Source organism: Polypterus senegalus, chromosome 4 (assembly GCF_016835505.1).
Source record: "Polypterus senegalus isolate Bchr_013 chromosome 4, ASM1683550v1, whole genome shotgun sequence".
NCBI classification, from domain to species: domain Eukaryota; kingdom Metazoa; phylum Chordata; class Cladistia; order Polypteriformes; family Polypteridae; genus Polypterus; species Polypterus senegalus.
In genome coordinates, this window is record NC_053157.1 from 221,578,385 (window position 1) to 221,700,280 (window position 121,896).

At 41.4% G+C, this 121,896-nt stretch overlaps 1 protein-coding gene across 1 annotated transcript; it reads right to left on the minus strand.

The window, feature by feature from the left end:
- Positions 1–49,599: 49,599 nt before the first annotated feature.
- Positions 49,600–121,530, minus strand: gba2 (glucosidase, beta (bile acid) 2). Its single transcript, XM_039751994.1, has 17 exons — positions 120,764–121,530; positions 119,843–119,934; positions 103,666–103,781; positions 100,372–100,590; positions 75,388–75,627; positions 71,168–71,270; positions 70,904–71,057; positions 70,696–70,821; positions 69,584–69,765; positions 69,357–69,461; positions 69,137–69,244; positions 68,908–69,059; positions 68,179–68,285; positions 60,626–60,768; positions 60,347–60,462; positions 51,169–51,360; positions 49,600–51,033 (listed from the first exon to the last, which is right to left on the minus strand). Exons 1-17 carry the CDS (start codon positions 120,952–120,954, stop codon positions 50,827–50,829), a joined length of 2,553 nt encoding a protein of 850 aa, XP_039607928.1. The 5' UTR covers positions 120,955–121,530; the 3' UTR covers positions 49,600–50,826.
- Positions 121,531–121,896: the final 366 nt, after the last annotated feature.

Consider the following 121,896-nt stretch of genomic DNA (forward strand, 5'->3'; position numbering starts at 1 on the left):
TATCCCAGTTAATATTTGGATAATTAAAGTCCCCCATGACTATAATATCCCCCTGTAAACTTGCCTTTTTGATATTACTAAAAAGATGCGTGTTGAAATTACTGTCTGAATTGGGTGGTCTATAACACACTCCTAAAATGAGACCCTTTTCCCTAATATTTTCCAGGCGAAGCCACATGTCCTCACTAAGATGGGGCTCATCATCCAACTGAAGATGACTTACATTTAATTCCTGTTTGGCATAAACAGCAACCCCACCTCCTTTTCTGTTCTGTCTATCCTTCCTAAAAAATGTGTATCCCTCTATGTTACATTCATCCCCATCTTTGTTATTTAGCCAGGTTTCCGTTATTGCTATAATATCATAATTATGCTCTGCTACATACAACTCCAACTCACTTACCTTATTTTTGATACTTCTAGCATTAAGGCAAGCTATTTTTAATGTGTTAATCCTTCTATCTTTACGTGTTTGCTTAAAATTTACATTACTATGCATGTAATGCATAGTAAAGGTGATCACTTCATTCACTACTGCGTCACAGCTCTGGAGCCTTAGATTCAAGGCTTACCCAGTCACTGTCAGTGTGGAGTTTGCGCTTTCTCTGCGTGTCCCCATTGACTCTTCTTCAGGTGTTCTGGTTTTCCATCTACATGTGGGTTGGAGTGTTCAGTGTCAGACTGAGTTGTTCCTGAACCTCCACTCAATACTGCCAGAGTAGACTAAAGCTCAGGTCACCTGAAATAGGTCTAAAGATGAACAAACAGAAGATATGCATGGGATCGTCGTCTACTGCCCAATTCTCTGAATTAATTCAATTGAAAGCTCTCTGTTTTATTGTCATCTGTTCTGATCACCCTAAGTGACATCAGTCCACAATTATAGGCCAAAATCCTTAGGAATCTTTCAAAAATAGTAAGGTATCCTGGCTAAAGTTTCTATCACAACTTCATCCATTCTGGCCCCTTAATCATCCCCCATCCCTTATTGGCTATCGCACTGTCTCACCCCTTCACCAGCTAATAACTAATGAGTGTCTAGTGTCCTGATGCAACAATGGCGTCAATGGCTGTCAATAAAAATCGGTTTGAGCAGCTAGAAGAGCACTCTGTGTGATTAGTAATATTGTTATCAGTATCACCAGTGTGACAACAGAAGTGAGAGGACTTTGGACCCCAGAGGTAAGTCACAAACGAGAAGAAACTCCATAGCAAAGATGCTTCAGCTATGAACTGAACCTCAGTTCAGGCACAGTGAGAAGATTACGATAGCATGCTGTGCTTTTGTATACAGACGTAGACATTGTTGTCTCTAAAATAACCCGAAGCTGACAACAGTTCAATTACAACAGTAATTGGCCCCCATCATTATTTATTTCGTATCTAACAGAAATCAGGCTTTGCTATAGAGTTTTGATTTAACAGAATTTTTCAAATAATAACACACATTATTAACTTAATATTTTGTTGACCAACCTTTAGAGGTAATCATTGCAGTCAAGGTGATTCCTGAAGAATTAATTCAATGAGACTTCTGCAGGTCATTTGGCCCACTCGTCCAGCTGGGTCAGGTTTGTAGAGGGTCTTCCCCAGACTGCGTATTTCAGTTCTTTCCATAGATCTTTGATAGGATTCAGATCAGAGCTCACAGAAGGCCACTTCACAATAGTCCAATGTCATTGCCTGACTAGTCCTTCTTGGGTGGTTTTAGCGGTGTGTTTTGGGTCCTTATCCAGTTGGAGTGGAGTATCCATGACCTGTGACTGAGACAGACCTTTTTGACACTGGGCAGAACCTTTCACTCCAGAATGTCTTGATAGTCTTGAGATTTCATTGTTCCCTGCACAGACTCAAGGACCCCCATGCCAGATACAATAAAGCAGCCCCATGACATATCTGAACCTCCTCCTCCATGTTTCACATTAAGTATGGTGTTCTTCTCTTTGAAAGCTGATATGTCCAAACAACATTCTCTCAGAAGCATTGTGGCTTCTCAATATGTACTTCAGCAAATTCCAGTCTGGCTTTTTTTAATGTTTTTCTTGGTCTTCTGCCATTGAGCCCACTGTTAATCAAAAAGTGATGAATGATGAGATTAGATACTGATGGACCTTGACCTTGGAGCAGTTCAGCTTGTATCTCTTTGGAAGTTGTCCTTGGCTCTTTATCTTCCATTCTCACTCTCCTTCTGCCCATTCTGGGGTCGATTTTCCTCTTGAGGCCAAATCCACGGAGGTTAGCTACAGTCCCATGGACATTAAGCTTCTTCATAATATTTGAATTGTTGTCACAGGAACATCAAGCTGCATGGAGATGGTCTTCTAGCCTCACCCTTTTCACATGCTTGTCTATCATTTTCTTCCTGATCTCCTCAGGCAATTTCTCCCCTTTGCTTTCTCTGGTCTATGTTCAATGTGGAACACATGATGACACCAAACAGCAGAGCGATGATGTGTCTCCATTTAAATAGGCTGAATGACTGATGTGTGATATGAATTCAAGAAAATAGTTAGTTTGTATAATCACTCTAATCCAGTTCTTTATGACCTTATCTAGGGGTACCATCAAATGTGTCCAGGCCATTTTGCAGAATAAGCCACACTTGATCTCTTTTCACACTTGCTTTGCTTTACTCAATGACATATCAAAGGTATGCAGATAGACAGGAGACAACTGCTTTTCATTTTGTCACTTTTCAAGTGACATATGACACTTTTAATATGAGCTGTAAGAGTACCAACACATCTGACCACATCTGTTATATACGTGTGTTTGTGTATTGCCCTTGTGTTAAGTGGAAGGCGACTCTACCATGATGTTACCGCCATTCTAACACGATTCATTCTGGTGGATGGTTTTGATCTGGTAGAGAGTCATTTTGATTTGATTTGATATATTTTGTTTTCACGTAAATATAAATTGTCTTTTCACCTTTGAGTTACCAGCCATTGTACAGCTCCCCTAGGAGGAGAGTGTGAGGATTAATATTGAAAGTAACATTTTGGTATAATAAGTTTAATAAATTGTGTTTTTGGATTTTGCACCAGTTGTGTTTGCTTGGGTTGACTTTTGTGCTTCCTTTTTGTTTGTAGTAATAGTCTAGTATAGTAATATGATATTCTGTTTTGCTTTTGTCCTTTAAGCCAGAGGTTTTCGGTCATCCTCTCCCCTAAAAGACAATATTTGAATATTTTGAACTTTAAAAGCATTTTGGGCATATACTGACCTGAAAGCCTGCCGTTTAAGTTTAGGATCAGGCTCCTTGGGGTGAGGCCTGTTTTCTAAGGCTCAGACCAAGTGAGTCCTGGTCTGACTTGGGTTATTTTGAAGCAAAATGCAGGTGTATAAATGAATGGAACCTCTGGTAGACGTTCAGAGTTGTTTCCTAACTTGTACCCAGTGTTGCTGGATTTTGGCTTCAGAGAGATTAGAGGGTGGGCCATTGATAATCAGCAGCTACTGTATGTTACTTTTTGTGACAATATGCTTATCTCAGCTAAAAGTGTAAAGGTCTGTTTTAACAAGAAGCCCTGAGTCAGCAAATCAATATTATTATTAGGTAAAAAGAGAAAGGCTTTCAGATGAGGCAATACGCTTGAAGCACGTGCAGCACTGATGGAATTCAAACTTGCTATTAAAATACTAAAGTTGAATATGAGGATAAAACTGAATAGAAATTGTCCAAAAAAAATTGGAGCTCAATGTGGTCCAGTATTAAATCTTTCGCTTGCCATCATTGGTCAAAAAGCAATCACCATGTAAGGTTTTGTGGTTTTAACTCCAGCTCTGATTTGAAATGTGAGCAGCTAGGTTTTACTGGCCTACTGAGCCAACAGAAAACAGAGATCATGAAACCGAATGTGTAATTCCCTGAACCAATCAAATTGTATGGTGCTGACCTGCCCAGGACAGAGAAGTTCAACTACCTAGGCAGTGTCATCCACCAAGATGGAGAGACGGGCGAGGACATAGAGAGCAGACAGGAAAAAAACAAGGAAAGCCTGCAGGACCATGGAAAACATGTGGAAGTCATCCAAGTGTAGCATGCACACCAAATTCAAACTGTATGAGAACTGTGTCCTGTCTACACTGCACTATGGGTCAGAATGCTGGCGCATGACAACAGATGACCTAACCAAGCTGTCAACATTCCACACCATAAGCCCGAGGAAGATATTGGGCTTTTTCTGGCCCAGAAATATCTCCAACCACGATCTCCTCATCCTCCATTGTCAACAAGAGGACATGGATACTATCATAATGTTGCGGCGCCGGAAGTGGCTGGGCCATGTGATGAGGAGAGATGCTAATAACATCGTTAAAACGGCACTCGTAGGAAATGTGGGAGACCAAGAACAACCTGGGGATGAACAGCGGAGAACGAGATGATAGGTATGAACTATAAATAGGTAGACTGGAGACAATGACAGCTATGGATGAACTTTGTTGCTGCCCTACACATCAAAGTTGTTGGTTTCAGTTAAAGTAGAGATTGTAGTGCTCATGGGCATGAGGACTTGTGTTGTTGTGGTTGTGTCTGTGGTTTGGGATGATGCAGCACCCTCTACTGGTCACAAGCAATGTTCTGTTAAAAATGATGTAGACAACATCAAAAAAAATTAAAATAAATACATGTCCTGATCCAGCCTTACAGGGAAAATGTGATGGTTGATGGCAGGATTGGGACTCCAGGACCATATAAAATGTCACACTGTTCCAGTGTGGTGCTGAGGTGTCACCCACTCCACTCAGGTCCCAATCCAGGTGGTTTGTCATGGTTGTGGTAACGCAGTATCAGCGCAAGCTCCCAATTCCTCTCTCTTTCTCTGTCACTCTGATTCAGTCCATCTTAGTGGTAGGCTCTTGACTTCTTGTACAAAGCAGCTCAGCTCTACTTTTGCTTTAGGTTGTAATGAGCTGCCTTGTGGGACATCCTGAGACTTTATGGGATCCCCCCCCAAAGTTGCTGGAAATCATGGCTGGCCTGTATAATGGTAGTGTGAGTGCTGTGCAGAGTGGAGGCAGAACTTCTGCGCTTTTTTCCCGGTTGATTCTGGGGTCCATCAGGGCTGTGTTTGTGCTCCTACTGTTTCGTGCTTGCATGAACTGGGTGTTGCGCAGGGTCGTGGGGACCAGCGGCTGTGGGGCATCTGTTGGTGAAGAGAGATTCACTGATCTTGACTTTGCTGGTGATGCTGTGATCTTCACTGAGTCAATGGAGGCTCTAATCGGGGCTCTCGAGAGACTGAGTGAGGAGTCTGAGTGTCTGGGCTTGTGAGTGTCCTGATAAATACCAAAATCCAGTCCTTTAATGATCTCTTAGGCACAGCCATCAGCAGTGTGTCTGTCTGCGGAGAGAGTGTCAACCTTGTCGAGAGGTTTACTTACCTCGGCAGTGACATTCATGTCTCTGGTGACTTTTCCTATGAAGTCAGTAGACGGACTGGGAGAGCATGGGGGGTTCATGAGGTCGCTGGAAAGGGGTGTGTGGTGTACCTGATATCTGTGCAGAAGGTCAAAGACTTGTATGGAATCTTGTTTGATTTTAATAAATTCAATAAAATGTTAAAAAAAGGATGAAGGTCCAAGTCTTTAGAGTCCAGGTGCTTCCTTTTCTTGCTATATGGTGGTGAGACATGGATGCTAACCAGTGACCCGAGATGAAGACTCGACTCCTTTGGTACTGTGTCTCTTCGGAGAATCCTTGGGTACCGTTGGTTTGACTTTGTGTTGCTCCTGGTGTCCCGAATGAGGCACATTACCTGCATTATGAGGGAGCGTCAGTTACGGCACTACAGTCATGTGGCGCAGTTCCCCGAGGGTGATCCAGCTCATAGGATCCTCATCGTTGGGGACCCAAGTGGCTGGACCAGGCCAAGGAGACATCCACATACCACCTGGCTGTGGCAGAGAGATGGTAATTTCCTGCCTAGGGGACTGCCAACCAGGATCCGAAGCTGTTTCGTTTTGTGGTGGTAACATGCTGTAGCAGTGCATGCTCCCCAACCTGTCCTGACCTGACCTGTCATGAGAACAGCAGAAGGCCCCAAAGCTGTGGAAGAAGGCTACAGAAAGTCCAGTAACTAAAAACAACAACACTAAAAGCATAAATGACTTGAGACCAGTAGCTCTGACGTCACTGCCTATGAAAAACTTGTAAAGAGGAACTAAAAGAGTAAACTTTTGGTTTATTAGATCCATTGGAGTTTGGCTACCAGTCTGATTGAGGGACAGAGAACACCATTGTCGTTTTGCTTCACCTGTTATAGATCCACTTGGAGGCTCCTCTTTGTAGGTTTCTCTTCAGCTTTTAAGACTTCCAGCCTCATCTTCTCACAGAGAAACGTATTAATCATTTTAATTTGGACTTCAGTTTGTTAGGGTGGCTGGCTGACTTAAAAAACAAAGCAGAGCTTAAGCTGTGAAATGAAAATAGTGGTCTATGTGAAGTGCTCTCCTCATCCACGGGATCCCCTCAGGGCTGTATGCTTTAACCTCTTTTGTAAATCCTCTACACTAATGGGTATCGCAGTAAATTTGAAACTCTTTCACTCACTCACTCACTCACTCACTCACTCACTCACTCACTCACTGACTCACTCACTCACTCACTCACTCATCACTAATTCTCCAACTTCCCGTGTAGGTAGAAGGCTGAAATTTGGCAGGCTTATTCCTTACAGCTTACTTACAAAAGTTGGGCAGGTTTCATTTCGAAATTCTACGCGTAATGGTCATAACTGGAACCTATTTTTCTCCATATACTGTAATGGACGTTAGCTCAGTGGCCGTGGGGGGTGGAGCTGTGTGTCATTTTCAAAATCTTCAGATAACTCAATGATTGTAAGCCTACTGAATGACAACGAAACCAGGTATGGTCCAGTGAAAAGATTATTTTGTTAACTGATGAGTCTTTCCTGAACCTAAATATTACAAAAACTAATAAATCAACTTTAGCAGGAAACACCATTCACCCACAAGTAACAATCATCAAAGTCTAGGCAGTGGAGATCATTGATGGCTAAAAATATCTAGGAACAATCATGGACTTTTAATGACAATATAAAAGCCACCTGCAAAAACAGGCAGCAGCGCCTCTACTGTTTAAGGAAGTCGAGTCTTTCTAGTGCCAGTCCCACCATTTTGTTATTCTTTTGTAAATCTTTACTTATGTTCTACTGGCATGGCTCAGAAATTTTAATGTCAGCAACAAAACCAGATAAATCAAGTTGTAAAACAGCAAAGTCTCAATAGTCAAATCTCACTGACCTGTTTAATAATATTAAGAGTGCACTCTGTCTGCCAGCTACCTTCACAGCTCCAGGTATTGTTATCAGGTCACAGGTCCAAGGCTCCAGTGATAATAATCAATCAGTTTGAACACTCTTACATTACAACTGTCAATAAATAATTTTGCCAAAAATTCAGTTATTACAGTCATCTACAGGCTTAAATCATGGGGAAAAAAATTGATATTTGTATCGTTTGTCAGTCAAATTGAAATACTGGTTTGAAATTTATGTGCGATATGCCAATGTTTCATCATAGTTATTGTGTTCACTGCTATACTACATTTATTTTTAGTAAGTTTATACTTGATAGTGGTGTGTTTTAATGTAATGTAATGGTCACCCTATAAAACCTGCTGACAAACTACATTTTCTTCATAAATGAAGTTGAATTACAGTAAGTATTAATGTAATGCATATTTAGTTAAAGGTGAGCATTTTAATGCCAGTCAAAGGTAAATGGCAATAACAGAAGAGCACAGCACCACCAGCCACTTGCATTTCACTTTTAGTGTTTGAATAGCAGCGCTATGCTGAATGACAAAGGGCTTAGCGGTGTTACTCGTGATACTCCCAACATCGCATTCTTTGGTACTTGAGCTTTGTTTGCAGCTTTGCCTCCCACTTGTAGTTGCTTGGAAACTGCAATTACCTTGCAGGCTTCTGAAGCTTTTTGAGGTCAGTTAATGAGGTTACTTGGCCTTTTTAGCTCTGACTGTGGGAATAGGAAGAGATTTAACTCCTTTAATCAATTATTCGGCAATGCCAGCAATTAATTCAATAATTTGGTTAGGTACTTTATTTTCATTACCTTTCTCTTTTTTTGGTAGAAGGCTGTTAGTATTGTATGAAGGTAACCGAAGCACACTCATTTTAAGAAATTAGAGGACTTTGCCCCCTGTTCGTTTCGCTCGCCCACACCCCCGCCTGCACTAAGCGCCAGCAACTTCGCATCTCTGTCGCTCGCGTATGTGGGTTTCACAATCACCAAACAACAAAACTTTTAATAGGCTTCTTTATTGGGAAGAAACACTACTTTTCTCTGATGGCAACATGAATTAGACGATCTACAAGTCTCCGACTCAAAGTCAAACAATATCTACATACTTCTGTCATGTCACCTATGTCCATATATTCAATCTCTTTTCGCTTTTACTTTTTCGTCCATATCGCATTGAATTTTGATTCCATGTTTGGAATTACATCGTAACAACGTATAATTGCCCATGAGTGAATATAAATTCTTTCTCTCTACAAGAAATGTGTCTGACAATAACATTCACACAAATGAGAAATGATTGAACCGTTTACGTGGTTATGTGGGCAAGACTTTTCCACTTTGTCTCATGGATTTTCACTGCAACCAGACAACAAATCTTGTAATTCTCGCGGATACGCATCTTCATTGGGAAGAAACACTACTTTTTTTTTCCCTGATGGCAACATGAATTAGACGATCTACAAGTCTTCGACTTAAAGTTTCAATCCAACCTCTTTTCACTGAGTAATAATATCTCTTTGTTTGCGCTAATGTGATCTTTATTATCGTTTTCTTGAGACTTTCGATTTTTCGTACTTCCATGTTGCATGTGTACCACGCCAACTTTTCTGAATTCTTTACGATGTTCTAGTTTGTCCTCTACTCTTTGTTTTTTATTCCAGGCTCCGAGGGTGGTTAAATCTCATGGCAGAAAGACTCGTCTCACAGGACTTGAAGTGTCTCTCTGAGAAAATCACGTCTCGTCTCCTTCCAAATTTTTTTTTTTATAATAGAGAGATATAATAATGCAAGGTATTGGTAAGCACAAGAATTACAGAAATCTGAATTGAATCACAGATTAAATATATATTTTTTTTTAATTTGGTGTTTTCTTTTTTTTAATTAAAATTCAGATGCTCAGAAAGAAGTGGCACAGCCATAAATTAAATGGTCACCATGAAGAAGCATGCCGCGGTGTATTTGTTTCTCAGAATAGCAAAGAACACAATGTGACCTCATTTGTGTTATCGTCTTCTTTCTCCTGGCAACTCCATCTCTAATGCTGTTCTCAGCGTTCTGTTTCCCTCTTATCTCCACACATGTACAGCCCACTGGGTTTATTCCTCTGTCACCTTCTACCATATCTCTTTCACCTTTAAGTGTCTCCTAATGTGCCAACTGTCTATCCTTTTTGTTCATCCAACACGTCCATCATAGGGTTCATAGGGTGCACTAGCATGATCAGTGAGTATTATTACCATACTGCAAAATGTCCATCGTATGTAAAATATCTACCTTACCTTGAAATTAGAATTAGAATTACAGGAGACCCATCAGTCTCAGTATCGATACTGCTTCATTGTTGGTCTTCTCGGTCCACTGAACTTCCATTCTTTCAACCTCCATTCAGGTTTTGCACTAATACAGCACTGCTGATCCCATTACCATCTTGTACACTTTTCTCTTTACCTTGGCTGCTGTTTTCTCCCAGAGTATTCTGTTTCACATTCTCCAATTCTTCCACCCTGATTCAGATTATCTGCCAAACAAATTCATAAATGGATGTGTTAACTGTGGGTAACATGTCTTACAAATACATTCCACTAACAATTCTTGTGTTTCCACCGAGTCAGCCTGCCAGCTGTGACATGTGACCCCATCGCCTGGCCACCCACCACATTCTCATCAATACACCCTTTCACACTGTGGTCCGCTGCTTCATCAGATCTTCATCTTCGTAAGTGGTTAGGGATTACATATTAGGCCAGTTTTTGGTCTGGCGCATCTAATTTTCTTGCATCCCCTTTCTCTGTATTTACATCCTTCTTCTTCTCCACATTTCAACTGCTAAACATCTTTCTCCTCCATTCTTCAGTCATCCAGCGCTGATGATCATCACTGCAGTAGTTACTCTTGCCTTTCCCTGTGAAAATCTTCGGATGTTATTTCTCTTCACATCTAGAGATTTTCTTTTCCTAATTTGACTTTTTTTAGGATTCTCGGTGGAGTATCAGTGGTGCATGTAGTCCCTCCAATGGTAATTGGTCAGACACGATACATTTAGTCTGTTGCGGTTTAGCCAGAGTTTGGTCTTACTTAGTTACTCACAAGTCTCCTTGTGAATTTCCCCTTGGGATTAATAAAGTATCTCTCTATCTATCTATCTATCTATCTACCTGCTTGCTTCCATCAGAGCATAAGGTCAACACAAGTGCACTTCACTCAGCACAATTTTTCACATTTGCCTCTACTTCACCCCAGTTCATTCCCGGTTCTTTAATTCTCTCTCTACAGATCTTCACCACACTGTTTTTGGTCCACTTCTAGGTCTCTTGCTCCATGGTGTCCATCGGAGGGCTACATTTGTGATCGTTAATACGTGTCCTAGCCACCTCAGGCATTTTTGCTGTATCTGTTAAGTCTGTTTTACTTTTTAAGGTCTTGTAAGTCCTTGCTGTACATCTGGCTTGGTCAGGGTATCCTGCATATTGTTCTGGAGACATGATGGAAGCTAGACAGTTCCCCCATGTGGATTTAGGTCCTCCTCCAGTATTCAGCAAGTTGGATTTGACATTACTATTATAAAGTGGCTTCGAATTCCAGATGGATCTTCACCGTGTGAATGTGAAGCTTAACATTAGCTAGCCTGCTCATAACGCCTTCCTTGGTGCAGTCCTTGATGCTGACTACTGCGCCCAAGTCAATAAAGCTGTCTACTCTTTCAATTTCAATACAATCAATGACTAGTCTAGCATTCGATGTAGCATTAAGTCGCGTCACCTCAATTTTCTTCATGCTGATCCATGAAGCTTCATTTCCATAATGAATGATCCATCCTATCTTCTCCTGCATGTGGCCTTGCCCAGATGAAAGGAGAGCTATCTTGCCCACAAAGTCAAGACATTTTAGTGATGAGAACAATGACCCTGCGATGCTTCTTCTCTGACATTTTCATCACCCAGCCAATGAGTGTTAGGAACAGGATGGGTGACATCATGCATTTCTGTCTTACAACACATTTAAAAGCAAATCAGCCACAAAAGCAAATAATTTACCAGTCATTACAGCTTAGCAATAAATCCTGTGGCCGGCAGCGTTACCATCTCTTCAGGGACTCATCCACTGATGCACAAATGCCCAGTGCAGATGAACATCCAGATCATAGACTTTTGAAGTCATTTTATTGTGACCAGAAAACACTTTTGAAAACAATATGTGAAAATGAAAGAATGAGCGGAGATTGTTATTGTTTCAAAATGCAATTTATAAATGAAACAATTACAGTGTGAATGTTGCTGCTGTTATGGCATTGACTGCTTGAAACTGTGCATTTTTTGGCTCCATTTTGTGCTTCTCTCTTTGTAAGATTTTCGGGATTTGGGCCATTTTGAACTTCTGATTTTGTGGATTTGGTTTTCAGGATTTTGATTATCGTTTTGATCGTTATTTCTGTTTGCTGTTCAGCTAATTAATTACATTTTTCCTTATCTTCGGGTTATCTTTTGCATTTTTGATTTCCGTTGCATTTTAGATTTTTGAAAAGTTTCATTTTTGTGTTTGTTTTTATAATTTGAGCTCTTTATTGCCAAAAATTTAGTAATTAGAATATTATGTGGGCAAGTGTTGTATTTTGGCATTTTTGGAAGACAACCTCTCTGCATTCAGTCTTCTGTAAATTTCACCATTGAATATATAATACAATATAATACCATTTATTTTTGTATAGCCCAAAATCACACAAGGAATGCCGCAATGGGCTTTAACAGGCTCCGTCTATTGACAGGCACCCAGCCACAACTCTCTACTGTAAGAAGACAAGAAAAAATGGAAGAAACCTTGGGAAAAGCAGTTCAAAGAGAGACTCCTTTCCAGGTAGGCTGGGCATGCAGTGGGTGTCAAAAAGAAGGGGGTCAATAGAATACAGTAATACACAGAACAGAACACAAGTAATCCTTAAGCAGTATAATCTACTCTATATATATATAATATCCTAAGCCTAAAAGTGCAAAGATGTTGTGCAACGATTTTGTGTGACGTTTTTATGTCATGCTTTAAATCTTGCGGACACTAGGGGTCAATGTAGCCCCGTGAAACCCAACAGACAGATGTCCTGGACACACGTATAAAAGCACCAAGTATAAATTTTTTATATCTTTCTGAAATAAAGTGCACAAAGCACCACACACGGCACAATTCACCAATAACAATAATCACAACGATAATCCTCCACTCACAGCAGCTCCATCACACACCCTCCCAACTATGGCTCAGTTTGCTGGGTCCTTTTTATATTCCTTGACCCGGAAGTGCTTCTCCTCTTCTTCCAGGTCAAACGCCATCTCTTCGATGAAGAAGATCATTGAGGAATTGGGAGCGACAGCTGAGGCACATTTACGGTGGGTAGAGGAATACTTACACCGCTTCGGACGGGAGTATCCTCAGATGACAGATTCGGCGGTACAGGTGGGCTCGACCGGTACCGTACATGAAGTCGGGATGCAGAGTACTTGTAGGTTGTAGGAAAAATAGGAGTCCCCAGGTTCTCTGTGAGCTCCCCCTGGTGGTAGCCCCCAAGGCACCCAACAGGGCTGAGAAAATAGACTCCCTGTCCCATGATGCCCTGTGGGAATCCGGGGTACAGTTACCGTCCAGGGGAGCTGCCACCTAGCGTCCTAAGAGAGGTAGTGTCCTGGAAAGGCTACCCTTTTCCACTCTTCCCATTCTGGGATGTCCCGGTCGGATCGAGCTGCCAGCCATCTATCACATCCTATATACAGTATGTATGTTTGGTATCATTCTTTTCAGAATTTATCAGACTTTAATGTGATGGTGTTAGATTTTCAGATTCATATTCCATATTCAAATTATAAACTAAAATATCAAGAAAGTCATGGTTTTTAATTTTAATAAATCATTATTATTTCAATAAATTATTTTAATAATTTCATTCAATAAATTACATTATTTTTGATCAAGTAAACTTTCTTTCACAGGAACAAACTACACAACTTAGGCACAACCGAAGTGACCTACCAGGGCCCCCCTAGTAGTAAAATAAGAATATTACAAGTACAGAGCAGAATTTAACAGTAGGTAATATTATATAATAAAATTTGGATTTGTTCAGAGTCCTGGAGACCTCAGCCATCAAGATGCCTCCCTCTATTGGCCATTCCACAGTTGAGACAATCCAATGAAAGGACCCCTCTATCTGATGATTCCTGCGATCCTCCATCAGAGATGATTTTACCTTAAGCAGGTAGAACAACTTGACAGGAAGGCCGTGGCAGCAAATGCCACATTTGAGTACCGAGAAGAGAAACAGAATAGGAGAGGGTTAGTATCCATTTATAACTATGATGTTACTTATGTTTTAGTGCTAATGACTGACAACAGATTTGCAGTCTGTACAGTAAATCAGCAGCTCTAGTCAGGGTGTGCTAAACTGAAGTAGTGAGTCTTCAGCCGGGATTTGAAAGCTGAGACTGAAGGGGCATCTCTTATAGTAGTAGGCAGACCACTCCACAATTTAGGGGCCCTGTAACTAAAAGCTCGACCTCCAACTGTTATTTTATTAATCTTTGGAATCGTAAGCAGATCGACATCTTGAGATCTTAATGTGCGCTCTGGTTTGTAAGTCATGATAAGTTCAGATAAGTAAACCAGACCTTGACCATTTAAGGCTTTATATGTTAAAAGGAGGATTTTGAAATCTGCCCTAAACCTAACCGTGAGTCAGTGTAAGGATTTAAGACCTGGAGTTATGTGTTCATACTTTCTTGTTCTTGTAATAATTCTTGCAGCCGCATTCTGAATTAACTGGAGACTGTATAGAGAACAGTTTGAACAGCCGGTGAACACCACATTGCAGTAGTCAATCCTACTAGAAATAAATGAATTAATTAATTTCTCAGAATCCTGTTTATTTAGAAAGCGCCTTAATTTCCCAACATTTTTAAGATGGAAGAAACATGTTTTGGACAACTTTGTAATATGAGCTTTAAATGACATGCTGGAGTCAAAGATAACTCCTAGATTGCGGGCTGATTCAGTAAAATTAATGGTGATTCCAACTAAGTTAAATGACGACAAAATATTGCTGTGATCAGCGTCATTCCCTCCAACAATTAACATCTCTGTTTTATCTGTGTTTAAAGACAAGTACTGTAGTTCTCATCCATCCAGTCCTTTAAATCACTAACACAACTAATTAAAGACAACATCGGAGAAACTTCATTTGATCTTTGTGAAAGGTATAACTGGGTGTCATCTGCATACGAGTACAAATTAACATGATGTTTCCTAATGAGAGATCCCAGTGGAAACATGTAAACTGAAAACAGTAAAGGTCCCAGTACTGAGCCCTGCGGGACACCATATCTCACTTCTGTGTATAACATGTCGTCAATGAGTTCTGTTTCCATATATACATTAGGGGGAGCACTCAGAGGTTTCCTTGTTTGGAATAGAGTCTTTACTTGGGAATTTTTAGGAGGGGGTGGTGGTGTCCAGAACTGTCACAGTCTGTGTGGAGTAAGCAGCCTTGTCACAGTTCCGGGTGGGTTTTCAATAAAACACATGTTTACATCAGTGAGAACTTCTAGTAGAACATGGTAGCCACCTTCAAGGGCTCATATACTATTCAGGAATGTCCACATGGTCCTTGTCATGACAAATATCTCTCTCCACTAAATCTTTGCATTTTTCATAATAATGTTGTCTCCAGCTTGATACATGAGTCAGTTTACATGTTTCATAAAGGATTTGACTGTATCAATAGGATGAGTACTGTGGCCCAAGCTCGCCAAGGCCTTTGAACCCCAGTTCTTCTTTGATGAATTTGAATAATGTCACACTATGGTGGGATTGTTAGCTTTGAACCAGTCATAATCCAGAACTGTTGGATCTGGCGAGAGACTTGAAAGTAATGGATCTCTTGTGCCTAACACTGCAAGCTCTAGGGGTCCTGCACAGGTAATCATCATCAGGAGACACAAGGCTTGTCCACCCTATATGTTTACCACCTCTGGAAGCTCTTCAGAAGTTGTGCCAGACATAATACCTTTGTGTATTTACAGCAGACTCCATTTTTGATGAGTTTTTCAGATGGATTGTACTGAACTTGGAGCATCTGACTCACGGCCTTCTGGGTGAAGCTTGAATTCTCAGTTTTCTAAGGAGACTCTCAAATGGCTGGTATTAAAAATAAAGAGCAGAGCTGCAGGCTGTGATGACTGCTTTGAGGCTGAATGAAATGACAGGCTCTTAGTAACCAAAGAAGCATTCAAGCCCACCCACGCACTCCTGCTCCCTCAGGCCTACTCAGCGTTGTAAATGCTGAAGCTCCACAGGGGGTGTGCTGCTCTGGACAAGTGATAAAAGCTCTACAAAGCCATTCAGAAGGAGGGCTACATGGTGAAGCACTGAGCTCCTGTCTGTGTTAGCAAAAGAACGAAGATGCTGTTCTCCTCGAGATTAGGGTGGGTTCAAATAAATACCACAGACAGAACATTTAGGGGTGGATAAGAGGACATCACCATTAGATCAAGGAGGGTGGACATGTGGAAAGGACAGGGTAGACATTGGGGCAAGTGGATGTCACCATTAAAAAAGAGACAGAGGACATCACAGGAAGTGAATGACACCATTCAATCAGACAGGTGGAGCTCATGAGAAACTGACTTCAACATTCAGTCATCAGCATCAGTGGATCACCAGTAAATCACCAGGAGGATATGTAACAGGACAAGAGGATTCTACCATTAGTGGTAAAGTAGTAGTAAAGTCCACTTGTCCAGCTGCCCACTCCCCTGATCTACTTGTCCTGATTGTCATTTCTCTAATCTAATAGTGATGTCTACTTGTCCCAATGCCAACCTCCCTGATCAGATAATGAAGAACACTTGGCCTGCTGCCAGCCTCCCTGATCTGATAGGGAAGTCTACTTGTCCCAATGGCCACCTCCCTGATCTAAGAGTGCAGTCCAGTGTATCTTGTAGTAAAGTCCACTTGTCCGGCTGCCTACCTCCCTGATCTAATAATAAAGTCTACTTCTCCGGATTGTCACTTCTCTAAACTAAGATTCATGTCTACTTGTCCCAGTGGCCATCTCCTGAAGTACACTTGGCCTTCACCTCACTTCCCTGATCTAATGGTGAAGTCCAACATATCTTGCAGTAAAATCCACATGTCCAGCTGACCACCTCCCTGATCTAATAATAAAGTCTACTTTTCCTGGCGCTCATTTCTCTAATCCAATACCGATGTCTACTTGTCCCAATGCCAAAGTCCCTGATCTAAGAGTGGAGTCCAACGTATCTTGTAGTAAAGTCCACTTGTCCAGCTGCCCACTTCCCTGATCTAATAATAAAGTCTACTTGTCCGGATTATCACTTCTCTAATCAAATAGTGATGTCTAGTTGTCCCAGTGCCCACCTCCTGAAGTACACTTGGCCTTCTCCTCACCTCCCTGATCTAAAGGTGAAGTCCATTTGTCCTAATGTCCATCTCCCTGATGAAAGAGGGAAGTCCACTAATCTTGTAGCCCATCCCTCTGATCTAACAGTGAAGTCTAGTTATCCTGAATCCCATCTCCCTCATCAAAGAGTAAAGTCCACTTTAGGTCAAGTGGTGGGAGATCGGTCTTTGCTCTCCATGTCTCTGAAGAGGGAGGGTGGCAAAAAATGGTAATGTAATGAATGGATGGGTAGGTAAATGAGCTTGACCTAGGATGGATGCCAGATTCAGGAAATTTAAAAATTGATGGAATCTTTACAGTGAGCCAAATGTAAGGATATATAAACATAATATTTAATGTAGCACTTTTGACAGCTAATGCAAATTAGTTTTCAAATACAGAAAAATCATTTACCATGTAGCACCTTTTATATTCAGCAGTATGTACGACATTTCAGTCTGTAACTCACCTTCTAAAGCATACCTTCCTGAACTCTTTCTACATAAATCTTTTATATAGTGTCATTCATAATTAGCCATTACATTTGTGCTTATCATTTTTTTTAGCCTTGATTTGCTTTTTTTGAATAATCAGAATAATCAGCATGGCTACTAGGTCTCCTTACTTTCTTAAAATTGATTTTGTGTGGCATATGCCCAGAGCCCCTCTGAACAAAGGCAGAACTCATTTGTGCCTGAGGAGGTTTCCCACGTGCTTATCCCTCTGACTATTCCACTCCCTATCCTTCATTCCTTCATTCATTCATTCATAAGTCTTTATTATCATTGCACATACATAATGAAAATTGGATGTCAGCCTGTCAGTGCAAAGCAAAAAGAGATAATAAAAGTTATAAGAATATGCACAACATGCCACACATACAAGACATTCTTCAAATCCTGCTAGTATTCTTTCATTGTATAATTTAAGGCTTCACAATATGAGCAGCATTTACCGTAGTTATGGCTTTTGAATAAAATCTGTTTGTTTGTGTATTTACTATCCTAAAACATCTGCCTGAGGGCAGAGGTTCAAACGGAGAGTGACCAGGATGGAATTGGTCTCTTAGTATGCTCTGGGCCATTTTGTGAAGGTCTTTCAGGGATGGGAAGGGGCATCCAATAAGCTTCAGGGCTTGGTTCAATGACCCCCTCTCTGATGGTTCAATAAGTCAAGATGCTCTCTCTGTAGAGCAACAATGGAAGCAGTTTTAGAGTGCCATTATTCTTCCTGAGGATCTTGTTTTGTGGTGTTATTGCTCTACATCAGGTCTTCCTTTATGTGCATACCCAGGAACTGGAAATCCAAGACTCTCTCCACATAGTCCCCATCGATGAAAAGGGGCTGAATATTCATTTCTTCCTCCTAAAGTCAATGATCAGCTCCTTGGTGTTGGTGATGTCAAGAACCAGATTGTTGTCTCTGCACCACACAAGCAGCTTCGTCCCAATCAGAGGAGTCATCCCCTCTGGAAATGAGCCCCACTATGGTGGTGTCATTTACTAATTTTCAGGAAAACATTTGTATCCAATGTTACATATACCCAGCTATTTTTTCTAAGACTCTGTGAAGCACCTTGAGCATAGGAAAGCTGATATATAAATTAAATGTATTATTATTATTATTATTATTATTATTATTATTATTATTATTATTATTAATGTGATGATTCCATTGCTGGTGTCTGAGGGGAGTTTGCAGTTATGGCTGTAGATGGTGCAGAGAAGAGGACTCAGCACACAGTCCTGTGGAGGACCATTGCTAAGGCTGAAGATTGAGGAGATGCAGGGGCCTATTCTAACTCTTGGAGAGCATTTGGAAAGGAAGTCCATAATCTAGAGGCAGATAGATTGGGACAGTCCCAAGTCTGTCAATTTGGTCACCACTCTTTGAGGAAGGATGGTATTACATGCAGGGCTAAAGTCTACAAAGAGCAGCCTAGTGTAACTCCCCCTGCTGTTCTGAGTGGGTTAGGACAGCATGGAGAGTTGTGGCCTTGACGTCCTACGTCGATCTGTTTGCCCGGTAAGCATACTGGTGTATCTCTAACATCTTGAACTGATGTGAGTCCTGAGTAGTTTTTCAAAGCACTTCATGATCACAGGGGTAGGTGCCACTGGATGATAATCATTTTGGATGCTTTCACACATGGACATCTGAAGTCTTCTAGAAACTGTTATCGCCTCTCTGACTCCCCCAAGTGATCCAACAACAGAACCTCAACAGAAACTGCTGCCCACTCTCTTCAGTCTGAAGAAGTCATTAGTGAATTATTTCCTTGTTATAGCTGTTGTTTTGTTTTCATAGGCACCCACCCTCCAGACAGATTTATAACTGGTGTGGTGGCCGGCCGGGGCACCCCGAGTATGGAAGGACCTGGGGAGAGAGTATTTGCAAGACCGTTTCTCCCCCACACCGACAGAGGGCCACCCCCTTGGCTTGCAGGGGGGCCACGGGTTGTGAGCATGGGAGCTCAACCCTGCTGGGGCCCGTGGCCACCACCAGGGGGCTCATAGATGTTTTCAGTGTCCTGTTTGGCCTCACTTCTGCCACACTCAGAAGTGTGACTGGAAGAAGCTCATTGGACAACTGGAGTCCTTCAAAGTGCCGTATAAAAAGGCGTCGGTCGCCAGAAATTAACGGCCAAAGTTGGGAGGAAGAGGACAAAGCCCGAGGAGGAGGAGTGGAGGCAGAAAAAAAGGGGACTGTGTTGGGCTCTGTGAGCCTTATGTCTTGGTGAATTGTGCACTGTATAAATAAACCGTGTGCTGGGTGCTAATTCTGTCTCCTGCCTGTCTGTGTCAAGGTTAGGGCTGCTGTACACACCCTGAGGGTCACAATTGGCATCCCAGGTGGGACTCCTGGCCGTCTGCTAGCAAGAGCCCCTTTAATTATTGTGGCACAACCCGACATAGCAGCATAAGGCACTCAGCACAGCGGAGGCATACTGTGTGGCAAAATCTGTGCGCCCTGCCTGTCTGTGTCGGGGTTAGGGGGGCATCACACTAGCTATAAATTCAGAGTTCAATTTATGTCAGCCAGGCTTTATATAGCACCTTTACAATGTATATGAATGAAGTACCAGGCTTGCCTTGTTTTGAAAACAGAAAGGAATGGCATGCAGCCCATCAGGTTCCAGAAAACTCTCAAGTAAATGCAGCTAAAGATCCTAAAATGGGGGGCTGGACTGTGCAGCTTGACAAGTGGACAGTATGACCATGATCAGATATGTATGCTGAGTCCACTGATGAGGCCACCCTGCTCACTGTAACGCATTCATTTTTCTGCAGGCCTGTTGCAGTATCTCACATGTGGGTCACAGCAGCCATGTGTCAATAATTTAGCTGGCATTAATGATTCATTCAGCTGCACATTTATAATTTAAGAGGTGGTCAATCGAAAGTCTCCGGATAATGAAGGCAGGAGCAGGAAGATTCAAATCTTAAACAGAGAGAAGGAGATTGGCAGTAACAGACACCTGCCAGTGGTAGCCATCAGATGGCAGCACCTTCAGGAAGTTCCACCTATTCCACTCTATCTCTCGAAAAGGGAGTTCAAGATGAAATGTGAGACACCGAGATGGAAACGATTCAAGATCTCTTCATATGTCACATACACAGTTATACACATATGACGTCAGCCTGGCTCGCTGCTTAGAATATGCAAAAGAGAGTGAAAAGATAAGAAATACAGAGAAATAAATAGAAAAACTTGAACTTGAAACCTAACATGGCTAAATAGAAACAGCTTCCATGTTAAGCTAAACGCAATATCCAAAGTGTGACGCAGAGTGTCAAAATGACATTATATTAGGTCATTAAATGTATCATGTCATAATATGCAAGGTAAATGTATTAATTCAATAATACGTCTATATAAATGAATAAAAAAAATGACTAACGTGAGACTGGCGTGTGATGAGATGGGACGAGAGTGCAGGCAGTGCTCTGTCTGTGTATCCATCCAGTTGCTACATCTCTGTAATCCCAAAACTTGTGAGACTTGGTAGATTTGAGGTGAACCTTCTCAGATAGGCTAGTTATTTTTTTTTTTTTTAAATAAATTCTTTACTTATAAAGATTCTTGTTTGCATTTCTCTGCACAGGCCAGGGGTTTTCAGTCACCCTCCCTCTTGTGGGGCTTTTTGCTAAATTTTGGGACTTTTCTAGTTGTTTTGCCAGCTACACCTTAGTTGGAGCTTGCTAAGCCTGAAGCGTAGTCGTTGTGAAACTTGCTAGATTTGGCGTGAGCCTTCTTGACTGGTTACATCATTTCCCTACCTTTATAATCCTTTAAGAAGGCCTCACACCCATTTGGCCTTGTTTAAGTCTCCATCTCACAACACTGGCATTACTAAAATTCAATTCTGGTTTCAAAATGACAAGATCAAACTATCTTTCTCAAGAAACACATCAGTCTTTTGTTTTACAAAATTAAGTTTATTCCATGCGCTAGATTGCAAGAAACTGAAGATTATATACACTTGAGAGAAGACGGAAAACTGGATCTGTCTAGGACAGAAAGAGAAGTGGAAGGCAAGGATGCACAAATCTATCTTAGAAAAAGAACAGCTGTCTGTGTGTATGTGTGTGTCCATTCGGTTACTATGTCTCTGTCATTTCAACAGATGGCTCATTACAAACATTTTTAGCAATAAAATGCATTGCATTTGTCATTCCAACAGATGGCGCATCAGAAACATTAAGACTTCTTCTATGAATCAAACACCAAATGGAATATAACAGAGACATGTGCATTGTATGGTGTGCTGGAAAACTGGATAAATGACAATGCACACGCAACATCATACCTTCCTTATACAACAGCACCCATTCATCCAGCCTTAACTACATCTGGCTCTACCCCTTCCCATTTCCCACAGCCAGGACCCTGTTATCCTCATTGCTACAGTTTGTCTCTGTCAATCCAACAGATGGTGCATTAAAAACTTATTTTTAGCAATAAAAACATTGCATGTGTCATTCCAACAGATGGCGCATCAGACACATTAAGACTTCTTTTATGAATCCCATACCAAGTAGCATATAACAGAGACATGGGCATTGTATGGTGTGCTGCAAGTGTTAACGCTGAGACTTCAACCCATATTTCATGGGCAGCACAGCTAGTTATCATCATATACAACAGCACCCATACATCCAACCTTAACTACATCTGGCTCTGCCCTTCCCATATCCCACAACCAGGACCCTGTTATCCTCATTGCTACAGTTTGTCTCTGTCAATCCAACAGATGGTGCATTAAAATCATTTTTAGCAATAAAAACATTGCATGTGTCATTCCAACAGATGGCGCATCAGACACATTAAGACTTCTTTTATGAATCCCATACCAAGTAGCATATAACAGAGACATGGGCATTGTATGGTGTGCTGCAAGTGTTAACGCTGAGACTTCAACCCATATTTGATGGGCAGCACAGCTAGTTATCATCATATACAACAGCACCCATACATCCAACCTTAACTACATCTGGCTCTGCCCTTCCCATTTCCCACAACCAGGACCCTGTTATCCTCGTTGCTGCAGTTTGTCTCTGTCAATCCAAAAGATGGTCCATTAAAAACATTTTTAGCATTGAAATGCATTGCATTTACATTAACACTGCTTTTACAAATCCCATACCAAATGGCATGTAACAGAGACATACACATTTCATAGTGTGCTGCAAATGTTAACGCTGAGTTCTAAGCTGATTATTTAGATTTCAAGCCATCTTAGACCGATGGCAGATTTTATCATTTTTAAATTGGATAACTGACAATGCACATGTAACGTCGTACCTTCCTCATACGGTAACACTCGAGCATACAGCCTTTCCCTGCCTCATCCCGAATTCAACAGTCAGGACCCTCTCACCCTTGCCATGCCAGCTCCTCTTTCCTTTTTGGACTTTCTCAAGGCTTGACGTGCAGAGAGGGCAGACCACCAGCCAGAACATTAGGTAAGGCACATCTGTCTGGCCCACATGCACATCTGACTCCGGGTTCTCCTGGTTTCCTCCTTCTACAACATAAAACAGAGATTCAGTTGCAGCTCTATGAACAAGTTGGCACTGCTGCTCGCTGTGAATGAAAGTGATAGCTAATTACCTGAATGATTCAAGCAGGGCAGCGTGTCCCACATTTACATTTGAGTGCCGACCGGGGAGGAGGGCACCGCGGTGCGGCTCTTTTCATTAAGCTTCAGAAGCTGCAGCTCAGGTGAGTCACTCTGGCTTTTAAAGCGTGGCACTGAATGTGTCCAATAAGGGGCAGAGAACAACAACAACAACGTCAACAAAAAAGAAAAAAAAAACATAATGAGAGAAAATTTGTGAATCACAAGCTCTGTCATCAAGGGAAAAGCAGAAAGAGAGAGTTGAATGGCATCTAATTAAAGGGCAAGAGGGGAAAAATGAGTGCAGGAGAGAAAGACAAGAGTGAGATGAGCCTCTGAAGCAGTGGTGGGCGCATGCAGGCGGAGATGTGCCATTTACTGGGAGGGATTGAGACGCCATTGAATCCAATGTGCCCACGGATTTTGGCTGGCACACCACAGTTTGATCACAGAGGTCTTTTAAGAGTTCCTTGGACTGCATGACTTGGTTTATTAATCCTGATATGCAGCGTACATTATGGACCTTCTATATGACAGGTACACTGGTGCCATCCTAAATGATGTCCAGTCAACTGCGTTTGTCACAAGTGGACTCCAATCAGGTTCTAGAAACATCTCAAGGAGAATTCAAGCAAACAGGATGCACCAGGGCACAGTTTGGAGTGCCACCAGCATTGGGTCTGAATGCTTCGCTCTATAAGAAATCTCCATTTTTGATTTTTAATAAATTTGCAAACCTTTTTGTAAACACGGGGCCTGAAGTCTTTCTGAATTCACTGGGTATGTATATTGTATATACACTTTACATAAATATATATATATATATTGTGGAACCCAAGGGCGCTCCAGCCACCCCAACCCCGACACAGACAGACACTGACACTAGTCCAGCACTTGGCACATGTTTCTTTATGGTGGGGAAGTGCATTTCCCTCGCTCCCCACAGCAAATCCTCACATCAGCCCAGTCCTGTCCCTCTTCTTGGCTCTCTCTTTCTCTCCTTCACCCCACTCGTCCTCACAAGCTTTGCCCACCTCCTCCCAACTTGGGCTCCTCAACTGGAATGAGGTGGCACCCAGAAGTGCTCCAGGTGTAACCTGCCACTGAACCCAAACTCCAGCTCCCAGCATGCTCTGCAGGAATCCGTGGTGCCGCAGCAACCCAGGATTAGCTGCCCTCCAGAGTACCATACCCTCTCCCTCAGTCCTTCCACCCCGCTAGGTAATGGCCCTGGCCCTCCGTCACTTTATATACAGGGTGAGTCAAAATTATGTTAACATTTGAATGGCGGAAACAATTTATTCACAAAACATACTTCATATGTGTAAGATGATTTACAGGAATGTCTCAACCTGTTCACCATCATGTTCAACACGTGTACCATACGTGGCACATAGATTGTCCACAAAAATCGTATATCAGTATTAACTCAGCAGTGCCATTAGTGTTAACATAATTTGGACTCACAGTGTATATATTGTGGCATACGGCCAGGGCCCATGTGCTGGAAGGACCAGGGGAGGGAGAGTATCCAGAACATGTCCTCCCCCAGAGCGCTAGGTGGCAGCCCCCCTGAATTTCACAGGTGCCTCGGACTCCCGCAGGGCTCCATGGGGGCTGAAGTTTGGTGCAGCCCTGTTGGATTTCATGTCATGGGAAGGTGTCTCCCATGGGGATAAAAAGACAAAAAATTAAAAAGTGTGCCATGAACTTGTGACTCACCTCTGTCTGTGTTGGGGTCAGGGTGGTGGTGGTCCACTATATATATACTGTATATATATATATATATATATATATTGTGAAAGCCGGCCCGGGCACAGACAGACAGACATCATTTTTCACCCAACACACTGTTTATTTACAGTACTATTTACAATGTAACGTGCACTCACACCCCAGTGCCTCCTGCACCGATTCCCCCAAGTCCAGGCCACACAGTCCTACTGCCTTTCTCCTGGCCGCCTCCAGTCCTTCCTCTCGCTCCGTCCTCTTCCACCTGACTTCCACTACTGCCTGGAGGGAGGCGGCCCCTCTTATAGGAACCCGGATGGGCTCCAGCTGCTTCCCGGCAATTAGTCTTGGCCACACCCCTGTGTGGCAGAAGTGCGCTGCGCACCTGGAAGCCGTCCGGGTGTCCCTTGTCGTCTTCCCGCCGGCACTTCCTGGTGTGGCGGAAGTGCTGGGCTCCCGGGATGATAAGGCACTGGGGCGCGCCTGGCGGTGGCCACGGGTCCCTACAGGGCTGGGCTTCCAAGCCCTCTACCCGCGGCCCCCTACATAACCAGGAAGGACGCCCCCTCGCGGTCTGGAGGAGGCAGAAGCCCTCCTCTCGTCCTCCTGGGCGTCCCGGCCGGGGAACACAATATATATATATACGTAGTTCTATAGTGGTAAGTTGATATTGTGCCCACACCAATGTATTATTATCTCTATTATGGTCAATTTGGATGAAGTAGTGAAAGTTACATTTTGTTATAATACTTTATTGCTATTTGGTTTGTTATTATTTTCTCTCTTCTTGTCTTTTTAGCTCTTATGCCTCACACTGAGTTGACTGCACCTTCCATTTCATTGTTCCTTTGAACAAAGTGACAATGACAATAAAGATCTATCTATCTATCTATCTATCTATCTATCTATCTATCTATCTATCTATCTATCTATCTATCTATCTATCTATCGAATTATAATTTCTTGCCAGTGTCAGCTGGCATTGTACCTAGCCTGCTTTATTCCCAGTGTATACTGATATGCTGATATCTCTCTTATGCTCTTATGATGCGTATGCAGTGGCCGTGTGCAGTTTTAATTGTACCACACAGTATAACAAAAGGCCATATTATGCACCTTCTACTTTATCTCTGCTGTTTCCAGGTTAACCCAGTACTATATCTATTAAATTGCAACTTTAGTGCCAGTTTTCTGCGTAGTAATTGTATTATATTTTGATCCATATAATTTTTCAAAGTGCTATCTGGAATTGTGCCCATCATAATGCATTCCTGGTAGGTACTGCCTCTCTCTTGTGCCCATTAAGATGTGTATGCAGTGCCAATGTGATTTTTTTATTAGTTATGTCATATAACACAAGGCTGTATTTTGCTCTTTATAATTTAACTCCTGTGCCAGTCTACATTGCACCCACCACAGTGTATCTCTGGTATCTGCCTGTATTATACCCATTATGATGCATATTTGGTGCCAGTATATGATTTATCAATTGTATTATATAGTAAAACACCATGTTTGCCCACTGAAACTGACTTTCTATTTCCAATTGGCATTGTGTCCACCACCATACAGGTCACACCAGTAATATATCTGTTATGATGTGGTTTTAGTGCCAGTTTGAAGTTTAGTCATTGGGTTAACGCAGTGGTTCTCAACCTGTGGGGCAGTCCCCCTTAGGGGGGCGCGAAGTAACAAAAAGGGGGCCGCGAAGATGTGAAAAAAAGAAAACAAGAATCAAAAATAAGAAAAAAACATCTGTTGATACCAAAACAGATTAACTTAAACTACATTCTAATACTAGAACAATAAATATAGAGTTAGATAAATGTCGATAAAAGTTAAGTAGGTATAATAAAATATACATCTACATTTCAAAAAAATGTTAGGGGGGCACAATTAAAACTGTAATGAAAACTCAGGTCGCAAATACTTAAAGGTTGAGAAACGCTGGGTTAACAAAAGACTCATTCCAATGAAGTTCCAGTGCCAGTCAGCACTGTGTCCACCATAATGTACCTCTAGTTCAAGTCTGTAAAGTGCCCATTTTGATGTAGCCTGCCAGTGCATTTTATGCAGTTAAATAAAGTTCAAGCGCAAATAATGTGCCAGTTTATAATTTTAGTCATTATACTGCGGTAGTGTTTTGTTCACTGTGCAGAACCTCCACCATTAATTAAAATTATGCCCACCTTAACACATCTCCAGTTCATAGCAGTAGTGTGCCTAATGTGATGTAATTTTAATGCCAGTTTTATTATAAAATGGAAGGCCACACTTTGCCCCTTGTAGTGTTATCCCTAGTGGCCTGTTGGCATTTTGCCCACTATAGTATGTACAGTATGTCTGGATGTTGCTCTTTTATAATGAAAATTCTATGTCAATTTGCTCCTTATAATTAATTAGTTTCTGGTGCTATTTGGCATTGTGCCCACCATAATGTGCTTCCAGGTCACCCCAGTGCTGTACCCTTTATGATGTAACTTTAGGTCCAGGTTGCAGTTCAGTGAAGGATTCATTATAAAGACCTTCAGGTGCCAATCAGCACTATGCCTACCATAACATGTCTCTAGTTCATGGTTGTAATGTGCCCATTTGGATGTACCCTGCCAGGGCATTTTATATAGTAGATAAAGTACAAGGACTTATTCTGCACATTTTATTGTATCTCTCGCATTGGTCAGCATAGTTTTATTATGCCCATTGCAACATGCCCTCAGTTACAGTATGCAATCTAGTCTTGGTATTATAAATAACAAGTGCCAGCATGTGTTCTGCCCTGCCTCTGTAGTACCAGCCTGTGTTATGCCTGTAGCATCAGTGCCAGTCTCCTTTCTGCCGATTGTAATAAATGTATGATGCCAAACAGCAGTTTCTGTTATTGTGGCATATCTCTTGTTCATACATTCATTATGATTTGGTATTTTATTCATTGCGAGACTTCGTTCTTCTTTTGTTTTTGATGAATCATTTCCACCTTACTGCAGTGTCCACATCGTGATTTAGATGTGATGAAAGACGAGTGCCAGGCTGTGTTTTCTGTTAAGTCAGTACACACTACCAGTCTTCATTTTTCCCTTTAAGTACTGGCTGCATTCCACTATGCGGCCTTCAGTGCCAAGCGAGTCCCTACCCTTTTTAATGCATTCCCTCTGCCCACTGATATGCTGCCACTTTCTGCAATGCATGTCCACATATTCTGTATTCCAATTGTTGTGCCATCCTGAAGATCGTAGTCTATCTTCAGTGCCAGGCTGCCATCCTTGCATTAACATGCATATAATGTACATTGCGCTTGGCTGTACTGTGCTGTGGGAAACGATTGAAAAGCATTTCCCACTGCATAAAGCCTGTGTTATGGAACTTGTGTCTGCGTCACTCTGTGTTGCGTTTGAGGAGCTGGTGCATCCCCTGCAGGCCCCGCCATGTAAGTGCCAACTTATATTGCACCCCATTTGACGGGACGGTGTCTACCAAATGTAATGTACTCACCAATGTCAGAATGCAGTTAGCCCAATAAACTGTATTTGTCTTCTATGCCATGCAGCACTTCATTCCAGTTGACAGGCTCACACCTACTCTCTGAAGTGTGCCCTCCTGTGCCAGAATGTACTATCCCACTTGTAAAATGCCAGCCTTCATCCACTCCTTTTCATAAGCCATTTCTGATGCATCTCTCTTTAGTACAACAACAACAACAGCATTTATTTATATAGCACATTTTCACACAAATAATGTAGCTCAAAGTGCTTTACATGATGAAGAAAGAGAAAAAAAGACAAAGTAAGAATTAAAATAACAGAACACTAATTAACATGGAATAAGAGTAAGGTCCGATGGCCAGGGAGGACAGAAAAATTAAAAAAAACTCCAGACAGCTGGAAAGAAAATATAAAATCTGCAGGGGTTCCAGGCCACGAGACCGGCCAGTCCGCTCTGGGCATTCTACCTAACATAAATGATCTCAGTCAGTCCTCATTGTATTCAGGGTTCTCATGGAAGGACTTGATGATGACGGTCACGTGGACTTCTGGCCTTTAATCCATCAATGTAGGGACATCGTGGTGGTTTGATTACTGTAGGTGATGTTGGTGCAGGTCGCCACCACAGAAAGCCGGAAAAAGAACAGAAGAGAGAGTAGGGGTCAGTACGGATTTTGGAGCCACCATGAATACTAATGATAATTAATTGAATATGCAGAGCATCAGGATTAAACTAAAATGAAGTTATGAGAAGGCCATGTTAAAATAATGTGTTTAAGCAGTTTTTTTAAAGTGCTCCACTGTATCAGCCTGGTGAATTCCTATTGGCAGGCTATTCCAGATTTTAGGTGCATAGCAGCAGAAGGCCGCCTCACCACTTCTTTTAAGTTTTGTTCTTGGAATTCTAAGGAGACACTCATTTGAGGATCTGAGGTTACGATTTGGAATATAAGGTGTCAGGCATTCCGATATATAAGATGGGGCGAGATTATTTAAGGCTTTATAAACCATAAGCAGAATTTTAAAGTCAATCCTGAATGACACAGGTAACCAGTGTAGTGACATCAAAACTGGAGAAATGTGTTCGGATTTTCTTTTCCTAGTTAGGATTCTAGCAGTTGCATTCTGCACTTGTTGCAAGTGATTGATGTCTTTTTTGGGTAGTCCTGAGAGGAGTGCGTTACAGTAATCTAGTCAAACTAATTTCTCAACATTTTTCAATGATAAAAGTCAAATTTTTACTATATTTCTTAAGTGAAAAAATTCTGTCCTAGTGATCTGATTAATATGTGAATTAAAAGTCAGGTCAGAGTCAACAGTTACCCCAAAGTTCTTTACCTCTGCCTTGACTTTTAATCCTAATGCATGAAGTCGTCCATTATTGCCAATCACTAAAATTTCAGTTTTCTCTTTATTCAGCTTGAGAATATTACTACTCATCCAATTAGAAACACAAGTAAGACATTGTGTTAGTGAATCGAGAGAGTCGGTGACATCAGATGCTATTGATAAGTACAGCTGTGTGTCATCAGCATAGCTGTGGTAGCTCACGTTGTGCCTCGAGATAATCTGACCTAACGGAAGCATGTAAATCGAAAAGAGCAGCGAACCCAGGATAGAGCCTTGTGGGACACCATATAGAATATCATGTGTCTTTGAGTTATAATTACCACAACTAACAAAGAATTTTCTACCTGCCAGGTAGGATTCAAACCAATTTAAGACACTGCTAGAGAGGCCCACCCATTGACTAAGGCGATTTATAAGAATATTGTGATCAATGGTGTCAAATGCAGCACTCAGATCTAAGAGGATGAGAACAGATAAATGGCCTCTGTCTGCATTCACTCGCAAGTCATTTACTACTTTAACGAGTGCAGTTTCTGTGCTGTGATTTGTTCTAAAACCCGACTGAAATTTATCAAGAATAGCATGTTTATTGAGGTGGTCATTTAGCTGCATAATGACTGCCTTCTCCAGAACTTTACTTAAGAAAGGCAGGTTAGAGATGGGTCTAAAATTTTCAAAAGCAGAGGAGTCGAGATTATGTTTCTTAAGTAGGGGTTTAACTACAGCAGTCTTAAGACAGTCTGGGAAGACCCCAGTATCTAATGATGAATTTACTATGTCCAGAACATTATCAATTAGCACGCCTGATACTTCTTTGAAAAACATTGTTGGAATTGGATCAAGGACGCAGGTGGAGGGTTTCAGTTGAGAAATTATTTTATATTAATCAGGTAAATCTATTCTTGTGAAAGAATTGAATTTGTTTATAAGGGAGTACTGGGGTTTAGGAGGATCCGTAGTGTTGAGGAGATATACTATGTTATTTCTAATATCATTAATTTTTTGATTGAAGAATACAGAAATAGCCTCACAGGTTTCACTGGAGGTATTTTGGAGGTATTCCTTTGCATTACCTGGGCTTAGCAGATGATCAATCGTAGAGAATAAGACTCTGAGATTACTAGCATTGTTGTTTATAATCTTAGAGAAATAGCAGCGCCTCTCAAGACGGACTGTGTTATTGTATTCTGTTATTTTAACTTTTAATATTTCATAGTGGACAGTTAGTTTAGTACAATATTTCATCCCTCCTATAGTGTTGCATTTCCAGTGCCTTCCTCCATTACACACCTTTGGACAGCCCATTATCATCAGTCTTCAGTGCCAAGGTAGATTTCTGCAAATATTATACATATTCTGTGCCACCTACCTCCTGTTCCTGGGCAAATGTCTAACACTGGGTACTAGTGGGTGCCCATTTCTACCAGTCTGTATCCTACCTGATATAATTTATCTCCTTCCTCCTATTATGATGCCAGCTTCACCCCTTTTGACAGGCTAGTGTAATGTGCCCACAAGTGCCAAGTTGTAGTCCACCTGTTATAATCTATTCTTCACTGCCAGGCTTCATTACTTGTGGCCTGATGTTCATTTTTCTGCGAACACTCCATTTCTGGGCTGCTCTAACATGCCATTCCTGCCAGGCAACAGCACGCCATACGACCTGAACAATGAGACCACATCTGGCGCCTCTGAGCCGCACCGTATGTTGCTGAGCGTCATTTGCGCAGGTAGTTGGCAGCCGTGATAAGCCTGGAGTTGTGCAGCTGCCAGCTCGAAGCATAGCATCCAGTCTTCACTGCTGGCATTGTTCTGCCAGACTGTGATAAGGATGAGGGCTCCGATCTTCTCCATGCCCACCTCCTCCACCATTTAAAGCAGGAAAGTGGCGCCCCACTGTGGAGAAAGCGAGAGGCTTTATACTGGTCTTACAGCTAAATGGTGTGATTTGAGAAGAAGAAGAAGAAGAAGAAGAAGAAGAAGAAGAAGAAGAAGAGATTCCTGGGGGGCATTTGTGTGAGAAGCTGTGAAAAGGGGAGCCTCTCCTGTTGTCTTATTGTGAGCGCTTAATCCTGTGTTCACAGCCGTTTGCCAAGCTAGAGACTGCGTATACAGAATGGTCACATTTTGATGATTTACTGCCATAGTGGCAAATAAACAGTACTGAACATCAGAAAGGAGAGTACAATACGGAAAAAGCAGTGAGTGGCTACTGTGGACCACCAGGGGGGCGTACGGCTCTCCCAAACCCCGACACAGACGGGGTGAGACACAAGTCTTCCTCTGTCGCCTCCACTCTTCCTCCTCCACGCAAACCTTGTCCTCCACCAGCCGACTCCAGGTGTTTCTCAAACTTCTTCCCGGCTGCACATCCAGGTGTGGTGGAAGCGGTTCCACCTGCAGTACCCCCTGGCAGCACCCATGGAGCCCAACAGCGCTGCTCCAAACTACAACTCCCAGTATGCCCTGCGGGGATACGTGGTGCTGTAGCAACCCAGGGGTTGCTGCCCTCTAGTGTCTCAGGGAAGGTAGTGACTCCAATTTGTTCTTTCGCTCGATCCTTCCACCCAGCTGGCGTCCCAGCCGGGTAATGGTCCTGGCCAGCCGTCACACTACCAGAGGACTATAAGGAAGGGCTTCTTAAAGTTGGGGAAAATGGTTTGAGAAAGAGTCCCCCTTCGATTCATTCATCATCACCAGTCTTCTTAGTGGTTGTCCCCTTTTTGAGAATCACCATTGATTATCATGGCGGAGCAATGTCCATTTCTTAATCAGCCCACAGTAACACACTCCGCAGAGCCAATGAAATACAATGGTGACTCGTGTCTCAGTGGTGGCAGCCCGCCACCTATTTCAGGTGGTGACCCATCAGTTTAAGAAACCCTGAAGTAGGGGAACTTGCACATAGCTGGACCATCAATCTCTGAGGTGACAGATCAGTCACCAGCTGTGACGCACTGCGTGACGATAATCGTTGAGCCTGTAGCTTGAGTAACATGGACGCGCACACACAGTAACGCCCCTATCTTTTGATTCAAAGGGGCGACTCCTCTCAACCATGAGCTGGATAAGAGAGCTAAGAAATGAACTGATGGATAGATGCCATACATCCAGTTTGTTTATTCCTCTTTGGTGTTGACTGCCACCTCAGGCCCAGTTACAAACACATAACTCCAGTTCTCAAGTCTTTACACTGCCTTCCAGTTAAGTTTAGGGCTGATATTAAAATCCTCCTTTTAACATATAAAGCCTTAAATGGCCAATGCCCCACTGAACTTATCTGAACTTATCTTTACAAGATGATGGCCTACTAAAAATTCCAAGGATTAATAAAATCACAGTGGGGGGTCGAGCTTTTAGTTCTGGGGCCCTAGAGGTGTGACGCAGTCTACCTGATACCACAAGAGATGTCCCTTCAGTCCCAGCTCTTTAAATCCAGGATGAAGACTCGTGACTTTAGTACAGCCTACCCTGACTAGAGCTGCTCGTTAGCTGCCTTTATTACTTACCTCTGCATGTGACATATTGTATTGCCATGTCCCTCCTATAAATGTTCAGACACCAAGGCAGATGAGCAGGAACAATTGAAGAGGGACAAGGAAATAAGAACAAGTGCCAGCAAACTACAGTCAAAACAAGGAATAATGATCTGTCAAGGGAGATCAAGAATACAAAGCCCCAAGAATTGACCATTAAGGCTTTTGCCAGAAAATCATTTTTAAAGATGCACAAAGAACTTATTGTTAATCCATAAATGGAGAATGAGATGCCCGCTACATCGACCCGAATAAAAGGACAAGTGTATGTGTGTCTGTCAGGTTGCTTTGTCTCTGTCATTCCAGGAGATGGTGCATCACAGACATTAAGACAGATTGGACAAATCTGACACCAGATGGCATATAACAGAGATATATACATTGCATTTATCATTCCAACAGATGGCGCATCATAAGCATTAACACTGCTTTTATGAATCTGATACCAGATAGATAGATAGATAGATAGATAGATAGATAGATAGATAGATAGATAGATAGATAGATAGATAGATGGCATATAACAGAGATATATGCATTGCATTTATCATTCCAACAGATGGCACATTACAAAAATTAACACTGCTTTTACGAATCTGGCACAAAATAGCATATAACAGAGCTATACACATTGCATTTGTCATTCCTACTGATGGTACATCACAAACATTAACACTGCTTTCACGAATCTGATACCAGATGTGACATATAACAGAGATATATCCATCCATTTTCCAACCCGATGAATCCGAACACAAGGTCACGGGGGTCTGCTGGATCCAATCCTAGCCAACACAGGGCACGAACCAATCCAGGGCAGGGTGCCAACCCACTGCAGGACACACACAAACACACCCACCACACACTAGGGTCAATTTAGAATCACCAATCCACCTAACCGGCATGTCTTTGGACTGTGGAAGGAAACCGGAGCGCCCGGAGGAAACCCATGCAGACATGGGGAGAACATGCAAACTCGACACAGGGAGGACCCGGGAAGCGAACCCGGGTCTCCTAACTGCGAGGCAGCAGCGCTATCACTGTGCCACTGTGCCACCATGCAACCCGCAGAGATATATGAATTGCATTTATCATTCCAACAGATGGTGAATTGCAAACATTAATACTGCTCTTACAAATCTGATACTAGATAGATAGATAGATAGATAGATAGATAGATAGATAGATAGATAGATAGATAGATAGATAGATAGATAGATAGATAGATGGCATATAACAGAGATATATACATTGCATTTATCATTCCAACAGATGTCACATCACAAGCATTAGCACTGTTTTTACGAATCTGACACCAGATGGCATATAACAGAGCTATACATTGCATTTGTCATTCCAACAGATGGCGAATTGCAAACATTAATACTGCTCTTCTGAATCTCATACCAAATGGTATATATCAGAAACATATAATAATTCTTTGCATTTATATAGCGCTTTTCTCACTACTCAAAGCGCTCAGCAATTGCAGGTTAAGGGCCTTGCTGTAGGGCCCAACAGAGCAGAGTCTCTTCTGGCATTTACGGGACTCGAACCGGCAACCTTCCGATTGATAGTGCAGATCCCTAGCCTCAGAGCCACCACTCCGCCTTTGTCATTCCCACAGGTGACACATCACAGGCATTTGTAGTATTACATTTTAACAGTACAATAAAATATATTTTATTAATACATTACATTACATTGTATGCATTACAAAATACACGGTGTACTCAAAACGTTAATGCTGAGGTCTACATTGATAATTTTATTTCAACCCGTCTTAGCACAGCTAGTCAGCTTATAAAGCGACGTGTTGACAACGTCACCCAAGGTGACTCCCAGGGACACGGCCCCTTGCAATGCCCACTTGTGTACCTAACGTTGGGAAGATAAATTCAAAGTGTACACGAAAAACAAAACGGCATTGTGATAAAAATAATTAAACAAGACAGAAGCAAATTTCTAATGGCAGGTAGTGTGTCGTAATGAATAGGCTGTTGGACTTCAAATGCCACGACTGCCACTGTGTGACCGAGCGAGTCACTTCACCTGCCTGTGCTTCAACAGGAAAAACAGAAAGAAACGGAACTACTGTAGTGCTATCCCAAATGACACAAATCACCTCGAATAAAGGCGTCAGCAATGCCATAAAAATAGAACACCCAGAAAATGGCATTAAGTCAAGAAAAGAATGTCTTCTCTGGAATCTCTGATGTTTATAATATAAATCCACACTAAAGAAATTAGTTAGAAAAACTGGTTTAATGCAACAAAGTCCTCACAATAAAAGATGGCAGCCTGCAGCTTCTGACGTCCATGTGTTGGATCAGACTTGTCGCTCTCACCAAATCTGAAGCTGCGTGTTTGCTCCTCTAGGGCTGGGCATTTGTCGAAATGAATTTCCAACCTCACTTTGAAATAATCCCAGTGTCACTTCCGAGAACTAAATCAACAAAACATGGAATGAACGGCATTGACTGACGAGATGGGTCTTACCCAGACATCCCACGCTCCAGCAGATGTGCTAACATCAGCCAGACACCAGAGCAGACAGCATTAAGCCGAGGCCACCAACACAACAACACAGTCAGCCAAACATGCATTAAAGGCTTTAAACAGCATGGCGGATGCTGCAGGCTTAAGGTAAGATGATACGACTCCAATGTAGTAACCAAATGCTACAGACTGTGCAGAGGCTTCACCAAAGCACACAGCACACGTCTGTCTAAGCAATAGGGGCACCACAGTGGGTGTGGGACGCAGAGAGGCCAAAGGACAAAAAGAGACGCGAGTAACACCTCACCCCATCTGAGGCTCCTCCACTAGAACTTGGTGCAGGGTCATCTGAGCCCACGTCATTCGTAGTCCTGGAGTTTGGCAAGACATGTGATTCCTTCCAACTCCGGTCAGCACCTTCGTCATGGCCAACACCTTCTTCATGGTAGTTGGTAGAGGTAGAGGATCTCCTGGAGCAAAGGCCGGTAGAGACTTGGGGTCTTTGCAGGTCTCATCTGTAATGTAATTTTTAGAAAATGGTCAGTTGTGCTTTGTCCTTCTCAGCGATCTATGCCGATGACTTTGGAGGTTTGCACGAGCTTCTGCTGAAGGTAACATGCAGTTGTTGGAGTAAAAACACAATCAAAGTCACTAGACAGTCGCCTATCAATTAAATTCACTTCTTTGTGGATCCACACGTGTGGATACAAAAGAGCACTTTCTTTACTCATTAAAAAATTATTAACAGACAGACATGGCCGTCGGGCGCGGACCCCCACAATGACGGGTGTGTAGCGGGTCTCTTAGCTTTTGAGACTCTAATGCTTTAATAGTAGAGGAAGCCAAAAAGATTTTAGTGTTAGGACCTCCCAGTCGTTTGACACCCTCCCAGTTTTCTGATCTGTTTGCTTGTTCCTGACCACAGCATCATCTTTTACATAAGTGAGGGGAGCACAACAGCAGAACGAAACCTCAGCGGAGAGAGAACCTCAATTAGCCGCTCATAGACAAGCAGAACGAGACCTCAGAGGAGTGAGAACCTCACTTAGCCGCTCATAGACAAGCAGAACGAAACCTCAGAGGAGTGAGAACCTCACTTAGCCGCTCATAGACAAGCAGAACGAAACCTCAGAGGAGCGAGAACCTCACTTAGCCGCTCATAGACAATGGAGGCGAGCACATCGGCAGAACGAAACCTCAGAAGAGAGAAAACCTCACTTAGCCACTCATAGACAAGCAGAACGAAACCTCAGAGGAGCGAGAACCTCACTTGGCCGCTCATAGACAATGGAGGCGAGCACATCGGCAGAACGAAACCTCAGCGGAGAGAGAAACTCACTTAGCCGCTAATGCACAACCGATGTGATTGATTGATTGAAGTTCCAGAATCCATGGTTTCTAGGAGCCTGGGCTTTTTACAGCACGGGCTTACACAGCTACTCTCTCCCTCTATACTATATACAGTATATATATATACAGTGGGATGCAAAAGTTTGGGCAACCTTGTTAATAGTCATTATTTTCCTGTATAAATCGTTGGTTATTACGATAAAAAATGTCAGTTACAGTAAATATATCATATAGGAGACACACACAGTGATATTTGAGAAGCGAAATGAAGTTTATTGGATTTACAGAAAGTGTGCAATAATTGTTCAAACAAAATCAGGCAGGTGCATAAATTTGGGCACCGTTGTCATTTTATTGATTCCCAAACTTTTAGAACTAATTATTGGAACTCAAATTGGCTTGGTAAGCTCAGTGACCCCTGACCTACATACACAGGTGAATCCCATAATGAGAAAGAGTATTTAAGGGGGTCAATTGTAAGTTTCCCTCCTCCTTTGATTTTCTCTGAAGATTAGCAACATGGGGGTCACAAAACAACTCTCAAATGACCTGAAGACAAAGATTGTTCACCATCATGGTTTAGGGGAAGGATACAGAAAGCTGTCCCAGAGATTTAAGCTGTCTGTTTCCACAGTTAGGAACATATTGAGGAAATGGAAGACCACAGGCTCAGTTCAAGTTAAGGCTCGAAGTGGCAGACCAAGAAAGATTTCGGATAGACAGAAGTGACGAATGGTGAGAACAGTCAGAGTCAACCCACAGACCAGCACCAAAGACCTACAACATCATCTTGCAGCAGATGGAGTCACTGTGCATCGCTCAACCATTCGCGACTTTACACAAGGAGATGCTGTATGCGAGAGTGATGCAGAGGAAGCCTTTTCTCCGCCCACAGCACAAACGGAGCCAGCTTCATTTTGGAATAAGGTGCTGTGGACTGATGAAACTAAAATGGAGTTATTTGGGCATAACAAGGGGCATTATGCATGGAGGAAAAAGAACACAGCACTCCAAGAAAAACACCTGCTACCTGCAATAAAATATGGTGGTGGTTCCATCATGCTGTGGGGCTGTGTGGCCAGTGCAGGGACTGGGAATCTTGTCAAAGTTGAGGGACGCATGGATTCCACTCAGTATCAGCAGATTCTGGAGACCAATGTCCAGGAATCAGTGACAAAGCTGAAGCTGCGCCGGGCTGGATCTTTCAACAAGACAACGACCAAACACTGCTCAAAATCCACTAAGGCATTCATGCAGAGGAACAAGTACAACGTTCTGGAATGGCCATCTCAGTCCCCAGACCTGAATATAATTGAAAATCTGTGGTGTGAGTTAAAGAGAGCTGTCCATGCTCGGAAGCCATCAAACCTGAATGAACTGGAGATGTTTTGTAAAGAGGAATGGTCCAAAATACCTTCAACCACAATCCAGACTCTCATTGGAACCTACAGGAAGCGTTTAGAGGCTGTAATTTCTGCAAAAGGCGGATCTACTAAATATTGATTTCATTTCTTTTTTGTGGTGCCCAAATTTATGCACCTGCCTGATTTTGTTTGAACAATTATTGCTCACTTTCTGTAAATCCAATAAACTTCATTTCACTTCTCAAATATCACTGTGTGTGTCTCCTATATGATATATTTAACTGACATTTTTTATCATAACAACCAACAATTTATACAGGAAAATAATGACTATTAACAAGGTTGCCCAAACTTTTGCATCCCACTGTATATATGTATATGTATATATATATATATATATATATATATATATATATATATATATGTGTGTGTGTGTGTGTGTGTGTGTTTGTACCTTTTCATGTAATTACTGAATTCCTAATTGCCTCTTTATGTATTTAAGTTGACCCAAATATTATTCCATTCCCACAGATCCCATATCCTAGAATTCCATAACAAGGAGGGAAGACATGATTGCCAGGCTTTCCCACTTGCTGCCATGCTCTTCTCTCTAAGGCCTCTACGGCTCTGCTGCCTCTCACTGCCCCCTGCTGGCACACAAAGACACTGCAGCTGAGTCTCCGCAGACCACCAATCCACCATCCTTTAATTCTTCCACCCAGGGGGCCTTATCCCTTTTTTTAAACCTAAGTGACAGCTGAGCTCCTTGCAATCGATAAGCTGCTCAAACCCCCCAAATAATCCATCCCACCCCAAATGACGGCTCCCTGTTTTTGTGTTGGCTAATTGGCGCGGTGAATTGAGTGCATCCACCGTTTTGAGGCACTTGACATTTTCGAGACAGCAGGCAGAGATTAGCTACCATGTATCACGTTGATGGGGGGATTCATTGCATTCGTTCCAGCCGAGCACTGGCAGCAGCAAAAGGTCGCTCTTCAATTAACAGCCCAGCCATTTTCCTCGCTGTGTCTGGGTCATTAAATGGGAAGGGGGGCATCTTTCGACTGCTGTGTACCGACTCACCGCCTTGCTCTCTTTCTTTAGGTTCACTCTAACTGTGGACCAAACCATCAGTGACACATAAAGCTGACAAGAGAGCTGGCATGGCTTACAGTAAACAGCATGACGTGGAGACCCCCTAATGTAACATACGTCCTGCTGAAGACATTAGAATGAAAGGTGATTGGTGGACCGTAATTAGAAGCTCGTTTTAACTTTCAGCATTGCAATACCTGCTTAATCCAGTTCAGTGCCACAGATGCCAACTCCAGCAGACTCCATGGACAAGACTCCAGTCTACTGCAAGTCCTACACACACAGAGACAGATAGGACAATATGGAAGTGTCACTACCACCAGTCTTCTGAGATTCCTCAGGTTATGGTGCCTAGTGCTCCTTAAGTTGGCATCTCTCTATAAAATTCCCTTATTGGAAGGACCTCAGGAGCTTAATCTCACATCATCTCGCAGGACCTCTCAAACACGCTGAACCGTCTCCTATAAATTCATGTTACATTTTGGTGCTGCCCCCCACCAAACCCAAGTTAATGACCTTCATGAGAAACAACAGCATCCTTTAAGTTACTCTAAAGGTAAGGTGACCCCCTTTTTGGTCGTTAATCTTTCGACATGTTGATGTGCCACACCATCAGACAGTACAATGTTTAAGTTCACATCACCTTGAGGTGCTGACCAATCTGAAGACACACAAATTCCTCAGGTTATGGTGCCCAGTGCACCTTAAATTGGCATCTCTCTAAAAGATCCCCTATTGGAAGGACTTCAGGAGCTTAATCTCACATCATCTCAAAGGACATCTCAAACATACTGAACAATCTCCTTTAACTTCATGTTGTAATATGGTGCTGCACCCCAACAAACACATGTTCATGACCTTTATGAGAAACAGCAGCAACCTTTAAGTCACCCTAAAGCTAAGGTGCCCCCCTTTGGCAAGAAGCACAGGTCTTTAATCTTTCACCATGCTGATGTACCACTCCATCAGGCTGAAGAGTGTATCTCAAGGTGCTGGCCTATCCGACGGCACACAGATTCCTCAGTTCATGATGCGCAGTGCCCCTTAAGTTGCCATCAGCCTAAAAATGTTCCCCTATTGGAACGAACATGTCGTCTCAAAGGGGGCACATTAACCAAAGTTCAATCACCTCATCTTATGGAGGCCCCTTTTAGAAGAACAATGCCCTTTTATCTGACAGCACCTTCAGACACCATCCTGTCAGACACAGACTGGCTTCCAAAGATCACATCAACTCCCCCCAAGAGCCCCTCTAGCAGGTCAGGTCAGGGAGCAATGCACTGGCACAGCATGTTGCCGCACCCACCACATGACAAAATAGCTCAGGATCTTGGTTGGCAGACACACGGCCCAATCCTCAAACCCCCGGAAATGACCCTCTATCTGCCACAGCCAAGTGTTACGTGGACGACCCCTTGGCCTGGTCCAGCCACTCGGGTCCTCAACAATGAAGATTTTATGAGCCGGATCACCCTTGCAGAATCGCGCCACATGGCCGTAGTGCTGTAACTGACGCTCCCTCACAACGCAGGTAATGTGCTTCATTCAGGACTCCATCTCACACACAGTCAAACCAACGTACCAAAGGAGTCCATTCTTCATCTCAGGTCACTGGATAGCGTCCATGTCTCGCAACCATATAGCAAGACATGAAGCACCAGGACTCTAAAGACTTGGACCTTCGTCCTTTTGCATGGATATCAGGAGCACCACACACACCCCTTTCCAGCGACCTCATGAACCCACCATGCTCTCCCAATCCATCTACTGACTTCATAGGAAGAGTCACCAGAGACATGAATGTCACTGCCCAGGTAAGTAAACCTCTCGACAAGGTCAACACTCTCTCCGCAAACAGATACACTGCTAATGGCCATGCCTAAGAGGTCATTAAAGGCCTGGCTCTGGGTTTTTATCAGGAAACTCACAAGCCCAGACACTCAGACTCCTCGCTCAGTCTCTCGAGACCCCCGATCAGAGCCTCCATTGACTCCGCAAAGATCACAGCATCGTCAGCAAAGTCAAGATTAGTGAATCTTTCTTCACCAACAGATGCCCCACAGCCGCTGGTCCCCACGACTTTGCCCAACACCCAGTCCATGGGAGTAAGAGCAAAAACACCCCCTCTAGCAGAAGGAGCGTAAATTCTTAAGATCATATCACCTTCAGTTGCCCACCATTGAATGCTGTGGCCCCTTCTTTCCCCTCCCTGCTAAGGGTCCTCATCGTGTAACCCCAGAGCTGCTTGCTGTGAACATCTGTAAGTCAGTCTGCCAGAAGGGACATCACAGACAGCTGCATGGTGATGGCTCCTTGAGATCCGTGGAGGGGGAGTCGGGTTTGGGGTGGGATGGTGAAGTCTGAAGGATGATAATGCAGCCTCCTGTGGCAAGAGAGCTCTTAGAAAGCTCTCGTCACCCTACCTACATCTCTCCTCTGGATCAGCGCGTCATTAAGCTGCCGTAACAACAGAAGGCGGCACAACAGCTGTGTTTTACAGACACCAGGTGGGCACCGGCTTTCTTTTCCTCTTCAGTAAATGTCGCTGCATGGCCATGTGCCATTCTTAGAACCTGATGCCACGACATGTGAGTTGTGTGGATGGCACCAATGGAAGAGTCTGAACTTGAGGCTTCCTGTGTTGCCTGCAATGGAGGGGGGTGCCCTGGTGCCTTCACCACTTTGCACTTCTGGTTGTCTCCTTCACTGTGGAGACCGACTGAAAAGACTGAAATCTTAAAAATGACTGAAGTGCTGATGAGGTGGATGACAGAGTGGGACATAAATGGGACTGAAGAGCACAGAGGCTCAATCACCAAGGAGACTTTTAATTAGAACCAGAGGAAAAAATGGCCGTTCAAAGGCCACTTCATTGATAAATGCCCCAATGCCACTATCTAGTGGCAAGATTCCTTGCATTCGTATCCTGCAGGTGACACCTCACTGGCACACTGGTAGCATTGCTGCCTCGCAGTTCGGAGACCCGGGTTCGCTTCCAGAGTCCTTCCTGCATGGAGTTTACATGTTCTCCCCGTGTCTGCTTGGGTTTCCTCCCACAGTCCAAAGACATGCAGGTTAGGTGCATTGGTGATTCTAAATTCTCCCCTAGTGGGTGTGTCCTGTGGTGGACTGGCACCCAGCCCGGGGTTTGTTTGCTGCCTTGCACCCTGTGTTGGCTGGAATTGGCTCCAGCAGACCCCCGTGACCCTATGTTAGGATATAGCAGGTTGGATAATGACTGGCTGACTGACATGACACCTCCCTCTTTATTCCCTCTCTAAGCTGCTTGTTTATTCCAATATTTAACGCTTCCCTTCTAATGGGTGGTTGGATACTGACGGGCTCTCTTCTTGCACTTGATGCCACCCACACTCCTTACCTAATGCCGTTTGATCATCTCAGCCATCCACTCTCTGATTTTGGCAGTTTCATTTAGCATTACGGAGTGTAACAGAAGCCACCGCTAGATGGCACGCTCACCCACCAAGCAAGCACTTGGTCACTTGACTGCTTGAAGAAAACCACAAAGAGCAATTCCTTCTCCTTAGCTCCTCCCACTTCTTCACAGTGCCCAACACCCACCTCTTGTTCTCCATTTCATTCAAACATAGCCTGCCATCACTCTGCATGACTGGGGCTCTGGTTGTTATCCTCAATTCAGATAACTCATATCCTCATAACCCTAACCCTAACCCTAAACCTAACCCTGACTGAGTTTAGAACGGCTCTACAGGAAACTCTCATGGCACCCCTAACTCCTCCTACTTAAGTTTTTGGGTTGTCTATTCTCCTGGTTGTTCACTTGCTTTGGTCCACACACTTCACGCTACTCTTCTGTAGCCCGTCTTGGTTTGTGGTTGCTCGCACCAGGCAGCCTTTTTTTTCTGTGTCACCTCCCATCTGCAGGCTCATCTCTCTTTGCACATCATGTACTGCCGTATCACTGAGTAGCGCCTCCTGCTGGTGCACTTCCGGCACAGTCATCCCAAAAACATGCCACTTCATTTATTGCTCCACACCTTCCATCGTGATCACCTTGCAATAAAAATCCAAAGACACACCAGTGCTGGTCCATAGTGGGGTAAAGAGACTGTCGTTGGGGGTTCCTGCTGCAGGGGCCATTCCACATTAAGTGGGAGAACAACTTGAGCTGGTGAACTGGTGAAGGTGCCATCGTCTCTTTTAACTTCTTGAACCCAATGTCCACCCTACCTTTAAGCAGTTCCTTGTGAAGTTGGCTCACCACTGTCAGCATGCCTTCCTACGAGAAGCTTTCCCTAGAGGTTTTGCACCAGGGCCACAGGAAACATGACACTCTCAAAACCAGCTTAATCCAGTTCAGAGCTGAAAACAATCTCGAATCATGGTAGGGCCCACTCGCACAGGGGCCAATGTGGAGTGACCAGTTAGAAGAACATCTTTAGGGATTTTTAAAGGAAACCCCCACAAGACAAATAAGGAATGTGTGCCAGCTTCATACAGATAATGTCTGGGCATGGGCATTTGATCACAGGACCTGCTACCCACCACACCACTGCGCTGACCCCAGGACAGAGTACTTCTCATTGTATTGTGTCATATATATACACAGTGGTGTGAAAAACTATTTGCCCCCTTCCTGATTTCTTATTCTTTTGCATGTTTGTCACACAAAATGTTTCTCATCATCAAACACATTTAACCATTAGTCAAATATAACACAAGTAAACACAAAATGCAGTTTTTAAATGATGGTTTTTATTATTTAGGGAGAAAAAAAAATCCAAACCTGCATGGCCCTGTGTGAAAAAGTAATTGCCCCCTTGTTCAAAAGTAACCTAACTGTGGTGTATCACACCTGAGTTCAATTTCTGTAGTCACCCCCAGGCCTGCCACACCTGTTTCAATCAAGACATCACTTAAATAGGAGCTGCCTGACACAGAGAAGTAGACCAAAAGCACCTCAAAAGCTAGACATCATGCCAAGATCCAAAGAAATTCAGGAACAAATGAGAACAGAAGTAATTGAGATCTATCAGTCTGGTAAAGGTTATAAAGCCATTTCTAAAGCTTTGGGACTCCAGCGAACCACAGTGAGAGCCATTATCCACAAATGGCAAAAACATGGAACAGTGGTGAACCTTCCCAGGAGTGGCCGGCCGACCAAAATTACCCCAAGAGCGCAGAGACGACTCATCTGAGAGGTCACAAAAGACCCCAGGACAACGTCTAAAGAACTGCAGGCCTCACTTGCCTCAATTAAGGTCAGTGTTCACGACTCCAGCATAAGAAAGAGACTGGGCAAAAACGGCCTGCATGGCAGATTTCAAGACGCAAACCACTGTTAAGCAAAAAGAACATTAGGGCTCGTCTCAATTTTGCTAAGAAACATCTCAATGATTGCCAAGACTTTTGGGAAAATACCTTGTGGACTGATGAGACAAAAGTTGAACTTTTTGGAAGGCAAATGTCCCGTTACATCTGGCGTAAAAGGAATACAGCATTTCAGAAAAAGAACATCATACCAACAGTAAAATATGGTGGTGGTAGTGTGATGGTCTGGGGTTGTTTTGCTGCTTCAGGACCTGGAAGGCTTGCTGTGATAGATGGAACCATGAATTCTACTGTCTACCAAAAAATCCTGAAGGAGAATGTCCGGCCATCTGTTCGTCAACTGAAGCTGAAGTGATCTTGGGTGCTGCAACAGGACAATGACCCAAAACACACCAGCAAATCCACCTCTGAATGGCTGAAGAAAAACAAAATGAAGACTTTGGAGTGGCCTAGTCAAAGTCCTGACCTGAATCCAATTGAGATGCTATGGCATGACCTTAAAAAGGCGGTTCATGCTAGAAAACCCTCAAATAAAGCTGAATTACAACAATTCTGCAAAGATGAGTGGGCCAAAAATCCTCCAGAGTGCCGTAAAAGACTCATTGCAAGTTATCGCAAACGCTTGATTGCAGTTATTGCTGCTATGGGTGGCCCAACCAGTTATTAGGGTCAGGGGGCAATTACTTTTTCACACAGGGCCATGTAGGGTTGCATTTTTTTTTCAAACCTAAATAATAAAAACCATCATTTTAAAAACTGCATTTTGTGTTTACTTGTGTTATATTTGACTAATGGTTAAATGTGTTTGATGATCAGAAACATTTTGTGTGACAAACATGCAAAAGAATAAGAAATCAGGAAGGGGGCAAATAGTTTTTCACACCACTGTATATAGGTGTGTCAGGTTCGTATTTGTTGTGTTCAAGTTGCATTCTGTGTTTGTCTAGTCTATCTCTGACCATCTCATCTTCGTTGTCAACCGTTGTAAAGATAACAGGTTTCATTCATCGAAGTGATCACTACCCAAATCAGTACTTGTGAATCTAAGATGTTTAACAGGCATTCCCGGTATTAAGTTGTGGATTTGCTTGTGAATATTTAGCAGCAGCGTGCCTATGAACATAATTTAAACGTAAGCTTTACACCCTGCTTTCCTATTGATATGTCTACAAAGGCTTGTTCAGCGTCAGAGGGTTGTTCCTTTCCTACTGCATCAATAAGCAGCTCGTCTTCCTCTTTATCTGAGACATCACACACTGCATGTACAGGTTTACCTTTCCCAATCCTGCAAACTCAGTTCAAGTGAGCCGCTTGGAGTACATGCATCGAAGGTTCTCAGCTGTACTTGTGCTATCTCGTGCGATCTTGCGATGTCCACGGCTTTATTTAATGTTAGTTCAGACCTGGCACTTAAAAGATTCTCGCGCACTTTTGCCGAGTTTGTGCCAAACACTAGTCTATCCCTGACCATCTCATCTTCATTTGCATAAGCACAGTCCTTCACCAGCAATTGTAACTCCGTTACAGCAATTGTAACTCTGTTATAAAGTGATCAAAAGTCTCGTTTATACCCTGCGTCTTCTCATTAAACTTGTATCTTGCGAATATTGTATTCATTGTGGGCATGACAAATGCCAGCGGCAGCATGTCTATGAACGTAATTTAAACTTTAGGTTTACACCGTGTGCTTTGTTTCCGCAGTAGCTGCGCATATGAATATGTTTGTATGCGTCACTCGCTTCATATTCTGTTTGCATAAGCACAGTCCTTCACCCGCGAATATTTAGCGGCAGCGTGTCTACTGGATTGCTGCTGACGGGCAGCCTTATATGGGCAGGCACTCAATTACGTGGGAGGTGTGATGATGAGGACCAAGCTGCAGGCTATGGCCGTATATATGTACGTAAGTAGGATTCAGTTATGACCGTTACGCGTAGAATTTCGAAATGAAACCTGCCTAACTTTTGTAAGTAAGCTGTAAGGAATGAGCCTGCCAAATTTCAGCCTTCTACCTACACGGGAAGTCAGAGATTTAGTGATGAGTGAGTGAGTCAGTCAGTCAGGGCTTTGCCTTTTATTAGTATAGATATATTTTTTATATATTACTATTACAGAACAAAGAATTTCCTTTAGCATCACCTAAAACGTGGCCTACCTTGGATCATGTCGTGTAATTTAAGTTTCTCACCTTGCACAACCTTCTGCTTGTTAGTTGGCTGTCTTTCTTATCCATATCTATATAAGCCTAGACATCTTTTCCGTCTAATTAGAGTGGTCAAAGTAGAACAGATTAATATTTGATACTTAAATATATTATAAAAAATCAAAAATTATAAAAAATATATATAATATATAAATATCGAGTTAGCCAATAGAAGGTGTCATTTTGTTTTACTTCTCACCACATCCATAATGGCTAACTTGGTACAACACCCTAGTACTATAAATATAAAATTAAAGTAAATATATATATATATATATATATATATATATATATATATATATATATATATATATATATATATATATATATATACAGTCATGTGAAAACATTAGGACACCCTTTGAAAGCATGTGGTTTTTGTAACATTTTTAATAAATGGTTATTTCATCTCCGTTTCAACAATACAGAGATTAAAGTAATCCAACTAAACAAAGAAAACTGAAGAAAAGTCTTTTCAAGATCTTCTGTAAATGTCATTCTACAAAAATGCCTATTCTAACTGAGGAAAAAATAGGACACCCTCACATGTATTCCCTCTTAAATTGGCTCAGATCTCACACAGGTATATCACACCAGGTGCACATAATTAGTAGATCGTTACTCTGCATGTTGAATGAGGCTTGCCCTATTTAAACCTCAGACATTTAGTTTGGTGTGCTCCTGACTGTTGAAGTGAGAGTGAGCACCATGGTGAGAACAAAAGAGCTGTCAGAGGACTTCAGAAAAGATTGTAGCAGCCTATGAGTCTGGGAAGGGATTTAAAAGATCTCAAAAGATTTTGAAATCAGCCATTCCACTGTCCGGAAGATAGTCTACAAGTGGAGGGCTTTCAAAACAACTGCCAACATGCCCAGGACTGGTCGCCCCAGCAAGTTCACCCCAAGAGCAGACCGCAAGATGCTAAAAGAGGTCTCCAAAACCCTAAAGTGTCATCTCGAGAACTACAGCAGGCTCTGGCTACTGTTGATGTAGAAGTACATGCCTCTACAATCAGAAAGAGACTGTACAAGTTTAACTTGCATGGGAGGTGTGCAAGGAGGAAACCTTTGCTTTCCAAGAGAAACATCGAGGCCAGACTGACATTTGCCAGAGATAAAGTTGACAAAGACCAGGACTTCTGGAATAATGTTCTTTGGACAGATGAGTCCAAAATTGAATTATTTGGACACAACAGCAGAGGACATGTTTGGCGTAAACCAAACACAGCATTCCAAGAAAAGAACCTCATACCAACTGTGAAGCATGGAGGTGGAAGTGTCATGGTTTGGGGCTGCTTTGCTGCAGCAGGACCTGGTCAGCTCACCATCATAGAATCCACGATGAATTCTACTGTGTATCAGAAGGTGCTTGAAGAACATGTGAGACCATCAGTTAGAAAATTAAAGCTGAAGCGGAACTGGACCATGCAACATGACAATGACCCAAAACATACTAGTAAATCAACCAAAGATTGGCTGAAAAAGAAGAAATGGAGAGTCCTGGAATGGCCAAGTCAAAGTCCAGATTTGAATCCCATTGAGATGCTGTGGGGTGACTTGAAAAGGGCTGTACGTGCAAGAAACCCCTCAAACATCTCACAGCTGAAAAAGTTCTGCATTGAGGAGTGGGGTAAAATTTCCTCAGACCGATGTCGAAGACTGGTAGATGGCTACAAGAACCGTCTCACTGCAGTTATTTCAGCCAAAGGAGGTAACACTCGCTATTAGGGGCAAGGGTGTCCTATCTTTTTCCTCAGTTAGAATAGGCATTTTTGTAGAATGACATTTACAGAAGATCTTGAAAAGACTTTTCCTCAGTTTTCTTTGTTTAGTTGGATTACTTTAATCTCTCTGTATTGTTGAAACGGAGATGAAATAACCATTTATTAAAAATGTTACAAAAAACCACATGCTTTCAAAGGGTGTCCTAATGTTTTCACATGACTGTATATATATATGGTCAGTCATTGTTCAACCTGCTATATCCCAATACAGGGTCAAGGGGGTCTGCTGGAGCTGATCCCAGCCAACACAGGACGCAAGGTAGGAACAAACCCTGAGCAGGGCACCAGCCTACCACAGTAATTATATATATATATATATATATACACACACATACTGAACTCCCCTTTACAGAGAGAGTTTAGAGCATTTATTTAAATGAAATCCACGACGCTCTGAAAGTTAACATCAGCTTTGCACAAGAACACCCACACGTTCAGTGGATGTTGGTGTCTACCATCCCAAAACACAAAGCTAATAACACCTGGACCACTTAAAATGCATGAGCTGCCATATAACGAAAGAGCTGAGCAGAGATGAATGCCAAGTAGCCATCAGCACTCAGTTCCTGCATAATTCAGCAGGCTTGCTATACATTCTGAAACCACTTGGTGGCGCTCATGGCCTTTTTTTTTTATATACAGTATTCTGCTCCTCCCAGTCTGTAAATGAGACTCTGCTGCCTCACACCCATACTTCTGCTGTTACTAATAATCACCAGAAAAGCAGTGTGCCATCACCACAGCCCAGCAAAACTGGCACTTGGTCCTGAAGATGGACAGTAACTTCAATGAAGGATTGTGCTTCTGCACCTGAGAACATCTTGTTTGACACACCCCACCCCCAAATCAGAGGGTATGCAGTGGCAACCTGTCCCATGAAATATCGATTTCAGACTGTGCCCTCTCTGCCATCTTCTGGCAACGTGTCTCATGAAATATCAATTTCAGACTGTGCCCTCTCTGCCATCTTCTGGCAACGTGTCTCATGAAATATCAATTTCAGACTGTGCCCTCTCTGCCATCTTCTTAATTGTATTAATGCAGGCCACTTAAATCAAATCACATGTTGTTTTTATTATTTTTTTATATATACAAATTTTAAAATCATTTACAAAATACCAGCACAAGAGTGTTCACCGACTGGCACCTCCTAGGCTGCTCCTCGAGGACGGCCCATGGTGATCTTCACCAGTGTTAGAGGTCTGGTATTTTTCACTTATGGGATTCTCATGGATGCAGTCTTAGCATAAAGTGGCGTGGGCCCCCCCCCTGATAATCCCCCCAGAGGCTGAGATTGTGTCCTTTCAAGATTATCACCTATATATAAACATTAGGCCTCGGGCATGGCCAAATAAACACCAGAAATGCTCCACCATTCTGACCAACCAGACTAGAAGATTCTAAGTCAGTGTGGAGATCTTGAGCCACTTAAGAGTAACCAGAGAAATGCTGCCCAATTATACCAATCAGACAATCCTTGGGGAAAGGAGATCTTGTTTGATCAAAGGGGAGTAAAAGTCACCCAGCATCACCAACTAATTGACCCGTACCTCATCGGGCAGCACTAGTCAAGCAGTGGGGATCCATTACATATGCCAGTCATGCAAAGGGTATAAATCTTAATCCAGTCCAGCATGGCCTACTGAACTTGCTCAAGATGCCTGCTCAAGGGTAGCTAATCAAAGGCTGGAAAACCTTCTTATATTTGCCAGGGATTGTCAGTCAGACAGACAGTACAACATACGTTATGGGCTTCTTGGCTCTGGTGGACTGGCACACACTGGAAAGAGTGGTGCCCTTCTTGCTTGAAGGACTAAAGGAAGCTCGGTTTTACAGCTGTCTGTTCTAAACAAAGGGCAGGTAGGCCTCACTGTTGTTTGTGTCTGTGCCCTGTGGTCATTCTGCATGCCAAGGGTACAGGTGGGCAACTGTTACCTACTTCTGGCCATGCAACCCAGTGCTGGAAAGTGTATTTCTGGCCTTTTAGACTTCTGGTTTAGAAGTAACCAGTACATCACATCTGTAGACCGGACGGCCATATGGCCACACTGGGCTTTATGACATAGATTCCAACTGAGGGTTCCCCATGCTTACAGCAGCTCTCGGCATCCTCGCACAGCAGGAGTCAGCTGCGGGTGCCACTCTGGAGGTATTTGGATTTTCACGTTTTCAAGATTTTCACCTATAGTTTACAATAAATAGAGTCATCATTGTCACGTGGTGATTGAAGAGCAGCTAGCGGAGACTTGAGGTAAAAAACGAGAGCTGGCACTGGCTCACTCCGCTTCGCCATTGCTCCCCCTGCTCTGTCGCATGTCCAGTGCCAGCTGCATTGCCCAGATGCTCAGGGGTCGCATGTAGGCTAAAGAGCGGAAGATGTACTTCTCACAGTACGCTTCCGGGGTCTGGAAGGCCATGCCCAGACGCTCCCACACTGTCCGATAGCAGCCCTCTGCTGTCTTGAAGCCTTCATCAATGAGATCCTGAAAAAGAGAGAAGGGTGGTCACAAAGAAGAGTGAGAATATGGGTAATGTATGTGCACACATATAACTAGGGGGCAGGCTGAAATGCCCCCAATGAATTTATCTGGGTCCCTGTCACAAAACGCTTCACTCACCTCGTGGATCATGGTTGCAGCAAGTCCATACACGACGCCAGTCCAGACCTCATCCGACTGGACGCTGGACCGATCGGGAATACCGTTGGGGCGCATGCCGTTCACTGCCCCCATGGTGCCATTCGCAAAGCTCATAACATTCAGGTCAAAGATTGTCTTGAGTGCGCTGATGATGTTGGATTGTGGGAAAGGCTACGAGACAAAAAGACAATGTAAGGAAGTTATGTGGGTCTGAGACCGCTATTAGCAGGGTGGCAAAGACTCAAGTCGCAGGCCAGCTGCAAAAACACCCCAACGTCTGTATGAACTGGCCAGCCTTTTAATGTTGTGGTGTCCACACCTGAATGGAACATCTGGCTACAGTGACCTGCTCTTTGTGGCTGTGGCTGGCGTGTCAGGTGTTTGGGGAGCTGTACGCCCCCTGGTGGTCACATTGTAATAAACAGTTTGTCGTTCAGAATGGGTGTTTGGAAGTTGTGTTTATTGGGGATCTTAGTGGTTTAATGCTGTTTACAGGATATTCGTGACCCTGACAAAGTTACATTTCATCAGCATTGTACATTTTCTTTTCCCTGTCATTACTTTGTTTCTGCATCAGGCCAACTGTGTCACTAAGACACAGTAAATGCTCTGGTGCCAGGGATGAAGTTCCCAGAAGTTGCACATATAGAAAACTCTTGAAATTGGGAATCTCTACATATTAGTTAAGTATTATAAACACATGAGAAAAGTAAATACTGTATTTCATTAAGATGTACAATAAGAGTTTGGATTAAAAAGACCTACAGTGCATCCGGAAAGTATTCACAGCGCATCACTTTTTCCACATTTTGTTATGTTACAGCCTTATTCCAAAATGGATTAAATTCATTTTTTCCTCAGAATTCTACACACAACACCCCATAATGACAACGTGAAAAAAGTTTACTTGAGATTTTTGCAAATTTATTAAAAATAAAAAAGCTGAGAAAGCACATGTACATAAGTATTCACAGCCTTTGCCATGAAGCTCAGAATTGAGCTCAGGTGCATCCCGTTTCCCCTGATCATCCTTGAGATGTTTAATTGGAGTCCACCTGTGGTAAATTCAGTTGATTGGACATGATTTGGAAAGGCACACACCTGTCTATGGAAGGTCCCCGAGTTGACAGTTCATGTCAGAGCACAAACCAAGCATGAAGTCAAAGGAATTGTCTGTAGACCTCCGAGACAGGATTGTCTCGAGGCACAAATCTGGGGAAGGTTACAGAAAAATTTCTGCTGCTTTGAAGGTCCCAATGAGCACAATGGCCTCCATTATCCATAAGTGGAAGAAGTTCGAAACCACCAGGACTCTTCCTAGAGCTGGCCAGCCATCTAAACTGAGCGATCGGGGGAGAAGGGCCTTAGTCAGGGAGGTGACCAAGTACCCAATGGTCACTCTGTCAGAGCTCCAGAGGTCCTCTGTGGACAGAGGAGAACCTTCCAGAAGGACAACCATCTCTGCAGCAATCCACCGATCAGGCCTGTATGGTAAAGTGGCCAGACGGAAGCCACTCCTTAGTAAAAGGCACATGGCAGCCCGCCTGGTGTTTGCCAAAAGGCACCTGAAGGACTCTCAGACCATGAGAAACAAAATTCTCTGGTCTGATGAGACAAAGATTGAACTCTTTGGTGTGAATGCCAGGCGTCACGTTTGGAGGAAACCAGGCACCGCTCATCACCAGGCCAATACCATCCCTACAGTGAAGCATGGTGGTGGCAGCATCATGCTGTGGGGATGTTTTTCAGCGGCAGGAACTGGGAGACTAGTCAGGATAAAGGGAAAGATGACTGCAGCAATGTACAGAGACATCCTGGATGAAAACCTGCTCCAGAGCGCTCTTGACCTCAGACTGGGGCGACGGTTCATCTTTCAGCAGGACAACAACCCTAAGAACACAGCCAAGGTATCAAAGGAGTGGCTTCAGGACAACTCTGTGAATGTCCTTGAGTGGCCCAGCCAGAGCCCAGACTTGAATGTGATTGAACATCTCTGGAGAGATCTTAAAATGGCTGTGCACTGACGCTTCCCATCCAACCTGATGGAGCTTGAGAGGTGCTGCAAAGAGGAATGGGCGAAACTGGCCAAGGATAGGTGTGCCAAGCTTGTGGCATCATATTCAAAAAGACTTGAGGCTGTAATTGCTGCCAAAGGTGCGTCGACAAAGTATTGAGCAAAGGCTGTGAATACTTATGTACATGTGAGTTCTCAGTTTGTTTATTTTTAATAAATTTGCAAAAATCTCAAGTAAACTTTTTTCACGTTGTCATTACGGGGTGTTGTGTGTAGAATTCTGAGGAAAAAAATGAATTTAATCCATTTTGGAATAAGGCTGTAACATAACAAAATGTGGAGAAAGTGATGCGCTGTGAATACTTTCCGGATGCACTGTATATATTATTTATTAATCTGCATGAGTTAGAAACTACCAATAGTTCATAAGTCAAAGGTTAGATGTGCAGGAGAGCCGGAAAAGGATGGGCCCCTCACGTAAAGAGGGAATGTGAACTCTTTGGCTGTAAATAAAGGTAGCAAGCGCTGAGCTAGTAGGGAGAACAGATAGGCCTTGTCAGACAGACATGATGGACAGAGAGGAGTTTGGCACCCCCACAACTGAGATATAACGGTGGTATTAATCAGGGGCACAACTAGAGTAGAGGAAGGTTAGGAGTCAGATGAGGGTTATTAATTGATAAGAACTGCAATAAATGTAAAAGCTGCCTATGGCTGGACGCTCATTCTATTTTGAAGTGAGTCTGTATGCATACAATAAATCTTGATTCTGCTGCCTGTCCTGAGACTCCGAGTGCCTTCTTTGGGGCTGAGGGTGCCCACGGCAGCCAGCTTCAACACACACTTGACAAAACAAATGGATTCCCCTAGTCTGACTGCTCTTATTTTCTTTTGACAATTTTGTATTTTTGCAAGCATGTGGTATTGACATCTAAAGCTTCATTCGGTAACAACTTTGGATTGATGTAAGGTTACTACACGCTCATCTTCTTGTCCTCTCCCTCACATACTAGCAGCACGACAGCCTCAAGTAAACATTGACAGGATCAATGCAGTGAAAGCTCCAGTGACCACAAGCTACAATGAGTACATCCATCAGTTTCTGGTACCTTTGCAAACCAGTAGTGACTACGTCCGTTAGAAACTAAAACATCTTCATGTTACCGTGACCATGTCAACAGACATTCTGTGGCTTTGTAACGTGATGGTGACCACTTTGGCTCCGTGACAAAATGGGTATGGAATGATTAGCCTTAGAGTGCTAGTGATTGACGATTGATTGTTATCTGTGTGCCACGTAGGCACACAGCCAATCTGTGGGAGCCAGAATTCTAGCTGGGTTGTAGGGGATCAAACACTTATTTCTCTTAATGACAAGCAAATCCAGCTTTCTGGATTTTTGGTTGATATTCTGTCTCTCTCTCCATTAAAATGAAACTACCTTAAAAATTAGAGACTGTTCATTTCTTTTTAAGTGAGCAAACTTACATATTCAGCAGGGGTTTACATACTTATTTCCTCCACCGTATATCGGACATAGTGGGACCTGTGTCATTCGAAGACTCATCAAACATTATTCCAGAAGGACTGGGGATCGTCTGCGTCGTGTCTTTGTACATTTGTGACAAACACTTTCTGGCCAGTCACTCTCCCATGAATCCTATTTTGACTCCGTCTCTATCTTATCGTGGAGTTTTGAGTACTGAGCTTCTCCAAGTCTAAAGAAGTCTGCAGTTTTGTTTTTTTTTTGGATGTTCATCTGGGATCCTCTGTGACTTCTTGAAGCCCTGCCATTTTGTCAGGCAGGGTTTTCCTCAGAACAATCCCAATTGTCACAAATGTTCTCCATTTAAAGATAATGGCTCCCCCTGCGGTGTGGTGGAGTCCCAGAACCTTTGGCTTTCTGACTGATAAGAATGCCATCCATCCATCCATTTCCTAACCCGCTGAATCCAAATACAGGGTCACGGGGGTCTGCTGGAGCCAATCCCAGCCAACACAGGGCACAAGGCAGGAACCAATCCTGGGCAGGGTGCCAACCCACCGCAGGACACACACAAACACGCCCACACACCAAGCACACACTAGGGCCAATTTAGAATCGCCAATCCACCTAACCTGCATGTCTTTGGATTGTGGGAGGAAACCGGAGCGCCCGGAGGAAACCCACGCAGACACGGGGAGAACATGCAAACTCCACGCAGGGAGGACTCGGGAAGCGAACCCAGGTCTCCTAACTGCGAGGCAGCAGCGCTACCACTGCGCTACCGTGCCGCCCCTGATAAGAATGTCCTTAATCTTTTCTGGAATTGCCTTTGATTGAGGCCTAGAAGTCTTGCAGAAATCTTCTGGTGACAACTTCACTCTCGTGGCAAGGATTAAATATGAGGTTAAGATTCAGGCTGTGTTCAGTCAGCTAAACTGAATTAGCAGTCAACTTTGGTCAGCTGATTGAAGAAGTAACTAAGGGGTAATTACCTTTGCATACGGGCAATACAAGTGTTGGATAACTTTATTGCTTGAAAGACATGCAGATTAAGGGCATTGGCGATTCTAAATTGTCCCTAGGGTGGGTGTGTGCCCTGTGGTGGGCTGGCGCCCTGCCCGAGGTTTGTTTCCTGCCTTGCACCCTGTGTTGGCTGGGATTGGCTCCAGAAGACCCCCGTGACCCTGTAGTTAGGATATAGTGGGTTGGATAATGGATGGATGAATGGATGGATATATTAAGCAGCAATTTAGAAATAGTGTTATATGTTAACTCTGGTTACCTCTATTCAATATAACATTTTGTCCAAGGATCTTAAGCCTTTGTGATAAATAAACAAAAATTGAGCATATCAGGAAGAGGGCACATACTTTATACAGCACTGTATTATATATATTTTGTATATAAATAAATCAAATAAATAAATATATATATTTATACACACACAGACACACAAGTTGCATTCTAAGTACAAGAGTTCTTTTGTGTCCCAAGGAGACAAGCACAGGACAACAAACTTGAACTTGAAGTTTTAAAACATCATTTTTTATTGTTAACACCTCTTACAAGATTATCTGATCTAGTGTTGTTAACGATTAACTGTTGTTAACTTTATGTTATGAGTGTAAACTGAACAATTCAATTGTTTCTAAAAGTATATTTAACTTTAAACTGTGCTAATTGCCTTGCTGCATGGCAACGGCTTCTACAGATGTACTTTGAGATATGTTGGTCACTTGAGGGTAACATTTAAGATTAAAATCAAACTGTTTAAAATCTGGAAGGAGAACAGACATTTTCAGGAAAAAAAAGAAGAATGCCTCAGGTAATTTGATTCAGAAGAATTTTGACCAAAAATTGAGATCAACTTCAATGCAAACTGTGCCATAATGGGTTGAGATTCAAAAGCAGTATACCTACAATCCATCACCAAATACCAAACACGTGTGCCTCCAAACTTCAGTGACCTACAGTATTGGAATGGCAGGACAAAACTCAGCTGACCGGCGGTCAAAGAAAATCACATAGGATGTGCGTAAAGTTTACATTGAGTAATGGGACAGAGGTCGTGTGTTGTGAGTTAAAATGAATCATCAACCAAATATCATGATATGAATCAAATTGTCAGCTAAATGTTATGCGTTATAGAACTGAGGAGCAAATATGATTGGAATCATGAGATAAGCATAGAGTCCCATCCTCAATGAGTAGTGAGGGCAACTGAACAGATCGAGCTGCTCGATGAAACTACAATGAGTAGAACTGAACGTATGTGGTGGCTTGGAAAAGTTGTAATGATCATGTGAGCGGTGACCAGTCCGTGCACAACAGTTATACTGATCAGGTGATGGGTGTACACCACTGAATGGACTGAGCTTCTTTGTGAAAATATAGTGCTCAAAACTGAATACCCTCTGGCATAGGTAGCAGCTTTTAGGAGTAATTGAGGCTACACGTTATGTAGGCTGTTATGGACATGCATCTACATTAGAACGACATCCATGCCACAGAGCCTACTGCATTCTTTCTCTGTGATTTTCAAGTCTTTTTCATTGCAATAAACAGCAATTTTTTTCACATTACTTCTGTCTATATTTGTATTTCCTACATTATTAGCTATGGACAACTGTGCTAAAAAAAAGTAATTTAGTTATATATATATATATATATATATATATATATATATAGTAGCTGCAGCAAAAAAGGTGTGGTCGAACACCGGTAAAATGCATGTCAAAAGAAATCTCACAGTCCAAAAGTTTGTTTTAAAAATATCTAGTGAAAGTTAAAAGCAAATAATCCACACAAGAATAAACAAAAAATAGTTACACACGTAGAATAAAAGGCAAAAAAAAGGGAAAAATGTGTCTTGTCTAAACTTAGCTTTTCTTGAGAAACTTTAGCTATTTCGGTACTTAAAAGTTCTTTACTTCTTCTCTACTTAGAGATTCTTAAATTCTTATATACTTAAAGATTCTTAGCTTCTTCTTCTGTACGCTTTAAGCATACGGCACAGCACATGAATTAAGTGCTGTTTTCTTAAATATTTACTTCACATACACTCAAAGGGCCGGTTGGCACTTAGGCATGCACCCAGGCACGGTTTAAAACCTTATGCCTTCCACACCTTACTTAAGGCAAGGCTGTCACTAACTGAAGATTATTGTTTTACTCAAAGCTGTTAGAAATGGCACGAATATACCAATACAATTCAATTTTCGGGGGTTTATAGGAACATCCCATAGATTATGCATTGTCATCTAGTAAAATATTCATGAATCTTATAGAATTAGGGAAATGGCACTTACACACACACACACACATATATCTGTATAGCCAGAGCCTGGGCATGAAACAACATCCAACATCCATGCAACCTGACAGAGCTTGAGAAGATCCACACAGGAGGATGGCAGAAAATCCCAAAATCCAGGGGTGTAAAGCTTGTCGTGTAATATCCAAGAAGACCTCAGGATTTAATCACTACCAACGCTGCTTCGACTACATTCTAAATGCAATGTCTGAATACTGTCAATGTGACATTTCAATTATTATATTTTAATAAATATACACAAATTTCTAAAATCCTGTTTTTGTTTAATCATTCTGGGGTATTTAGAGCTGCTTAATGTAAAATAATTTATATGATTATAGCACAAGACTGCATCTTAGTAAAATATGAAAAAAAAGTGAAGGGGCTGAATACTTTCTGAATCTACTGTATGTATGTAGTGTGATATTTTTATATTTTGTAGTCACAATTATCGGGAGTGCTAAACTGCAGAGCACCCACGGAGCTGACACCTATTGAGACCTTGTAAAGCTGTAGTGACCAGAAATGTATGGAACATGTTAAACTGACTAGTTACGAAGGCACTGGATGTATTTCTATAGTTGTACTGACCAACTGCACATAGTAATCAAGAATGAATGGACTGAGAGAGTTGGTGAAGCTACAGTGACCAGACATGAAATGGATGCCTTTTTCTTCATGAATCAGCAATCAATACTAATATCTACCTCTCTCTTTCCAGAATGCCAAAACCACCTGATCGAGGCACTTTATAGTCGAAATAAGACCGATGCCCCAACTGTCCAAGAGACCCACTTCATCAAATCCTCCAAGATGAAGCCTGGAAACAATGAGGAACGATTTAAGAAAATTTATGTCAGGCTGGGTGGTCTATTGGCCTTGAACCCCTGCAGATTTTGTTTTTTTTTTTTTCTCCAGAATATTTGGAGTTTTTCTTTTGTTTCTTTTCTGTCCTCCTGGCCACCTTACCTTATCATTGTACTCCTCTTTAGAGACTATAAGGGCTCTACCTTTCCGCTAATCGTATATCTATTAGCTGTAAACACAACCCGAAGACTCCCTAGTAGATTGACTTTATTGTTGAACTTGGAGAGGCATCAGTTAACTCTTAAAAATTACCCAGGGCAGAGGATGTGGACCCACCTGTGTTTTCAGCCCCACTGGCTTTCATAAGAAGATTCTGATGATACCATATCTTAGTCATATCACTGGCACAGGCATCCTATTAATCTTTGTCTTGAGAAAACACCTCCAGATAGACAATGTTTTTAGTGGAAACTTCAAGCCTGGTCCTCCATTACTAAGATGTTTCACTTGCATGTTGTTGAAATGCAACGTTTGCTTCAATGTTGAGTCCTCTGTGTCATTAGCACAATGTTGTTGTTGCACTGAGGCGAAAAAAATTAAAAATGCATGCATGTGCCATCTAGTGGCTGTGGTTGAGCATGAGCAGAGTGGAGTGCTCCATACACATACAGGTCTTTTGTTTATATATGTCTAATCTTATGTGAGCCTGTTTTGATGTATTTTTTAAAATGTATTATTATTATTTCTAACTAATTTAAATTGTTTTTCAAACTATTTCTTTGACGTCTTGGAAAGCACTTTGAGCTACATCCTGCGTTTGAGAATGTTCTATAGAAATCAATGCTGCTACTGTTGTTTCTAAGGTTGTGTGGAGAACAATACAGAAGAAGATAAACTCTGGACCCCCCAAAAAAAAACTTGACCCGAACAAAAGGGGCGTGAGAATGACTGAGGCCGGATGGCCAATTGATGTAGGTCATTTAGACAAGATTCATTTTGTATAGGATCTGTGTCGTGAGAAGTCAAGCAAAATGACACCTTTTATTGGCTAACTAAAAAGATTACATTATGCAAGCCTGAAGCGGCCCGAGTTGCCTCGAAAGCTTGCATATTGTAATCTTTTTAGATAGCCAATAAAAGGTGTCATTTTGCTTGACTTCTAACTATATTCATAATGGCTAACATGGTACGACACCCTAGTACTAAGTGATCTGTGTAAACTAACTTTCTAGTCATCCAAAGAGCAGGCCTTTATTTGATGTAGCATAACAAAACATCCACAAACTCACTTATTCCACTTCAGGGCTACAATAATTGTAGTGTAGTGTTTTGGTGTTTATCGTATTATTTGTAAAAAAAAAAAAAAGCTACACAAGACTAAACTTACCTGAGCTGAGAACAAGCATCTAGTGACCTCCATTTGTCTACACGTTGTACGTGTTACTTTGCACAGTCCAAATAATTGACTGACAATGCTAGGTTAAATAAATAATAACTGATGTCAAAAAATAGTATAAAGTTTGGCCCCTTTTCTCACCAGCAGGTCTCTGTCATCAAATCCCGACGCCCTCAGAAACCAGTGGCCAGCACACTGGTCTGACATCACGCTGTTTGAATACGACTTCCTGCTGCTGTCATAGTTGTAATATTGACCTGCAAAATAAGCAGCAGAATTGTGGGACAAGGTGGTGCTTTCAACCCCATAAACCTCACAGCAGCCACTTATACAGGACAGAGGTACCCCTCTCTGCTCAACTAATTTCCCCAAACAGCGGGCACTCTTGTATCTCGTTTGGCTCTTCACATTATTACTCACCATTCCACAGGATCTTTTCAAAAGCCTCAGCTCCTCGATTAAGGGTGTCTTTGTACTTCTCGTAAAGGTCTTCATCCTTGAAGATCTTTGCCATCTTGCACATGACAAAGAGGGAGGCCAGCCACAGGCCCCCACAGTATGCACTGTCCAGGTAAAAGAAGAACAAGCATCAATGAAGAGGTCTGAATACTGGGTCCAAAATTCAAAGAGAAAGTGCAAGAATGCGGATAAACAAAGTCAGAGAATAACAGTAGTGAACTCGGTCAAGAACAAGGAGACTGCTACCTATTTTCCAAATCATTTTCGCACCTGTGGACCACTGTCTGGGCTTATCTGAGACATGTACTACCACTTCAGGCCACTTGTTCTATCTGCAGCACAAAGAAGATGGCCACTGAGGCCATCTGACTCCGCCCCTTCTGGTCCCCGACCAATAAATCCCACTGCTGGCGGAAGGAGGACTTCAGTCTTTCGTCAAACTTACCGCAGGACGGAGTTCTTTCCTTGTCGTGTGAACCTTAATTGATTTGGAAACTCTCTTGTATTGGCGTGCACGGCAGCCCTATTTTTGGTTGACTATTCATTTATTTTTGTTGGAATTAAAACGGGGACAAACAGGTTGGCACCCCAGCATTTTTGAGTGGTGACATGGAGTTCCTTACTTGACCACATCATCTTATTACAGCAAAGGATTGTTCAGGTCAGAGCTCAGCGCAGAGTGTAAGACATTGTCAGGCAACTGGTGCGTGCTGTGGAATTTTCTAGGGGCGCCGCGAAACCTTTTGTAAAATATTTAAAATTGCTACTGTTTTTGAACTTTTGGTTGATTAAAAAGATAATGTTTAAAAATATATATTTTATGTTGGAAAAACAGATAACGGAGTACTTACGGAAATGAAGTCTAAGAAACACGATAGACTTCAAATGATCGACAAGGAAATGCGCATCTGTCTTTCGAAAATTGATCCTCGCATCAATCTCATATGTGCTGAAAAACACTCTTAACGTTCCCATTAATTAAATTTAAGATTTATCCTTTGATTCCTTTATTAATAAAATGTCTTTCAAACTTGTAAAATGAACTGTTTTTATTGGCGATTGTCCATAGATTGTGTCGTCACGACTTTATTTATGGGCAGTCCCTCAGGTGCGCCGCGAAAGAAAATTTTTGGACTTAGTGCGCCGCAACTCGAAAAAGGTTGCCTTTCACTGGTGTAAGACCATCAACTAACGCAGGAGACCCAGAAACAAACACACACAATTAAATAAAGGCGCAAGCACGCAGTTAGGGTGCATGGACAGAATCATGGACTAGACACATAATTTGGAGGAGATTATTACAACATTTCAACATCTAAAACATAAGAAGTAATCGATCCTTATATCATACACAATGTCTTTTAATTGAATTTCATTCTTCACAGAAATCCTATTGTGCTTCTGTGTCTAGGTGTGTTATGATTTAGTTTTGTTATAAATTATTTGCATTTTCCTTGAACATTTTCATATATTGTGATTAGTATTTTTGTAAAAATCTCTATTGAAACACATTAAAATATTTGCCACCATTTGGGGCTTAGTCAATGTACTGTTGGTATTGATGTTGCTACAAAGGACAACTGTAGGTTGCGACCTGTGATGTCACAGGTCAAAGGGTACAGAGATTATCTAAAAAAAATTCCTGGTTATCCCAGTTGTGGATAAAAACCTTTAGTGGCAACTGAATTTTCTTTATTGATCATCTGGTTTTGACTTTGGGCCTTTTGACTTTCTGATATTTGGATTAGGTATGGCGACAGACCGGTTTAGTCTTTAAACTGCGTTTCATCCCTTGATTCTTTTTCATTAAAAAATCAGACTCAGTTCTTTCTGTGGCAAAATGGTGTATAGAGTAAGGCCCATGGGCTAGCTAGTTCTGTGTGAAATGTCGAAGTATCCCAAAAATGCCCAAAAGACTACAAGACACATTTTAACTGCAAAATTCAGGGCACAACAATGTCCTTGTGACATAAACAAATCGGGTGGTAGCTTTTCTGGAGAGCATGTATGCTGTACTTCAAACAAGGGTCTCTTTCCTTGTGTGAAGCTTGCTGATAAGCTTCAGCAAGTACAAGACACTCCTCACAGACAAGAGAGAGACGCTCAGTGAGTTAATCACCAAGGCACACTTCAATGGGGATGAGCGTCAGAGATGCACATAAGCCAAATGAGCGCAGCAGTAATTGTACTAATTAAAGGGCATTAGAATGTGAGGGCTTTCTGTTTGGTGAATTCAGATACTTTAAGCTGCAAATTGCACTTGTATGTATTTATAGTTATAATATGCTGATTGTCAATTATTCCCTGAACTTCAATTCATTTACTCATCTTTAATGCCCTGCATTTCTTGAGGTTACAGAATGTGTGTACATGCACATTGGGTAATTGTTCAGTTTTAATAAAAAGAATGCAACATGCCATTTTACCGTTGTGTGTTTTAGCGTAGTTTCAAGTAAAAACGTATAAAACTGAAAATCCAAATTAAAAAAAAAGTGCAAGAAAACTGAAAATGGGAAACATAAGATAAAAAAAACAGCTTTCATTAAGGATCTACACAGTACAAGACACACTCACCCAATCAAATAAAAACTTTACAATAAGAACAAAGATTTATATGTTGAACCAAAGTAAGTCACCAATACACAAAGCAGGCCTGGCATTGAAAAGTTTGGAGTCACCCAAAAATGTTCATGCGTTGGGTAGAAACTGATCTTTTTGTATTAAGGTATCATTACACTGACTGGATAATATGGCAAATGCATTACAAATGGTGTATATGGCTTAGTTTTACTTGACATGACGGATTTATAATTCAAATATAACTGCAAAGCCCCATTTTTAGCAGTTAATGGTACATTCCTTTCGCTTATCCTTAATTAATCATGCTTAAATTCTAATTGGTCATTTGAGAACCCTTTGTAATTGGGTTAGTGCCTCATCCATCACCCAAGCCGCTATATCCTACTACAGGGTCACGGGGGTCTGCTGGAGCCAATCCCAGCCAACACAGAGCACAAGGCAGGAAACAAACCCCGGGAAGGGCGCCAGCCCACCGTAGGGAACACACACACACACACACTAGGCAATTTAGGATCACCAATGCACCTAACCTGCATGTCTTTGGACTGTGGGAGGAAACCGGAGCACCCGGAGACACAGGGAGAACATGCAACTCCACGCAGGAAGGACCCGGGAAGCGAACCCGGGTCTCCTAACTACGAGGCAGCTGCGTTACCCATTGCGCCTCAGAATGCCTCAGAAACCTGCTATTTCCTTCAATAAAGCAATAAAATGTCTCTTTTTGGGTTGTAAAGTATTGGCTGTTACGTAGCTGTCTAAATTTATTTGTATTTTATGTTTAGTAGCATTTTTAATATTTGATGTACTTTCTACTAGTTCTGTAATTAGAGTTTTAAATGTGCCTCCATTTTATGTTCTTTGTGGGTGGAGCCCCAGGAGGCGGGGCCTCCCTGACATCACACCTGCCGAGTTCAACCTCTGACTTTTCTGGAGACCAGAAAAAAAAAAACACCCAGCTTGTAAATCATTGTGTTAGTTGGACTTCTCTGAGTATTACTTGTTTTCTTTTCTGGATTTTTCAGGTTTATCTGACTTTCTTGCTTTTGTTTTAAGTATATTGATCTCTGATAGTGTATTGCGACTTGTTTACTATGGGACTGACATTTAAAGAGCAACTTTTTGCACTTTTGAGATTTTCCTTGTACTTTTCATTTTTTTATCATTATAAAAAAAATGATTTAAATAATGATTCCTTGTTTGCTGTTTTGTGCACAAGCCAGGGGTTTACAGTCACATTCCCACTTGTGGGTTTTTTGGTAAATTTTGGACTGCCAGCTACACCTTATTTGGAACCTGCTACACTCGGAGGCCAGCAGGCAGTAGTTGTGAGACTTGCTACATTTGGAGTGAGCCCTCTTGGGCAGGCTAGGTTATTGCCCTACCTTTATAGTTTTTTCCAAGGCATCACAGCCAATTTGCCACATTTAAGTATACATCGCACAAGACTGGCATCCCTAAAATTCAATTCAGATTTTAAAATGACAAGAATAAAAGAAGCTTTCTATCATTCTATCTATCAATCATTCTATTGCTTTGCAAAATTAAGGTTATTTCATGCACCAGATTGCCAAGAAACTAAAGATTTTATAAACTCGAGAGAAGAGGGCAAACTGAATCTAACCAGAATAAAAAGAGAAGTGGAAAGCCCAAATGTCCAGGTGGTATTTCTCTGTCATTCCAAAAGATGGTGCATTACAAACATTTTTAGTAATAAAGTGCAATGCGTCTGTCATTTTAATAGATGGCCCCTCACAAATATTAACACTACTTTTATGAATCCCTACCAAACTGCATACAACAGAGCCATGTGCACTGCATTTGTCATTCCAAAAGATGGCACATCACAACCATCAACACTGCTTTTATGAATCCCATAGCAAATGGCATATAACAGACATATGCATTGCATTTGTCATTCCAACAGATGGCACATCACAAATATTAACACTGCTTTTATGAATCCCATAGCAAATGGCATATAACAGACATATGCATTGCATTTGTCATTCCAACAGATGGCACATCACAAATATTAACACTGCTTTTATGAATCCCATACTAAACTGCATACAACAGAGCCATGTGCATTGCATTTATCATTCCAACAGATGGCACATCACAAATATCAACACTGCTTTTATGAATCCCATAGCAAATGGCATATAACAGACATATGCATTGCATTTGTCATTCCAACAGATGGCACATCACAAATACTAACACTGCTTTTATGAATCCTTACCAATCTGCATATAACAGAGACATGTGCATTGCATTTAATATTTCAACAGATGGCACATCACAAATATCAACACTGCTTTTATGAATGCCATACTAAACTGCATACAACAGAGCCATGTGCACTGCATTTGTCATTCCAAAAGATGGCACATCACAACCATCAACACTGCTTTTATGAATCCCATAGCAAATGCCATATAACAGACATATGCATTGCATTTGTCATTCCAACAGATGGCACATCACAAATACTAACACTGCTTTTATGAATCCTTACAAATCTGCATATAACAGAGACATGTGCATTGCATTTAATATTTCAACAGATGGCACATCACAAATATCAACACTGCTTTTATGAATGCCATAGCAAATGGCATATAACAGACATATGCATTGCATTTGTCATTCCAACAGATGGCACATCACAAATATTAACACTGCTTTTATGAATCACGCACCAAAAGGCATATAACAAATATGAGCATTACACAGTACGCTGCAAACGTTAATGATGAGGTCAACATTCATTACTTAGCCTTCAACAAGTCTTGGATGTGTGGCACAGCTAGTGTACAAAAAAGGAGAAAAGAATATCAGAATCTGTAGTTTGAGAAACACACCACTTACTGGTTTTCCTTAAATGCACGCTAAATACCAGTGTTGTCTGCAACAGTGAAAGGGTTTAAATGGTCAAAAGAACACAGAAACTGAATGGTGGATTCTGGGTGATTTCAAACTGTTGCCCATATTAACCTATTCTTTTTATTTTCCAGTTTCAAATATGGCTTTTTCTTTGAAGCTTTGCCTCTTAGACAACCACCTCAGAGTTGTCTCTTCTCTGTTGCAGAGGACACTGGGATTTGATGTATATTTAAGGCAGAAGTCAGCTGAGGACCTGTAATGTACCTCTTTCTCAGTACACCTACTCTGATGGCCTTCTCTTCTTATGCAGTTGTTAAGCTATTATTATGCCTTTTGTGAGGTTTGTTATATTCTTTCGAAGACAGCAATAGGGACCTTTTTATGAAATCTTTAGATCCTTGGAAATCAGTTACATGGAATCACCTTCATTTTACAAAAGCATGTTCCTTGAAAAAGCTGTTTCATCTTGTCCAATACTGAACCCAGAATTGAACTTAAGGAATGCCAGACAATAACAGGTTTGAACTGTGCTAACACAAAGAAACATTTCCTCTAATAACCAATTTGCATTTAAACGTGATTAATTAAGGATGAGCTAAGGGAGTTTGCTATAAGAAGACTGGGGTGATGGCTGCTGAAAACGGGGCTTTGTAGTCATATGAGAATAATAAATTATAAATCAGTAGTTTCAAGTAGTAATGGCCATTTATAACATTTGGCCAGTGTCAGTGGCTCACAGAGCAGAAGGACAGGATTTGTTCAATTTTAATTCCTGGTCACAAATAGGTGCCCACTTTTCTTTCTGCATTTTTTAATTTCACTGAAAATGTGGATGTAACATCAGGGGCATTACACCGTAAACACCTTGTGAAAAATATTTGCTAGTTATGACAGGTCATCAAAAAACACACTACTCCCCTTCTATGGTGCATATACTTCATTTGCCTAACACCTCTTAACAAGATGAAAGAACAAATAAAGGGATCTATTTTAAAGAAAAAACAAGTGGACTTTAGCAGCAGGAGTTCACAACACAGCACATCACTATAACTCAACTGCTATTCATAACCTTTCGTCTCATGCTATATGATTTTTAACTTAAATGCAGAATGAACATCATGACTTTATGAATGTAGGGTATTTTCATCTGCTCCCCCTGGTCCTGTACTCCAGAACCACGTTACCAATAAGAACTTTATCAAATATGTCAACTACGTTGTGTGTGGCTATCAATGATGGGAAGAGAAAACATAATTAGTAACACCAAACCTTATCTACATCTATAATTCATTGCTTAATCGTAACAAGTACTTTTATAATCCTGCCTACTTCTCATAGTTTTTGCATTCCACGCATCAAAGGTACCAATAAAACCCTCACGTAACTCATTATAATGGACAGCCGGACATGATAGGAAAGGCCTGCTGTCTCATCTACAGCATGCACATGCAGGGAATCAAGGTTTAAATCAGCAAAGTTAACTTTCCTTCTAGCAAAGAGAGTCAAACTAAAATGTAATGGCGAATTTTGTCACAGTTTATAGCCGATTACTCTCCTCTCCTCCTGAATTTCGATAAAAGTCGACATCCATCCTGAAAGAGCTAACGCCTGGATGATTTTCTCCATGGACATCCACTGAAGCCGGGGATCTCTGCGCTTTAATGGGTGTGTCTGTCTACAGCAGATAAGCAAGCTGAAGTTTCACTTCTGCCACTGTGGTGTGCTTGAAAAAAATAGCGTAATTATGGATAGTAAAGAGTAACTTACTTAGCTTTAACTTGACCCATTACTTATCACTGGTCTTTCTTTCTGCTTCTTGGAATGAAAAGGTGGCATGCAATCCTAACCGGAGAAAAGAGCACTTGGGCCAATGAGGGGAAAGGGCCACTGCAAGCCACCCTTTTGTGCACATCCCAGGTCTTGGCTATATTTTTAAATCAATTTATTGGTACCTTATTTAAAAAAAAGTATCAATTTCTATGAAAGACATGAACATCTCTGGATAATCCTACATTTTTGAAATAACACAAAGAAGAAGGCCCTCTCACCTCGGTCCAGTGACGCGCCATCCATCATATGTCTGGTCTGCGTAGCCTGAGTTCTCAATCAGCCCATCTGAATCCCTGTCAAACTGAGACTCTGTCTCCATCACTGCCTGCAGGGGATATTATTGTAAGAAAGAAAATCTAATATTGTGTCAGGCACGGAGTATTGCCTAATCTTATTTTGATATATTTATTGTTTATAAACTTTTCGTTCTTCATCTTGTAAAGCACTTTGAGCTACATCATTTGTATGAAAATGTGCTATAGAAATAAATGTTGTTGTTATTGCTGTTGTTGTAGGTAGATTGTCAGCTAAATTGCTTCTGTGAAAAGCGTAAATGAAAAAATGTACAAGTGGCACCAAAAAAGGTAGATACAATCAGGATGGTAGAGGGATTTTTGCATGCACTGGGGAACAAGTGGGATGAACAGGTATATGTAATAGGGGCAGAGGGATGGGGAGCTTGAAATGTTTTTGAATGTATAGATGCACAGCTTAAAGTAAGAGTGTAGTGGGGGATGAGGGGGTATGTTGGCGTCCAAAGCATGAGCGAATGCACAAAGGTATGCCAAAGGGTACTCTTGCCAGGTCACATAAGCATCCCCAACCTATTTATTGTATATGGCTTGAAAAGCTTCGGTTCATTTATCTCAACACAGCAAGAAGAGAAAGACACCAGCACATGAACACAACCGGCCCTCAGGCCATGTGCTGACTCCTGTGATGCTCACCTGACAAATGGGCCACATGTCCCTGAGGAAGGTGGCATCCTGTGTAAGATAGTAGTCTCTGTAGACCTGCAGAACAAATTTGAGGTTCAAGTCTTTCCAGTCAGCTGTGTCGTGGATCTGATAGGCGTTCATTCGCTCCCAGGGCTCATCGCCTTGAAAGGAAAAAGATCAGAAATCAGACAGGTTCCACTATGTTTCCAATGCTCACCATTCCACATCCCAAGCTCACCTGGGTCGCCAATGTCATGAGGCACCACATTCCTGGTCTTCACCTTTGAGATCTGTCCACTCATCAGGCTGAGCCTTAGGGTGCTGTCTTCTTTCACAACTGCAGCAGCTACAGAGGGAGAAGAGGCACGTTTTCACATCCGAGTTCCCTTTTGAAACACGCTAAGCATTTCCTATTACAGATACTTCATTCACATGCCATGCTGAAGCAAGAGACTCACCAATGTCATACTGCAGACTAAGCTCCAAATGGGGCCAGAGCATAGCCAGGGCAAACGAAGCATAGAAATGTACATCGTAGGTATTGTACATTCGGTACTCCTGTCCTGTAAGACACCAATTGTAAGTCATTCTAGTTACTCACCCCTCAGAACGCTCCCACCTGTTGAAAATGAATGTTATCCTGCTGAATTAAACCCTTCCAAAGATAGCACAAAAGTAGACAAACCCTCAAGGTAGGCAAAGCGTCCAAACTCCTTGAGAACATTGGGCAGAGGGGGAAGTCCACCATTCTCAGGTCGCAGCCCCGTTACATCAGTGTTTAGGGGTACCTCTACCCACACAGTCCCTCCATCAGTTATGAAGTAGAGCTCATTGAAGAGCGCCGACTTGTACCAGTTGGGAAGATTCCTGAGAAGCAAGCAAATAAAATATTAGATGCCTACACCTCTGTGCTGGATGGAGTTGTACTGAAAAGAATTAATGGAAAAAAAGAAAAAGAAAGAAACGGGACATATACTATGGCAATAAACCCAGCAAACCTAATGCCTGTCCTCACCAGTACCCTATGAGAAATAACTTTATTTTGAGAGAAAAGAAATGATGATATGGAGTTAGAATGACAAACCAAAAGGGGCAGTGGTCCATAGCCAGACTAACAAAGAAAAGGAAACAAGGAGGCTGAGCGCCCATTTTCAATCACCACCAGACATCCTGCTACCGACGAGATTGAGACGGAAAACCATTTTCTGATGATGAGACCGAATGATTTGTTGATTTTTAGTGCCAAGAATCTGATTATAGAAAGAAGAATTCATGGAGAAAGAAAGAGGAGCTTTCCAGTGAGAGCCCAGTGTCACCAATGCTGCATAAAGATTAACTGAGAAAGCACAGGAAGGTCCACGAAAAAGAAAATGGGAGAAGAGAAAATAAGACTAGGAAGTGACAGTGAGACAAGTACCTGAAGATGAGGAGGAAGGTTCCAAGAATGTTTAAGTAGCAGTAAAGACAAATGGGGTCAATGGATAAACTCATTACAAATTTTTTACAAGGAGTAGGATACGAGCAATGACTATGAAGATCACTGGAGGACACTGTAATATTGTAAAAGGTGGCATTCCAGAGTAAGTTGATGGACCCACATTGAATACAAGTGACCAGAGCTTGTAGGAACCTTTGCATAATGCAGCAAACAGAATGGCCACTGGTTGTATGCAAGAAAAAAGTAAGGATAGACAAAAAAGCAGACCTAGATGAAGGAGGAAGGAAAGTGACCCACCACATGTCCTAAGAACTGGTCTCAGGTGAAGGCAAAAGAAGAAGAAAGAAGAGGTACAATACCTGTTATCCAGAATAGGCCGCTGCCAGTCCTCTATCTTCTTCTCCCACTCTCTGTAGTGGGTCAGTGTGTAGTGGCTTAACTCTGGCGCTGCCCCTCCGGTGCTCCCAAAGAAACGAGTATAGCGCCTACGCACATAAAGGAATGATAGAATGATTAGTTCATTACTTTTGGAAAAGGTTGGCAAGACAGCATTAGACAGCATTGCACCTGAAGTGAGCCCTATCTGCTGATCCAAAACGGACTCGAGGCATATCCCAGGTCAAGCTGAATTCCAGGGTGTTGCGGCCTGAGCTGGGCACAGTGCATTTGGCTGCTAGGGCCGCTGCCGTCTTTTCCCCTTTCTGGGTGGAAGGACTTGGACCTGCAGTGTTAATAAGGAATGGTGAAAACAAAGGAGGATAAATGATGTACTCTCAACCTCCCCCATCACATTCCAGTCGAGACAACTTAAAGACGACCAGAGGTCCTCACCTGGTGGGGAGTTCAGCTGTCCATCAGCAATGAGGTCAGTCCAAAGAGCCTGGCATGTGCCCCGCGGGTTGAATGCTGTTTGGTGACTGATCTGTCTATCTGGCTGTGGGGAGTCAAAAACAGAAGTGATTAAAAAAATGTAGTGTTGCTAATAGGCATGCAGACAAAGAGAGGCCAAGGGGAGGCACAAGATGAAAGATATGGAGAATAGGAGTGTGTCAGTGTGCAGGACTCCCACATCTCCCTTCCTACATCCCATAATATGTTACTTCCATAATATCCTCTGTGTCTGAATATTTAACACAATGACAAAATGCAATATTAGAGAAAGGGAACACACCATAAAGTTCTTAAACCATTGCTTTCTTTAATTAAGTGTTGTGGTGTGAAATTTTGCATATAAGTTGAAAGATATTTTGTATGTCTTTATTTGTAACTTATAACACTAATGTCTATCATTGACAAGAACAGCAATGGTTTGATGGTTAAGAATCGCCCCCCATTCAGGACTGAGTCTCTTTGTAATTTTAGGACAGGGTCGGGGGAAAGTGCCTGAAACCAGTTTGGCAAGTGATTCTCTGCAGGACTCTCTCGGTCAAACACCGCATGGAGGTCAACTACCTAGCTGGCCACCTTAAGCAGGTGTAAAACTATTGTGTTGCACCAGAATTCTATTGGTCTAAAGTTGCCTGAAGCCATTAAATACCACAACGCCCGATTGGATATAGGGTTTAGACAGAGAGTCTATAAATTTGTTTTCTTTGTTACCCCTCTCTCTCTCTCTTACAAACATCACAATGAAGGAGCATCTCTCTGTCACACCATTGCCATGAGCAGCACAACTCGGCAGCCATATTGATACAGGCATGAGGCCTGTTCTGAAGAAAGCTGACCAAAAATGATGCCTTAACTAGAGATAATGAAAGTACAGTAATCCCTCCTCGATCGCGGGGGTTGTGTTCCAGAACCCCCCGCGATAGACGAAAATCCGCAAAGTAGAAACCATATGTTTGTGTAGTTATTTTTATATATTTTAAGCCCTTATAAACTCTCCCACACGGTTAACATTATTAGAGCCCTCTAGACATGAAATAACACCCTTTAGTCAAAAGTTTAAACTGTCCTCCATGACAAGACAGAGATGACAGTTCTTTCTCACAATTAAAAGAATGCAAATAGATCTTCTTCTCTTCAGGAGCAGAGAATTTCAGAGGGAGAGAGAGAGCTCGCTCGCAAAGAAAAGCAAACAATCAAAAAATCAATACTTGTGCTTTTAAGTTTGCCCAGCATTTTTAGAGGTGCGTCAGTATCTTTTAAGCAAACAGCCCCTGTGCAAACAGCCCTCTGCTCACATCTCCTCCGTCAGGCACAGAGAACGTCAGAGAGAGAGAGCGAGATTAAAGCAACAATCAAAAAATCAATACGTGTGCTTTGGTGTTTTTAAATATGCCGAGCACCGCAATAAAGCGGCATTTTTTTAGAGGAGCGTCAGTATCTTTTAAGCAAACAGCCCCTCCGTCAGGCGAGAGAATGTCAGAGAGGGTGAGAGAGAGGAGAGACAAGCAAACAATTAAGCTCGTCGGGATGCATATCTTATAGCATTGAGGAGTTTTAGTTAATATGTAATACGTGCTCTGATTGGGTATTTTCTAAGCCATCCACCAATAGGATCCCTTGTATGAAATCAACTGGGCAAACAAACTGAGGAAGCGTGTAGCATAAATTAAAGACCCATCGTCCAGAAATCCGAACCAGCGAAAAATCTGTGATATATATTTAGATGTGCTTACATTTAAAATCTGCGATAGAGTGAAACTGCGAAAGTCGAAGCGCGATATAGCAAGGGATTACTGTAACTACAAGTCTGTGTGCCGCCTGAAACTACACATCAGCATTTATCAGGTTGTATGGTTGCCAGTGTTCACTCGTACTTTGCTTATTGTTATTATTTATGAATATTATCAATAATACATTATTTAAATTGTAAATTAACTCCTGCTTGTCTTTTGCTACACCTAATTGCCTGAGGTTATAAATCTAGAAGGGAAGGTGGGGAGAAGTTATATGGTACAATACATTATAAACAGTGGTAAGTCTGTGAGATTTGAGGCATTCTGACAAAGGCTACATACTGTATTAATAATACAAAAGGGGAAAAGAGTAATATATTACTCTACCAAGACAAAACATTAAAGAACAAACCTCTCCAACACCCCTTTCACCCATATTAAAGCGTAATTGGCCCACTCTTCTTTGTTCAGCCACTTTCATTCAGACCCATTTGTAGGTTTAAGAACCACCTGAACTGCTCATTGCAGGACCTTCATTATGCCCTTCTTAAGCTGTAATTTTGTTTCTTCTGATCTATTCATTTGTAGGCTTGCTTTTGAGTTTTAGCTCACTGTCCTGCTATATAACTGAAATTATGCCGTGGGACAGATGACCAGCCATTTTCCTTACACTTTAAAGAAATATTTGAAACATTATTTATCCTTCAATAATGACATGTCTCCTAGGTCATTAAAGCAAAGAATCTCTCACCATTACTACTACTGCCAGGTTTTACTGTAGATAGTATGTTCTTACTGTCAAATGTTGTATTAGTTGTACACCAAACATAGAGCGACCTGTGCCGAACCAAGAGTTCAATGTTTGACGTGTCTGTCCATAGAACATTATTCTAAAATTAACCAAAGCCTATTGTTCTTGTAGAAACCTAGTGGTGACTTCACACTCAAGGTAAGGGTCAGCATATGGTAAGGCTTATATACAACAGGGTTATCAGTTAACGTTGGTCAGTTGATTGAGCAAGTATCAGGCGGATTACCTTTATATGCAAATAATACAGCTGTTGGATAACTTTAAATATATTAAGTGGAAATGTAGAAATGGTGTTGCATGTTAACTCCTGATCCTTTATCTAAGTCGGCTTTTTGTCTAAAGATCTGAAACAGAGGACATCAGAAAGGGGCAAACACTTCTACACAGCACTGTATGCAACTGTAAGTAGGGAAAAGATGGACACACAATTCAAAAATAAGAGACAAACACAGCCACATAGACAACGAGAAACTAGAGATGAAGATTCAGTCATATCCATTAGGCAAACAGACATATTCATGTAAGTCAAATGGAGTCAAGGCAAAAACAGAAAAAATGAGACAAACCAGCAAACGCAAAGGGCTGAAAGATTAAAATGATCACAATGGCACATAAAGCAGTAGGCTGAGGGGGAGCAGATTTCCCAAGTCTAGGACATTCTCTGAGTATTGCCATGTGTCCAGCTGAGTCCTTTGCTACTACAGCCAAAGTGCAATTCACAGAGTGTTCAAAAAGCCCCTAAATCCCCAATCTTGTGTTACACATTCCCCCGTTTTGTTACTAATTATTTGTGTGCTTGTTCATCATTACATTTAAACAGTCTCAACTACATGCCAACTCATGTCTACAAAGGGGTAAAGATCGTATAGAATGTTAATCCAATATTTTAAATCAATACATGATCCATCCATCCATCCATTATCCAACCCGCTATATCCTAACTAAAGGGTCACGGGGGTCTGCTGGAGCCAATCCCAGCCAACACAGGGCGCAAAGCAGGAAACAAACCCCGAGCAGGGCGCCAGCCTACCGCAGTCAATATGTGATCGTTTTTACATTTTAATATAAGCATATCCTTAAATGGAAGTTGTAACAATGGATTATTAAATCCATAAGGAAAAGGACTGAAGGCAACTAAAGGGGCGAACTAAATGCGGCTTAAAGCTTGAGCATGTGAGGTTTGCCTCATCTTAGACAAACCACCAAAGAAATTACTAAGGTTAAAGTGAAGTAAATGAGTAATGAACACCCACTTAAAAAGTGAGGACAAATAGTGAGAAACCCCAAACCACCCCTATTGTGAAGCCGAAATAAGATCAATGGGAAAATCCGCAAAACACCCCTATTAATGAAGTGATGTTTAGAATAATCGAAGAATCAACATGTATACGAAGTTACTGGTGGCTGTAGCTGATTGAGTGAATTCTGCATTTTAATAGTCAGATGCAGTGCTGTCTTAAATAAGGTAATGGTAATAGTAAAGTATAAAAGGGAATGAATTGTATTAATAACTGCTCACTCCATGGACATTTATGGATATCTATGTGCACAGCAGTCTGAAGATTCATCCCACTAACTAGTCCTAAAATCTGGGTGTAGGACAGTGTCCTGTTTCTTACCTGGCACCGGGCAGCTACAGCCAACGTGTAGGGGTTGATATGGCAGCAGTGGTGAAGAAGGACACCAGACACAGCCTCGCCTTCTTTCTCCATGTGGAATGGCTCATTCCAGTGTCCACCCTTCTTGTCGCTCTTGCTTCCAGTCCCATTCCTCATAGTAAACATAATGGTCACGTCGAGATCAAAGTCATTTCGATTCTCAATGTCCCAGACGAACACACCCACGGGGAGACTGGAGTCCTAGAAAAAGAAAAACGAGATGTGGACATTGAGCATGGGCAATTTAAAACAAAACTGCACACACTGAGGAAAGGATAGACCCTTTTATGTACCAAAAAGCTACAGCTGCCCTCATTTCTCAGTGTTTTACAGTGGATTTCTCATTGAACCCTTGGAGTGTGGGTCAGTTTCATTGCCTTAGAGTTCAGAGCTACTTTAAGATCCAACTCCACCTCCCATAGACATCAGCCACATTTAAGTTGCAGTTCCATACTCAGAATTTCAAATATTCTCAACGGACGTTCCACTGCCAGCAACCTCGGATGGCCTGAAGTCCACTTGCAGTCACCTGACTCTCACCCCTCAACTGAACTGAACTATGGGTCCACTTCTGTGGGCCTGAGCCTCATCTCAGCTACAGCTCCATATTTTCTGGATTGCAGTTCTCTATCCCTCAGCCCTTCAACGCTCCCATAAATCTCATCAAATGAGCAAGTGAAAGTACGTACACCTCTCATGTTGTGTTTAAAACAATAGCTAAACTGACATGCAGTAAGAAAATTAAACTGCCTGGCACAATTTCAATGGTATGCAAAAGTGTAGACACCCCTTGTCAAAATGAAGGCTAAAATGGATTTTTAAGTCAGTGGTTCTCAAATTCAGTCCTGGGAGACCGGCATTCTGGTTACTTAATCCAGCGTTTCTCAACCTTTAAGTATTTGTGACCCAAGTTTTCATAACAATTTTAATCACACCTCCCTAACGTTTTTTTTTGAAACCCTAACAAAATGTATTCCTATATTTTTTGCGGCTGATATACCGCTACAAGTTTTATTATACCTACTTAACTTTTACTCTATATTTATTTTTCTATTATCAGAATGTAGTTTAAGTTAATTTGTTTTGGTTTCAATAGATGGATTTTTCATATTTTCAATTTTTGTTTTCTTTTTTTCACATCTTCACACCCCTTTTCTGTGCACCCCACAGGTTGAGAACCGCTGACTTACTCCATGATTTACTAAGTAGCAGGGTTGTGAGTCTGATGCTCAGGTAGTTGCAGCCTTTCAGCATTCAGTGTCAATTACCCAGGTGTCTGCTCCGCTCATTGTTAATTGTCATTATTAGAATAGAATTAAGAGAGCAAACTACACAGAAATGAGACAAATAATAGGAGAACAATTCTAAATGTCCTGGAAATGTAAATTAATACAGAATAAAAGAACAGAAAAACAAGACCAGCAAATTCAGTGAGATCAACTGGAGGAAAACTGGAATGAACAAAAAACTGCAGGCACATGGAGTCCCTGGGACCACTGCTTTAAACAACAAAAAACAAAAAAAAGGTCATCGGTACATGGTGCAAACTGAATCAAGGCATATTTCCGTACAATTTAATGCAAGTTCATTATTTCTTAAATTTAACAGATTAATAAAAAGGGAATGTGGCATAAACAAAAGTCTGGGAACATCATCAGTCAGTGCTCACTAATAACTGCTTTGGCTGAAATGACTGATTCAAGACCAGCAAAGAGATTTTTTATTCCTGCTTTCAGAAATGCACATGCATGTTTAAGATCTCCTCTCTGAATTTCAAAAATACACAAGTCCGTTTATGAAAACTGCAATCTGTCATTCCTGTCAGCATTTGAAGTGCCCAATGGGTGCAGTTGTTTGGTTAAAATGTCCAACACCTTATTATCTCTCATAATACTTTCATAAATCCATTCTTTGTTTCATTGGAATACCACACCACCACCAAGCACACCCGTACGATTCTTTTCAACACCTTTCATTTACTTTCCACTAAATGTACTTCTTGTTTCATCAGTCCACAATGTTTTGTTGAAAAAGGGTGTTGGCTTATTTAAGAATTTTTTTTTGCATATTTCTCATGTTGACTTTTGCACAGAGGTCATGAGAACAGTTTTCTTATGTCAACTCAGCCGTGCACGTTATTCTGTGTATTTGAAGCAGAGCATGGATTTGTTACATGCAGCCGTGGAGTCCCCCTGAGGTTCATTTCTTTCTTGAGTTCTGTTGTATGTATCGAAGTATCATAGGTTTCATATTTTACTGTTATCACAGCTGAAAATATGCTTAAGAAGAGCCTGTGATCAGTGAATACTGCCATACAATACATAACACAATGGCACATTCAAACCATTTTAAATCAGTTCAGTGTTGTGGGGTTGCCAACCTGTGCTAGCAGCACTGGGTATTAGGTGAAAATCAGTTCTGGACTGTATACCAGTCCATTACAGTCATGACGAAAAGTTCTGAGAATCACACAAGTATTGGTTTTCACAAAGTTTGCTGCTTCAGTGCTTTTAGGATTATTTTTGTCAGATGTTTCTATAGTATGCGCGGTTTCAGTTAAGTTTATGAGCAGAGTCATTATTTGCAGTGTTGGCCCTTCTCTCTTTTACAAGACCTCTGCAATTCGCCTTGGCATGCTGTCAATCTTCTGGGCCAAATCCTGACTGATAGCTGCCCATTCTTGCATAATCAATGCTTGGAGTTTGTCAGAATTGGTGGGTTTTTGTTTGTCCACCCGCCTCTTTGACCACACATTAAGATCTGGGGAGTTTCCTGGCCATGGACCCAAAATTTCAATGTTTTGTACCCTGAGCCACTTAGTTATCACTATTGCCTTTTGGCCCGGTACTCCATCATGCTGGAGAATGCATTGTTCATCACCAAATTGTTCTTGGATAGTTGGGAGAAGTTGCTCTCAGAGGACATTTTGGTCCCATTCTTTATTCAAGGCTGTGTTCTTAGGACATATTGTAAGTGAGCCCACTCCCTTGAGCAACCCCACACATGAATGGTTTCAAGATGCTTTACTGTTGGCATGACAAAGGACTGATGGTAGCGTTCACCTTTTCTTCTCCGGATGCCCCAAACAATCAGAAAGGGGATTCATCACAGAAAATGACTTGACCCCAGCAGTCCTCAATCCCTGTACCTTTTGCAAAATATCAGTCTGTCCCTGATGACTTCTTTGCTGCCCTTCTTGACACCCACCAGGCCATCCTCCAAAAATCTCCGTCTCCCTTACTGTGTGTGCAGATGCCCTCACAGCTGCCTGCTGCCATTCCTGAGCAAGCTCTGCACTGGTGGTGCCCCCCGATCCCACAGCTGAATCAACTTTAGGAGGCAGTCCTGGCACTTGCTGGCCTTTCTTGGGCACCATGAAGCCTTCTTCACAACAGTAGTGGAAATGATTTTTTTTGGGGATTAAATTCATTTTCATGGCAAAAAGGGACGTTGCAATTAATCACAATCATCTGATCACTCTTCATAACATTCTGGAGTAGATGCAGATTGCCATTATAAAAACTGGGGCAGCAAACTTTGTGAAAATGAATATTTGTGTCATTCTCAAAATGAGAATGGCCACAAATCCATCATTACAATCATGCAGAAAAACTTTACAATTGCCGACTAAGCTAACACAAGCGACTTTGAGGATGTGAGAAGACAAACTGAGCACCTGAAGAAAACCCCGCACAGATGTAAGGAGGATTTGTCAATCCGTGGGCACTGGAATAAAACCCGGGATGCTGAATTGTGAAATTAACTGAATTAAAGTTATAAAGATATGGTGATGCTTGCTTTCAGACAGCACTTTACTTTAGTAATAACCTCCTGCTGCCCCACAATAAATGAAAAATTAAGCACAAAGCAGAGAACCTCCTGGATCTGCTGTTGCCAGACTGATACATTTATATTGTCTTTTGAGGAAGTTCTCGTTTTTTTATTTTTTTCTTTCGTAAATGAAAGGTCACTTTTATAATGGATCATAAGTGGCCATCCATCAAAGATTATTTCAGTACCTGCAATAAATTGATATATCCCACTAATTTGCAACATTGGAGAATAATACGGCAGTAACCACTAAGAATTTCTCATAGTGGAAGTGAGGGTAGCACTAGGGTGTGGTACCATGTTAGCCATTATGAATGTAGTGAGAAGTCAAGCAAAATGACACCTTTTATTGGCTAACTAAAAAGATTATAATATGTAAGCTTTCGAGGCAACTCAGGCCCCATCTTCAGGCAATCTTGTGCTATAGAAATCAATGCTGCTGCTGTTGTTTTAAAGGTTGTGTGGAGAACAATACAGAAGAAGATAAGCTCTGGACCCCCACTGCCACCCCCAAAAAAAAAAACTGACACCAACAAAAGGGGAGTGCGTATGACTGAAGCTGGATGGCAAATTGATGTACGTCATTTAGACAGGATTCATTTTTTACAGGATCTGTGTAGTGAGAAGTCAAGCAAAATGACACTTTTATTGGCTAACTAAAAATATGCAAGCTTTCGAGGCAACTCAGGCCCCTTATTCAGATAAGAAAGAAGAGGCCTGAGTTGCCTCAAAAGCTTGCATATTGTAATCTTTTTAGTTAGCCAATAAAAGGGGTCATTTTGCTTGGCTTTTCTCTATATAGTGTAAGCGACAAATTCTTACTCACATAGTTTTCTTATGCAGCAGACATATACTGCCCCCTGCAGCCCAGCTTGGCCATCTTGAGAATATTTCACCTCATGCTATTATATATATGTATATATTGTGAACTGGGACCCGGACACAGGCAGACGGACAACATAGTTCCACCACACACTATTTATTTACAAATATTATATAGAATAATTACGTGTACTCACACCCCCCAATACAACCAGGGCGATCGCCCCCTCGCGGTCTGGAGGAAGCACAAGCCCTCCTCTGGTCCTCCTGGGCGTCCCGGCGGGTTCCAGCCCGGCCGGGACCACACGGGATATTCCGGCATCGGGGCCCTACAGGGCTGGGCTTCCAAGCCCTGTACCTGAGGCCCCCAACATAACCAGGACAGACGCCCCCTCGCGGTCTGGAGGAGGCACAAGCCCTCCTCTGGTCCTCCTGGGCGTCCCGGCCAGGGACCACTATATATGTGTATATATGTGACACTTTTAACAGTATTATTGGAGATGCTGAACCATCTGCACAGATTCATTTATAATGGATGGTCATTTTCTATTATGGGCAATGTGATGTCACCAGCTTTGGCCTAGGCATTAAGCTGCAAGACATGACCTCAGTATGTCTCAGATATCAGCTAACTGCAAAGTAATAAAGTTTGCATGATTCATTTTTAAAAGCATAGTCTTAAATTACAAGGTGAGCACAGTTCAGTTTTTTATGACAAGATACTTCTCAAGTGCCTATAAAATGCAATCAACCCTTGGCAGTTTTAACAATTTATTGTTACACAACATTGAATCACAGTGGATTTAAGTTGGCTTTTTCGACAATGATTAACAGAAAAAGACTCTTTAATGTGAAAGTGAAAACAGATTTTTGCAAAGTGGCCTAAATTATTTACAAATAAATAAAAATCAAGAAAGTACTTACCCCCTTCAAGTCAGTACAGTATTTTAGCAGATGCACCAACCATGACAGCCTTGAGTTGGTGTGCACACGGCTCTCTCTTTCTCTCTGTCAGATTTGCACGTCTGGACACTGCCATTTTTCCCCATCTTTCTTTGAAAAAACTGCCCAAGCTTTGTCTTGCAAGTTGATTGTGAGTGAACAGTCTTTTTGAAGTTCAACCACAAATTTTCCATTAGATAAAGATCTGAACTCTGACTCAGCCACTCCAGGACATTGTTGATGTTTTTAAGACATTGGACATGATTTGCTTTTAATCCATTTCTGTGACGAATTGGCTGGATATATGGGGTTGATTTCTTGCTGGAAAACAAATCTTCTCCCAAGGTACAGGCCTTTTACAGACTGCATCAGGTTTTACTCTCTCATTTCCCCCTCTAATCGCACAACCCTTCCAGGGTATGATGCAGAGAAGCGTCCCCACAGCATGATGTTGCCACCGCCACACATCATAATAGGGATGGTGTGAACATTAGAAAGATTTTGACAAGAACAGGCCTTCAGTCCAACAAAGCTTGCCAGTCTTATCTGCTTAATTCTTCCAAAATAACATCAAGCTGAGCTTTGAAAGCCCCCTAAGTAACTTATAAGTAACTTATTCCATGTGTCTATGGTTGTCTTATTTGTGTGAAATTTACCCTTAACAAGTTTCCAACTGTGTCCCCATGTTCTTAATTTTTTTTTAATTTATTTTGATATTGTGCATAGTGTGTAGACTGATGCCTAAAAAGTTTAGTCTTGATCTCATCAGACTACAAGCCTTCTTCCAGCTGACTTCAGAGTCTCCCATGTCCCTTCTGGCACACTCTAGCCAGTGGCTTCTATCGGTCTCTGTCCTATAAAGCAGACAGTAGTGAAGCACCAAGACAACAATTCTTGTTTGCAGCCTCCCCAGTCTTATCGACTGTATCATGTAACTCTTTTAGTGTCCTCAGAGGTCTTTTGGTGGACTTTTTTTTTCTTGCAAAATCACTCACTTTTTGTGGAAAACCTACTCTACACTGATTTACAGTTCTATATTTCTTCAATTTCTTAATGACTGATTTAACTGGACATTCAGTGACTACTTACATTTTATTCTCTCCATTCTGTGATACAGACATTTTAATTTTCTTCTTATTGAGTTTTTTTGGAGTGTTCTTTTGTCTGCATTGTGTAGGTCAGTCCACCATGCTTACTCACAACAAGGTTGACCTTCCACATACAGTAAGATGCATTTAGACAAAAATCAATTGATATCCCCGACTGGTGATCTCCACTTGACTAATAATGGGACCTCTAAAGTCAACTGGCTTCATCAGTGAGCATTTCTGTGTGTCGTATTATGGGGTTAAATTCCTATATAATCAAATATTTAGTTATTTTAAATGTGTATTTAATTTAAACCACTTTTCAGAAATCTGTTTTTACATTGACATTAAACAGTCTTTTTTGTTGAACACTGTCAAAAAGCCAAATTAATTTCACTTTGATTACATGTTGTACAAGAATAAAATGTAAAAAGTAACAAGGGGTTTAAAACTTTTTTATAGCCATGCATGATTAGATAGATAGATAGATAGATAGATAGATAGATAGATAGATAGATAGATAGATAGATAGATAGATAGACAGGCAAGCAGACAGGCAGACAGAGACCTCAGAAATTGTGCACCTACTTTAAATTATTAAAGAATTATTGTTTCAAAACAGGGCGCTGCTGCCTCGCAGTAAGGAGACCTGGGTTCACTTCCCGGGCCCTCCCTGCATGGAGTCTGCATGTTCTCCCCGTGCCTGCCTGTGTTTCCTCCCACAGTCCAAAGACACGCAGGTTAGGTGCATTGGTGTGTGGGTGTGTGTGTGTGTGTGTAAGTGTGTGTGTGTGTGTGTGTGTGTGTGTGCGTGTGCCCTGCGGTTGGCTGGCACCCTGCCTGGGGCTTTGTTCCTGCCTTGCACTCTGTGTTGCCTGGGATTGGCTCCAGAATAGCGGGTTGGGAAATGACTGACTGACTGTTTCAAAACATTACATTCACAAATTACCAGTTCAAAGTCACGAGTGGCCCTAAAAATTCTTGTATCCTAGTTTCAGTTTGAAGAAGGTATTTTTAAATTTCACTTAAGTGAGACCTATTGAGACCTGCCTTTTGGAACATTACAACAATCTAGATTCAGGCCATTCAGCCCAACAAAGCTTTCCTTTCCTATCCACCCAATTCTACTAAAATAACATCAAGTCTAGTTTTGAAAGTCGCTAAAGTCCTAATGCCTACCACACTACTTCATTACTCATTCCATGTGTTTATGATTCCCTGTGTGAAGAAAAACTTCCTAATGTTTGTGCGAAATTTACCCTTAACAAGTTTCCAACTGAGTCCCTGTGTTCTTGATGAACTCATTTTAAAGTCTTGAACCACTGGACTAATTCCCTTCATAATTTTAAACACTTCAATCACGTTACCTCTTAATCTTCTTTTTCTTAAACTGTAAAGGCTCAGCTCTTTTAATCTTTCCTCATAATTCATCCCCTGTAGCCCTGAATCAGCCTAGTTGCTCTTCTCTGGATCTTTTCTAGCGCTGCTATGTCCTTTTTGTAGCCTAGAGACCAAAACTGCACCTAGTACTCCAGATGAGGCCTCACCAGTGCATTATAATGCTTGAGCAGAACCTCCTTGGACTTGTACTCTATCTGTACATCATGTTATATAACCTTACATTCTTCCACTATGACTCCACTCCTAAGTCTTTCTCATAAGGTGTACTCTTGATTTTCTGACCGCCCATTGTGTATTCAAACCTAACATTTTTACTTCCTATGTGTAATACTTTACATTTACTGACATTAAATTTCATCTGCCACAAATCTGCCCAAGCCTGTATGCTATTCAAGTCCCACTGTAATGATATAACGGATTCCAAATTATCTGTCAATCCATCTATCTTGGTATCACCCGCAAATTTAACCAGCTTTTTACTTATATTCCTATCCAAATCATTTATATATTATATAGTATATATAATAATTTAATATACCATACATGCCCAAATTTCACGGGGGTTACATTCCTAGAGCACCCGCGAATTGTGAAAAACCATGAATTTTGGATGTGGTTAAAAAAGTGCCTATTTTTATAGTTTAAACCCTAAATCTGCTCCAAAACACTTTTAATTTCAAACTCAGCGTAATACATTACCTAAAAAAAGAATGCAAATGTATACTGCACAGTACTGTACTACTATGTCTTCTGTAGTGCTAGAATGTAAAATACTGCTGTTACCACTATATGTACTGTAATTCATGCAAGCGCGTTTTCATTGCCAGAAGCCTTAGAAGGTGCAGGGCGATTCAACGGCATCTTGGGCTTTAGGCCTTAAACTGCCACATACTTGGGGGTTAATGCATCCCTGGACACCAAATACTTTTTTGCTTCACTTTAAGTAAACATCACAATTAACAAAGAAAAAGTGAAATTTTAATGGAACACATTTTTTTCATGCAAAGAGCATCACAATTACTGCAACACTGATAATTTTACACACTGCTAATGAACTGTAAAAACTATTTTAAAAAACTACCGGAACAATATGTACAAAGTGTAACTGACACCATGGATGAAATCATTGAGCCAACTACGCTTGAACTGGCTGCACGCAAGCACACAGAGGTAAGCGCTGATGCTGGCAGGCTAGTCTAGTGCAGCGGCTCAATCCCAGAGACAGTGAGGCTGCAGTGCTGCAGGATGTCACGCTTGGGTCACAGAACTGCACAGAAACACAAGAGATTGTAGAGACAGGAACTTTATTCAAACACTTCAAACAAACATGTCTCTTTCAAAATTTAAAACGAGCTCAGTATGCAGTTAGTTCTCGTTTAAAAGAATAGTTAAACATCACAGGGGAGCACAACGGGTGCGGGAACCCCAACAGGAGCAGAGAATGTCTGGGGGAGGAGAGAGAAACAAAGGAATCGGCCAAAAAGGACAGGTGCTGTTCAGGCTTTTAAGTATGCATAGTGTCGTGCGAGAAGCATATCACGCGACAGAGCAGCCGCAAGTAAACCCAGCAAGTAAGGGAGCAAGGTGAATGTAGCCTATCAGCGTTTATTAAGAAGCGTCCATGTCTTCAAGGGTTTCGTTCAGCCGCCCTGCCCACAAGGGGCTGGCAGTGGTCATTAGCTGGCTGCTCAACGAATGTACAGCACTGACTGATCAGCTCCCGCGTGCTCACAGATGGCACTGGGAAACGACTATAGCCAGTTGTGGCGATTTAAGGGTTCAGAAGAACAAAACGGAAAACACAAGAACACTCAGCTGGATATGCATCACAGTCAATCAGCAGCAAGGAGAAATGAGTAACACTGTAGCGGTCTGGTGCCGCTAAGATTTACACCGTCGAGAAGAACGGTTGCAAAAACGATTCACTGACACTGACCATGGCCTGCATTCAAGTTTTTTGGACATCTAGTTTACTCATTTTCTTCCACTTGAAATCAGCACATAAAATAAACAAACAATCTAGTGTTTATATAAATGTTCATTTTATCCAGCTGACTAGAGAGTGACATTCTGTACCTCTTCCGGAATTTCTAGCACGACGGCCTTTGCAGCCACCGTGTGTTTCATAACAAATGTAGTTCTACAAACACAACTGTATAGTCTTCAGCTGCTAAGATTACATTACTAAAAAATAGAAGACAAAATATTTAACTTTAACTTCTTTTGGGAGGATGCATTTTCAAAGCTGTTTACTTAGTTAATGCTTAACCAAATCATTCATGAGTACACCCTTATCCGCACATAAAGGTACATGTCCAAAATTAACTGACTTGGCTATTTGCCAGCAGCCTGAGGGGAAACAGTTTTCACTAATGGAATGTCCTGTTGTCGCTGACACCATGGAAAACAATTTAATCACTAATAAAAAAAATAATAATCAGAGACAACCACAATGATGTCTTGTATTTAACAGTCAAAAGGGGCCATCTTGGTGCCAGTCTACAGTGGCTATAGAATGTAACAGACCCTCTTCTATTTTTCTTTATATCTCAAATTTATTTATGTTCATCATTATATGCAGAAGAATAATCATCAATACTATAAGTGATATAAACTATGAAATTATTTCTTAAAGAAAAAAATATTCTCTCTCATTGGCATAAAAAATGTAAGATATTTGCACGTTTCTGTCTTTACATCTACTCATTTCTTATGTATACCGATGTGCGTTTATTTTATATTACCTTATTATCTGGAACCATAACAGCATCTTTGGATTATTTTTGCATTCCTATTCCCATTTTCTACATCCTGTAATTTAAACTGATTACATTCCCAGAATGCCTTAAGTAGTCTCCATTGTTATTTTAGTATTTCACATATGTGACTTGCTCCTGCACAATTATTTAGCTGGCAGTTTAAAATTATCACCAAGTATGTCATCAGCACTGTATATTTTTTTCTGTCTCTATATGTACAACAAGCTGTGCATACGGCTTACCCGGGAAATTCCCTAAGACAATTGTGAGACACCTGTCCTTGTACTTTAAAATTTGGCATGAAGTGGCCTTTGACTATGCTTTTTATACCAAATGATGTCATTTGAAATGCCACAGTATGTTTTCTTAGAACACTGAGAAAATGATCCGAGACTGGGTGTAAACCAAATATTAATTTATATGTAGGCCCTGGTAAGTTGTCAAAAGGTTATACTTTATAATTTGATAATCATCATTTGTTATTTTTCCACTTTTTTTTTTAATTTTTAATTTGATAATCATCATTTGTTATTTTTTCTAATTTTTTTTAACATATTCTAGGCAGCTCATTATTTCATTTCAATGCACAAAACTATGGACATTGAACATTCATGGACCCTACAAGAATTTCTTTACTACATTCGTAATCAATATGTGAATTACAGTAATCCCTCCTCGATCGCGGTGGTTGCGTTCCAGAACCCCCCGCGAAAGGTAAAAATCCGCAAAGTAAAAACCATACGTTTATATTGTTATTTTTATATTGTCACGCTTGGGTCACAGATTTGCACAGAAACACAGGAGGTTGTAGCGACATGGACTTTAAAACACTGCAAACAAACATTTGTCTCTTTTTCAAAAGTTTAAACTGTGCTCCATGACAAGACAGAGATGACAGTTCCGTCTCACAATTAAAAGAATGCAAACATATCTTCCTCTTCAAAGGAGTGCGTGAAAATGTCAGAGAGAGAGACAGAGAGAGAAAAGCAAACAATCAAAAATCAATAGGTGTTTTTAAGTATGCGAAGCACCGCCCCGGCAAAGCAGCCGCAAGGAAGGAAGCAATGTGAAGGCAGTCTTTCAGCATTTTTTAGAGGAGCGTCTGTATCCTCTAAGCAAACAGCCTATGAGACAGAGACAAGCAAACAATCAAAAATCAATACTTGCTGTTAGAGCTTTTAAGTATGCAAAGCACCACATGGGAAGCATATCGTATATCATTGAGGAGTTTTATTTAATATGTAATACGTGCTCTGATTGGGTAGCTTCTCAGCCATCCGCCAATAGTGTCCCTTGTATGAAATCAACTGAGGAAGCATGTACCATAAATTAAAAGACCCATTGTCTGCAGAAATCCACGAACCAGCGAAAAATCCGTGATATATATTTAGATATGATTACATTTAAAATCTGCGATGGAGTGAAGCCGCGAAAGTTGAAGCGCGATATAGTGAGGGATCACTGTATCTCAATGTATGGAGAGGTTCAGTGTAGGCAAATGAAGTTCTCAACATTGTATACAGCGAGGGATCACTGTATAATTAAACTTGCAATTTCTTAGTGAATACAAATATCTTCTTTGATTTATATGTCAGACAGAAGCTTCTCTGTTCGTATCAATATGTTCTGAGGTATATTTAGCAAATATGATTTTCTGAATGTTTATGTGCTGTGGAACATGACCCGGACACAGACAGGCAGACACATTAGTATTAACCCACACACATTTATTGTGGTCTTCCATCCTTCACAACTCAGCTCAACAACCCCAATACCCCACAGTTCAGGGCCAACACAATGTCCTTTCTTCTTTCTCTTCAGACCGCCTCCTTCTCTCCTACAGAGACCTCGTCCTTCTTCCACCCGACACAAGTCATCCTCTGATGGGAGGCGGCCCCTTTAAATAAACACCCGGATGTGCTCCAGGTGTGTTCCCGGCCAATTTCCCACTGACACGCCCCAGTGTGGCAGAAGTGCCGGCTGTATCCCCGGAAGCACTCCGGGTGTCCCCGCTTTTCTTCCCCCCAGCACTTCTGGGTGTGGCAGAAGTGCTGAGGTCCAGGGTCCACCAGGTATTGGGGTGCCCCCTGGTGGTGACCACGGGCCCCTACAGGGTTGCGCTTCCCAGCTCTGTACCCGTGGCCCCCAGGGTGGTCGCCCCTTCGAGGTCTGGAGGAGGCGCAAGCCCTCCTTCGGTCTTCTTGGGCATCCGGGTACCACAGTGCATATTTAACAACCGAAGTCTGCCCACTTTGGGATTTTTTGTGGTTATTTAATAACAGCAAGTCTATTTTAGGTATGAGGGACGGCTGGGACTCCCTCAGTGTGGGGGATGTCTCCCACGGACTCCCACAGGGCATCATAGGACTTGGAGTTTGTCAGCTCAGCCCTCTTCAGTTTCGTGGGTTCCACCAGGGGGTGCTGCAGGTACTGTGGAGCCCTACTTTGGGTGGCTCCAGACTTACCCAGAAATGCACCTGGGTTAAACCTTCAGGATACCAGAAGTACTTCCAAGGATTACATAAAAGGATCTGCCTGCCAGTACTCTGGGAGTCGGAGTCAGAAGCAGGACGACGAAGCTTGCCAAAGAAGGAGCACAGGTGGAAGAAGAAAAGTGTGTTCATTGTGCTTATACTGTGCTTGGTGCTGGTGGGAAACGAGTGGAAAACATTTCCCACTGAATAAAAGCCTTTTGTTATGCTGCACTTGTGTCTGTTGTGTCGGGTGTTTGAAGAGCCGGTGCGCCCCCTGCTGGTCACACAGGATATTTTTGTGTATATGTAGCAACCACAACTCTGTTGCTCTTGGTATTTTTTGTCCATACTTAGCTGCAGATTTATTTAATTGATTTTTTCTGATACTGTCAGTATATCTAGTATGGTGTTTATACTTTCCAGATTTATCAGTGTAATTCTGAAATAATTTGGTCACATCAAATAAGCAAGAGAATGTATTTCATCGCAATGCATGGCATAAACAATTTTGAGTTGGCAAGATCAACAGAAGTAATAGGTTCGTAAACATGACTTCTGAATAAATCAGTGAAGCACAATCTTTTAATGGGCCAACCATTTATCCCAAATTTAGCAAACAATACACCATTTCTGTAAACTTGTAAACATTTCTGAGGCTGCTAATAATTCGTGGTAGTGTAGGTTGAGAGATTTTTCATATCATTCATATACATTTCAACATCACTGTGCCAATTTCAGTTAGTCGAGAAAACATGTATTGTATCCACTGTCTTGCTGCAAATTTGACAATTTGATGGTGAATTTCTATACCTAATACATCTGTACCATATTTACTCAATAACAACAAAATAAATGATATCCATTTGTATCTTATTTAATGTAAGGTGTGGAATTGGTATGTTATCAAATAAAAGGGATTCCATTTTAATTGATCAAAATCAACGTAAAACTTAAAGCAGGCATTGTGTATATAAATATCCACTTTCCTCCTTCCTTCTGCTTCACAGCTCAATGCTGTGTCTTTTCCTCTTTAAGACACCTTCTCTTCTTGTCTCGTCAGTCCACCCTGTTGGTCTACAATGTTGAGAACTTCATTTGCCTACACTGAACCTCTCCATACATTGAGATACAGTGATTCCTCACTATATCGCGCTTCAACTTTCGCGGTTTCACTCCATCGCGATTTTAAATGTAAGCATATCTAAATATATCACAGATTTTTCGCTGGTTTGCGGACAATGGGTCATTTAATTTATGGTACATGCTTCCTCAGTTTGTTTGCCCTGTTGATTTCATACAAGGGACGCTATTGGCGGATGGCTTAGAAACTACCCAATCAGAGCATGTATTACATATTAAATAAAACTCCTCAATGATATACGATATGCTTCCCGCGCGGTGCTTGATTGTTTGCTTTTCTCTGTCTCTCTCACTCTCTCTGCCTGACGGAGGGGCTGTTTGCACAGAGGCTGTTTGCCAAGAGGATATGGAGGCTCCTCTACAAAATGTCGCTTTATCGCGGTGCTTCGGCATACTTAAAAGCAGGTATTGATTTTTTGATTGTTTGCTTTTCTCTCACTCTCTCTCTCTGACATTCTCTGCTCCTGACACACATTCTTTGAAGAGGAAGATATATTTGCATTCTTTTAATTGTGAGAAAGAACTGTCATCTCTGTCTTGTCATGGAGCACAGTTTAAACTTTTGACTAAAGGGTGTTATTTCATGTCTAGAGGGCTCTAATAATGTTAACAGTGTGGGAGAGTTTATAAGGGCTTAAAATATATAAAAATAACCACACAAACATATGGTTTCTATTTCGCAGATTTTCATCTATCACGGGGGGTTCTGGAACGCAACCCCTGCGATCGAGGAGGGATTACTATATTTATTTTTTCTCAGAATAGATTTACTGCAGTGTAAGGTTGGATTTCTCTCATTTTGTCAGTTTGAGATTAAGATAACTTACCAAAAGATGAATTTTTTAAAACCTTTTTTACTCATCTTTACCAGATTTACTACCAATAATTGTCGAGGAGGCTGAATATATAAAATGTGAAGTTGACTGACTCATTCGTTCACTCACTCACTAACAAAGACGCTACTACCTGTTTAGTTAAAAAGTTGAAGGTTGGCAGGATTATACATCTAGGCTTAGAAAGGACATTTCGATATAGCAATATTTAAGGCTAAAAATCCCCCAACCACTGAAAAACTAAAATACCCCAAAATCTCAAAACCACTTTAACCAATTTGATTAAAATTTGGGGATGTTGTAGAAAAAAAAATTAGCTAACATATATATATTTTTTTATTTATTGATATTTATTAATATTATGTTAATTTACATGCTCTGCATTTTTCAGGGGGCTTTATACAAACGAAGGACGCAGCAGAAGCGATTGTGGCAGTACCAACCCATAGGATGGGCAGACAGTTGAAGAAGAGGCGTTGTCTTGCACAGGGAGAAATAGGTGTAATCGCGTTTGTTGTGTACAGTGAGGTGTGAAATGAATAAGAGAAAGTTCAATGACGCTCCGTGGTTTGTAAGCACTATAAAGCTTCACTGCCAGGGCCAGACGTTATGGCTGTGAGTGTTAGTGCTGCTACTTTGTAACTGACCGAAACTGCATTATGACACTACCATTTTACACCTCCTTTTTCTTTCACTTCAATGTAAGCCTCCTGATAAAATGAAAAGGCACATACAGCGTAGCTGGGATCAACAGAAATGGTCTTGCCGGCCTACATACTCAGACAAACGCACAGAAGCAGAAACATCTACATCACATCAGACCAACCAGCGCAGGCAAGATGCCTTAGAGCAACAAGGATAACGTATGACAAACCACAGAGCGACATTATCTGAGGATCAGCGGCAGCAAGTCTTACACCTGGCCAGTGAATGAAAAACAAATTACACACACAACCTTTCTGAAGAGCAGCGGCAAACTGCCAGACAACAAGAAACATTACGACGGAAAATCTACAGGGATTCCATAACACGGACAACTCAAAACAAGATATTCCCTTTGTATTATGACGTAAGCAATTCCCTGTTCGTTTAGCATATTGTAAAACTATCACCAAGTCACAAGGACAAACATTTAATAACGTTGGAGTTTATTTGCCAGGCTCTGTTTTTACCCATGGCCAGTTGTACACTACATTTTCCAGAGTTACTTTGAAACCGGAGTTAAACATATAGATATTTGTGGGTTACACACAAAGGAATATTTTCACTGACAATAACGTTTATACAACAAATTGCGTTTTCTGACAATCATTATAGACGTCGGTATACTACATTACCTGACGGCCACACTTCACACATACATGTGTCCTTCGTATCCGATATGTTCTGTTAACCTGTTCGTGTTACACTTTGTATTGTAAATATTCATGCTGATGTAAGTGACTATAATAACATCCCATACTAATCATGTGGTGATTGTAATATTGAGTCCTCTCACAAGTCGCTACTTATTAAAATAATCTGCTTTCTTACTGTAACGTGTGATGTTCTTCTCTCCCTCATTTCATTAACGTTTTTATCGTTGCTAAATTTTTGCAAGTACGATTTATTGTTCACTAGTAAACCAGCTGCCAATAAAATGAAGTACAGTGTGTGTTAGTGTAAACCTCATGCTTATGTTTATTGAGTGACATAATTTTAACCAATAATATTTATGTCAGCATACATCTCATATGAATAAACTAAGATATTTTTATTTGTGTTTATATATTTTATGCAATGAACTATCATAACCTGATTGGCATCTTTTTATTAGCTTTGTCTTTTATTGTGTAGTCATCACAGGTGTGGTCTCATTTTGAACTGTTGCTATGGTCGTTGCCGATTAAACAACATTGTCAAATTAGTCCCTCTCCCCCATGCAAGGAGACACTGCCCAGCTGAGAGCGCAAGTTCTGGATTATAAATAAAACTAAAAGTGTCTCATGATTTTAAATCGTGTTCAGGCAACATTGTTTCAAGTGTTGGTTTTGACCTTTGGTATGTGTTTCGTTTTGATATTTTGTCATCAGGAAATGAATCTGGGCTGTTAAATGACTGTTCTTTGCCTAGCCCTTTTAACATTTTCTCGTGATCCTTTATTATCTTTGCTATCCTTTGGGACTCGCCTTTTCCTTTGGCCATAATATTAACAAGCAGCAGTACGTTGCATGTTAGTTGGCTAGATTACTACAATGCACACCTCTCAGGACTACCCAAAAAAAAACATCAATCGATTGCAACGAGTGCAGAATGCAACTGCCAGAATCTTAACTAGGAAAAGAAAATCCGAGCACATTTCTCCAGTTTTGATGTCACTACACTGGTTACCTGTGTCACTTAGAATTGACTTTAAAATCCTACTTACGGTTTACAAAGCCTTAAATAATCTCGCTCCATCCTATATTTCAGAATGTCTTTCACCCTACACTCCAAATCGTAACCTTAGATCTTCAAATGAGTGTCTGCCTAGAATTCCAAGAGCAAAGCTTAAAAGAAGTGGTGAGGCGGCCTTCTGCTGTGATGCACCTAAAATCTGGAATAATTTACCAATATAAATTCACCAGGCTACTACGGTGGAGCACTTTAAAAATCTATTAAAAACACATTACTTTAACATGGCTTTCTTATAGCTTCATTTTAGTTTAATCCTGATGTTCTGTATATGTATTTAATTATCATTACCATTCATGGCGGCGCCGTAATCCATACTAACCCCTACTTTCTCTGCTGTTCTTTATCTGGTTTTCTGTGGTGCAAATCTGTGCCACCACCACCTTATCAAAGCACTGTGCAGTCCCTACATTGATGGGTTAAAGGCCAGAAGTCCACATGACCATCATCATCAAGTTCTTCCATGTGAAGCCTGAAAACCATGAGGACTGATTGAGGTTGTTTATGTTAGTTAGAATGCCTAGAGGGGCTGGGTGGTCTTGTGGCCTCGGAACCCCTGCTGATTTATTTTTTCTCCAGCCGTCTGGGTTTTTTTTTGTTTGGTTTTGTTTTTTCTGTCCTCCTTGGCCATCGGACCTTACTTTTATTCTATGTTAATTAGTATTGCCTAATTCCATCCATCCATCCATTATCCAACCTGCTATATCCTAACTACAGGGTCATGGGGGTCTGCTGGAGCCAGTCCCAGCCAACACAGGGCACAAGGCAGGAAACAAACCCCGGGCAGGGCACACACACACACACACACCAAGCACACACTAGAGACAATTTAGAATCGCCAATGCACCTAACCTGGATGTCTTTGGACTGTGGGAAGAAACCGGAGTAACTGGAGGAAACCCACGCAGACACGGGGAGAACATGCAAACTCCACGCAGTGAGGACCCGGGAAGCCAACCCGGACCTCCTAACTGCGAGGCAGCAGCGCTACTACTGCGCCACCATGCCGCCCTTTGCCTAATTCTATTTTTATATATATTTTGTTCTCTTTCTTTATCCAGTAAAACACTTTGAGCTACATCACTTGTATGAAAATGTGCTATATAAATAAATGTTGTTGTTGTTGTTGTAGTGTTAAGGCTGTATTGATTTTATTCTTTGACAAAGTTTATCTTTCACTTAAAATGACCTTAACATTTAAATATAAAACCATAAAAGCAAGATTAGCTATTGTATTTTAAGTGTTAAGACTGTAGTTACTTGTATATATTACTTTTTATACATATTACACACAAGCTGTACTCGCACTCGTCCTGCTCCGTCAATAATTCTTCTGTATCTTAGCATATTCAGCACGCAGATATGGTCAAGCAGATTAACTGCAGTTCTACCAAACTTTAAAATGGCCAAGACTCATTACCTTAGAAACTTTGACCATGGCATGATTTATAAGGTTTGTTGGTTCCAGTGTCTCAAAAACAGCTACCCCCCTGGGATTTTTCACACACTTTTATCTCTAGAGTTTACACAGAATGGTGTGATAAACAAAATACATCTAGTTAGCAACAGTTGTGTGGGCCAAAAATACCTTGTTAATGAGAGAGTTCAGAGCACGTTCAAGCCAACAGAAAATCCACAAACACTCAAATAAAGGCAATAGTGGCATGCATGGGGGGCATCGCTGAATGTACAGAATGTTGGTCCTTAAATATGAATGCAGAGGATGCTGGACCTTAAATCCAATGGGCTACATAGTGATGAGATCCACTCCTGTTAGATAAGAAAAGGAAGCCTTTAATGGACATGCTGTCACCAAAACTGGACAACTGAAGGCTGGAATAATGTCTAATGAGCCTCAGTTTTCATTGTAGTGAGAATTTGGTTTAAACGTCATTCGCCCATGGTCCAAACCTAATGTGTCTTCATTACACAGGCTGGATGTGGTACTATATGGGTGTTGGGATGTTTTCTAGGTAGATATTATTCTTCTTAATGATGCCATAACATAACTAAGCTTTGGAATCACTTTAAGGTCTACCCTTTATCAAAGGGATAATGAACCATGTCAGAAAGGCTTCTGTCTTCACAAGCTAGAGTGGCTTCAGTTATCACAGCCTTTGACATATAGCGCAAAGGATGGTTCACAGCATGAATGTGTGGCAAAAAAAAAAAAATTGCAGGAAACATTCCCAAATCCCTAAAGTAGGTTGCAGGCACCTTGCTGAATAAGTGCCTCAAAGAATTCAGGCTGCCTTGGATGCCGACGAGGGTGCTACCCAGATGGAGCGTGTAAAGTGGCCACTAAGTATATAAAAAAACAAAAGGCTAAAACAAACTATTGTCACATGCATTTATGTAATCAAAGCAATGGACAAAAAGGTTTTTTTTCACTGTTTTGAAACTAAGTGATACCAAATTAGGCAAATCCCTTCAATGATCGAGGACAAGCAAGGCATACTTCCTCTGTACTGACTAAGCTGTTGTACTTGAGTATAACTGAAATTATCAATCAGCTTGTCTGAGCCAAGAAAATGTCAATATATTATACGTATTTCATAATCAGAGATATCATCAAGAAAAGGTTTATTGAATTAATTACGTTCTTTGCCTGATGGAATTTCTCCCAAAATTTTAATTTCTGGTAATAATAATTGCAGTAATACTAATTATAATGCCAATAATATCCAGCTTCATTGCCAGGGCACCATATGTCACCACAGTTCTATGCCAGTAGTTCTAGACCAGCAGTTATAGGATGGGTATTAAGGTTAGGCGTTAGGATGGATTAGCGTGTAGGATAAATGGTTAAGGTTAGGGGTTAGTTTTGTTAAGGTTAGGGTTTGGTGGGGTTAGAATGTCAATCAATTTGAATTGTAATGACTTGATGGCTGAGGTCTCCAGGACACTAAACGAATCCAAATCATATTAAGTGATATCTACTGTTAAATTCTGCTCTGTACTTGTAATATTTCTATTGCGCTATTATACTGTATTGAGGATTACTTGTGTTCTGTTCTGTGTATTATATGGTACCAGTAACGGCGCACTGCACAATAACGTGCAGTGAATATACTTGACTTATAGTTTTCATACTCTGTACATTTAGCATTCGTTTGCTCAGAGGTTGATTTGCTTGCTGCTTCCTGAGCAGCTCTTCTTTTCTCCACCATAGCGGCCCACTTTTCTTCTGTTGGCATCTTTTCGCGTTAAAACTGATCAAGTTAGTGTTTGTGTTACAATTACTTAGTATGTTTTCTTTAAATTTTCACTTAAGCTGGCAGTTGAGTCTTCAATTTGCCTCAAGAATGATTTAAGATATGAAGACTTAGGGGAAGTGACGGAGAAGGTGGTGGGGATGAGAACGAACGGCAACCGCATGGCCGCCCTGCTGCCCGCTGCCAAGAGTTGATTCTACAATAAAATAAAATAAAAAGAGGAATAACCTTGGAGGTCAATCATCACCTCGAAAGCGGATAGTAGATGCTATGTAGTATATGTGTACCAAATTTCTGGACAATAGGTCAAACCGTTTGCGAGCTACAGGTGATTTAAAATCCTGGACAGACAAACAAACAGCCACAGTAGCGTATTATATATAAAGATTTACCCCCTTCTTTTGACACCCACTGCACGCCCAACCTACCTGGAAAGGGGTCTCTCTTTGAATTGACTTTCCCAAGGTTTCTTACATTTTTGCCCTATAAAGGTTTTTATTGGGAGTTTTTCCTTGTCTTCTTAGAGAGTCAAGGTTGGGGGGCTGTCAAAAGGCAGGGCCTGTTAAAAGTCCATTGTGGCACTTCTTGTGTGATTTTGGGCTATACAAAAATAAATTGTATTGTATTGTACTGTACTGTATACACATTTATTACCAAACTGTTGGTCTAGACATGCGGTGATATCATTTCTGCCCTGAAACTGCCAACATAGACCTGCGGTGAGGTATGGTGCTTTGACTCTGTACTTTGATACATCTCGTATTTGTTGTTGATTCTGGTGTTCCATTTTTTTTTTTATACACCCAGTATGTTTTATTTTGTGATAGAATATTTGAAATGAAGAAAGTTAGCAGCATAAGCAGAGACAAAATACCAGCTGGACTTCCTTATTTGATCCACTACCATCTGGTAAGCAGTACAGGGTGATCCAATCCCATACAAACAGACTTAAAAAGCGTTTTTTCCAGGATCTGTGGCCTCCACCACCCCCACCCCCCTTCGAACTGTCAAGAACTGATTTATACCCCACCTTGGTCTGTTAATGATTCCCCCAAAAGATGAATCATTTTATCGATTATCAGACATGTGTGAGCCTATAATCCCACTCGGGACAACAGTTTGCCGCTGTTGCTTGCAACTTTTCCTCTTTTTCCTCAGATCAGAGGTTCATGGAGTAGAGGAACTCTGATGTCACTTCCACCCTTCTGCCCAGGACACATAGAAAAATAGCCATCACTGGAAGAAGCCAGTCAGTTTAAGACTTGCATCTGCATAAGACGCATCTCATCATGGTAGTGTTGGAAAACACATTTTTGTTTTTTTTCATTGGCGAAAGATCTGCCAGCTAAATGAGGTTCACCTCTTGAGCCCCAACTCTTTTCTATGATATCAGACAGAATGAGTGCATATGAAAATATTTCATAGTTGATTCATACATTTTTGAATTACATGATCCCCTACCAAAGACATGTGAACGCAGTAGTAAAATCTTGCTTTTTCCAGTTGAGGCAGCTGTCAAAAATCAAGCCTGTTTTGTCTAAACGCAACCTTGAAACAGTGATATATGCTCACATATGCTCGTCTAGACTACTACAATGTGCTTCGTTTTGGAATTAGCCAGGCCTCCATTGCTCGCCTACAGCTAGTGCAAAATGCCGCAGCTCAATTTTTAACTGGCACAAGAAAGCATGAGCACGTTACCCCAATTTTGGCTTCTATTCACTGGCTTCCAGTTCCTTTTCGAATCTACTTTAAGATCCTTGTATTTGTTTTTAAATCCTTTAATGGTTGTGCCTCATTTTATCTGTCAGAACTGCTGCACCCATATGTACCGTCTCGCTATCTGCTATCTCAGGTTAGCAGACCAGATGCTTTTACTTGTCCCTAAGACATGATGCAAACTCAGAGGTGATCAGGCTTTTTCAGTTGAAGCTCCAAAACTCTGGAACGATTTGCCGTTGCACGTTAGGCAGGCTCTTTCACTTGCTGTATTTAAATCTTATTTAAAAACACACTTTTACTCCCTGGCCTTTAACTCAGTGTGAGATGTCGACTATCTGTGTACTTTTTTATTATGAATGTCTTCAGCTTTTATGTGTTTCTGTTTCTTTTACCCTCAGGTTATTATGAGTCTTATAAACTGCTCAAAAAAATTAAAGGAACACTTTGAAAACACATTAGATCTCAATGGGAAAAAGAAATCCTCCTGGATATCTATACTGATATAGACTGGGTAATGTGTTAGGAACGAAAGGATGCCACATCGTTTGATGGAAATGAAAATGATCAACCTACAGAGCCCTGAATTCAAAGACACCCCAAAAATCTGAGTGAAAAAATTATGTGGCAGGCTAGTCCATTTTGCCAAAATTTAATTGCAGCAACTCAAAATTGTACGCAGCACTTTGTATGGCCCCTGTGTTCTTGTATACATGCCTGACAACATCGGTGCATGCTTCTAATGAGATGACAGATGGTGGTGTGGGGGATTTCCTCCCAGATCTGGACCAGGGCATCACTGAGCTCCTGGACAGTCTGAGGTGCAACCTGGTGGCATTGGATGGACCAAAACATAATGTCCCAAAGGTGTTCTATTGGATTTAGGTCAGGAAAGTGTGGTGGCCAGTCAATGGTATCAATTCCTTCATCCTCCAGGAACTGCCTGCATACTCTCACCACATGAGGCCAGGAATTGTCGTGCACCAGGAGCCACTGTACCAGCATAGGGTCTGACAATGGGTCCAAGGATTTCATCCTGATACCTAATGACAGCCAAGGTGCCTTTGTCAAGCCAGTAGCGATCTGTGTGACCCTCCATAGATATGCCTCCCCAGATAATCATTAACCCACCACCAAACTGCTCATGCTGAATGATGTTACAGGCAGCATAATGTTCTCCATGGCTTCTCCAGACCCTTTCACTTCTGTCACGTGCTCAGGGTGAACCTGCTCTCATCTGTAAAAAGCACAGGGCACCAGTGGTGCATCTGCCAATTCTGGTATTCTATGGCGAATGCCAATCGAGCTGCATGCTGCTGGGCAGTGAGCTCAGGGCCCATTAGAGGACATGGGGCCCTTGGGTCACCCTCATGAAGGCTTTCTGGTTGTTTGGTCAGAGACATTCACACCAGTGGCCTGCTGGAGGTCATTTTGTAGGGCTCTGGCAGTGCTCATCCTCTTCCTTCTTGCCCAAAGGAGCAGATACTGGTCCTGCTGATGGGTTATGGACCTTCTATGGCCCTCTCCAGCTCTCCTAGAGTAACTGCTTGTCTCCTAGAATCTCCTCCATGCCCTTGAGACTATGCAGGGAGACACAGCAAACCTTCTGGCAATGACACGTATTGATGTGCCATCCTGGAGAAGTTGGACTACCTGTGCAACCTCTGTAGGGTCCTTCTGGCAATGACACGTATTGATGTGCCATCCTGGAGAAGTTGGACTACCTGTGCAACCTCTGTAGGGTCCAGGTATCGCCTCATGCTACCAGTAGTGACACTGACTGTAGCCAAATGCAAAACTAGTGAAGAAACAGTCAGAAAAGATGAGGAGGGAAAAATGTCAGTGGCCTCCACCTGTTAAACCATTCCTGTTTTGGGGGTCATCTCATTGTTGCCCCTCTAGTGCATCTGTTGTTAATTTCATTAACACCACAGCAGCTGAAACTGATTAACAACCCCCTCTGCTACTTAACTGACCAGATTAATATCCCATAAGTTTCATTGACTTTATGCTATACTCTGATTAAAAAGTGTTCCTTTAATTATTTTGAGCCGTATATGTTGGGCTTTATTGTACAGCACTTTGGTCAGCCTTGACGTTGTTTTTAAAGTGCTTTATAAAGAAAGAAAGAAGCTTTCAGTTTTATAGCTCTGAACTACACTTCCACTCCATAAGTCCTCACATAAGCTTCAGTTCCAGCCCCTTTGCTATTATTTTATACCTCGAAACATTTATTTGTGAAGATCGGCGATCCATCCTGCAAAGACAAGGAAGTGAAGGGGCCTCACCTTGTAATCGTGTGGAATCACTGGTGACACCTGACGACAGGTGAGCGTCACGTTCTGTCCCGGTAGATCATACACAGTCCACGCTCTGGGGTACAAGGCATGGTAATAGGCATAGTTGCCACAGAAACCCCAGTTCCACCCTTGCAGGGTATGCGGCCTCTCTACGGACAGCACCTGCTGGTAGATGGTCTGTCCAGCTCGACGCAAGCACACTGTAAACTGGAAAAGAAGAGCAAAAAAAAAGATTAAATACAGTCTATTAACTACAGTTTCCATTAACTGGACTGGGTATCCAGCACTTAAAAGACATTCTTGAAGCCCTCAATAACAACACCACCAGCCCGTCTGGGCTCTGCTACTATTTGAATTTTGATTTTTCTTGTTATTTTTTGTTTTTCTGTCTTCAAGACGGTCAGACTTCATTGTTTTGACCCAGGAGGAGCTGGCAGTCTGCATTCCTCAACATCTTCAATATGGGAAACGCAGCAATGCAGATACACCTTATGTGATGAAGCGGAACACAGGAACCATGTTATTTGAACTTCAGCCCATCCTCCTAGCCAAGTGTAACACTTTATGGTGGTCACACACATGCATCGTGCAGCTCTTTGTGTTATATTGCAGGTACTTTGCTATCCTCTTATTGGCTCAGATAGCAGCCTCCAAGGTAAGGGAAATCATTAACTAAGGGACTGCAGAGCCACACTGTTTCCATAGAAGAAAAGGCGCAGACAGCAATCTCCTTGGCTATTTACTGATATTGTTTTGTTTAAGGCCTTTAACAAATATCATGCAATTGAGAAGTCAGGGTGCTTAGTGGGAGTTTTACTATCACCTTAGAGAGAACATGGCTACTGTATTAACTAACCAATGAGTGTGATGGACTAGATGGTCTCTTCTTGCCTTCTAAACTTCTATTGTTGATATATGTACAGTTAAGAGTGTACTGTACAGCTCATGCTGTCTCAGCACATTTCTTCCCATTAACTGACAAAGTACGCTGTGTAGCCTGGCAACTCACAGAGGTGGCTGTGTAGTTTGCTTTTCTTTTATACAGGTTTTGTTAGGGACATTGAACTCATGTAGGCTAACCCCAGAAGCTCAACTTTCCCACAAACTGCTGCTCTTAAATAATTACAGAAATCAGATGATTCTAGCAATGACGACTTTCTTAGTCCAGGCATGTGACTCTGATTAACTAGGAAGACTCTGTGGATCCTCCCAGGCATGGAAAGCTTTGCATAGAGTGCTCACACGTTTGCTAACTGCCAGTTTGGCTGATTGTGCACAAAAACATTAACATGGAAGGGGCTATTATCAAATGACCATTAGGAAAGTCAAAATACCCCCTGGTAGCAAGACTATAATCACATGAAGGGGGAAGGTGATATGTGGAAGAGAATGTTTCTCTCTTGCTCTAGTAGAGACAAAATCTAAGGCAGGTTCAAGGATTCCAGCCATTAAAAGAACCAGATAACAAACACAGATGGCCGAGGTGCGCCTACCAGTGGGTTGGTGCCAACCCTACTGTAACTACAGAGTGTTGCCCTTTTCCAGACCTTGCTGTTGCTTATGATGTTTAAGAAGTGTCTGAAGACACTCTAGTTCTGTGAATATCTTTCTAATTGATAAAGGCTTTGATGGTAGGGTCTTAGTGGCTAAGAAAAAAATAATTCACCTTTAGTTGTTCTGTATTGTTTAGAGCTTTTCATTTCTAATGGTCAACTTTGTAACCTTCTCCTGTAACAATTGGTTCACAACAGTCCCCCAGACTGAAGTTTATTCGATTCTGCTGATTCTTTGGATAAAAGTGTCTGCTAACTGAGTAAATATAATGTAATTATAGGGGTGAGCAATATAGAAAAAAAAAAAATGATACATAACATGATATAAATCAAATCATTATTTCTGTCATGCTAAAAGTTTCCTTTTTACTTCTAAGTGAGATGTGAAGATACAAGGTTAATTTTGGTTTAAATATTATTTATTTTCTGTCAGATGCTGACCATGACAAATGTAATGCAAAACATTACAAAACTGTATTTCAAATAAATAAAAGAGGTATATATATATATGTGATAAAATATATACTAAAATCTTAATTCTGACCAGTCAAAAGCTTACAGGATTTACAGGAAAACACACTCAATTTGTTGGTCAACTCCAAATAAATAAAATTCTAAAATCTTAAATCGAAAACTAAAATCTTTCAAGCTTTCACGTTTTACAGGAGAACACAAAGTAATTTGTTAGGTCAGTTCTAAATAAATAAAGTTGGTATTAATACAAAATCTTTTTCTTTGTATAGATTCAAACTGCTCTAAATGGTTGAGAAGCAAACCCACAAATAAATAGGCAAAAACGTTCTGTATATATTTTCAGTAAAATTTCGAAGTCAAGTGTAAACGAATGAGAACATAAACAAAACTGACGTAATCAGTCAATTGTGATCAGCTTATGCTCCAAGGCAAAAAAAAAGAAAGGCGCTAGAAATCCCTATTATTCCGGGACTTGCTTGGGACTGGGACTGTAAAGTCTTGCACTGTGCATGCTCTAAAGGATGGCACTGCTTCACATGGTAAAAAAGATTAGTGGTATTACCTGTCTTTGTGAGAACATGCTTTCGACGTATTTGCAGTGCACACTATTCTGCTTCTACATTACCAAATTCTTCAGACCCTTCTTTTCAGCAATGTCCTCCTCTTTTGGGCTGTGTCCAATGGGGTGTCTTCATTGGTAATGTTGATTTTTTTTCGAGTTTTCGTTAACATTTTCTGTCATCGTTTCCCCTTTTATTTCACTCCCACTCCTGACATACTGGTGTGCATGGCTGCTACAACCCCAACTACTGCCAGCTCTGTGCTGTGTATGTCAACCTAACCTGACGTGGGTGTAACTCTATTCCAACCACATGATTGGCTCTCTGTGGTACTATTCTCATTATCAATGGCTTTTTGTCTTGTCTATCAAAAATATGAATGGAATGAGTTATATCAACTTTTTATTGACAATGTCTTATGCTTCGATTGAGGAAAAGCTATTTTGGTGATAATTACTTTTACCGTTTTATCTCCCAGCCCTATGTAATTTTAAGTAAATAGATGTCCCTATGAATTTCCCCAGCAGCCTGAATGAACAACAAGAGAGAATCTGTTCGTTGTGGTCCAAGACAAAGGGTCAGATGGGAAAATTGCACACATCATACACTCCTCACCCCCACCCCTGCAATAAATGTCTCACAATCTCACACACATCTTGCATTTTCTGGTTGCCTTTCACCCAAGTATTACCTACCTGGTCAGCAATGACAGTCTTGTATTGATACATTCCTGGAATTAGCTGCCAGCGGCAAAACTCCCCCCGCCAGCCCCTTGTGATAGTGCCACCACCAAGACCTCCAATAGGGGCTCCTGAAAGAAAAAAAATATATATAATAAATCACAATCAGGAGAAAGAAAGGTACCTGTATAGCAAGCACAAAAGAGGAGGTATATAAACAGAGGGTTGGGGTTCTGACCACCAAATACGGCCTTCTAAAAATGAGACTGAGAAAAGTACTGCAGGATAAAAAAATGTTCACATTACATTAAACTGCACCCAACATGCCCATAGGTCTTGCCTGCTGGTATCCAGAAGCCAAAATAGTTAAGGATATAGCTCAAAATATAGCTCAAGCAGCCACCCTGACTTGTCCTCCCCAACTCCACACTCCACATGAACACAACTCAATCTCCTGGCTGCACCCCAATTCATTAAACTAAGCTAACATATACTGTACATAGATATATCTTAGCATTTCTGCATTTACCCAAATTCTCAGCTATTATTGCGCCATTTACTAGACTCTTCTTTCTGAAATGGCTCTTATAGACCATTAAAGTCCAAGCACTCACATATCTATTGTATACAGTATCTTGACATTCAATACATCTGGAGCCCACTTTCAAAAATGTCCACCTACTCTCCCCTACTGTGCCTTCCTTCAAGTTTTCACAGAGTCACTTCTTCTGATAATGTGGTCATACTCTACTCAATATGATAGATCTCATGGTCAGTCAAAGAACCTCAATTCATTTGCTCACGGTCTTCTAGTTATCTTGCTCTGGAGCCCAGTCACGCAAATTGTAACCTTATATAGTGTTCTTGATAAAGCTGAACTTTGTACTTGGTATTAAATTAAATTAAACTAAATTATTTGTGAATTTCCCCTTGGGATGAATAAAATATCTATCTATCTATCTATCTATCTACCAACGCCCAGCTGCAAACATACTGGAGATCACAGACTTAATAAGTTTGCAGTTTTACGAATGTTGTATAAGACACTGGGAGAGAAGCTGTTGATTCACTGGTTAGTCTACACATCTTTATCCTCACCAATCTACCAGTGACCTTGTCATGCAGGCTCTGGGTAGTGACTGAAAGAATGAAGGTGGCCCTAAACATGATCCAGTACAGAAATGTGGGGTTCACCATCCATGACAGGGTGAGAAGCTGGCAAATATGCGAGGATCTTAAAGCAGAAGGTGAATACCTGCTTCTTCAGATCATCAAGAGTTACTTGAGGTGGTATGGGCATGTACTGTAGTTATATTGCATTCTGGGTGTTTCCTTCCAAGGGTGTAAAAGGTATAGCCTACTTGGAAGGGGCAGAGTCAGGACACGGCTGGGAGATTATATCTCTCAGCTCTCCTGGAAGTGACTAGATGGTTCACAAGGGCTGGAGAAAGCTGCTGGGGATAGGGAGGCTTGCTTGGAGCAGCACATTATGAGGCTAATGTGACATTAGGAAAAGAAAGCCTAAAATGATAATGATGAAGACGATAGAATAATAGTATTGTTTTGGAGAGAATGGGCCTTTCAGCCCAACAAGGTTACAGATTCTATTACCTAATTTCTCAAAAAATAAAGTACTGAGTAAAATTTTGAAGGTTTCTAAAGTTCTACTTTCTGCCATACTACTTGTTATTTCATGGCTCTGTGGTTCACTGTATGGAGAAAAAAAAAAGTTGCAACATTTATACAACATCTTCCATTAAAACGTTTACAACGGTGTTCCTGTTTTGTTGTGGAAGAACTAATTTCAAAGCAACTGCCTGGATCTGCTGTACTAATTCCCTTCATAATGTTAAACACTTCAATCATGTCACCTCTTATTCTCTCCATAAAGTGACAACTTTCAATGCCTTCAGTATTTTCTCATTAGCACAGAATCAGCCTTATCACTATCCTTTGGACCTTCTCTAGCTCTGCTTTGTCTTTTTTTTTTAATATGGGGAGCAACACAGTACACAGTACTAAGGATCACGCCACATTGGATTGAGCTGACTTGCACTTCACTTCACACACCATGCTATAAAACTTAATATCCCATTAGCATTCTTAAACACACCTGTCTACTGTTTGAATGTACGAAGCGATTAGTCTACTGTGGCCACTAGGTTCTTCCCAAGAGGCATAATTTAAAATTTCAGAACTCCCATTGTGTATTCAGATTTAACATCATTTCTTCCTAAATGCAATTCTGCACATTTATTTGCATTAAATTTCACGCCTGAATTCTGTCCACATCCCTGTTATAATTTACCTGATTCTACATTATTTGTTGTTTCACCAACTATGGTATTATCTGCCAGCTTGTAAAAGTAAGTTCTCATCCATATCATTTATGAATATCAAAAAGAGTAGAGGGCCCAGCACCAAACCCTGAGGAATACCACTTTTAAAATCACTTAATTCAGAAAAGGTTCCTCTGACCATAACCTTACATAGCACACCCTGAATTCCCACTTCTTTTTGTTTGATCCCTGACCTTTCATGTGGTACTTATCAACAGCCTTCTCAAAGTCAGACTAAACTGACTAGAGGTACTTGGATGAGCCCAAACGCTATTTCTACATAATGAGCAACATTTGCTAACTTCCGGTCTTTAGAAATTTTTACAGTACGCATTGAAAAATGTGTTAAGTGTTTATATATGTACTCACTAAACTCCTTAAGCACTCTAGAATGAACGAATGTTACCTGCTTCAGGCCATTTGTATGATTTCAGTCAACTTAATCTAAGCAGATTTCTCCTTCTATAATGTCCAAATGAATGTGCTTCTGTGACAGTCCCTGTGACTGCTGGGATCTTACCGACTTTTTCACATGTTCTTTTGCTACCAAAACACTGAAAGAAACTCTTTAGGTCACCTTTTACCATGTCATCAAATTTTCTCTCTAATTGGGTTTTTACTTTCCAAATATCCTTTTTAACTGTTACTCTCATGTACTTATAAACCCTACAGTTGGAGCAGAAGTCAATTTGTCTTGTACCCTTAATAAGGTTGTTTTTTTACTTTGGAATTCTATTTTAATTCCTCATTAGTTCACTTTAATGTTTAACTGCCTCTAAATTTTAGAATAAACTTAATCTGCATTGTACGTAAACCGGTTTTAAACCTTGTGCACTGCCCCTCGACTGCCACTCAAAAGGTCATACCAGTTTAACTTATTTAGACTTTGTCACATCTGATACAAATGATCTGCCATACCAAAGTGTTTTTGAATATGCACTTGTGGATTTCTTTAAAACAAATGTTCTGAAGTCACTCTACAAAAGGTTCAGTATATATATTGATTTTAATTCTATAGATCTTTTGGAGAGTAGCAAGTGAATGCTTTGTTCATCCTGAGCCACACTGACTAGACAAAGACGTCCTCAAGCTTATATAGGCCTCCTGTTTTTTGGTCAGTGCCTATACTGTGGCAATCAGAAGGTTGCCGGTTCGAATTCTGTAAATGCCAAAAAAGGGTTTCTGCTCTGTTGGGCCCTTGAGCAAGGCCCTTAACCTGCAATTGCTGAGCGCTTTGAGTAGTGAGAAAAGTGCTATATAAATGCAAAGAATTGATTAATTCATTAATTAATTACTGTGTTAAAAAACACTCATGGATTGAATCTAAAAACTCTTTTGTGTTTTGCTGTTTGTATGGTTAGCCCAATTAATAATTGAGTAATTAAAGGCCTCCGTGACTGCCATACCTCCCTCTAAACCTGCCTTTTAATTGAAAAGATGCATACTGAAATTATTGTCTGCAGAGTAGGTCTATAACACACTCCTAATATCCAATTATCTGGGCCTTATCAAGTCCCACTATTAGATAAAATATCCTCAGGTTCTAAGGTTTTTGCACAAAAATTGATGGGTATAGTGTTGGATCACTACTAAAATGTTCACTTTGGTATCGATACTAGCTTTCAGACTTTTCAGTACCAATCACAAACACAGTTCCAAAGAAAATAATGGATAACACCAAAGCCCCACCATTTTACTCCAGCCCCCATAGTGCCACGCTAAGCACCTCTTTCCTCTTGATATCATGAAGTGTGTAATCGTCGCATCACTTGGGGAAGTTTCCTGGTGAAGTCCCAATCAAATCAAAGTCGGTGGTTTCATTTTGTTACGTTTAGAGAAAGGTCATTTTTCCACGTATACACTATACGGTGTTGAGGGAATGGCGGTCAGAGGGTTTAAGAGAAAAGCTTATGTTGGCTTCCAGCACCAAAAATCCTGAAATGCTGGTACTGTACCATTTTAAATTTTGTGTTTTTCTTTACTTTTCTAGTACTAGCATACTGTGCAACCCTTTACAAGTCATATTCCAGCTGGGGTTCCTCCATTGGCTGGGGTTCAAATACTTGTTATGTGTTTCCTGTGTCTCCTTTTTGATTCTTCCGTTTGCGTTAATTTTATTTCTATTTATTTGTGTTGTGGCCTGTGTTATGTTCCGTGTGTTTTGTGGGTGGTCCGCCAGTAGGTGGGCCCACCTGCTCATCACCGCAAGGGACTGGCCTCAGCCCTATAAAGGTGGGGCAACCCACAGCTCCTGGCGATTCATTTAACATGCTTGGGAGTCAGCGAGTGTTTATTCTGATTCCATCTGTGCTTTGTTGTATCTAGCAGGGGGCACATGCAACCTGGGAAAAGGTTAATTAGAGACTGCAGCCATTACTTACCCAACAATATAGATAAAGATATATCTTACATCTTACCCTAGAAGTACGGTGGTGATTTTAAATGGAATAAAGAAGCAGTAACACTAAAGGAAAATTATACTAGCTTCTGTTTAATATAGGCTTAACACTCAGAAGAATATACAGTAATCCCTCCTCGATCGCGGGGGTTGCGTTCCAGACCCCCCCGCGATAGGTGAAAATCCGCGAAGTAGAAACCATATATTTGTGTGGTTATTTTTATATATTTTAAGCCCTTATAAACTCTCCCACCCTGTTAACATTATTAGAGCCCTCTATACATGAAATAACACCCTTTAGTCAAGCGTTTAAACTGTGCTCCATGACAAGACAGAGATGACAGTTCTTTCTCACAATTAAAAGAATGCAAACATATCTTATCTTCAAAGGAGCGCCATCAGGAGCAGAGAATGTCAGAGAGAGGTCCTCTGTGCAAACAGCCCCTCTGCTCACACCCCCTCCGTCAGGCAGAGAGAGTGAGAAAGATAGAGAGAAGCAAACAATCTCAAGCACCGCGCAGGAAGCATATCTTATATCATTGAGGAGTTTTAGTTAATATGTAATACATGCTCTGATTGGGTAGCTTCTAAGCCATCCGCCAATAGCTTCCCTTGTATGAAATCAACTGGGCAAACAAACTGAGGAAGCGTGTAGCATAAATTAAAAGACCCATTGTCTGCAGAAATCCACGAACCAGCGAAAAATCCATGATATATAATTAGATGTGCTTACATTTAAAATCCGCGATAGAGTGAAGCCGTGAAAGTCGAAGCGCGATATAGCGAGGGATTACTGTAATACTCAAAGGAGAGCTACTTGGCCAAAGCATGATGCAATCTGAGTTTCCTGCGATTTGCGCTTGTCCAACTTCGAGACAGAGTCTGGGAAAGCATGTTGTCCTAGGCATGGGCAGGAGTGATGTCCTCCATCTGTCCGTAGGTGAGCTCTTCTGTTCTGTTCTGGTCTGGGCAATGCCTAAGCATTTATATATTCCCTACAGTTCAAGAGTCTGAAACATGATCATGCAAGCTCCAAACATGGGAAGATTCTGGTTTGCTGGTTCATCACTCACAGAAAATAGAACTAGAAACTGACTTTTGGGTCAATGCACACTTTAGTCTTTCCCTGAATATCCTGCCTTGGCAGCGAACAGTTGTTTGTTGCTTATCTTCTTGTCATCTTGCTAACCCTGGTGAATCTGGCCCCTCTGTCAGTCACCTTGAGAGACTCATCTTTTTTCTGTCAGCTGTCTTACCTAACTAAATGTTCTGGTTTCTTTTCATATGAATAAAATTGGATACAATGAACAGATCATAGTAAAATACTTTAAACATGGGCTACATTTGTGCATTTGTGATTTTCTTTTTTAATTTTTGTACCTTTTGCTCTGTTGTTTGACTTCATCACTGGACCTTTGTATCAGAACTTGGTTCACCCTGGACTGCCTTCGCTGGCAACTCCTTTTCTGGAGCATTTTTGTTAAAAATGCATCTTTTATTTTACAACAACAACATTTACTTCTATAGCACATTTTCATACAAATGATGTAGCTCAAAGTGCTTTACAAGATGAAGAAAGAAAAAAGAAAAATATAAAAATAAGATTAGGCAATACTGAGTAACAAAGAATAAGGTAAGGTCCAATGGCCAGGAAGGACAAAAAAAAAAAAACACAAAAAAAACCTACAGAGAGCTGGAGAAAAAAAAAAGCAAAACAAAATCTGCAGGGGTTCCAATGCCAATTTTATAAAGATTCTATGTGCCCCCTACCCAATAACTAGTCAAGGATATTTGCCAGTGTTTCACCCTCTAGTGGTCATTTTTAGAACTACTTGGGACTTGACTCTGAAAAAGATCTTAACAATACTACAGTGAGACAGGCTTTTTTTATTTACAAATAGTGAACGTGTCAGATCAACCACAGGGAAATCATAAAGTACCCAAAAGCTACACCCAGGGATCCAGAGGAACCTGTCGACATAGTAAACATTAGAAAAACACTAAATGAGTAAGAGTATAATAGAAGGGTAGTGCATTGGAAGGGAACACTAGACCTCTGGAACAGCGGAAAGCAAACTAAACTAGTCTTGCCATTTACCACACCATAGACACAGTGCATCACCACAAAAACATCACGTCAACAGTTAAGACCATGTCACATTAGATGGCTATTGCAGCAATTTTCAGTTGAAGCCTTCATTTACTTGATCTTACTGAGTCAGAAGCAGTCAGAGTCAGACTCCTGCAAATTCCGTCACTAGTGTGACATACCCAGTGACTCAACAGCAACAGAAATGTGTGCTACAATACAGTAACACATGATTGCGCCTTTGTCTTTAACTGTAAGGGCAGGCTCCATGTGGCATGAGAGGTGACAACCAATGAATCCTCATCTGGAAGTACAATGCACAAAATTCATCAACAAGAAATAAGGAATGCGGGTGTCTTTAAACTCACAAACAGAACAGAAGCAAGTCTGTCTGATGTTTTGTGTTTTATATACCATAACAGAACAGAAAAAAAAAAGAAAAGACGAGATTGTGGCTGAACTCGCTATAGCTGTTAACCTTTTTTACAGCATCGGCTTGTCAGGTAGCACGCTATCAGGCTGTAAGAAAAAGGAGAAAGATCTGTTTGCAAGATGAAAATTTGATTTCCTGGAAATTTAATTTAGGGAGTAATTTCGACTTTCAAGTTTTTGAACGTCTAGCAATTTTTGAGTGTGTTATGTCCTTTATTTAGTCCCTCAGCTTTTTTGTTTTGGCATAAAGATCTCTGCTTACCCTGTGTTGTGACATTTTAAAAACCATTTGGCCTAAGTATTTCTGCCAGCCACTACAATGAAAAGTTACTGTTTTGATCAGTTCTTTTGGTCAGGTCAAATATGACTAGTGGCCCCAGTGCCTCTGGGTCTCCAAATCAGCTGTTTGGCTGTGTATTCCCTTAGATGAATAGCACACCACAATGCTTTCACTCCTGGAACTGTAGTGAATGTAAAGAAGGGGTCAGGCCACCATTCATTCCTTCTGGGTCTCACCTTACAATAGGCAATCAGACCTTAGCTATACCAAGTAGTGGATACCTGTTGGCCAGGAGGTGCTACAACGTCTTGCCTGCTCATCTTCACCTCTCATTCTCTCTTTCAGGCTATTAATGCTCTTTTAGGTCACGGCTTTCGACACCAGCGCTCACACTAAAATTAGTTAGATCTCTCCTGTTAACAGTGTGGTCATTTCCCATTTCTGGAGGTTTCATCCAGGTCTCATACATTTTTTGTATTCCTCCTGCTGGTTTTCCTGTTCCTGGGAACCTTCTGTTGAACATCTACTAGTTTACAAACAGGTCTCCCATACTTTTGCCTCATACTCATTTCAATTATCAATATCATGTGCATGCAGCAATGAAAATCACAATTACATAACCGTACATATGGCACCTCACATAGGTGCACAATCACAGTTAACTAACTCAAAAAATGTTACCCTTCCACAAGGCAAAAAATAAACGAAAATGGAAGGTTGCCCGAGTAAATCAAATGACCAGAAGACTACTTGGCTTTGTTTTTGTTAGCTGTGCTCCATCTTTTTTAAGCATGCCTTTGGGTGAAGACAGTCACCATGTGTATCATCAGAGTCAACTTTGGGCAAAGATGAAATGCTCACTGGGAACAAAACAACAACTCTCGAGTCCTCTAGGACCAGTTATGCGCCTGGGAATCTTTCGGGTGTGCCTGAGTGGGGCAGCTCGAAAAACCAGTTCTTCCTACCCACTGCCTGATCAACTAAATTCTTTCTGTCCTTCAAAGGCAACAGTCACATGCCATTGAATGCAGGTATGCAAAATGTGTGTGCGTTGTACTTCTGTGTGTGACAAAACACAGGCAAAAGAAACATTGGTTATAAATACAAGATGGTTAACACTATCTTAAAGTAAGAAGCCTCTGAAAAGAGTCTAGCAGTTCACATTTTAATTGTCTATGCAAAGTGCATGAGCAATTAAATGGGCATATAAAATGTTAAATGCTGGGATTGGCTCCAGCAGACCCCCGTGACCCTGTGTTCGGATTCAGCGGGTTGGAAAATGGATGGATGGATGGATGAAACTGAAAAAGCTGCTGAAATAAAACAACAAAACAGATATTATGCACAGACTGTATAATGCACTTCACAGAATGAATTTGGGGTACTATGTGCTGTTCTGGTAATCACCCTGTAAACGAAATTGAAGCACTAGAAGAGGAACCAAGTGCATCCTGGGACTAAAGAACATGTCCTATTTATGAAAGACTTAGGGGTTTGTCTTGAGTGCACAACACTGTTTGGGGGCCTAATTCCCCAAGACATTGTGAAAGTAGAATTCTTTTAGTTAAGTAGTGATCTGCTCAGCATAACAGAAGAACACTTGTGTGGATTAATGGGAAGTTAATTTCGGACTGAAGTCAGGAAACACTTTTTTTACACAAAGAGGTATGGAAATCTGCATCTAACTACCTAATTAAAACGGAGCCCTAGGACAGTTTCTAAAAGTACAGTACCTGGATAACTGAGCTATTAGCTAAACAAATGACCCTTAAGTATATCCGGAAAATCCAGACGGACCTTTAAAATAGAAATTAGAGGACAAGGCCAACTCATGTTAGTGCATTGCACAGCACCAAAAAAAAAAATAAAGAAACTCGAGCTGAAGAAAAATGCAATACACAGGAAATCGGAATCCTTTTACTTCAATCTGCCACCACCACGTGTTACTTTATACAGTGAAAGGAATAGCAAAGTAGATGTATGTCTTTAATACGGAATCTTGTAAGTGAAGCACTGTCAAAAAGCACTTCACTTAACAAACTAATCTGGCGATGGCACAGCAGTTAGCACTGCTTCCTCACAGACCTTGCGTTTGAATACTGTGCCTGGATGTTTTCTGTGTGGAGTTTACTTGTTCTCTTCATGCCTTTTTGGGCTTTCCTCTGAATTCTCAACATATTTGCTACACATCCAAAGATACAAAATGTTTCATAACCTGCTGCACTGCTCCTCGACTGATTCCACATGTAAAATCTTAAACCAGGTTACTTTTTGTACACTTTATAAGATCTGCCTAAAAGTATTTGCCCTACTACACTTAATATTTCTTGTTTTGCATATATGCTTTGCCAACACACTTTGAAATTAATTATATTATGGTGACCAGCTCCAAAGGGTTAATTCATCTCTACCACCCAGAAATCTATTCTGCTCTCAACACATGCTACATCTTCTCTTAAGTGCTGCTCTAGCATGCTGTGTTAAAAAGCAGTCACCTGTTCTTCTGCTCTGCTATTTGTAAGGTTTGATGAATTAATAATTGAGTAATGAAAGGTTTCCATGACTGTAATATCGCCCCCTAAACCTGTGTTTAAATTTAAAAACATGCACACTGAAACTACTGTCTGCATTGGGGGTTCTATAACTCAATCTCGAAATATTAAATCATGCGGGCTCAGGTGACAACCCCAAAGATGTGTCTATTTCAGCTGTCTCTCAGTGTGACTGTGTCTTTGGCCACTGTGATGGACTGGCATCACATCCAGTCTTGAGTCCAGTGCAGTCAGGAAAGACTCACTCTTTCTGGCCCCTGTGCTCTTTTCGATCTCCATGCTTCCATTAGGTAAGATCATCTCAAGGCATAACGTGAGTTACCACAGCTATGCTGATGACACACAACTGTATTTATCAATAGTGCCTGATGACCTCGACTCTCTTATCTCACTGACCAAATGTCTTACTTGTGTTTCAGTGTGGATGAGTAGTAGTTTTCTCAAACTAAATAAGGAGAAAACAGAAATAGTGATTGGCAAAAATAGATATAGTGAGGGTATTAAAAATAAACTTGATCCATTAGTCTTAAATGTCAAGACAGAGGTAAAGAATTGAGGGGTAAATATTGACTCTGACCTAAATTTTAATAATCACATTACTAAGACAGCATTTTTTCACTTAAGAAGTATAGCAAAAGTTAGATCCCTTATAAGTTTACAAGATGCTGAAAAATTAGTTCACACTTTTGTTTTCAGTTGGCTAGCTTACTGTAATGCACTTCTCTCAGGACAACCCAAAAAAGACATCAATTGGTTGCAACGAGTGCAGAATGCAACTGCCAGAATCTTAACTAGGAAAAGAAAATCCACGCACATCTGTCCAATTTTGAATTCACTACACTGGTTACCTGTGCCATTTAGAATAGACTTTAAAATACTGCTTATGGTTGCAAAGCCTTAAGTAATCTGCTCCTTCCTATATTTCAGAAAGCCTCTCACCTTACACTCCAAATCGTAACCTTAGATCTTCAAATGAGTGTCTGCTTATAATTCCAAGAGCTAAACTTAAAAGAAGTGGTGAGGCGGCCTTCTGCTGTTATGCACCTAAAATCTGGAACAGCTTACCAATAGAAGTTCACCTGGCTAATATGGTGGAGCACTTTAAAAAACTGATAAAACCCCATTACTTTAACATGGCTTACTTATAGCTTCATTTTAGTGTCATCCTGATATTCTGTGTATGCATTTAATTACTATTTTCATGGCTCCACATTCTATACTCTCCCCTACTTTCTCTCCTGTCTTTTTGTCGATCTGCGCCACCACCACCTGATCAAAGCACCGTGCTATCCCTACATTAATGGATTGAAGGCCAGATGTCTACATGACCAGCATCGTCTAATTCTTCCACATGAAGCCTGAAAACCCTGAGGACTGATTGAGATCATGTATGTTAGGTAGAATGCCTAGAGGGGGCTGGGTGATGTTGTGGCCTGGAACCCCTGCAGATTTTGTTTTTTCCCCAGCCGTTTTTTTTTATGTTCTGTCCTCCCTGGTAATCGGACCTTACTTTTATTCTATGTTAATTATTATTGCCTAATTTTATTTTTATATTTTTTCTTTTTTTTTCTTCATCCTGTAAAGCACTTTGAGCTACATCATTTGTATGAAAACGTGCTATAGAAATAAACATTGCTGTTGTTGTTCAGTGACAGCAGGTTTGAGAATGTCACATTACGATTCACATAAAGTTCAACCACAGTGGGTACTACAAAGACCATCATAGCTGCCATCTTTATAGCATCTTGTAAAGCTAACACATACACTGAGTGCTTTAGGTATTTGAATTGGCTGGATAGTAAGAATCTTCCATTTCAGTCTGGGGAAGAGTACAGTGACTGCAGGCTTTTGTTCCAACCCATTTTCTTAATTAGAAGCCAATCCTTGCTGATAACAACATCAAGTAAATGTTATGCTGTAGCTTTTTTTTCTGTTACAAAAATATCATCCACATGATCTCTGGACTGTAGTAGATCAGTATTTCTTATTCCTTCACTTTAAAATATCATCCACATTATCTCTGGACTGGTGCAGATCAGTAGCTCTCATTCCTTCACTTTTTTATGTTCCATTTTAAGTATTAAAATCGACACAGTATACGAGGATGAGATAGCATAGGTGTATTTATATTTCCATTTTACTTATTTGGCGGACACCTTTACGTAAAACAACTTACAACATATATGAAATAATTGGTTCCATTTCTTTTGGTTTTCCATTTGGAGCACAGGCAGGTCAAGTGACTTGCTCAGAATCACACAGTGTCAGTAGCAGGATCTGAAGCCACAACCTCAGCCTTAACCACCACACCACACTGCCTGACGATGCAAACAGGACAAAGTTAGGACATGAACTGCTGGTTCCTTTTGTATTTGAATTTCACTGTTAATTAGCAGCTGATTAAGAAAACAAATACCAATTAGAAACATTAGGACAGCTACAAGCAGCAAATCAGAGTTGGAAATCATAGTAAGCGAGGTAACAAAAATGTCACTTGAGTCATAATGGCTTCAGCACCAATAACTGGCCACCAACTAAAAAGATAAGTTGGAACAAAAACCTGCAGACACTGTGGCCCTCCAGTACTGAACCTGAGGACCTCTGCTGTACAGAATGCCTTTCACAGTGTAACAGAGTCTTAATAACACAATTCATTACTTACAGTGTCTTTAATAGCAAATAATTTCACATTTTGCTTTAAACATCATTGTATATTATAGAGCACCTTTCATAGTTCCATTCAAATCAACAGTTAAATCAGCTGAAGCTCTTTTATGAAGCATCTTTAAAAGTGCACCACCACAAACGGCTTCATAATTTCATTGTATGGGTATTTATAAGCAGGCACCAGTTGCCAACAACCCTGAACTGGATAAATGAGAGACAAACACATTTCCAAACACCAACCTGAATGATCAGCCTTCAAAAGATGTTAGGCAGTGCAGCATCACAAACAACATCTTCTAAACTGAACACATCTATTAAAAGCTGTACCGACACAACTGATTTATACAACATTTTTAACCATGTGCATCAACACAGACTGTGTTGTAACTCCAACACATTAAATATAGGTACTCATCTTCTACAATCACAAGCAGGACACGTGGAGAAAGAGACAAGATGGATGCCTTATATGCCACCTTCCATATTCTTTACCCTTACAAAGAGTTTTATCAGCGCACAATCACTACTAGTATCTTTCATAGTAATGACTCTTACAAAGAGCCTAAGCAACTAAATATGGTATCACATATTGCATCACTTTACACAGCAGCTTTACCAGTGCACCAGTTCTCTAGAATATAACTTCATTCATACTGATCATTAATGTTATTTATAGAAAGCATTCACCATTCACGTTCTCTGTCTCATCCTCTGGCCCCTGAGACCATGAACTTGACTTAGTGTTTGATAAAGACTGAAGGGACCTTTAGCTGTGTACCATCACAAATTGTGATGAGTGGAGACCACCCTCACAAAGAGATCATTCTGCTAAATATAGTGCCATTATCAAGGCACAGTCGCAGGGTATCATCCTCACAAGTGCTTCATCCACTAAATAAAAGTTTTAAAAACACTATTAGAAAATTAATTCATTTAAACACTTTCCATAGTGGCCCTTGGCTCATGGAGCACTTTACCAACATATTTCAGTTTCTTTATTATTGCACCAACAGTAATATATAGTGATCCTCCTCACAAACAGGTTTAAAATAAATGAAATAAGTAACTAAAATAAGTTTAAAACTCAACCTATTATATAGTACAATTCATAGTAAATCCAGGCATCCATCTATCGTTTAAATAAATGTTTTTGTAGACACGTTTATACAATATTACAAACTACTTCATATCGCTGCTTTTATAGTGAACACCACTGAAAGTAATGTGAGTGTTTTTCACAGCAATAATTATCACAAAGTAAATTGAAAGCTTCTTCTTCTTCTTTCAGCAGCTCCCATTAGGAGCCACCCTGGATCATCTGTTTCCATCTCTTCCTGTCCTCTACATCTTGCTCTGTCACTCCCACCACCTGTATGTCTTCTCTCACCATATCCACAAATTTCCTCTTCTTTTTCTTTCAGCTGCTCCGGTTAGGGGTCACCACAGTGGATCATTTGTTTCCATATCTTCCTTTCCTCTGCATCTTGGTCAGTTACCCCCATCACCTGCATGTCCTCTCTTGCCACATCCACAAGCCTCCTCTTAGGCCTTTCTCTTTTCTTCTTGCCTGGCAGCTTTATCCTTAGCATCCTTCTCCCAATATACCCAGCATCTCTCCTCTGCACATGACCAAACCAACGCAATCTCGCCTCTCTCACTTTTGTCTCCCAACCGTCCAACTTCAGCCGACCCTCTAATGTCCTCATTTCTAATCCTGTCCATCCTCGTCACACCACAAAGTAAATTTAAAGCATCATGTAATAAAAATGAAATTATCGGTAACACTCCAGCAGCCATGTGGGTTTAAAAAACAAAAAGTAAAGTTCACAAGGAAGGGAGAAACAAAGAAGACGTAGGAGACAACAGAGTTAGCAAAATACAAGCATCAATTAACTAGAGGACCCCGTGGCATCAGACATTTTGTTGCACACACTGGTACCTTAAAACGTTATTGCGGTCAAGTGCCCCAATACTATGGTCGCAGGGTCCTGATTTTGGGGAACTGTTCACTTGTATCAATAACCAACCTATAAACTATACATGTACAAAGTACAGTAAAATTCTTACATGCATTTGCTAATCAAAATGCAAAAATGGTGCCTCTCTCCAGTGCCATGATTAGTAATTACATCTACCTTACATGGAAACTTGGGTCTTCCTTACCTGATGAAGAAAACATCAGCATTATTTCTACTGTAGACTACTTATTAATTAATGCCACGGTGTAATATTAAGCAATGCTGGGTTCAGCCTCCTTTCACTCCCTTGGCAGGTTTGCCTACTTCAAGGCTCATTCCCGGCTTTGAGATTTGCTTTTGTACTTGATATACTTCCTAGTCGATGTCATGGCAGTGTGCATTTGGACGTTGGCCTACAGAAATCTGTTGTGTAGATGGCAGGATTAGATGGCCAATGCTTGGCACTAATAGCAATGCTTCCATTTCAGCTCAGACAGACAGACAGATGTCAGTTACTATAAATAATAAACTCTTTATTCTCTATGAAAAAGACACAGTGCAAACCACGCCTGGCCAAATCCTTTCAAGAATATTTCTAACATAACTTGATTAATGGTGGATGTAATATAAAAAACAGGTGGACATTTATAGGGATATATACTGTACGCAACAGTTTATGGCCGGTAAAATGGAAATTCAGTCATGACCTGCAACAAAGTTTTCTGCTTACAACAGGCAGTAAAGATTTACAGTACATCTGCCTATCGAATCTAATCTAAATCAGTGTAAGTAAAAGTTGCAACTATAGCACACTGCTTTGCTAACTTTCACTTTTCAGTTTGTATCATTAAAAATAAAGCAGGGATACACTTAAAAGTAAAAGAAAGCCTCTGCATGTTTCTAAACCTGCAGACACTACATCTCTCGGGGGCAAGCAGCAGGTCACTAACGGAGTGAAATAGTAAAGTCTAATTTGCGCAACACAAATTACTGCGCAGACTAACTCCAAATTCTGGGTAAAGTTAGAAGGCAGGTAAGTAACTGACTCTCGCCTTGAAATTTGAGCTGAGACATTATGAAATGGGAGCAACAATCGACTATACAAAAAAACAATCACAAGCGACGCGAGTTCCCTTCGACATACTAAGGCACAACTGGCATGACCAGCACTAAGCACAATTAATGAACAGTTGAAGTAGAAGTCTTGACAACGTTTAATAAATATCTGGATGTGAAATTGGGACAGCTTAGCTATTAACCAAACAAATGAGCTTTATGAACTGAGCAGTCTGCTCTCATTTGTCATATTTCTTAAGTTCTAATTAAATGACATGTCAACATCACTCATGTGCTCTCCTGTGATGTAGGGACAACACAGCAGAATGTTAAGTTAATGTTTAACATACGGTACATGCCCATCCCACAACTCCCCCAGTTTCACAATCGAAAAGAATATTTCGTTTCACCAATCTCATACCGTAAATCTGACGAAGAGGCAGCACATTTAACATGTCAATGAACGGGGCCTTCTTCTCCACATGTGTTTTCCGGTACCACCACTTTAAGTACCTGAAAGTACAAAAGAAGAAGAAGAAGAATCAGGTACAAGTATGAGCAAACTACAAAACCCATCTGATTTTATTACCAAAGCCCTTGTCAATCCTAGACACAAGGTAGCCTGCATTCTGTCCCTCACTGCCATTTCCTCATCAAGTAGAGGTGCAGCTTCAAACAAAACACTTCAGAATAAATATTAACTACACTTGATTGCTTCCCGAATGAAAATCCACCCAAGCCAGGGCCGGTGCTGGGTTATTTTGCGCCCTAGGCCAAGCTTATTAGTGTGCCAACCAACTGTTTGGTAGTTAACCCATGCAGCTGGGATCCCGGCCCCCTACAAACCCTGGAACCCAAGATATGCACCCTAGGCAAATGCCTAATTCGCTTTAATAATGGCACCATCCCTGCTGAGGCCATGCGTTTTACCAGAACTCAAGGTGCAGCTTCACTTGTCATTTATATAGCACTAAAGCAAGTCTTCCTCATTATCAATTACCAGTTTACACAAACGTCAGGTTGTCTACCAGACTAGGGTGTGCAGATTTGATGGCCTCACTTGGGCAAGCATTCAGTGTGGCTTTCTACTCTAAGATGGTTAGCAATTGTCTCCTAGACTACTCTGTCACCAGCTGACAGATGACAACCCAATTCTTATTCTTCCCTGCCATGACAGGACGATGATGGCATGGGCATACAACGTAAGCTAACCTTGCAGTTCCTTAAACCCTTCCAGCGTCATGCATGTGGTCCACTCACCTGGGTCATCTCATTTATAGGAGAGTGACCATCGACTGGCTTATTAGCAGTAATGGCCACGGGTGACAGTAAGCGTGCTCACCTGAATCCCAGTCCTAGGTGCTCCATCAAGGCGGACAGGGACACATTCTTCACATTGAAAGGCTTCCTCTTCTCCTTGAACTCGTGCGCCAGGCAGATCCGCCAGCCATACTCCGGCACGTCGATACCTTTGTGCGGTGATGCGAACTTTTTCATAAGGGGGCAGAGAGCCCCGCTGTTTGCCTCTTCCATGTCTCTCACTTTGGCTCCGATCGGCTTGCCTCGGCCCGAGCGATCAGTCGGGCTGTTGTGGTGCTCTTGTCACCTGTTCAACACGCCTGACGGATGGCCCGGTGGCTCATCCACTTCTAAGGCTACACGAAGCCGGCGTGACAGGATCCTGACTTGCAACCCCTCGCCCGCAGCGGTTGCGCCAGCGTCAACCTGTCCCGCTCGGAGATTCTCTGTCCTGCCAAGCTGCACTGCAGACGCGGCTTGGGGGAGGAGCCGGGCGCGGGTAACGAGTAAGGAACTATGGGGGGGAATGAGAAGCATGCCAAGTGCTGTGCGCTAGCAAGTTGATCCGAACCTACCTTCAGACAAAATAGCAGTGGTTGAAAAACATGTTGTACAACGGGGACAAAGCTTATATTCATGAATTAATGGAAATAGCAGTTTCGCGAAGTTCTGTGTTCAGCCGTCACCCCTCTAATCACGACAAGGACTCGTGAGAGTGTCAGTGAGATAGGAGGTCTAGTTTATTCTTGCTAAGGATTAAGGCGACCTATAATTGTAGCGGAGCCTTCAACGTAGAATTCGTGTCCGCTTAGCTATACGTGTAAATAAATATGCTGTTGAATTCTGTTCTGCTTCGTTGTTAATATCCGCTTCGGGACCCGCTTGATTACCCTCAAGTGTAGGCCGAGCAAAATATTCACGGAGTGACAGATTGTGCGCTCTGAGAGCAACGCGGAAAGGGGTCAGATTTAAAAGACCTAATCGACATGGCTGTAACCGGTAGCCCCGCAAACCAAACATATATATATGTAAAATATAAAATCGTGTCTTCTTGATCGACTATATTCAAACCCCAAACATTTCACTCTACTGTCCCTTATTTACTTGCAATCCGATTCCCATGCCATTTGTTGTTTTCCCTCAGGCTTTACTGACGGTTGAATTTCCTGTTTACAA

Coding starts and splice junctions, on each gene's coding strand:
- gba2 (XM_039751994.1), bottom strand. CDS start 120,954: ATGGAAGAGGCAAACAGCGGGGCTCTCTGCCCCCTTATGAAAAAGTTC. Junction 69,060..69,136: donor TCATGACATTGGCGACCCAG/GTGAGCTTGGGA, acceptor TTTCCTTTCAAG/GCGATGAGCCCTGGGAGCGA. Junction 60,769..68,178: donor TGGCGCGTCACTGGACCGAG/GTGAGAGGGCCT, acceptor TTACCTGGACAG/TGCATACTGTGGGGGCCTGT.